The sequence below is a fragment of the Grus americana genome, chromosome 7 (assembly GCF_028858705.1).
Source record: "Grus americana isolate bGruAme1 chromosome 7, bGruAme1.mat, whole genome shotgun sequence".
NCBI lineage: Eukaryota > Metazoa > Chordata > Aves > Gruiformes > Gruidae > Grus > Grus americana.
The window spans coordinates 11,532,415-11,673,276 of record NC_072858.1 but is presented as its reverse complement, the minus strand read 5'-3'; the positions used below and the strand labels follow the sequence as shown (position 1 = coordinate 11,673,276).

The window sequence follows — 140,862 nt, the reverse complement described above, 5'->3', positions numbered from 1 at the left end:
ATTGCAAGTCTCCTGAGCTGAGGAGTGCATATACTTGCCAAATAAGGCAGGGTAAGAGAAAAATACAAAAGTCGATATGGTGTAACTTCCCCAGGGAATTATAATCGTGTAGTAAATTACTACCTGCAGTAAGCCTTAAACCAGAAGAAGGATGTTGTACCTTACACAAAGCTATCTATAGTTCTAGGGAGTCACTAGCCATATAGTAGACTTCTCTCAGTGAAGAGAGGATAGGGTACGAAACATGAAACAAACTCTTGAAGCCACAGTAACCCCAACACCTCTAAAAATTTTAGCATGTGAATAGACTTTATATTTGAGAACCCTGAAGAATTTGAAAGCTGTCCTCTGCATGCAGAGCTCTGAATATGTGTTTAGGGTGGCTGCAGAACAAAGCATTCCTGAATTACAGGTGAAACGAGTCCAGAGAAGGACCTAAAGAACCTAGCCACAGATTATTCATAGCTAAGGTTACTTATTTCATGCCGTTTGATCCAGTGCATGTAAGGACACACTTGAAGTGTCTGTAATCTATGACAATCATAAGATACATAACTTGCCTGTGGTAATAGCAGGCTGTGCTCTCAGCTAACTCATCAGGCTTGCCAGTGCTAAGGCATCAGCTTGACAGTTGTTTGAATTTTGGAAGAGATAAGCAGTTCAGAGGCCATGAAGCTAATCACTGTGCTTATTAAGAAGTATCATACTAAAATCCACTTAAGACTGATCATTAATTTTATCAAATAATCTCATTAAAGTAGGAGTAGTTTAGTAGAGCAGAGGATGTTTTTTTGTGTCTACAGTGCTCAGCATAACAGAGGCTAAATGCAGCTGAATAACTTCGGTAATTTCAGCTACGTTAGGAATTTTCCTCTAGATTGAGTCTAGCATTTAAGTTGGTTATCAAGTGCAGTAGGAGAATGGGTAACTAGCAAGCTGGTGGAAACACAACTGAACACTGGGTGGATACTATGCAGGGTAAGAATAGACAAGCCTTTAGCTATTGCTTTAGTTTCTTGTCTCCTGAAGACCAAGGTTTAGAACTACTTGCACAAAACTTGGGAGATTTATGAGGACTTTCAGAATCCCTTTTCAAGGTAAGTTTGGGGGATGGTGGTTATTTTTTGTTGTTGTTTAAACCTAAATGATTACTAAACTTTATTCTGTCCTTCAGAAGTGGCATTTCTGGAGAGGCTTTCTAAACTGACACCTTCTTTTCCTATGAGCGTACCCCATCCCGCATGCTTATTTTCAATGCTGTGATGCCTCTGCTGTGCAGCCACATACTGCTAGAGTGAAAAAAAAACATAATGGCATTGGTTCCTTCATCTGATTCACTGAGCTGAGGGTGTTAGCAGTAATGCTGGCATGCATGGGACTGGAATGGGAAAGGCTGAAATAACTTGGCACCTCCACCATCTCCAGATGTCAAAGCACAGCCTTTGTGTGGTGCTGTGGATGCCGTACGGCAAGCTCGGGTTGCTAAGTTATTAGAATTGAAGAGTGCCTCAAAGAGGGATGGAGTAAGGTGGATTATTTAGCAAAATCCATACCAGCTCACTATATTGGAAAATAAGTTGCATGAGAGAGAACTGCATGAAAGTAGGGAAACCAGAACCTCATCCCTTGCTGTATGTTTTAAGGAAATTCCTTGTGCAAAGGAGGAAGAATTATCTTGAAAAAAATGCCAGTACATACAGCTTAAAGGAGGGTTTTGGTTTTCCCAGCCTGGTTTTGGCCGTGGTTAAGGTCACGTCACGTGGATGGAATGATACAGATACACTTTACTTGCAAGAGAGAAGCAGCAATATATTTCATTAATATCAAAGTTAAAGTTCAATGGTAAATGCAACAGTGGTTTAACAAAATTCAGTGGCAAGGTACACTTGATAATTTACTGCATAAACAACAGGGTCAGATAAAACTGCCAGGGAGACCCTCCTGCTGAGTCCTGTGGTTCCAAAAGGACCCTTTTGATTTCTGAACTCCTCCTCAGAGAGGAGCCTAGATGTGGCTGGATCCAATCCTATTCCCAGACTTGGCCAACAGTTCATGTCTAAAGGGTTATATGTGCACAATCATCCTTTATATCACTTGGCTAAGATCTTCACAGAGTTTTACTGTGCTTATTCCCAATTCACTTAACGAGTATCTGATGTGCTAAGGATTCTCTCAACCTGGAGGAGTAACCTTGAGAGGTGTCCTTACTCACGGGGACATCCTGGCATGCAGCCTGCTGCTGTGCAGGAGATTGACTAATAGTCATATCTGTGTACCAACCACAGATGTTGGTTTCTTCCAAATCAGGCTTGAGTCGGACATTGACCAGCACTGTGGTTAGGTGGGCGCGTTGCTCAGATGAGCCCTTGGCTGTTGTGGTGTTACCTGTCTCCTGATCCATTTTGAGAGGGATGCAGCCATCCCAACCAGGTGCATGCATTGCCACCGCCACTGGTGGTTCTCACTTGAGCAGGGTTACGGGAAGTAAAGGTCGGGTTCGGGGGGGCAGGAGCATGCCATTGCAGGTCAGGAGTGGCAGAAAAGTTTTCTTTGCTGTCTGCCCCATAATAACTTCAGATTGCTGCATAAATCTGAAGATGTGATGCAAAATGCAGCGATAAGAGTGATAGGTTTCTAGGATGTATGTGTTTGTTGTGTTCTGCTTATGATGGTTCATATCCACTCAATGCTGTAGGTTATAATTGCCTTTCCTATCTGCCAGTGCTTTAAATTATTGGTGGAATCTTAATAATAAGCTTCGTTGAGAGTTACTGTGTCTGTGAGTTTCTTCACAGGTGTCTTGATTTTTTCACCTGGAAGTTTAAGGCAGAATTCAGTGTAACTATACATTTGCTCTGAACTGTAGGACATCCCAGAAATTGTAGAAATCCTGGGTGCCCCATGGTGCACTTACTGTTTGTGCCCAGGGAGCCTGGGCTTAGATGTATTGACTGCAGGATTCGCATAGCGGCTCTGGCAGATGTTTCTCAGAAACATGACAATGCACGGCTGGTGGTTGTATTCTGGGTTGGTATCAGGAGAACAGCTTTTATTGCCCTAGTGCACTGGGGAAAAAAAAAATCACTTGTGGTATGATCCAGAAGTAGGAAACTTGAGAATGTTACTTTTTTTTTCTTTTCTATTTTTCTGCTTATACTTGTCCTTCCGATAAAACGCAACTGTTGTTTTCTGGATGTCCACCTGGGGCTGTGTTTCCTACTGTAAGCTTGAAAGTCACCTGGGAAATATTGATGTAATGTAGCTGCTGAATGTCTCCAATGTAGGTGTTCAACTGTTCATTTTCTTAATTATCAGTATGTGAAACTCATCAGCTGAATCACTGATAGTTTCTGATATCTTATGGTAGTTTTCACCTTTAGAGACATTCAAGTACTTTATATTATTAACACCTTTGAGTTTCATATTTTTAATCTTATGTAAATATTACAAGATGTAGTTTGTAACTTTGGGCAGGAGATAGAGCCAAACTGGACTAAATGCAAAAAGGAAATTTGCTTTATTGTTTAGGTTAAGGGAAAAATCAAAGCTTTTGTGGAATTTTTTTTGGAATTCTGGATACTGTTACAGTGGTCATGAGGATCCTGAACAAAGAGAGAAATGCAAATTGCAAATAGTTTTACATGGACGAGAACATAAGTAAATGGGAATAAATTACATTTTTTGGTTAAAAATTTGTAGAAGCCTTTAAGATTTTAATAATTTGTTAAAATTTTCTTATTGGGTAGAACTATGCCATTCCAGAAAAATGTATGTGTAAATTTATGTAAATCATAAACACTGTACAGATAAAGTAAAAAACAAAACCAAAAAAATCTGAAAAATTATCACAAAAGTGTAAGAATCTGGTTCCTCTATGAGAAAGGACTAATAATTCTTTGTAGTGCATGATGTCATCATTCTCTCCTTGCAGCTGAACCTATGGGTGTGGGAGGTGATGATTCCCAAGGCAGGGATGAACAGAGGGGACGAGTTGCTTCTGATAAAATTCTTCCCTCAAATTGGAAGTATGGAGTGAGTTACCCTGGCTGCTGAAGTTGGGAACTGTTGGGATCCTCTCGGCTGCTCTCATCTGTGTGTACTGATCTATAGGCAGACGAGAGCACTGCTGAGGGACAGCTGCTCTGCTTTTGGAGCACCAGGTTCTAATAGATAACAGCTCTTCACCTGGGGGGGGAATGGCATTTTTTTATTTACTCTTAGTGGAGCCCTGCTGATTTTTATAAGCTAGGAGTCTTCAGATAGTGTTTCAAAATATTTTCCTAGGGAAAGGTAACCTTAGACCCTGGAAGGTCTTTATTTCCAGCATCTGCTTTCATTCCTCATTAGACACAATGGATGTTTTTACTATTTCCCTAATAGTCAATAAAAGCATTTGCAGTAACAAAATTAAATCTATTCACATGTGCGCTTAAGTTCATTTCACTAGCGATACTGTCTTACTTTTTGAAGAGGGTTATAAAAGAGTGGATTTGGTTTTATGGAAAAACAAATGTATAACATTTCCTTTTAGTGCAGTTATAAGCATATTTGGGGATTATTTTAATTGGAGGCATTTTACACCTCGGTCCTGGCACGATGTCTCTTCTCCCTCTTACAGTCAGCTGAAGTGCAGAGAGAAGGCAGTTAGGCTGAGATCCTTATTTCTAGTTACTCTGCCTTGCTCTTCTTTAGTGCAGTTTTTACTCTTTCCTCTCCGGTTGTTGTCGTTTGCTACCTTTTACTGCAACCACGAGGGGGCATCTCTTGCTTTTGTTAGCCTTGATTGCCTCAAGTTCAGCTTTTTAGTTTCAGTTTTCTGCCTATGTATTTTGTCTCAAACATTTATTCTATAATGCAGCAGCAACGATGGACAAAATCATTGTTCAGTAGTCCTCTCTTCCTGCGGTTTGAGCTAAGCATTAACTGTGTTCAGAGAGGATACATTTAGCCTAAGAATTCTAGTAACAATGCGGAGCCCAGCATCAGTTTTCAGTGCTACTGAATCAGCAGTCACTTCATGTTGCACTTCACCTCTAGGAGAATTACATTATTCTTCTGAAATACCTCCAGACTTCTATTGGCTAAGGCAAAGAACTTGTAATTTCTTACTGTAGTCATGGCTTGCATTTGAGAGAGCTTTATTCCTCTGTGTGGAAATGTAAAGATGAGAATTAACATGCAAGTTCTTGGGTTCTGGTGCTTGACAGTTCCCACCATTCTAGAAATGAGATTTACATCAGGTAGGATCAGCATTTAGAATCCAATTCCGCAACTATGCCCGAGAGGATGTATTGGTAAGATGTTTGTGGGGTTGCAGGACCTCAATGATATAGCACCTGCACATACTATGCTTTAAATAGGAGGCATTCCAGAGACAGCACGTATGTGAGTCAGAAGTGCAACATCTAATTGCTGTTGATACCACTAAAGGTTGTAGGCAGATGCTGCTGGATCTTGGACCACAATGAAAAACTGCCTCTACCTCTCCAGAAGAGCTCAACTTTTTCTACTTAAAAGTTTAAGGATAAAAATGCATCCATGATATTCAGTGTTCAGATCAACATTCAGAACATCATTCTCAAACAGCATCTAGTCAGCTGGATACGGGCCCTCATAGTGCAGGGGAAAACACTTCACCCCCTTGCTTAAATTGCAGGGAAGTCTGAGCTTGTAAGTAAATTTCTAGTCAGGTTTAGAATTCAAACTTGTAAATACTGAGTAGCTGGAATCTCTCAAGTACAGCTGTAGTTTGCAACACCAGCTACTTGGGAATAAATTGCATTCCCACTGCTTTGTAATTACCTCCAGACTGACAGATACTGCAGAAACCAAAACTCTACTAGGGTTCCTGCCGTAACAGCTAGGAGGGGTTTATAAATTTTAGAAAATATATGTATATTATATGTGATATCATATATTACAATATATTAAAATAATATAACATAAATATATTTAGAATAAAGATGTATATTAAGGAAATATTCTTTTTCACTTTAGCCTAGTGCTATATTCAATATTTTGTCTGAATTGGGACTGAACAGTGTGGGTTTTTCTTGCTTAGATGACAAAAGCACTATAATGTAGAGGGAGCATTTACACAGTTACTATAATGTACAGTGGTGATATCTAATACCTCTTTTGAAATCCACCTTTTAAATTTTTTTTTATTTTTTTAAATGCTCAGAAAACATGGACCATGACACTTCTATAGTCCTAACATTTTTTTTCCCAGTTGCACTTCCCTATAGCACTATCATGTAGATTTGTCACTAGATAACAATTTTGGGGTATTCGATGGATTACAGTGTTGATTATTTATCTTGAAAAAATACCGAGTCACCCATCACCGTTATGGTTACAGCCCCTTTCAAAAAAACCCAGTATTTTGCCAAGCCTCTTTGTTTTATGCATGACAATTCTTTGACCACTTTTGAGTCAGTGCTGCAGTATTTTTGGCCCTCAGGATTTCCCGTGGGCTTTACCCAAGGTGACATAGCCTGAGGATGGGTTTCAAGTTGATCTTCCTTGATTGGTGCCACATCCTGGGCATTATTGGGTTTGTTCTCCAGTTCATTCAGAGAACAAATTTCTAAAAGAAAAATGCTCTGGTGGACCAGGCAGTGTTCCTGACCCAAGTTTTAAATCACTCAGCCTCTTTGCTGTCATGAATCCTCTCTTACCCACAAAGATAGTTATGCTGAAGTTTCTAAGATGGCTCTGATGCTAAAGAAAGATTCAGATGGGTACCTAGTTAGGTAGATGGATGTACAACTCTGAAGCATGGCAACATTCAAATCCCATGTTTAATAAGAGACACTCTAAAAGGTGTGGTCACAACTGTACTTATGGAATATATGTAAAAGCTTTCATGCACAATGGTCTGTGTATTTAGATTAAGTGTGCGAGAGGTCTCTTGCAAATTTCAGGGTAAATAAGAGAAGGGAATCCACACAGTTGTGCTCCTGCAAAAGATGTGGGGAAGTAAAACAACTGGGGTTGTACTAGTGCGAGTCACTTGAACCCCTAATGACCATTTGGAATTGTCTCCTAGGGGAGATACCTCCATCTGCAACATAAGACATCAAGGGTCCAAATTGTAAGAGGATCACACACACCTAGATTAGATGCTCATGGTAGATCATCTAAATATTCCCTCAGTGTCCAGTGTAAAGGTAAAGCAAGGAGACCACAAACTGGATGGAGGAGGAGGACTTTGTTTTCATGAAGTAATAGTCTGATGGGTAGCTGGAGTAAGCAGGGAAAACAGGAGAATGCTTGCTTTCTGCTTTTTAGTTCCTTCTCTTTTACCCCTTTCTCAGGAGGCTGGAGCACTCTCTGGATGTAGAGTACTTCTTCCAACAGCGAGTAAAATGTTCCCTGTCAGAACAGGGATTGGCTAGCAGTATTCAGCGCAGTGCACTTCTGCTTTGTCTAATTCCTCCTTTTTTTTGAGTTGCTGAGTGAAGTGGCTTGGGCTGATTTCTGGTATGTGCAGCGAGACGAGGGGAAAGCATGGATGGATACAGCTGGCGCAATAAAACTGGAGAGGAGGTTCCCAGGACAGTCAGGCATTCAGGGTGTTGTTTTTATCTTTACTATGTAAGAGTTCAAGAGAAGCGGCTTCACTCTGGGGGCTCTGAGGTAGCAGAAGGATGTGTTGTGCTGGTTCTCTGGCATACCGCAAGCTTCTAGAATCGCAAACTTGGAGACTGGCAGTCAGATAAGGACACTTGGATTGTCAAGTGTATTTGCTTATTAAACCGACCTGCACAGAACAAGTCCCTTCTCCCGTCTGATCCTTCTGAGGTCACCTGGCAGTAAAAGGAAGGACTTCTCAGTGGGTTGCAGTTTCAGATTGGTGACAAGAATTTGCAGAGTTATTCATACCATGTGCTCGTAAGGAATCCCTGAATGGAGCCGTAGGATCTACGTGTGGGTTTTTACACTGGCTGATTGTGAAGGTTGTATTAATAACTCTTTGTTGTGTAGTGCATAGATGTTGGCCTCTGTAGAAAGAGAGCTAAAGGGCTGGACAAAGGCTGTGATCAAGCTCTCTGGCACTTGCTTGGTGACATTCAGCAACTCAATGGCTGCTGTTGTCTTTGTAGGGAAGTTGTGTTCCCAAAACCACTTAGAGCATTCAGCCTGTGCTACAAACAGCATTACTGATGCCACTCTGTTTCCTTGCTCTCTGAATTTCTAGCTGCCAAAAGAATCCAAGGCAGGATCCAGGATGCTCCTTCATTCTCTTTGCAGAGAAACCGAAGAATGTGGTCTAGGGAAACTTCTGTTAGGTCTATATGCAATCCCTCCCAAGCAGCATCACCAGCATTGCTGGTTCCTGTGAGGTACTCTGCTTGGTGACTAGAGAACTTTATTTAGCAGGACATGCAATCAAGCAGCTCCAATTGGGGGAAACTATTGAGAGAGGGAAAAAAAGTGTTGAAAGAAGCTAGTTATGTAAAGAATATCTAGAATCACATACATGGATGACTTAGTAACATGTTGCATAAATGCATTGTTTATAAATAAACCGTAATATCTGGTCAGTCCCTAACTTCTACATGTTTTTCTTTCCACTGGGGCTTGGATAATCATTTTATGAACCAATTTCCTGAGAGCTGACCACCCTTTATACTTTGTAGTTTCTCCTGACTTCACCTTTCAGGAGCTATGTGCAGTGACTGCAGTATGGGTGTGTGTATAATGGCTTGGCAGGTCTCCACAGTTGTGGAATTTACAATCATTGCTCTGTGTGTAATGCTTGGAACAGCTTTTTTTTTTTTTTATTTCTGGTGGATGATGAATTAGGCCATCTGTCTCCAGTGTCTGCTGACCCTTCCCCCCACTCTCCTCTTCCCTGGTATGTTGGCACTGTTGCACAGTCAGCCAAGGTCAAGGTCTGGAGCCTGGGTCTGTGACCTTCACTGCTGAGACCACGATGGCTCAGCCCTCAATTTCCTAGGGTAATTCTCCAGTATGTTATGCACCCACAGGTCTGAGATGCCATGCAGGGAGGAGGGATCCATTAACAGTAACATTAAGAATGTGATAATAGGAACTTCCTTCACGCATGTATCTAATACTTGAGTACTTTTTTAGGTCTAAAGTTGAGTGGACTAATTTTTCAAAACATAAATGGGACACTTGCTGATTTGCACCAAAAATGGCAGAGTACACTTGAAATCAAATGAATTGAACATAGGTCTGAAAATGTTAAATGCAGACGCACTTAGACATCACTGAGACAGATGGAAGCTTTGATGAAACGGAAATAGAAAGCCAAGCAAATTTGTCTTTGCTCATTCCATTTTGCCCCTTGCCTGAAATAAAAATATATCATAGTGGCATAAATAGCAGCAGCCAAACAGATATGACGGTTTACCCCTATAAACCAAGGTAGTGTTAGTAACCGTAGAACTTGATCCAAAGCTTTCTGAGGTTAATGGGAATTTTTCTACTGAGTTTATTGGGCTTTGGATTAAGTGCATAGATACAAAAGACTTTACATAACAGCTTGCAGTGGTAAAGATCTCTGCAAGCACTTGAGGAATCCTTGGGAAGCTTTTCTGTAAACAGCTAGATCTTTTGCATGAGTGTAAGACTGGAAAGATTATTTACTGCTGTTGGCAGTCATCATAGGGATATATACGAGTGCCTGTGCAGCTCCACAGGGGAGGGACATTTGCAGTATTGCCAGTGATGGTACAAAATGATGAGTCAAGTATAAAAAAAAAAAAGTGAGACTGTATGGAAATCATGGGGCTTTGTTTGTTTTTAAATAGAAGGCAGGAGGTGGTTCTTGTTTGATCCTCCTCTTTTGGCCTTTAAAGGTGCATGCAAACCATGCTTCAAAGCAGTTGTGTGTACCCAGGAAGGCCAGGAATTTCTTTTTAATTGAAATATGAAATTCCCATGCAGTGATATGACTCCATCACATAGTGCTAAAAGATGGTACAAAGTGTCATGAGATTTACATCAACATCTTTGGAAGAGGTGATACTGAGCTAGTGGAGGGAATGATAGAATAAGATTTAATGCAGTTGACCAGCAATGAGGAAGAAAGGAAAATTGCTGCATATGGAAAGTAGTCAAAGCACAACATCTGATGACAGAGCAGATGGAGGAAGCCTGGAAAAGAGTAACTCTGTTGTGATTCTAGATCAGGATTACCTCTGACAAGGGAAAATTATGAGTCATGCTATGCAAATTCTGTGCACAATATTATTTAGCCAAACAATTCCAAGGGGTTGTTAGTTTTCAGCTCTTTTTTTTCCCTTTTTTTTTTTTTACTTGACTAATTTCAAGTATATGTTTTTGCACCTGTTTTAGCTGCAGTGTTCAGAGGTTTGTCTTGTAACTCCAAGCAGTCCTGTCTGGAGGTGAAGCAGCTGAAGAGGTTGATGCTGAAGGATGATAACTGCAAATACAAATAGCTGCTCTCACCCCTTGAGAAGAGTACAGCCTCTTTTAAAGATCAGGACCTGCCTACACTCAACTGTGGCTGTCTATTGACAGATGAGACGGCCGCTCTGAGATGCGGCCCTGCCTATGCTGCACCAAAAGGTTGGTCTTAGAGAGGTCACCGGTATGTCAGTCCTTGTACTTGCCTGCCTTGGCAAGCAAAGTGGCTGCACTGGGTTGGATGCTGTGCTACCTCCTTACACGTGGTCCAGAGCATCTGCAGGGTCACAGTGTAGCAAATGAATAGATCTACTGTGAGAGAGCCTTGACCCTCCCATCAGAGGCAGCACAGACATAACCTCAGTTTTTCCTGCTGGGATTTAGCTTAAAAAACCCTTAAGCATCTCTCTTTGTGACTTTACTGGGACTTCTTATTATGGAGTGACCTAGAGGAAGAGAGAATGAATAGATTGCACGTAAACTCAATGTGAGGAAAAGGGGGTGGTGGTGGGGTGACTAATAAAAAGTTTAATGCGACTGATTTCCTGATGCTTTTAGTAATTCTGAAGTGTTAATGAGCCTTTGAGATTGGGCAACTTTTGATCAGTTCTCAGTGTATACACACCATAAGGGATTTCTGTTTCAACAACAGAGATGGGCTTATGAGTTGGTAGGAAAATCAAACATTCCCTTCACTGCTGTTATAATAGTTCCTCTGTCTTAATAATCCCTCAAAGACTGAAGCAGAAAATGGCTTGGTCCTTGTAGGGAAGGAAAGTTTTGAACCATAAAATTCAGATTACTTTGAGACTTCTGTCCCTCTGACTTTACCAACTGGCAGAAAATTAAATGACATCAAAGAATCAGTGGAAAGGGGCTTATTTAATTTTGAAATTTATTGGAAATTGTCACATGTGGTTGTAATGCTAGCAGCTGCTTTCATGTCACTTTGCTGCAAAAGAAAGCAGCATTATCTCTGGATAAGGGTATAAAAGCTGAAGCTGTGAACTGTGATAGAGATGTAAGTTGAACTTTATGGGATACACAATCAGTTAATTCTGCTGTCTGTAGTACACGTGTTAAGGGCTCAAAAGTGCAGGAGTTTGATTTTTTTTTTTAAATACTAGTACTGTTACAATGAATTAAATGAATTCTTAAATTAAAATAAATAATTTTACTTAAAAAGCATTCACATGAGATGTGCAAATAACAATCCTGTCCTAATGAAGAGTTGGAAAAATACCTATTTTTCATGCTATTTTTATAAGACTTTAAAAATATCCCTATTCAGTTTGAGTTTTCTCTGTGCAAACTTGGGATTTAGGAAAAATACAACCCTTTTTTGAGAACAGAAGTGGGAAAGACAATTCTTCAGGTGCTCATTCAGAAATGAGACACCTAACTGCAAGTTAGGTGAGAGATCTCTGAAACATGCCAGTTTCCAAAGACCTCTGTAATGGTAGGTTCACTCTTCTGCATGAGCTGATTCCTCAGCTTGTCTCATCTTTCAGTCAGATTGACATGTAAAGAATGGTGATAGGTGGCTTTTGTAAGAAATTGAAATAGTTTATAGTTGTCAATTTTGAGTTAAATTCTCCAGGATACTTAGCTGTAATTTTCCAGTTTAAGTCCATGCTGGTGTTGAGGACCTCAATAACAATTTTTACTATATTCATCATATCAATTATACATCCTTTGCAGATTTGATCTACAGTTGCTATTGATCTTTAGAAAATGATATGGCAATATGCTAGCAGTTACTTAAAAATATTTAAGGAGGTAAAAGAAATGTTTCCCACAGAATCAGGAATGGACACAAGGTGAAGCAGCACACAGTAAACATTATGGAAGTGTCTAAATGCTCATGGGAAGCTTAGCCCTTCTATAATTTCTACATATTGATTTGGGTCATAGGTTTTTAGGGAAGGAACCCCAAAGAGGGAAAGTAGTTGCAGTAAAAAACGAGCTGCAGGCAAACACGCATGAGTGTTGCCAATAAAGTCTACTTCAGTCTGGTTTACTGGTCCTCCACCACCTGTGATTTGAATGGCTTACCACACAACTACTGGATGCCTCAAAAGATTTTTTTTTTTTTTTTTTTGCAAAGCAGACTGAGAAAGTATGCCTCTAATGAAACAACAAGATTCAATGCATAATCTATTTCTGAAGGATTATCAGAGGCCTTGGGCATGCAGTGAGATACAAGGCTGTAGGCCAAGTGCTTTCAACTTCTATCAGTGTAATAATCCATACAAAATGTGCTGTCTTACCCATCTAATTGTAGAATTTGCAGAGAAAGAGAATAAGAAATCAAATTCAAAACTGTATAGGGTATCTCAATAACTAGTCTGAAAGGCTAAACTATTTCCAAATTTTCACATATATTCTAGGATCTAAAAGACCAGCTGCTTAAAAAATACTTTTCAAGCCAAATAAAAGTCATGGGAGGTTAACAGTTCTCTACAGTAAGATTTTAACAGTACCCGTGGTCCATAAATCATGATCGTTGATGGGATCCCTGTTGGACTACATTTGAGATGGCTTAGGGGTTTGGTACTTAGGTGTTCTGTTTGTTTTAACCTTTTCATCAAAATTGACATCCTTGTAACAGCACCAGAAACTGTGCCCTAATGAAAAAATCTTGCCGTAGATGATTAAAAAAAGTTTTAAGGTTAGTCATTTGTTGTTCATTTAAAGGAGTCCTGTCTTGTGGTCCTTGAGCTGGGATGATGACAGAGGAAAAGATCACTCACCTGCTGCCTAGTCTGTCAGGAAACCTGTCTGGGAGGTAGGAGGGCAAATATGAGCTGAGAGCAGCCTGGGGGAAGACTTCCAGCTGGATAGTGTATTTGTCATGAATTTGTAGGTCTGCACACCCCTTGCCTTGGTGCAGAGGATGTTGTTTCCATTGAAATTCTCCTGTAATATTAGAGAAGATGCTGAAAAAACAGCTTCCCTGAGTGTATTATGCAATCTATTATGTGGAATCAGACCTGAAACACCCTGTCCAGTGGGAATGGGTTTGTTTTGTGTTATCCTTCTAGCAGGGGTTTATCCATGTGTGCTGCAAATTACAATATTAAATGCTCTAGCATGGAAATTCTGTGTGAGGATCATCTGACTTAAGTTTTCTCACTGCATTGCAGCCCAGGCTTCCTGCTGACACAGGAGTCCTCTGGAGCTTCCACTGCAAAGGTTTGGAAATACTAATGCCAGAAATTAGGAAATCTGAACTCTGCTGAGAAATAACAGAAGAGAATGTTTTCTCTGTTTCACTCTTTCTGCATGACAATGCCTATTAAAATCCTTTGGTCTTCTCTCACTTCCCTCAAGCAATTTGCTTTAAGCTTCCCAGCTGAAGCAGAGTCGTAGCGTTGTTCCAGCTTAGTAGGACTGCTGTTTCTTAAATGGCCAGACATAAAGCTTGGATACCAAAAAGTTATATTTCCGTTGCTTTTTCCCCTCCCTGTTCTCCAGATTTATGCGTTAAATATATGTACACAGAAGACTGAGGTGTTTCAGACAGTGTATTAGCACCCTCTCCTGAGCTGGGTCAAGGATGATTATCTGTAAAACGAAGCAGAGGCAGCTTCGCAGCTGTTGCCTCCTCAAAGTAGAGTTTCAGTTGGTTGCTGTTGCCACCTGTCTTCTGCTGGATACAGCTCAGCACATTCAAGGTCAGTCTTTTCCCATTCTCTCAGTGCATGTATGTTGTGAGTGCTCGCATCCGATTCCTTGGGACCAAGTCCCTACTCTAGTGCTAAGACCTGTCCAGGAGGTGGCACATGTCTCATCTTAAAATAGATCCACCAGATGTTTAGTAACTGAGTGCAGTGTGATTATTTAGTCAAGATTATATTTCTTTGAGTTTTATACAGCAGCACGATTGTGGTGGGTTTTAATTCTGTGGTCATTTCAATGAGTGCACCCAGTGCTGCAGTGTTAGAAGGCAGTTGGTTTTGAATCCATGTGATGTATCATTACCACGTGCTTGGTGCCTTGCTAATGACCTGATCCTGTGAGATGTTCATCACAATCCAAAAATAAAACTTGCTCACAATGTGATGTATGGAATAGTCTTACAGGGGAAGGGAGAGCTTTATTGCTTGTATCACTTGACATTGGGACTGCATGAAAACTGGAAAATATTACGCCATACTAGCAGCCTTTCAAAACACCTCTGGGTTTGCCAGCAGCAATTACAAAGCTTTATAATCCATTATGAAGCTTTTTTTCATCCTTGCATTAGCTTTTGTTTGAAGAACTCCTTTCTTCTAGTGACTGTCAGGTAGTCCTGAAGGGTAAGGGGACTGTTTCTGAAAAACAGTTGTTCATATTTGTCTGATTCTCATGGTCTGTAAAAAGGTTATATTAATAAACAAATGATAGTTATAAACAAATGAAATTCCATCACTTGGCTACACAGACCTAGCATTTCACTGCAATCAGTTCGAGCTACAGCTATGCTTCTTCAGCCTTCCTCTGCTGAGGCTGCAATGCTCACGCAATAAAACAATTGGTCACACCTCATTATCGAGGTTATTTGCAATAGTGTACAAAGGACCAAGTAATAGATGTTTTGAAATGGCTAATCAATTGTTATAGATTTAATTAAGTTGATGCCTGCACATCTTGCCATAGTGCTTTTTAACCAAAGCTGGGGAAAGGATCTTAATTACAAATTCAGTCAAGCCTCTGTGAGGCTCAAGCTTCAACTTTAGAACATAAGTATTGCTTGTATGCAATTATAACATTCTGTTATTTTGGCCACTTACACTGGAGTTTTGTGTCTCTGAACTTCACTACTGGAAAGTTACATTTGGACTTACAAGTATGACACTTGTTTGGAGTGACACACACAAATCCCTATACACCAGAATGAAAATTCAGCCCTAATCATCAAAGGCAAGTGAGGGCTAAATGAATGTCTGTCATGCATATCCAATTTCTCCACTGATCATCCAGAGAAAATAAATCACAGTGGATGTCCTTCCATTTCTTTTTTGTTTAAGAAAAAGCCCTGTGTTAAAGTCACCCTGGGTTTCCCCGGGGAATAATAAAATAAATTAATATTGGCTGATTAAATGTTTTGACCCATATTAAAACCACTGGAAAATGATAGGTCTAGTTTGTCATGGCAGCACTCCAGCTTTTTTTGTGTACTACCGGAATCAGAGGATAAAACTGGAGGAGCACATCTCAACTAAACTAGTAACCAGTTTCATCCATTTTTAATAAATCTTTTTTCTGGGACTGTACTCTGAGATAGATTTCTTGTGCATCAGTCTCTCAGTGATGTCTAGTGTCCAGCTATGCTTGGATCTCCTGTCATCTTCCCATTATACACCAGAAAAGACAGCAAAAGTGATCCACAGAAAAGAGATAAAAATGGGGAAAAGCATGAGAGAGAAAAATGGGGAAAGGCATGGCAGAAAGGTCTGGCTTGATTAAGGGGAAAATGTAAAATGGTACAAATTTGGGATAGGTATCCAAGCCACACTGATTTTCAGTGAGAATAGAATAGCTTACAATCCCTCATCTCTCTGAAATGTTACCTTACACCCTAAGGCAATTTAATTTGGAAAGAATTGTTGGAAGAAATCTGATAGGTGTATAAAGTGTGCAGTATAAAAGGCATGCTGTCACAGCAAGGGCAGTGCCCTGAGACTCGGAACCTGCTCAAAAGTTAATTGAAATCAATTGGAAAGGCTTCCGTTGACTTAAATAAGCTCTGGATGAGCCCTTGGGACAGCTAGTTGCAATACTCAGATTTACCACAAATTTCTTGAATGGCTCAGGGCAAGTTGCTCAGGGCCATATCGAGAATGGGAGACAGATACTGTAATGGGATTGCTCGAAGGGAGGACAGTGTGAAAGGCTCTCCATGCAGCCTCGCACTTGAGGGCTCTTTTCAGAAGAGGCTTGTGAGCTGCTAATAATAAATCAAATAATAACTTCTGTTTAACCTGTGGTGCTTACAGTTGTAGGATGCTGTCAAGACAATGTAAAAACATTTTGAAAATTAAGATTAGGCATTTAGGATTATAAGAACAGCATCTCTAGTCAGATTAGTTTACATAAAATGTCAGGGGCCACCAATCCTTATGTTTCAGAGCATAAACTCGCCACCAGCTGGAATAATGAAGCAGATACCTCGGTGGAACAATATGTTACTGTTAAGCAATTTATGGTATCGTTTATTATGTGCTGTCATCCAGCCATACCTTTATGTGGATGCTCCCTTGAAAGGGGGTCTGTTCTCACTACCTGGGCAATGGCAGAGCTGTCTGTAGTTCACGTAACTGGGGCAATTTCATTGAGATGATGGAGGCTCCTGGTGAGTTCTGCACCCCCAGACCCACTGGGTTGGGTCCTGCTGGCTGCTTTAACCTCTTATAAGCTCTAGCAGTGTTTTCGATGCTGTCAGGAAGGCTCTGCAAGCTACAGGAGCTGGGCAGTACTTTGTGGGATGGAGCCTTTGCCATCTGACCTGGTTTAAAAAATATATATACACATCCCTGGGTCTCTCTGGGGTCTTTTGATGGAATTTGCCTGTTTGTGCTGAATCCCAGATCCAGGGTGGTGCTTCTGCTGCAATGCTTTGTCACTGCTCAGGCCAGGGGCCTTGTGGGTGAGCGCTGAATGCCTCTTGAGGATCTAAAGAGTTGAGGTTCCCTACCTACACTTTGGTAGGTTTGTTGGTTGGTTGCTACTGCTTTGTCAAGAGGTACCCAGGAGGCCCCATTCTGGAAGTCCGTCCAGTCCTTGGCTCCCTTCACCTCCTAACTTCTGTCCCTTTTCAGCCATTTCTGGCTCCCAGTCCTACTTTCCTCCTTCAGGACTCCAGGCAATAAGGTGCAAAATCTGCACCTTTCCACCGCCTTCCCCCATCCTGATGCAGCACTCCTCCCCTTCAGAGGGTCCAGCAGGAGATGGGTTCACAGCCCCTGTGCCTTGTGTGAAAAAAGCAGGAGATCATTCAAATGACTCAGAAAAACTGTTTTACATATCCCTAATAAAGCAGAAGAATTACCAGAAAAAAGAAAGAATTTAAGGAATTGCAACACAGAGATTGCAAATTTTTTCCAAGCTTTTGTTGCTAGGTGAAAGTTTACTGACATTTGCCTGGGTTGCCTGAGGCTACCTAGCCAGGCTGCTGCCAGCTTACTTTAACATATCTAACAAATGTTTTCCAGGCTGTGATAATGGCTGCAAGCCCTACATATTTAAGTTAATGAAAGTTCAATCAGAAGTTAATTAGGGCTTTTGGCTTTTCCTGCCTACATCAAGAATAGAGCAGAAGATATTTCTTGGAAAATACAGTTGAGGAGGATAGGATAAATAAATATATGCTATCAGACTGCAGTGTTTAATAGGCAGCTTGAGCATCATTATCTGTGCCAGTGAAGCAGAATTCTAGGGAGCTCATTGCCTAACTCTGGCATGCCTCTGGTCATGGCTCCACTGAACCTTAGGTAGCTGGGCCAGAAAAAAGATTAAGAGTGGTTTTATCTCTTTTCCTCTTTCCCAGCTCCCTGGGATACAAGATGCCTACAGTTTTGTGTGCTGCAGCCAGTGTGAGATGAGCAGCATTAGTTCCTGTTGCCTACAAATCCCATACACCTGTTGTACTTAGGGCCTTCTAGGAAGGGTCTGTGGCTCACTTGTCTGCTTGGCATTGATGGTGAGGCAGATGAGGTGTATAACACAAGCCATGCTGTGCAAAGTCCTGTCACGCATTTGTACTGAAGAGGACTGCATGCTCAGTTCCATACTGACAAACTTTGTCTTCCCCATTGCTAGGCTGGATGGAGCTTTGAGCAGCCTGGTCCAGTGGAGGGTGTCCCTGCCCATGACAGGGGGCTTGGAACTAGGTGGTCTTTAAGGTCCCTTCCAACCCAAACTATTCTGTGATTCTATGATTGCTTCTCCTACTTCATAATATGCCCTGGAAAAGCAAACATAAGAAGAGCAGTTAGCTCTCCTACCTTCTTCATGTCTCTTCTCCACAGTATGGAGCTGCTGAATTTCTTGATAAAAAGTTTGCAAAGTTGCTTTTTACAAGGCGAACCAAATAATATATTGTCCTGTAATCGTGTCCTAGGAAAGGACAGATGTTTTAGCTGGAGACCTTCAAAAAGGTCAGCCGGAAGGAAATACTGCAGCCAAAGAACTGGTTCCGGTCATTGACCAAACTCCATTTTGTTTCAGCTTGGCCCAAAAAACAACTCTTATGAGAATAATTTGAGAACCGAAGGAAGTTTTTTTTATACTTAGATAATCATTCCAAAACAAAGAGAAAGAAAAATAACCTCTGATCTTGTGGAAGCTTTACCAGAAGTCAGATCTAGGGAGAGGTGATGCGCATATGAATTGAATTCCTGCTGCTTTGCCTTTAGCATGTTTATATTAGCTAAACTAGATTCAATAAAAAGAAAAAAAAAAAAGAGAGAGAGAGACCAGCCCTAGAAACCCAGCAGACTGGTAATAAAGGTATCTTTGGAGAGATGGGAATCTGCAGTTCAGATTTGTGATCTGAAAAGGCAGAGGAGTTTGAGCTTTCCTGACATTTCTCTTTACTAAGAACCTATTTTTAGTTACTTACAATTTTATCAAACTGGAACTACTCAGAATTAATTTTTTCCCTTCAGGGTGTCTCTTACCTTCCCTCTGCCTGTCCTTATCACTAGTCTTTTGTTTATATCACAGGGGTCCTGAGAAGTTTCCTTGCTTCTGTCAAGCATATGACCTCACTTGTAATGTCTGTGACACTGCTTAAAGTAAGGACACAACTGTGTGAGAAAAATGAAGATGAATGATATCATTCTTTCAGGAGTGTTCCCTTTCTCATGGGCTGCGTTCAACATGAGCTGATTGGTAAGTTTGCTTGAGGTTGCATTTTTTTTTGCAATTGATCTGCTTACTGGAAAGTAAGACTGACTCTTTGGCCAGTTTGGGTCAGCTGTCCTGGCTGTGCCCCCTCCCAGCTTGTGCACCTTCTCACTGGGAAGGCATGGGAAGCTGAGAAGTCCTTGGCTTAGTATAAACATTATTTAGCAACAACTAAAATATCAGTGTGTTATCAATGTTATTGTCATCCTAAATCCAAACCACAGCACTATACCCACTATTAGTAAGAAAATTAACTCTATCTCAGCCAAAACCAGGACACCCTGACTGAAGGGTGGTTTTGTTTCTGGTTTTGTTTTCAGTTTTTTTCCTTGAATCCTGAGACTGAACTAATCCAATGGCTTTGCTTCACTCTGTTTATAGACTGTATGGTAGTTCTTGCATTCCAGATTGTATGTGCGTAACGTTTAGAAAATTACTAATGATGTGTTATCACAGCCAAGGGCAGTCCAAGTAAAAGCTTTGTGAACTATGACTGATAGGTGGGGTTTATGCCACATTCTTGTCACACATCTTTTTTTAACAGTGGAGGGAAAAGGAGCTGGATTTATGAGTGGATTAAAGCATCTGACTCTGTTCAGCCAGGATTCTTTTTAAGAGCAGAATATCCTGACATGACAGTATTTATTTTGTATGTGGAGACATAGCTTTTTCAGGACTCTTGCTTAAACAGATACTGCCTATTAGCTAACATACTTAATAATTTGGACTTAAACAAGTGTCAGTTAAACTAAGCTTTCCTTAGGCTCTGGTTCAGGGCTTTCTGGATGGAGCTGTATTTCAGACATACTCTATGTGTGAAATCTTGCTGTCTGGTAAGGGCCTGTGCCTGCAATGGCTTCTGTGTCTGGGAGAGGGATGCATTTTGTAGAGACACTCCATGACTTACCTTCTCAGTAGGTACAAATGCAAATATTTAAAATGTTTGTGTGATCTCTGCTTCTGTCTCTCTCCCTAATAAAACGGCCTTTTCTGCTTCCCTACTTTGACTATATCTATTCATCACCTTCAAGACCCCCTTTAGATGCGTGGTCTTGCCATTTGTTAACTAACTGTTGTCTATCTTAACTCCTCCTGAACCGTGGACTTGTAAGGACTGTGAAGAATTGCTGGAGCCTGCAAACTACATGAGTTATATCAACTCTGGCACTTCTTGCTTTCCAAAAGATTTTGTGTATTTCATTGCCACTCCAGAGTCTGCTCGCTCCTGTAATCATGCAAAATGGGACACCTAGGAGTGATCTAATCCCTCCTCCTGCCCCAAACATGCATCATGTTTAAATCATTCCTGATAGATGTTTTATGCAAACTATTTTTCAAACTGCTAGTGTCAGAGGTTTCAAAATTTGGCATACGGTCTCATTTGCCGTTGGGAGGTTTAATGTGAACTTCTGTTGCTGTAATTTAAGTCTGCTTTCTTCCATCTTCTCCATCCTGGGTATCAAAACCAATTAATTCCATTCTTCTTTAAAGGTTATTTTTTGCCTTTAGTCTTCCCCTTTCTGGACTGAATAATACCCTTTCCATCATCCTTTTTTGGTGACTCTCCTTTTGAAGACTTTTGATTAGTCCTATCCTTTCTTCTGAATTTAATCCACTTCCTACTTAAAGTGCAACTGCCAGACTGGACATCGTGTTCTTACTGAGGCCTTACTACCACCAAGAAAAATAAGGGAAGGATGTCAGATGAAACTTCTATTTGTACAGCTCAGGTCGATGGATGCCTTCTTTGTGACAGCATGATATTGTTGACTCATGTTCAGCTCTGATCCTCTGTAATACTCCCAAAGTGCTATTCAGAACAACTGTTATCCGTCTAGTCATTCCCCATCCTGTACTTTCCCAGACAGTATTTTCCCTTCCTAAGTACAGGGCTTAGCACCTGTCCTTGCTCAGTTCAATCCTGTGTTTTTTGGACTGTTTCTCTGATGTCTCCAAATCATTCTGAAAACTCTTTCTCTGCTCCAGTTTGCCTACAGCACCTTACCCCACGTGCAGATTTCAAATGTGTGATCTGTTCTGTTACCCAGACTGACAAATAACAATATAGGAAAAGGACTTAACCCTTACAGATTCCCAAATGATACACCTTACCAGTTTGACAGCAAACTACTCATACCAGCTGTGAGGGAAGTTTTCCAAGAAGTTGTGCATCCATCTTCTTGTAGCCTCGTCTACAGCGTGTCACTAGTTTTCTTTTAAGAATATTTTCTGAGACAGTGAAGTTTTTGCTGTTACCTGTGACCATGAGTTATTGCTCTTCAATTCATGTTTCTTTTTATCCCAGTATTTGTCCTTGCTGTTCTTTTTCTATGTCCTTTCTCACAAGATGCTGATAAAGTGGTAAACTTGCTGCTAAAGTGGGAAGTAACAAAGGAGAAGCCCTCCAGAGTTGAAGTCAAAGGTTTTCTTACTCTTATTATTTCCCTATCCCAGATGTCATATGTTTCAATAAACTAATCTGTTGTCACAGAAAATAATAGTCACTTTTTTCCTCCAGGGCTACAATAATGTTTTGAGGTTTTATTTCCCCTCCATAATTGTCTGTCTCTCAAGACTGCTTTGTCATTTTTCAGTCACCGTGATAATTATTTACAAATCTATTGCTATAATCCAATGGAGACTCTTCAGATTCCCAGTAGGAATATAACTTTAAAAGCCATTTTAACTTTCCTAAAGGGAAAGGACCTGGTGAAAGGTTAGCAGCTGTGGTAGTTCAGTGAAAGAAGCAAGAACTGTAGGTTCTGAACTGGAAAGCTAATTTTAGAAGATGACCTCATCAGGTGAACATATCATTTCAGGTAACTCCAGAGTCCTTTGCTTCTTTGCATTAAATGTCAGTGTGAACTTGCCTGTTGATTCTTAGTCCGAATATATAGGTCGCAGGATCTGAGTTAGATTCCAGGTCAGCAAGATCATGTTTTCCACTGGAAGCATTCCAGATGATGATAAACATCATCAACTAATTTCAGGCTCACCATGAATGTTGATGAAAGCATATCTCAGACTTCAGGGACATACAGTCTCACCTACCTTATCTAAATGCCATGCGAGTTGTTTCAAATCAGTGTAGTATCTATGCAGCAAATGGTGCATGGATTGAGCACATTTTTGCAAGGCATCTTCTCTTTCAGCTGTAGAGCTGGCCTCACTGCAGTAAGCTGCCTCCTGTTACACGGCTGCGGGTTGGAACGTCAGTGGATTCCCCGCTCTTCTTGTTCACTCAGGGCCCACGGTTCCCTCAAGAAGGTTGTCTCAATGTAATGGCTCAGGGCCACTGTCTGGCATGCAGAACATTCCTGGTTTGTCTCTGGAGATCCGCAATGCAAGTGCTGACATGTAACACCACAGCTGTGCAATTTGTCAGCAGACAAGGGGGAAGGAGCTCTCCCTCGGTCCGTCGGGAGGCACTGCAGCTCCGGCGTTCCCACTGCACCAGCTCTGTACCTTCCCTGCGTCAGAGCACCTAGGCAGGTCACGCCAGCAGATGGGCCTCGGGCAAGTGGCCTGTCAAAACTCAGTCCTGCAGAATGTCTTTTGCAAGTGAGAGGTCCCGGATATAGATCTGTTTGCCATAGACCAGATCAGTGTGCGTTAGTTGTTTTAGTCCAGACCATCCCTGGCTACTTTCAGTGATATTTATCTTTTCCTATTGCCCATTCATCACATGCTGGGCTCTAAGGACACCGAAGCAGAACTTAGGTATGGTAACTCCATTGGTTGCCAGATGTTTCCAATATGTGAATCTGAGAAAATTTTCGTCAGAAGAGTAATAAAAAAAAAATCTGATTTTGTGTTGGAGACAGCATGCCAAGCACAAAACCCCTATGGACTGTACTTCTTAAGGAAATACAAAGTTTTCTTGATAGCTACCCACTCTTCTTTCTTGTTTTAAAACCCAGATGCTTTAAATGCTCAGCTTAGTCTGGGCTGGTGTTCAGCATCAGTAGCAGTGTACAAGAACTATCAATAATCAAGTGTGTCTCTAAGTGAAGAGAGGTTTGGTTTGATACTAAAATGACTTGCAGCAAAATTAATACAGGACTTTTATGATGAAATTAATATTCTGCTTTGTTGATAAGAGCCCAAGTCTACAAGATGATAAAACCACCATGGCCAAATATCAGTTATAGGCGTATAAGATATGCAGCATTTGGTACTGAACTACTTAGGCATACTTTTAGAAGGCAATTGTCGTCTTATAAAATTTAAAACCACCCTACTTTGCACTCTAAATTATGTTCAGTTTGTTCTTGAGCATCAGTAGTATTCATCCCTATCAAATGGTACTCAGCAGTTTTGCAAAAATCAGTGTTTTTCCATGGGGAAAGAAACCGTAAGGTTTAGCCTTTGCCTCCAGCTATACATAATCCATAGAACTTGCATGCACATAAGGAAGAATTAGTATTTAAAGGCTGAAAAATTAAGCTTTTTAAGGGATGGATATTATTTCTAATCTAACATGCTTAAATAAAAAATGACTGAAGTAAAATCTGTACTAAATATATTAATTATGGCTATATTCACTAATAGTAAAGGGGTACTAGTCATTATCCACAACTTTGGGGATGAGAGGAAAAAGTTCCCAATATGAGCACACATACATTAGAAAGGGGTGGGTAAACAAATAAATAAGGAATTATTGTAAATTCTCTTGTGTTTCTGGGGTCATGAAGGATGAGAACCAGAAGTGAGGATGACTGGAAACAGAGCAGTTATGCCATGATATGAATTGAAGTATGTAATAGTGAAGGCATGGAAAGATTAGTTGGGTTATTAACATGCATGTTTTGGTTATCTCAAGAGCTGAAATTAACATCAAGGATTTTTTTAAAAGCACAGTTGTTCCTCAGAGTAATTTAACATTCATTTTTTACTGTGCCCATTATGCTTTCTTTGCTTTCTCTTTGCTTTTCTTTAAGCAGTTGGCTAACATAGTTAAAATGGTAAACATTTGCCATTTCTGAAACTAGAAAGGAGCATGACACAAGCCATTAATGACATAAGCCAGTATTTTGGGATCAAACAGCATGTGTAAACATCCTAGGTATGATCAGTTGCACATTCCAATCTTTTCTAAATTTACAATATGTGAATTGAGGATTACATTGTCACCGGCTTGAGGTGCTGAGGGGGTGTACAGCTTTTCGCAGTAAATGCAAATGGGCAACATTGATTTATCCCACATCGTTCCGCATCAGGACCAAAATTCCGCAGTATTTGCCTTTCATTAGCTGGCTGCCCCCACATATTTGAAAGGCTCAGCTATCCATGGTTGAGTGTCTGCTAGCTTGTCTTCAAAAGTTATCCTTTTGCGTCTTGATCTGCTTGAATTGTAAAGGCACGTGATCATCACTGCAGCGGTCAGTCCAGTTCCTGAATTTTTTGTCTTTCACCTTTCGCAGATCTGGAGAAAGGCTGTCTTTGTCAGTGTGTCATTTATGAAGCTTCATTTTATGATTGCTCATGGGGTGATTATTCTGCTTCCAACCTAACGTGTTTAGCCAAATTCTTCAGGTGATGCTGTTCCCCTATAAAAACATCAGCTCTACACTGAAATACTTTTAAAGCACTACATCTCCTCTGTATTTTCCTTTCAGGCCATTAGGAAACTTCCTGGTACTTTCAAATGTCAGATTTCTTTTTGTTTGTTTGCTTGCTTATAAAGCAACCTGTGGCTCTGAGCTAAATTTTACCTGGTCCTTCGTAAATGTACTCTGAGTATTTCTGAACGTCACCATTCTACTGACATGCAGTCATGGGCAGCGGGAGCCCACGCAGGTGCAAGACAAAGCAAAGCAAGAGTAACTGCAAAAGAGCCTACCAGTTGTGGCCACCTGTTTCCATTCACATCCAGTGAAAATAAAATCACCAAAAAGGAACAAGTGAGAAGTGGTGCTGGTTGATTGAAATATTTTCAGGAGAAGCTGATAGCAAAAGCTCATAGAAGCAAATAGAGACTTACCCAGGAGGCAGATTTCATGTACCCAGGCAATGGAAATTTCTGCTTCAGTCTTCAGCTTCTCTATCCAAACAACGATCGGAGAGAACGACAAGCAAACATGCACAGCAAGTTCCAGAAATGGGGTTCAGTGTGAACTGGGAAAAGCTAATGTGTTGATAATCATAATCTGCCAGGCCTGAAGTGCCTTGCATCCTTTTTCTGGAATTTGTAGGTATTTTCCTTCATTAGTTTTGGAAGTCAAGTAAGAGAGTGCTTTCCTGCCTCCCTCCACAGTGTGTTAAGGAGTACGATGTTGCCATTCTTCCTAGATGAAGTCTTTTATTCCTGCAACTGGATACTTATGCTACTTCAATCCTATTTAAGAGCTGACATCTTATTCTTCATGAAATCATTTTTGTATTTTAATAACTATTTTATTGCTGCTTGCAGAACCATCACAACACTATCTAGATCATACTTTATGAATATGAATTCAAATACCTGTGCACTGTAGTAAAAGTAAAAAAGAGAGTTTATTCTCCATTATTTCTGGGTGCCTTACCCAGTTTGGGAATAAGCCATGTTACACACACAGTGGTACCTAAACTGGGTCTGCACTGTGCAGCTTAACCGAGCAGGATGTTTATGCTAGGGCACAATGCTCATGAACAGGCCAACCATGGCTCAGAAGTACTTGTATTATCTAAGTTTTCCATCTTTCAGTTTTTTCAGCCCCCTGTTTCCCCTGATAATGGAGGGTTGGTTATGTATTAATTTCACAGAGGATTACATTTAGAGTATTGAATTCACAAAAGATTAAATTTCAGGTCACAGAGAGACAGGTTCAGGCATGAACCAAAGAAAGGTCTTAGTCGGACTAATAGGCACATTGACTTGATATAATCTTTTATTCTTAGATGTGTTTCCTTGCTACCGTGTAATTCTATGGTTAATTGAGCTCTTAAAGCAATGAAGTTATAGCTATTTTTGCTATTTGACGCTGAACTATTTGGGGACACAGTATCCTGTGCCTGGCTCCATCACTTTTCTACTTTATGGTCTCTTTCTTTTCCCTGGGTTCTGCCTGTGCTCTTTGTTAACCTACCCTCCTAAAAATTAAATGTTCTGGCTGTGAGTTCATTTATACCAGAGAGCTGCTTCTGATTTATACTCGTGCAAGTTAGAACAGCAATTAGATCAGGATTTCAGTTTTAGCATGCAGACTCCTACAACTGGAAAACAAACAAACAAAAGACATTTTAAAAAGTGGGGATTGTTTTAAATCATAGCTGGAGATGCAATAAGCATATTAATCTCAGCTGAAATTATTAACTAGGAGTGGTTTTTTTGCATGAGTGCTCGTTAACATCCATGGTATAGATACTTTAAAAAAATCAAAAGTTTTAACCTAAAATCATAGACATTTAATAAATTGGACATCAGCGAAAGGAAAGTCAGCGTTTTGCCAAGTTCATCGCCCAAATTACCAGTAGCTGACAGTTACACTAACACAGAATGCGACTCTAGCCGAGGGGAAAAACCTACAGCTACGATTTCTCTGTGTGCATAAACAAACACGTTCCTTATTAGGAGAATAGAAACTTGTATAGCAGTTTGCACTTGTTTGGTTCTACTGCAAAATCCAGACCCTAAACTATGTCATTTGGCCCAGCTACTGTTCTTCCTCTTTCTTATGGCAGCGCTCCAGAAATCCTGCAAGGCTTGGACAGAAAACTGTTTATATTGATTTCTTGAACAAGAGAGTCCATGAACCTTAGTAAGCCTGTGCTTTTTCACAAGCAGTAAAACATCCACCCATTTATTTTCCTGTAGGACAACCAGTGAAATACCTCAGCATCCGGGTGAGCCTTGTGCTAAGTGTGTTCTGGTAAGGCTGGGACCAGCTTGGGGTGGGGGCGAGGGGCAGTGCTGCTGCCACACTGGATCCTGCCAAGGCAAACACCGGGGTATGACAGAAAAAGGGAAAAAAAAAACTTAACAAAAAGCAGATGTGGGGATGAGGACTGCAGCTTTAAAGAGAGTCAATGGAGAAAATCTTTGCAGGGTTTTAAGACCCCATGCTGAGTCTGAATGCCGACTTGTACACTGTACGTATTAACCGCAGAAATAGTAGTGCCTAGTAAAACACACTTGATCCATTTTTACAAGTGATGTAATATAACTGTGCGAAGTAACACGTTCTTGTGACTATCCACCTTCTAATCCAGGGCCACGCATTAGTGTCATAGCTGTGCTCTTGCTGCCCTCTGAGCCATGAGTCACCATCTTTCACTTCCTCAAATAATTACAGGCAGCAGAAAGTGGCTGTCGCTTGGTCTCTCAAGGGCTTTCTCTGCTGCTGTAACAAGAAGGAAACTCACTCAAAGGCACTTTTTCTGTGGATGATCAATGAACACCTGAGACTCACTTTAAACCTCAGGCACAGATAGCACCATATGCTTAACTTCTTGTTTCCATGCATTGCCTCACTTGTCTGCCAGATCTTACCTTTCCTTTGCTGGAAGATCAGCCAACTATCTGACCACCCCTTGGCTCCACTGAACCAGAACACAAATTATCTTCCTTTTTTTCCCTTGGGGAAAGGGATGTGAAGCTCAGAATATCGTGTATGTATGTCAATGTGTATAAATTACTGATTGCTATTCATTTTCAGAAGGTGCATTTGGTGTTACACTACTACTAAGTAACAGTGCAACTAAAATACGGCCCGATTCTCCACTGCCCTGCACCTGGTTAAGTGCTCTCCATCTACAAAGCGTAAAGTACGTGATAAATGCAAATAACTTAAAATTTTCCAGTCACTGCTGGTAGTATTTTGTACCCATTTACAAGGCTACATACTTGTAAATGATGATGCCAGGTGCAGAGAGGAGGAAAACCTGACCCCCTCCAAAATTAATCTTTTCCCTGAACTAGGATTAATTTTTCAAAGAAGCCAGGATGTTTCTGCTTTCCTTCATGCGTGTGTAAGTGACTGTGTGTATTGGGGGGAGGGTGCATGGCACACTGAGGCGATGCAGGAGCAAGTATAGAAATGTCTCTAATAGACAGAGCATGTTACCAAGGAAGCAAGAAGACTTGGAAGGAGTGTTTTCAGTGTTACTTGTTGGTACGAGCAGCACAATTTCTGCTCCACTGGTCATCTGAAATGTCCTCCCAAAATATATGCAGGTAAACCCCTTTTGTCACACCATATGATCATGCAGCAATTCCAGTCCTTAATCCTGTGTTATTACAGCAGTGGGTAAAGCCTTGCTGGGTAGGTCTTGATCCTGCTAATGTAGGTATTTGGAAGGTGGGAGCCCAAGATTGCCGATCCTTTATGAAAAAGCAGGTTCTTTGGTTGTGTCCAGACTCGGGATTTGCTTTAGGGATAACTCTGTTACTCGAGAAGGTTTGTATTGTTGGCTGGGGCATACTCTCCTCTCCCGTTTTGTATCAGCTGACAGAGCCTATGTCTGATAAATGACTAATAACATTTCTGCAGAGGTGTTACTGGTGAGGGATTAAAATGATATGCACGCTTTTTCCCCCAGCCCTGGGGAAGGGGAAAGATTTGATGTTTGTAAACTACTGCCGGAGCGTGAATAGGCCGGTGCCGCTCGCTCTTTACCGTACTGCCCTTTCTTTTACGAGCGCAGCCTCCAGGGCGAGCCCCCCGGTACGGCCAGGTACACCTCGGCCACCCTGCCCCGGCCGGGACACTGCACAAAACCGCTTGTGGCGGCTGCGGGGCTGCCCCGGGGCGGGGAACCCTCCCGCCGGGCAGGTGCCGGAGGAGGGAGGGAGCGGGCCCGACGCCCAGGTGGGGCCGGCGAGAGCGGGCGCGGCCCGCGGGGGGGGGGGGGAGGCCGGGCCGGGGGCACCGCCCGCCCCTCCGGCCCCGCCAGCGCCGCTGAGGCTCCCGTGCGGCGCCGGCCGCCCCCGGCCGGTAGCGGCAGCCCTCCCGCAGGGCGGGCTCAGACGCGGCGGCAGCCGCAGGGGGCTGCGTGTCCCGCCGTCGCCAGCCTGGCCGCAGCCTGGCGGGGGGGCGGAGGGGGGAGCGCGGTTACCTCCAGGGCCGGTCCTCTGCCCCGTCCTTCCTTCCCTCCCTCCTGCCGCCGCGGCGGAGGTCTGCGCGGTCATCCGCGCCTCCCGCCGCAGGGGCCTCCCCGCATGGTCCCTGCCGCTGCCATGAGCCAGGCCCCGGCCCCCCGCGGCGCTGACCCGCCGGAGAGCGATGCCCGCAGCGAGGCCCCCAGCCGGGGCCCCGGCCGAGGGATGCCGCCGCCGCCCAGCCTGCCCCAGCTCCTCCACAAGTAAGAGCCGCCCCGCGTTCCGCCGGGCCGGGAGGGCGGGCGGGCAGGCGCGGGTCGCTTTCCCTCCCCGGCGGCGGTGCCCCCCTTCCCTCCCCCGCGCCCAGACTGACAGCCGGGCGGGCGGAGGGTCGGCCCGGCACCGGCCCTGACCGAGCGGTGCCCCGTGGGGCTGAGCTTGCCGCCGCCCGGCGCAGCTGCCATGCGGGTGGCGGCGGGGCCGTCCCCGCTGATGCGGGGCACGTATGCCCTTAATGACCGGCACCGGTCCCGCTTCCCAGCAGAAGTTTTCTGCCCCAAGAGCCGCTCGCGTCGGTTTTCCGAGGGTTCGCCCCGGTACCGCGTCTCCTCCGGGCGGGAGCCGGGCGGGGAAAGTTTTCTTCGCCTTTCTGTGTGCCGCCTTTGCACCGCGTCTCCTCGTCAGGCCTGGAGCGAGGGGGCTCGGGCTGTGCCTGAAGCGATCGCATCTCTGCAAAACTGTCACAGAAAAAGTAGCCTGTGCACGCGTGGAAGGTTTATTGATGAGGGCAACGATGCGAATGGCCTTTCGTTTTCCATCCGGAAAGAGAGGGAAAAAGTACTTTTGCCACACAGATGCGGTGATGTGAGCGATACTTTTCTGGCTAAATGAGAAGCTTGAAGACAAATCGAATGCTCTGCAGTTAGTACATGAAGCAAGAGTAACGCATAAATTGATCTGTGCTGGTTCAGGATGGTTGCATGCACTGTATCTGTTTTTTCCCAAGTTGTAACGTGTTAAAAAAAGAGATAGGGGCTTTTAGCAGAGCAGTAAATCTACTAACCAACGCATAGTTATGGAGCCACTAGAATTGTCTTCTATTACTTTAAGATTTGCTGCTTGAGTTGACGAGCAGGACACTGGGCGCTGCGCAGCGGCGTAGGTTGAGAAACGCTTTTGACATTATGTCCCAGGCCACCAACTGAACTGAGCCCGTGTTCGGCCGTCAAGCAAAATGCGAGTATGACAAAGCACTGTCGAGCTGTGGCAGCCTCGCAGCCTCGCTTGCGCTGCTTTCCTGCAGCAACTCCTTCATGAAAGGCACTGGTTTAGGCATCTCCTTTATCAGTTTGTCAATAAAACCCAACAATGTAACTAATGGGGGAAATGCTTTCAGTTCTCTCACATGTATTTGCAAAATACATACGTGCACATATATAAATATATCTGTGCGTGTATGCTTTAACATTACAGCAGACTTAGAATATGAATGTTATTTTAAGTTGGGAATCGTGTTATCTTTTTATAAATATATATGAAACTGGACTTTTAAAGTTGCTGTGGAGTGTGGCCCGTAAATTTCTTGATGCTTGGTTTTCTTTTTGTCTGTTTGCTTTTAAATCATGTTTTGTAACTTAATCGTGAAAATGTTAACGGTTCTTGTTACCCATGTTTTTATTCCTAATTGGAAGTATAGACTTTGGATTTTGCGTTGAAACTGAAACATTAATGGTTGCCTCCTAAGTCCACTGGGCAGCTGCAGTGCTACATATGAATTATCGTGTAACCAGAAGGTAATTTACACTTACTCAAAATCAGTCTTTAATTTTAAACTGTGGTGTCTAAAGATGGCCCTTATTTTTTTACGTTTATCAAGAATTTGTGTGAATGTGTATTGCAAGTCAGATACGTGAAGCTGTTGAGAGTGTTTCATGATTGTATTTCTAATGCGGCGCATGTTACATGCAAAGGCGTTGCGTTTTTGCCGGTCGTGCCTGCTAGGAAATTTTAGATAGGAAAACTTGAAATGGTTTCCTTTCCTTTAATGGAAAGGTTTGAGAGAGCTGCCATGTTCTGACCGTTCTTTGTCATGGTAATGTGACGCAGAATAGCAAATGTCGAACATCTCCATCTAAGGTCCTGCAACTCGATCATATGGTTTTGTAACCGTGTAGCATAATTTGGTGTGTGTCCTTGTGTTTACCTGATAAATGCAGGGTGGAGATTTATTAATTAATTGGAAATGCAGGCAAATTGTATTTTGCTTTACTGATGGTAACTTGGGTATTTTGTAATCTGAATTGGATAGTCAGTGATTGTTAGGAAGTGAGATGTTAGGGCATATCTTTAATTGCTCATCTAAATTTATTTCTAATATGCTAGAACAGGTAATATGACTGGCAAAATAGGATGGAAAGGAAAGCAGTGATTCTTTTACAAAATGAAGTCGCAGTTTCATTACTAGGCAAGAAAACATTGACCTCTTTGCCCAAGCATTTTGATTTTCAGTTGAATTTTTTTTAACAATTTTTGCTGTGTGAGCTGCAGTAAGCAAGTGTGCAGTCACAGAATGCTAATTCAGAGTGGTGTAGGTCAGAATATTGTGTGGTGTTTAAGTGGATCTCCCCGTTTCAACACTTCTATTTTTCTTTATACCATTTAAAGTTAAAAGGCTGGATTCCTATTCCCCCCCCCAGTACTTTTGTTAGAAATTTTTACAGATGTTAGGTGAAGACAAAAATAATTTTAAAAAAAATCTTCCTACATGGGCAGCTGGTAAACTTTCACTGTGAATGCTGAGCATTGAACAAGGATTAAAATTTAGCAAAACCAGAGATCTGAAATGTTTTTGGTAGCAGCTACGTTGACTGAACTTGTGCAACGCAGGTAGCATGTGCCAGATTCTTTAAATCTCTCTGCTTTAACATTTATAATGGAATTTTAATTTTAAAACATAACCAAATCCCTAGTTTGAAATTCTTTGCTGATAGCACCCAAATACAATAAGATGTAAATTGAAATATGCTGTCTACATGTCGTATTTTTCCCCTGAGTGACAACGTCATTTCAGTTGATAATAAAGGTCCAATCGTAAGATTTACAGAGCTTTCAATCTGCACAGGTTGTTGTGATGTTTGATGGGAAAATGCTTCTTATTTTCCAATAGTAAAAGCCTTGTTGCAGTCAAAGCCCTTAGGTTGTAGAGCTGAGAATGAAAAGCTGGTGGAGAAGGGAAACCTGAATTTACCCACTACGGAGGATGACTTACAAAACCATAAGCTTGCATATGAAATAAAACAGAAGACTGAGAAGGAGAAGGACAGTTGTGACGGTGTTGGTTAGTGTTCATAACCGGTTTCTACTGCAGTTGTGGGGAAGGAGTGGAAATGCAGGGTAGGGCCTGTAGCACCAGCAAGTGAAACACGGATGGGAAATCTCTGAGGAGACCTCAAATACCTGTTCCGCACAGAAGTTTTAATACGTTTTTGGAACCGCTGTTTTGTTTTGGGTTGTTTTCCCTCTTTAGGTAAGTCTGCTCTTATGAGAAGATTTTTGGTTTTAATTTGGAGGTGGTATTGCAAAATGTAATTTTTAGATGACAGCTCAGCGTGTGACAAATTTTAGCACCTGCTGTTAGATTGACTGGAGTGCCTAAGCAGCATGAGAGAGCGGAGACTCCTATTAATAATTCCAGGTGTGTAATTCATGGCAGTCTGATGGAGCAACTAGCTCGGAATAACTGAGAAAAGGGACTGTGTGGTGGCTGTGGGCTGACTCTGAAGAGTGCTTTCTGTCAAAGTTCTTGCTTAAAACATGCCGCAAGTAAATTCCATAATTATAGGAGACCTAATTGTATTGAAATGCAATCTCTTTGTATGTTTTAATGGCTGGTTGCATGCTTTCGGTTCTAATGATTTGTCATGGGTAATATCTGTCTAGTGGAAATGGAGCAGTTTTAACTCCCCATATAAGTTTGTTTTACAAATTGAATAAAGACGTCTTAAAACAACGGGGGGAAAACCAAAGTTAATATTTTTTTTCCTAAGGGGTTTTGCCCTGGAGATTTTGAGCTCCTCTGGAAGGAAGATGGAATTTCCAACATCTGCGCCCAAGTCGTCATCAGTTTGTGCCAGTTCTGGGGGCAGACAGGAGTAAGCAGGCTGGTGCTGAATGCTTTGAGTCCTTCATTTCTTGTAGCAGCGAGGAGGAAACTTGTTGGGAAAAATAACCTCCAACTTTTTTTTTTAAACTTAAACCGTTACGTTTAAGCATGTGCTTTTTGATTTGCTTCCTTGTGTGTTTATTTTGTGTAAAGTGTTGAGTTTTCTTTTTCTTTTTTCTTTCTTTTGTTTTTTCCTCAACTCAAGGTCTCTCTGGAGAGTTAAAATATGAAATGTACTCCCATTATATACATTAGTCATGGCAAATAGTTTGGCTTATATGGCAAAGGCTAAACTGATACTTAACAAGGGGACATTAGGAGAAACACTGGTTTGACTGTTTCTCTTCTTACTGTTACTGATCCAGGCTTTCCATATTTATTTGCCTTTTAAAGTACATCTCCAAAATCTGAGTTGCTTCCCTATCCAACAGAGCCCTGAAAACTCATAGAGTTTGTGTTGTAACCACTGTAACACCCTGAATGGAGATGAAAACAAAACAGAAAGTGCTGTAGTTGTCTTGGCTGAGAAGCTTTACCAAAACAAGGGCCGGGGGCTGGAAAAGTAGACTGCATGGTGTGGGACTCACCCGAGAATGTGGGAACTAAACCCACGTTATTAAACTCCTCCTTGTGTTTCCCATTCATCGTCTCTGTACGCTATGAAACACAGAGCGAGAGAATGCCAGTTTTCTTGGAATTGCCTAGCTCCTTGCTGTGTAATTATTGATACTCTTCTTAGACCTCACCTGACATTAAAATCAGGACTTAAAATGTGTGTACCAAATGTGTGTGCGCGTAGGGGGGCACGGACAGGGATACCAGGGGGGTGCTTCACTTTTAAGTTTAGTTGCTTACAAAAAGTAGCATCAGCAATGATAGTTATCTTAAAGTCAGGTAATTAAAATTTCTCTTTTCTCTTAAAATTTCCTTTTCTTAACATTTCTCATTTAAAATACTTTTTTAAATTGTTTTATTTTTTGATGGAAACCAATACCAGGTGTGACCCAAAGCTTAAAGATTAATTAATCATATGAATGTTCTCTGTTTTAAACAAAAATGACTGAAAGCGTGAGTTTCTTTGTCTTGAAATCTTTTGTGTTTGTTTGGAGTTTTTTTCTTTTTGCTTTGATTGTTGTAGTTTTCTTGGGTTTTTTTGTTTTTAAACTCTCATTTAAAACCCAACAGCTTATTGGGAGAAAAGCACAATAAAATTGAATTTAAGGCTTGAAGAGAGAGCACAGAGGTACAAAGTGGAAAGGGGTTTGAAAAAAGAATTTAGAAGGAATGCCTTGCATGCAAACATCTCCATGTAATCTGGCTTGTATTATCAGTTATCAGTCAATTCCTAGTTGCCAGAAATGTCAAATTCTTTCACATATTTTAGTGGAGAGAGAGAGATAACAGCAGTAATATCAACTTTAGTAAAAAGTTAAATAATACGTACTTTATAAGAAGCAATGTAATAAGTGGGTTTTGGACCGCAACACATGGCAATGGAGTCCTCTCTACTGAAACTAAGTTGCTTGGATGTTGCTCTTTTATTGGAAATGTAATACTACTATTCCCATCAAGAGGAAGACCAGAAAATGTGTGCTTTTGATTTTCCTCTTAAGTCAGTCCTTGACCATTCAAAGCCGTGCATGCCTAACAGTGAGTAGTTACGTGTGACCTGCTGAGCCACTGCTACGCTGTGCCGATGATGCTAAAATCTTTCTGACCCGATTTGGAGGAAAGGAAAATGGAGATGGGTAAAAACCTCAATAACTTTTAGTTCTTATCCTTTCTGGGGGCTGTCAAAATGGGAGGAACTAGATCTTCAAAGATATATTTATACTTCATAGAGGACTGCAGAAATTTATTTAGGATGGTAAAAAATGGATTGTTTGCATGAAATAATAATTTTAGTCATTTAAAAATACTCCTTCAAATAGAATCTACTTTTTCTGAAGAGTAAGCTTTTTTTTTATTTAAACAAACTCCTTTGATCCGATTTGCAGCTAGACACTTTATCAGACTGACTTCATTCCCCTGAATATACTCCGTCCCTCCCCCCCACTTCATCCTTTGCAACATTTTATAGTTGATTTAAGGACGTAATCGCTCTGTTAGCCTCTGCCCCTCTATGTCCAGCTGCTTTCTCTTTGTCACACTAATGACCCGTCACAGTGAAGCTGTCACTTGACACACTGGGTGAAATCAGAAAACCTGCCCCTTTGGGTTTTAGAAATGTTTAATATCTATCCTGTTCTGACAACTCAAGCCTAGCCTGTTTTACAAATGCCTCTTGCCTATTTAGAAAAAATGCCAGATAAAAGCATTGGGTATTCTGTTGCAGGAAGGGGGCAAAGGCTTGTTTTCTTAAAGGATCAGTATTTATGAGTGCACAGGCAATTATTTTGCTGCAGGCTTACTGCATTTTTTTGGTGTGTTTTATGTGAACTTGTGAAATGTGAGTTTAACTGATATTAATTGTACCACAAGCTGCATATTTATCTCGTGCATCTGAGGCACTACAAGGAAGATAGATTTGTTGTTAGTTTTCTGCATGTACGTGTTGAGAGATGAGCTGAACAGGCAGTGAGCAGGACTGAGGTGGAGTTGGTGCTGTGTGGCTGTTACACTAAATGATGCTGTTCAGATTTGTCCTCCATCATCTCCATTGTTTAAAGACGTGCAGGTGTCTCACCAGCCTTTGCAGAATGCTCCAGAAATGCCATGAGCCCTGCCTGACTCTGGGGGTGATACGGATCTGTAGCTATATTGGTTGTGAAATGTAGTCCATCTTCTGCATGGTTTTAACTCTTAAAGCCTGTGTTGCATCAAGTGTTAATGATGGTGACTGCTTTAAGAGGGATGGGACGATATTCTGCTTCATCACTTCTGGATATACTTCTTGCTAGGAGAAGACAGGGAGGGGATAAGGAAGTGTTTAACTCCCATTCCCTTGAGTAATGTCTTCTGCTGGCCAGGATGGACAGAGAAAATGGTATTGTGGGCAGGTTATGAGCAAGTTCCTTGGCTGATTTCTGATCACTTGGTACCTTCCCTAGCTTCCCAGCTTTTGAGATACCAAAAGCATCTGGTGTTATCTATTCTTAGCTTTCCTCAATTTACCATAAATCTTGTGATTTTTTTGTACAGCAGGCTGCAGAGTATTAGAATTCAGGCAATGTAAAATGTCTTGAATTTGTTAGTGTCAAAAGCTACAGTTTTATGCATTGTGGCTTTTTTCCTGGAGAGGGAGATGTGTGAGTTGATGGTGTCTCTGAGCTAGGGCCACTTCTTTGGAAATGTGCAGGAGTTACTGGTGTATTTTTACTTACATTTGAATCTTTGTTTTAAGAAATAGACTTTAAGTACCTCTGCATCTGGCTTGATTGCTGATGTTTCCTTTACTGAGATAACAAATACTCTTCTGTGGGCTTTTGCATACTGTGTAGATGAAAAGCAGCAGTAAGTTGACCACAGTCTGTTTCTGCAGTAAGAAATATTATTTCTGTTTCTGCAGTAAGAAATATTATTTCTGTCTCTGCTGATTACCATGTTCTCCTCTTAGGGGAAGATGTGCCAATTAATTTTATTGGATTAATGACACTGTAATGGTTCATTACACTGACCAACTTTTATTGCTCTCTTTGTGGCCTCAGTTTTTTAAAAAAAACCTGTAAAATAAAATTGTGAAATACTTACTGAGAACAAAATGCCATATAATGCTTTCATAATGTCTTTTTCACCCTGCTTTCTGCTCTGCCTGGAACTAGAGAAACAGAGAAGTATGCTCCAGTCCCTGCAGAGCTGTGCATAGCTCTGTGTGTTTGTGTGGTTTGCATCTGGATGCCACTCCAGAGATTTTCTCTGCTCCCTCACATAAATTTCTTTGTCAGAGTTTATGCAGAATTCAGACTGAGGATGGGATTTGGAGAAAAGATGACTCTTGTCTCCTGAAACTGTAGAGAGAAATATTAGCAAACTAGGGTGATAATTTTTTTTCAGGCCTAAACTCCTCTTATCTTCCAAACTCTTCCATTAACACATCTTAACATTCACACCCCTGCTATCCATGTGCTCTGCGCCATCCATTTGTGCCCCACTCATGGCACATTCTTGTAAGGTCACCTACAGCTTTCCACCGTCCTGCCAACTGACAACCAAACATTGGGCTCTTTTCTTTATTTACCACTTCATTCAAGGTCACTATTCTACTCTGTAACAACACCTTCTTCTCATGGTACAGGCAGGGCTTACCCTTTTGCCGGCATCTCTGTGTTGAATCTCTTTGAGATGGCCCAGGAGGTTTGCCTCAGGTTACTCTGACCTGCATTACGCTTAGGAAAGCATCATTGATGTGTCTAGAAGTGAACGTATTTGTAAGTAATACAGAAGAACAGTGAGATGGTGTTTATAGATACCTCTGTTGGCAGCATGGGCAAATAGGTTCATAGGTAAAGTGGTGTAAACAAAGAGAAGTTCTGTGGTACTTGAATCCAAGTCAACTCTTGTATTTTCTGCAGTTTTGGATATTATTTGAATATACCTTCTCTTTTCCAGCTCCTGGAGAAGTAAAAAGGTGCTAACTAATAAATTTGACAATGAAATTTAAGTTAATCACATATTGGTGTATCTTTGGTAGATCAGACTTCTAAAAGACAAGGGATCATTACTGTTCAACCTAGATTTTGTAGGTTTTCTGCATTGCAAAGTATGAAAGGATTGAATTACAAAAAAAGGAGTAAAACAAAAATTTGCAAGGGCTAGAAGTGATCTAGTCATTTTGTTTAGATGGTTAAAGTACATCTGTGCAAAGTAAAGCAACACGCCTTATATTGTGCATAAATATGTTAGGTGGCCAAGCCACTTTGCTTGTCAGTGGTAAATAAGACTTCAGTTCCTCTTTGGATGTAGTATATATACTATGAGACTGATCTTGCAAAGCCCTATTCATACACATAAGGATTATTTATGTGTGTAAGGCTTTAGAGGATCAGACCTATCATCTAAATTTGCAAGGGTTCATGACTATTTACTTCTTGAGGTTTTTTTGTGTTTTGTGGTGGTGGGTTTTATTATTTTTTTTCCAGGTCACCAGGAATCCTGCACAGAAATGTTAAGAACAGTAATTGCTGATAGGAGATACTTCATACAGTAGAAGCCAAAGAAAATAATAGAAAGTTACCTTGTGTTCCAGCATTTAAACTTCTCTCTTAAAAGAGGGCATGGAACTGTGCAGGGAGGAATATGGATCCATGCTCCATTGTGCTTCTTAATAGCATATTAATGGTCTGATGAGTTTTAAAACCAATACTCTGAAATGTTAAAGCCTCACTAACTAAAAGGATTTGTAGAGTCAAAGGCGGAGAGGGGTTTACAAAGAGCCCGTCAGCAACTCTGCCCAGCACTGCACTTATGGGTGACCATCACTGTTGTCATCCAATTTTGCTGAGCATTTGGGAGAAAAAAGGCATGGTCTTACATCTCCTGTCTAAGCTGACTACTTGCTTTGTTTTCTGTGTAAGTTCTCAGGATTTTTTTTGTGTGTAACATTTGCTGCAGTTTTTTAATGGAATAACATGAAAATAACAGATACAATTTTGTGGTATTTCTCCCTATATTCAAAGGAGTTTTTATAAATTTTATGAAGATCCCATTTTATCCTAATCTATATGGCAAGGACATAAAATATCAGCAACTAAGATTACTTTCTGGATTGCTGACATAATTTACGGGAGGAATCTGCTCTAAACTGCAAGACAGCCGTTTGTAGCCTTTTCTGTAGAACATACTGTCTCTTACTGTGCATTTTGGCAGTACTTGGCACTGCTCTGTTTGTAATCTCCTCCTGCTCTGTAGAATATAAGACCCTTTCACACAAAGATACAAACGTACAAAAGAGAGGCTCCCCACACATTTCTTATTGATCTGTTTAATATGATAGATTTTTCTTTTGTTTGTCCTTCTTTGAAGCATTAAAACCTACTGTTTTGCTTTGGTGCTTCTATGATTTCAAACTATATTATGTAAAAGTTGGTAACAGTGTTCCAAAGCCAAGGACTTGATTGGCAAGTTTTAGCTGTGAGTAAATTTTCACAGCTGATCCATAAATCCCCGACAGACCATTAGGAGCTTCAGAGCAGCTCTGGCAAGCTCTCCTACAATAATTGTAGTTTTAAGTTTGTTATATTTAGTTTTCTCACCTCTTAGCTGGATGCCAGGGGGACCTCACTAGAAGCAAACCATCTCTGTATCTACTTTTTCCTCCAAGTTGGCAGTTTGTACAAATAGCACAGCATGGGAGGAGGGCTTGATGGTTGACTCCCAGTGGATAAGGCAGAGATGGTCCAGGGGTATGACTTGTGACAAACGGACCCCAGATCTGGGGTTAGATATTTCACTAACTCGAGGAGACTTGGAGTACATAATTTCTCACACCCCCCTCCAGCTTCTGCTCTTAAGAAATAACAAAATCATCAAGAGAGGCAGAAAAACATGCTTCTTCAAGCTTAAACATGAGTTGTATATAACTCTGTGAGACAGAGAGGCAGCTCTTAATTTAAATTCCCTGAGGTCATTGTACTTATTTATCTGTAGCGAAGTTGGCAGAGTGACCAGCTTTTAGGAGTGACCACTACACTACTCTAAGAACAGACCCACATGGATGGCAGCGGTGAGAGCAGCAGGCGTTTCTTTCGGGTGCCAGGGTTTGATGGTAACAATGCTGCTGGAGCAGCTGGAAGCCTGGCTTTGAGACCACTTCCCCTTTAGGCTCATTGCTCTACACACATGCAGTAAAACCAGTGCTATAGAGACTATATTGCATCTTTGATAAGCCCTGGAGAATGCTTCTTTTATACTGCAGCCCCACCAGGCAGCCTAATAAAGCCAGAGGAGAGGTTCCTATCGTTCCCCTGGAGTTGGATCCTGCTGGATGGGCTTTGGAAGCAAACTCAGACTTGGCTGCTTGTTTGAGCAATTAATGAATCTTTTGTACGTTGCCTTCTGAAAACTGAACTGCTTTGCCAAGGATGTACTTGCCACTCGGTGGAGTCTGGTGTATTACCTTGCTGAAGGACAAGGGCACTGTGTAGAAGGAAGGGGTGTGTCTGCATGGTAAACTCTTCCAAAGGGATATTTTTTCCCTTTCTAGAAGAAGGAAAAATAAGTTGAATCTCTTTATCCTCTGCTACATAAACCCAGCCTCTCATACTTATAACCCATGAATGATTTCTTTACACAGGAGAGTGATAGAGAAGCATTATCTGAACTATTTATGAAAAGGAAAGGAAGAAGAATTGGTGATGGTCTTTTAATTGAATTTTCAATTATTTTCTAAGAGCAAGAAAAGCAGAATTTTTGTTCATATTAAAAGCTTCTTCAAATGCAAATTCCTTCATGTTAAAATTTTAATTTAGGAGGATCAGAAGCTTTGTTGATTAGGGTCTTGTTAGGGTAAGGATAGAGTAAGTAACTATAAATAGTGATACAGTGAGTGATGATCTCACCCTACAAACTTTGTGTTGAACTTTAGCAGGAGAAGGTAAAAATATCATCTGACAACCTTTTTGCAAGGAGGCATCTCTGATTAAAATAGAGGGATCTTCAGTAAAAGAAATGGAATTGGTCATCTCTTCAGTCCTTAGTTTCAAGTGCTTTAACTTCATTTGATGCAAGAAGTCAAGTGGAAGATGTCATTCCTGTGGTGGGAATAGAGTGCTGTTGATGCCTGGGCCAGTTTCAGTATCTGACACTTAAACTAGAAACGCTAGGAGTGATAAGAGTAAATGAGCTAGTTACGTGTGTACAAATGAAATGCAGAGCATGCTTCAGCTGGAAGAAAAGACGATGCTCTTCACCTATAGATCATAATGGAAAAAAGTTATCAGAATAATATGGAACTTCTAACATGAATTGGGATTGGGGTAGGATTGTGGGAAAAATACAGTAATTAAAAATGCAAAACAGTGTCAAGATTAAAAACAAAAGATATCAGGTATATGGGTGTAAGCAAACTACATACATCTTCCTAGGTTCACCTGCGTAAGTGTTGTGCTTTGCTTTATTTCCTCAAGAACCGAGTGGATGAGAAGCAGGTCACTAAGAGGACAGTATGGATCTCCTACGCTTTTGAGCAAACAGTTCACTAAGATAGTGGGCTGCAGATAAGAATGGCAGGGCATCCTCGCCTAGCAATTGCTAACCAGCAGGGTGTTAATGCAAACTTCCACTAACTTGCATTTCATCTCCCTGGCAAACAAAATTTGCAAATGCTTATTCAGAGAAGTAACTGGAGTGAAGCACTGACCAGTATTTACACATGGAAGAAGTTTACAGGTGGAGCCTAAGATGAATCCATAATTAAAGGCTAAACATAAGAGAGGGGGAAGGTGAATCTGGAGTCTTACTGCTGATTGTTGCTCTAAAATACAAGCAAGGGAATGCAACTGTGGAAGACAAGGGGAGAGTTTAGCAGGCTTGTTTTCACCACAGGGTTAACTCAGACTCCTACCTAGGTTTTAACCATTACCATTTATCAAGCAAAATTAGTCTTAGTAAAAAAGGTGCTTTTGAGACAGTTGAGGATTTTGGGGAAAATCTGACCTTCACTTGGATAGCTGTCACTTTGGGAAGAATATGTTGGAAAACTAATCTGCATGCTGGTTATTCTCCATTTCCACCATTCCCTGAAGGACAGAAAAGTTGTCCATGTGATACTATTGACCAGGAAGGGTTTCAGCTCTGCCGCGCTGTGAGAATTTGCCAGACTGAATAAGAGCGGGATGAGCCAGGACCTGCTATGGGGAAACTTGCGCTTGGGTTAGGTTAATCAGAGGTATCTCAGGAAGGGGAGGTGTGTGAGGGAGCCATACCCAGAAGAAGAATCAATCTTTCTTTACATGGCAGCCTAGGCATTATGCTGGCATTAAGTCAAACAACTTTTCTTCCCCACCCCACCCCCCCGCCTCCCTTTCTGCAATGTAGTCTTGGTCTGGCTGGTATCAACATTTTCTTTTCCAGCTATTAATTAAAGTGAGAATGAAGTTAAACTTTTCTCAAGGTGCAAACTCAGTTGTTTGCTTTTCCCTCCTCATGAGAGAAGAAGCGGCATACTTACAGCTTTAGTAATTGCAAGAGGTGACTGACGGGAAAACTAAGGAAATTACTTTTCCCATGTGGAATATTATTTACCTGTGAAGTGGCCGTGGCAGTCGGGAGGTTCTCCAACTTGTGCATCGGTGTTTGAGAATATAAGTGATTAAGAAACAAACCAGAACTTTTTCCTGATTGAAAGGGTGCCTAGACTTATCTAGGACTACAGCAGGATATTAATAGAACATGCTGCATTTCCTTTGCATAAAAATACGAAGGGCACTTTGCTGAGAAAAAATCCTGCTGTGCCTTTCTGTCTTTGGGACCAGCTCATCACCCAGCTAAAATTAAAAGGTGAAGTCAGGCAGTTCTTGCTCTCTATTTTTAAACTGCTTCAGCATATGAATGTGAGTGTGAAATCTTTCTTTAGGCCTCTCTTAACTTAATTACCTACTTATTCAAAATATTTTCTTCTCAAATTGCTGAGCTATAATTATATTAATCTTTTCTGTGGACACACTTTAGCTACTCAATGTTTGTTTAATTAGTTTTATTCTTAATTTGTAGTTCTGTAGTTATTTACAGTGATGGAAACCTCATGGCAAGTGTTCTGTTAAAAATTAGCAAGTAGATGATGTTTTTGTGTATCTGTTCCATGTTTTTCTTCTGAAAAATATTACGAGGAAGCCCACTTTAAAAAAACCCAAACAAACAGTAAAAAGAATTCAAACGAATAATTTTCATTTGACCTTAATAATAGAAAATGATGTAATAACTGAAAATGTTTTGTAACACTTTCATTTCTTCAAATCTTTTATTCTGTGCAAGCTTATTCCTATTTTATTTTGTTTATATGCCTTTTCTTTTGTTTGGGTGGAAGGGGTGATGTGGCCCCAGCACAGGAGTTGCAGCGGAACTCCATGTAAACCATAGATTTGTCCCTTTTTTCTGCTGATTTGGATATACTGAATTCTTCTTCCTGCATTTCACTGAATCTATGAAAAATACCTGTCAACCACCTTTGAAATTAAATTGACCCCTCTTTGCTTGCATAGAGAAATAATATTTTCCAGTCTCGTAGTTTCAGCCTCCAGAGGGTGTACTTTCCTCCTTCAAACCATCATCTCTCAGCGAGGTGCCCGTAACGCACCGTCCCCCGTTAACGCTGTACCGAGAACCCGACATTGCACCCAGTGGTGCGAAGGGAAAAAGGCGTCTGTCTGTCTCTGTCCCCTGTGACATCTGTCCCTCGATTTCTATGACTATCAGCTGTTTGAAGTACAGGCTGTGATACTTCTTCCCAACTGACCCCTTTCACAGTGGAAAGGACGCTCCTGAGAGAACACAGTGTTTCTTTGCATCCTCTTTCAGGACTGGCTGTTGACCCTAAACATAATACAAAATGGAGATATGTGCTCTTTTCCTTCTCAGTGTTTTCCTGGTTCCTTTGCTTTTGTCAGTAGGAGCAGCTGTGGTGTCAGAGATTTTGGGACAGTCTTCCCTTCACTTTCCCGTGTCTGGTCGAGTAGTGATCAGGCTCCACTGTGCTGCGTTGTTTGCGTTTTTTCAGGTACCTGAAGCTGGGCGAGGTGGTAAGTTTTGAAAGGCATTACCTTCAGCGTCCACGAACTCCTGGAGCACTCATATGGGAGTCTATATGTAGTTCTATGGCAGCTAAATGAGTAAACTGCCTGCTGCAAACTGTCTTTAGGGTGGCTGGTACCTGGGGATGGCAGTAAGTGTGGTTACATCTCCCCAGGCAAATCCCACGTGCTGTTCATCTGGCAGGTATACTTCCACTTACCAGAAATACCAGAGATTTCGTAGGCTTGGGTGTTAGATGACAGCACGTTTGTATTGCTGATGAGAAACATGTTGCTATTCATGGTGTTTAGTGACAGTGTAGTTAGATAGCTAGACAGTGATGTTAAGTAACACAAATCTGGAGCCACAGTCTTTTGGACACTTCTTCCCATTCCAGTCTTGGTGCTTGGAACAGCCTGCCCATTAATTTGTTCCAAGCTTCCACCCCCTCCCTGCCCTCTCCAGAAAACCCTTGGCAAACCATCTCTTCTGTAAATCCTCCTGCCTTGACTGGCCACTGCCCCTCTGTTCATGCTGGCCTGTCCTGGTGCCCATTTTTTACTTCAGATTGAAAATTTGTCAGCACAGAGATTTATGTGAGCATTTTACGTCTCGTAAAGAAATGCACAGACCCCTTATTCTTTCAGAAATGAAAAGTTGCATTTTAAGACTTAAATATGGACATGATGTTCACCTAGACAATGGGGTTTTTCATAGATTTTTTTCTCCAACTGGAAACTGTAGTGCAATATTAGAAATGCTCCACTAAAAGTACCTGCAGAACTTCTGCTGCTGTCATCTTTGTGTCTTCTGCTGCTGTTTAGCTTTCAAAACTGATTGGTTTTGCATGTTTGTTTTTGTAAGTGAACATAGTTATTGTGCATTAGTGAAACACATGCTTGTCAAAAGCATCTTGACAAAATCAGTGGGTTTTAATGGTGTTTGCATACTTCTGTGCTTGAAATGGAGCCTGAAGAATTTGTCCTCTGGAATCTTACATTATGTTTTGGCCATTGGAGATGAAGCACCTGACAGCATTAAACTATCAGGAGGATTTCCAGTCACGGGCAAGCAGCCATTATGTATATGTTAATCCACAGTAGGAGATTTGGACAGCTTTTGATTTACTAGTGCTCATCTGTTCAATATAAGCTGGGAATCAGCACAGCAGTTACCTTTAAAGTTGATTGAAGAGTACTGAAAGGGAAAGGAGAATTTTATGGCTGTGATGCAAATCTAGTAGAATTGCTAATTGTACTTTTAGATAATCTTGAAAGTGCATTTCTCAAGGTGGCCAAAGGAACTATTTTGTAATTGCTATGCCTGTTTAAAAATATCTTAACAGCTTTGTCTCATTTTAAAGCAGATACTTTAAATTCTTTAAATGTCCTTTTCAATAGATTGGATTAAATAAATGGAGAACTAGAAATTCTATCTGGTTTTTAGCAGCTTGAGCACTTATACATTTGTTTGAGTGCTGTAGAGTTTACATGAACAGGTTTATTAGCTGAGCTAAACATATGGTTTTAAAACTAGACTATAAAAATTGTTATGTTTTCTTCATATTGTGGCTTTAAATAGTTTTAATGGTGGACTTTATTTGAAGAATTTGAAGCATCCTTGGTTTTATTTCCAAAACCGGTACATGAAATGTATTTATTTAAATGCGTAATAAAACTGAAGAACCAGGTCATAAAGCGGTGTTCACGAAAATCTACAAAAATAATACAAAGTTTCCTGTTACATGATCTGTTATTGAAACCAGAGGAAATAACCTTCTTGTTTAGCATATCACACAGGTGGAATAGAAACCGTCTTTGTCAACATTAGTAATAAAGATGTATGTAACAGATTAGCATTTTTATGTGTGCATGTGTTTTTTGGTATGTGTGTGCATGCACTTATATACAGTTTTATTTATTTAATGAACGCCTATTTTAAAGATCATTCACAACTTTAGCTATTAATATTGGTAACCTTTCCCAACATATAAATACTCCATTGTGGTCTCCCACACAGCTGTTGTGTCCTCCAAAAAGACTTGTGCTTCAGGGAACTGAGTAAAAATGATGTTAGGATGATGATGTATATGATAGACCATATTGTCCAAAAGGTCCGTTGGTTTCTCAACACATTTCTGGGGCCGTTTGGGTCAAAGCATTGATATGATGGAAACTGTCTTTATATTTTCAGGGTGTGATTTTAAAAGCAAACAGACCTGAACTCTTCCAAATCCCCCCGAATGCTTTGGCTTTTCTGTCAGTTGAGATTTCAGATTATTGCATGGCCTGTGGCACCACCTAACCTTTACGGCAACTTCTATAAGGTACTCTTTCTATAGGTTTTACTACATTTATAATAAATTTGGGATGAGTTAGCCTGACCTGATTGTTTGGAGGGTTGGGGATATGGAAGAGTTGAGAATGTTGCATGAGCATGGCTTTGTATAGAGAGAGAGTGTGTGTGTGTGTGTATGTATACGTCTTTATGTAAATATACACATACGTAATTATGTTTTCTTGACCTGTGGATAATAACCCTGTTGCATATCTCTTTAGGGATATTGAAGTCTTGAAAGTAAAATGGGAATGGCTGCCTGCGAAAGCCAGTCCAGAGTCATTTGCTGAGCTCTGCAGGTTGCTCTGTCAAGGGCTTGGCTTTGTCTTCCTGGAAAAAAAAATCTCAAGGAGCAGGGTGGGATATGTCAGCCCAGGGCTATCCGTAAAGGGGATCCACTGTGAAACTAAACTGCTGCGTGTGGTTGACCCTTGTTGGCTTTCAGCCATGGAGCAAGTTTCACAGAAATGGATCTAAGTGCTGTTGTATAAACTTTGCTTCACATGTCAGAAGCAGTGCTAGTCCCTTGCTGGCAAGGAGCATGTCTGGCTTCTCTTGCAGCGAGAGCGATCCCTGCAGCACGCACATCATGGGCCAGAAATAACATAGGATGCTGGGCATTCCTGGTGGGAAAAGTGGGTGATGCTAAAGGCAACTGTGACTATACAAAACACAATGTTTGGCTGCTGAGTTGCTCTCTAATGCATTCTTTGGGCAGCATTTCTAGTCAGCAGCTGACTGTGAGCAGTTTTTTCTGCCCCTACCAGCACAGGAATAACGTATAGCACAGGAATAACGTATAGCCCCCATGACTGCTGTGGCTGTGTCCACTGCCAGCCTGTCCCACCCACTCGCTGAGCTGTTTGGGGCAGTGACCTTAAATTTCTGAGTTGCTGTCAAATGCCATCACACTTTTGAATCTCGCTGCATACCTAATAGAAGTTGCTAACCAGTCACTGGGGAATCTTCAAATCACCTTGCTGGTCCTGGAGAGCTGTATCCCACTATGGTCGCTCTGAGCTAACTAATCACCGCAAGAATGGATTTAGCAAGACAATTTATCAGCGGAGATTTGCATTGGTATATAATTGGTTAAGGATATAAGCTGAAATTCAAATTTGTACTTAGATATGTTTTTTTTTTATTTAAAACAATGTCCTACTTAGGGTTTCAGTAACATATTTTACAAATCACTTTTCAGATGCTCTTTCTGGAGCTCAAACACATTATAAATGAAGAACAGATTCAGGAGGCTTCACAGTATTAGTGATTATCTTGTAACATTTTCCAGATGGCAGAACATAATGTAATCCATACTGCCCGGTTTGTTTCACTGCACCGTATATACTCTGTCATACCCAGTAAGTAACCGAGAGACTTTAAGAAGCTCATCAGGCTGTTATAATGATTGCTGGTTAATCCAAATGTTCTTTATTATGTTATGAAAACTGCAGATTAACAAATCACTTGTTGGTGAATGCAGGAAGATTGATTGCTACTCAAAGCTCTGTGAGAACTAGATATGCAACTCCGATTAGCTTAGCTCAAGCTACACTTTGGTGAATGAATTCCATTTTCCTCAGGGCTTTGAAGTAGTTTACATCTGTTCAATTGTAAATTTCTCTAGCAGCACTGGGTAATTCTGATTCCTCCTCTTTAGAGAAGTGATGGGACTGTTTATTTATTGTTGTTTGCATTGATCTGAAATAAAGCCGCAGCACTAGCATCACTGGTTGCGTGGGCATGGTGTCTAAGGTCAAATTAATTGCAGCTTGCAGTTGCTCATAATTCTGCCAGTGTTCGTGCAATAATGTTGTTTACTAACGGGTACTTTTATTAGGCTGACGGACCATCATTTGAATGGCAAACCCATCAAATTTAAGTAGGCACATAGCTCAGGATTTTCTCAACATTAATTGAAGGCGCCAGGGGTACTGCATTGGGACAGGTGCAGCCTTGCTGTGCAGAGGCAGCATTTGAGCAGTACATGGGGAACGAAAGCTTCCTGTGCATCCTGACATCCACCTGTGTAGGGTTTCTCACTTGAACCCATGACCAAGAAGTCTTCAAGGGAGATTAGGGCTGGGGTAGGAGCTTTCAATCTACTGGCAGTTGTCCTGTGGAGTGGGTGGGTTTTGCAGGCACTTCTTTAGGCTATCCTACCCTTTGGTTAAGCCCAGGAAAGTGGGATGGAGAGATGAATAACAAGAGAGACCTAAATACATGGTATTAACTAGCATCTGGAAAAGAGGAGAAAATTTCCTGAAGTGGGTTTAGTATCTTGTGATTGTCATCATCCATGGAGTAGCTGCGCATAGGTTGCCATTGGTAGGACACAGATCACTGGGTTGGTGGATCTGATCTGGCATGGCACTTTCTACCTTGTCTGTACACACTCAGGCATGAAGGGTTGGAACAGGAGCCGAGAAACACTGGAAAGAGCAGTTTCCAACACAACTGTCGTTTTGATGGTTGTGCCGTGTTTGCTTGTGTTGCTGTTTTACCCAGTGACTTCCTCATCTGTTTTTTATCAGGCATGGCATTACTTGGCTGGTAGCTGGTTTTGTTTTTCCTTTATCATGTCTCCAGGGATTTCCACAGTTCAGTGTCAAAATGTCCCCTCGTAGGGTAGGAGGGAAAGAAGAGAGGTTTATATGATGCACATGTCTCATTTTACAGTTTCCTGATGATCTTCAGTTTTGGCTGCTTGTAAGGAGCATTTGTTGTTCATAGTCACTCAGTCCTGGCTCGTTTATTGACTCAAGCTGTCGTTGCTCACTGCAGTATTGTTGGTGATTAACGTGCTTTGCTGTTCTGATTTCTACGGCTTGTCCTGTGAAACAAAATTAATGACAGTGGAAATTGAGGAGTAGCAGAGAGCTAATTACATTTTTCATTAAATATTCCTCCGAGTCCAGAGGAAGGGCTGTGATGCTTAGTTTTACACACCCTCTTTCTCTGCATCTTTTGCAGAGTGTGTGGAAAATGGGCTGACCGGTGAAATAAGGGCTGGGAGTGGGGACAGAGGAGAGGAAAGAGTCCTGAAAGGATGGTGCTTTCATGTCCTTCATCCGCACGCCTTCTCCCTTTCCTCCCCTACTCCTCAGCAGCTTTTCCTTCAGGTTTTCTTCCACACAGAATCTTTCTAATCTTCCTGATGCCCTGTCATGTCCTAATCTGCAAGATCCCTAGTTTCTCCTTTACCAAACTTTCTTTGGTTTTAACTTTTTTGTGTAAGAATTGGCTGCTTATTCCTCAACAGCTAAGCTTTGTGTGTAAAGCACTAAGAAGAAATATCCATTGTTTTTTTCTTGTTTGCAAGAAATGTCATAGAGAATCACAGTGGATTTTACACCTGGAAAGGTTTTTGCTCAGAAATCCAGCCCACTGACTTGGTTTAAAGCAGTGGGAATGGAAATTCAGCATTTGTTTGTCTGAGAGAGGCCAGAGATTTTCAGAGTTGATAGAAAGAGAAAGCTTTATGTTCTGGAAATGTAACATTTATCAAAGGCCTGAAAATGCTCTATTAACAGCACCTTTCTAGCACTATAGGGTCTCTACTCCAAAAAATTTTGACTTTGTTGATGAAGGAGCAAGCGACTGTAAAAGACGTTACGTTCCTGGGGAGGAGTAGGGAGTCCTTTCCTGTATTTTAAAGAGACTGTAAAGCACATCGAAATCCTACCTCAAAGGATTTTTGGCGTGCAGAGCACTGCTGTAAGTGCAGATTTTGTGTTGGCTCAGAGCACAGACCACAGGTCTCAGAGCCGTAAGCGCAAAAGGTCAGGATTGCATTTAGCCCATAACTATCAGTTCTGTGATACACTATTAGTCATAGAAACTTGAGAAATTTGTTAAGATGTTCTGAGTTTGATTTTGTTACATTGGGACAGCTTTTAAAATTCCATCACTGTTTAAAGTGGTACTGCCAGTAGGAAAGTCAGTTGATTGAAATACAGTGTCTTATACTTTTTGTGAATTTACAGTCATCTTCTAATTTTAAGAGAAAAAAGTTATCTGTAAGTGTAAAAACTGCCTGTCTAGAAGTAAATTCTTTGTGCATAATATGGTTAAAATACTTACATGTAACTTTTCAGTTGCAGAAGTAGTACAAGATCATTTTAGCAGCAATAGGTTAAAAAATTATTCAGATACAAGTAAGTTTTTTTTAATGTTACAAATGTTCCTTTAAAATGTTTAATTATGTTTTTCTTCCCACCTTATTCCCCAATTTCTAATTAATTAGGCAATTTTTGTTAATCAGTGGTGTGGGACTGTATTTTGTCATTGTTTCCTAGGAGCTGTGTTTATCTAAATCAGCTATGTCAAACCATAACTTTTATAGGAAAGCTACAGGGCAAACCATAAACCACTTCTGCACAAATCACTTATTTTAGTCTTTAAACACCAGGTTGTACATATTAACCTTGCCTTTTTTCTGTTTAAAAGTGGAGGTTTTTATGAAGCAGTCCTGTGACGTGGTCTGTTCAGTCTTGTTCTACTTACAGAAAAAAGAATAATTTTTGCAGAAAGCACATAATAGGACATCAAACTGTATTGCTCATTTTTTTCCTGTTGATAATAGATAAGATCAAACCGATAACCTTCCAGAAATCTTGTTCTATGTAGAGACTTTTTTGGGTGGGTTAGGGGGGAGTGATGGGACACTGCAGGCTGGATGGGACAAACAAAATGGATAATCACTCATGTTTATCCATCAGTCAACAATAACACACTGTGGCACATCAGACAATTTTATTGTAAATATTTTCTGTTTAGATACATTAAACAAAATAGTGTTTCACATTTGTTCATACTAGAACTCATTCTTGCTTACCATATCAGTGTATCTCTGCTCTTGAAGGTGACTGCAAAACATCCCGTTTTTGTGCTTATTCTCTAGATATGCTGAGCACAGACATTTAAATCATTAGCTCAAGAAGCTATTACTTTCCGAGAGATACTGGGTTATTCTTAAATTGTTTCACAATCTTGTATATATATGTAGGGCAGAAGGAAAATACATGGTTTTGTTCCCGTCAAGAAGATTGTGTGTCATTGAAAAAACCCTCTTCCAAAAGCAGGAGTTTATTTTGCCGGCAAAGGAAATCCCTTTGGGGTTAGAATCCCAGATTTGGAGACTGGCAGGTCAAATTCTTTATCACTTCTAAACTAAACATATATAATGCGAAAGCTATTTAGACATGTCTGAATCTCCATGGTGCTGTTTTGAATTATTTTTCAGAGCATATGTAGGAAAAACCTCGAATTTTTTTTTTTGTTACATTCAATAATTTTAATTTTTTAAAAAATCAGTTTTGGAAAGATCTCATTTATTTAAATTTGTGAATACAAATTGTTTAAATAAGAAGGAATGCACATTCAGGAACAAATTTCATGGAAGAATGATGCTAATTTCATCTGGTTTAGTAGGGATTTTTGTTCTATTCTATACACTGATACTTTGTCAAAAGTGAGTAGTTAAGTACTACCGAATAATACCTGTCCTTTCAGTTACTATATACAGATGATTTTCATCCTTGATTTAATGAAATTTTTGTTCTCTCTGCAACTGTTAAATACCTTAGAATCCCACTGTACCTGAAGGTTTTGAAAGTCAAATACTAATTATTTTCTAAAGTTTTCTGCTAAATATCAAGGTTATTGATAGAATTTTCTTTTAGTAAAAGTTTTGAGTAAAATGCAAATGGAAGATTTTTTTTTTCTTGTACAGTTTTAAAAAATTATCCTTCAATACTTCTTATAGTGAAATGTCTTTATGCAACAATGCAATCTAGCCATGATGCAGAATTCCTAAACTATTACAACTTTGGAAGATAGTTTTAAAATTTGTTTTCTGATCTTGAATTTAAAAAAAATTATAGAAATTTATGTTATTGTATGGTCTTGAAAAAAATCTGTCAGTACTCAATTTATAGAATCTAGAAAATATTTTTAAATAAACCCAAAGATTTTCCTTAAAAAAAAAAAAAAGAGGTTTCTTATGCAAGACAGCCTTGCAATGGAAAAAGCTTTGTTCTGCTGTTTTGCAAAGAAATCTGTGTGTCTTCGCTAAAAAGCACACCACCTTTCTATTAATTAAATTGCATATCTCAGAAACTTTTTTATTTAATTTTGTTATGAAATTATAAAACTCCACGGTAGAGAAAGTATAGGTCCGATACCTTCCTACTCAAAATAGATCAAATGAATTGATTAGTAATTGGTAACATCTGGTGGAATCTGGCAGTTGATCTTCTTGTCAATGCAGTTACCTGATCGTCAATCTACAAACTATAACATAACATTGACTTACAGGCTGTCTTGGCCTTAAGTTCTGTTTCAAGCACCCTATTCCCTTTCAAAAGATAAACTTTACATAGGGCAATGCTTATCTGCCCGGCTGCCCGGCTGACTGAGATTTAAGCTACCCTGGCTTGGACAACGCACACAGTTGAGCCTTGCTAACTTGTGTGGGTGCTCAGCAAGAACATGGGGAATTACTGAATTTTTATCAGTAAGAGGAAAAGCTCAAAAGCAAAGATAATGAATCAGAAAAGGTAGCGTATTCGTTTAACTTGATGATATCAGTTTGTTATAATTAGAATAATATTTAATAGTTAATGATATTTCTTTCCTAGGTCCATAAAAAGGAAGAGAACATAGGGTATCTTACTGCTGTGTGTGGCTATTTGAGCTTTTGTTAGAAGCATTTGTGCCTCCAGTGTGTAATTTATTTATTTATTTATTTATTTATTTATTTATTATTGTGTTGATTAGCAAAGGCAGATGAAAGTCTGTGTGTTTTGGTTTTAATTCTTATTGCGAATGGGATGGTGGTGGTGTCTGTGAGGAAGACATCTATTTCTGTTGAAACATAATGCACAGACACGAGAGAAAGGACTTCAAGGTAGGATTTCTTTTTCTTAATTGTTCCTGTCGCCCTTGATGGACATGCTTTTTCTCAAACATGATTCAGAGTTGTTGTTCCTAAATGAGTTACAGCAGATATGGATGCCGTTATATGAAGTGCTTAATGTGGTTTGCAAAATAACTAACGATGAGATAACTGTGGAAATGTTCTCTGCTGCTTTCAGATGCAGACAGTCTATTTTTGACCAGGAGACCAGTATCAAACCCTTTATTTTGTCAGGTCAGGGAGTGGGCACCGAAGACCTTATCTCATTTTTGCCTTTGTTGACAGCGTATCCTTATCCTTCCTGGGTCCTGGGGTGACTGCTTGATAGTGCTGGTATTTAAAGCACCCAGATAGGAGAAGTCACGAACTTTTTCTATTTTTAAGGATGCTCATTAAAGTTGCTAGCAAGGCTCAGTGAGCCTCAGGGATTGTGGGACAAGACCAGGGGAGAACACTGCTGGTGAGAGCAGGAAGACATAAAAAAGCTTGCTGCCTTCAACAGTGCTTTGTTAAACAGAGATGTAGTAAAAGCATAAATTAGTGTTACATAAGCATAAATAATTTGCAAGTATTAAATATTTTGTGCACCTCTTCATTCATTTATTTATTGTTTTTATTTATTAGGTGTACTTTCAGGAAAAGTGTATTTTTTCTGGTGCATTTGGGAAATTTTTAATTAAAAAGTTAATTTTTTGTTTGCTTTTAAGGGGGGGCACTGCAATTACATAGTGTTTTATTTAAGTTAAAGTTATTTATGTGCATTTTTTAAAAAGATTTACTGTTAGATAAGCAGACAAAACTCAATTATATGCCTTCAAAAAGGTAAGGAATTGAAGGAAGTTTGAAAATAGCGAATAGAAGGAGCACATAAAATTCCATGCAAACCATTAGAATGTGTAAAGGAGTGCTCGGTCTGTGTTGGATCCTGGTAGCAGCCAAATTCACTCATGTTATGTTAAATGAATTTTTTGTTTAACCATTTAGTGTCTTGGCTTGACATTGCTCCCCTGCCCCAAATTCTTGGATCCTGCAGTGTTGAAAGAACACAGCAGTTTAACTGCAGAGTTACTACTCTGTCTCTGTGGGTTAATACTAAAGAATAACATAACTAAGACACTATATGTGTTAATTGGCTTTATTTATATTGGGATTTAAAACTAGAGCAAAATAATGTAAACAAACTGTAACTCTGAAAATTTAAGAAATCTGCAGCTATAAATAATGCACAGTTTTCCAGAAAAAATGATGAATATCGACTCAAAAGAAAAAAAAACCAAACTCGTAAGAGGTTGTGCATAGCTTCTTGATTTTACAATATCACTATGGATAAATATTGGTGGGTTTAGCAAACTGGTAGTTTTTCCTCAGTTTTCAGTCTCTTTCATATCATAAAAACTCTTCCTCTACTGGGGGGGAAGGGGCAAAGGGGGAGAGAAGAAACAATTTATTCAATACAGGCATTTAACTGGTAAATGGTTCCCTATCTAACGACACATTTGCAAAATTGAAGCAGGACTTTGAAGGAGGAAGTGAAAAATGCATGAACGTATGTGTTAACAGAAAAATGAATGCTCTTTAGTGTATTCAGACTGTAGAAAAATGTAATTATTAATAATCATTAAGTTGCCTCTGTCTCTTCAACTTAATCATACCATGGAAAATGTATTACAGGAGTAATTTCCTCATGGAAAAGATGGAATTTTCTTTTTGTTCAGTGGTTACTGAAGGGTTTTTTATGCTATTTGTTGGCATGCCTACCAACATGAACAGTCATTGTGTAATCAGCAATAGTGGTAAATTATACCTGAAAAACAAAATTAAGGTGACGAATAATACGTATTTGGATTTGCGTTAGTGAAGCCTGGCAGAAGCTAGTGTTTAACACCTGCATCTATACAATCTTGTTAGGCAATGGATGCAAATCTCGGTATGAGGAGGAAATACTGCTTTGAACAGAGGAAAACTGAAATTCTTTTGTCTTTCAATGTAAATTCTTTGTTGGAGAAAACACGGTCATCACAGTGGTAGTTCACACAGTCCAGTAGCTCATTTATGAGATCTTCCCTGGACGTCTTCAATGTGTTAACTGCTCTATGTCTGAATTTTCATTTTCTGCAATATTAGTCTCATGGAGTTGCGTGTGAACTGGTTTAAAAAGGTTGGAAAGAGTTTTTTTGAAATCTGACTAATGATAACCTGACTCAATATTTCTGTAGCAAATGCAAACAAGTGCTACATGTTGGTATTGAGTAAGATTAAAAAGTAGTTACAAGAGCTGAACAGATCTTCCTTAATATCGTATTTCTTATTTTTATCAGTATAGGTTATTTCTCAGTTAGTCTCCGGTGAGAAACAGGAATTAACTTAAAACTACAGAATAAATCATAGAATAATTATGCCCCTATTTTTCCTGTAATGACAAAGATCTTCGTATCCTTTAGGAAAAATGTTGGCAGTGTATCTTACTAATTACTATTATGATAAATTGTTTCTGTTGCAGTCATCCCCATGAGTGCCACTCCTGTATTAACTGCATACGGTCCGAGTTGTTGTGTTAACTGAAAAACCCAAATCACACAACTCAGCCACTCCTTGTCCTGGGAGTTTGTCATTCTGGCTACACAGATTTGTTAAATGTTATTATTTTTTATAAAAGTTATAAATTTAGCAGCATAGACTGCAGTCTCTAATCCTATGGATTTTTAGTGTAGATGAAGCCCCAGTGCCTCCCAGGACTAGATGAGTAGATACGAAAATGTTTACCTGTTTAAAAAGTGTACAATTTGTTTTTCAGTGGTTTGTGGTTAGAGATCTGTAGAGTTGCCGTATGGAAGCGTGTGTCTTGTTATAGTGTCATTCACCTGTCTTGAAACTGTCACCAAAAAACAAAAAAGCAAAAAAGCTTAGAAGGGAAAAAAAGAAGAAAAAAGAACTATAGTAAAGAATGAGCTGCTTTGGTGCCAGCCAGATCCTCTCTACCTCTCCGGTTAGAGAGTAGGGATTTCTTCTTTAAGCCACCTACCTTCAAGGATTTAAACAGCCAAAATGTTCTATTTGGGTAGTAGAAATGGCTTAACATCTGCACCTTATCGATATTTTCTATGTTAACATTTGTCATGGTGACTTTTTAAATTTCCCAAACCCCAGCTTTCAGGCTCTTGATGTATCAAACAGGTAGTAGAGGTCAGCAGAGTATTAGAACTGTGCTGAATGTAATAAATTTCTTCGGTGGCATTTTGCTGCCCTTTCACTTGGAGTTTGTTTCCTAAAGCAATGACCCGTGTTTTTCTACTTTTACTTTAGCTGGAGTGAAAGCTATAGAAGTTTCTTTTTAGCGGATTTTACCACTGATTTTCAATATGGTTTGAGTATAAAGTTTCCCAGTAAGTGGAGTGGCAAAGAAAATCTAATAATCTCATTTCTGATGCAGCAGTGTATGTCCGAAGACTGGAGTTGCTAAACTACGAGCTGAACTTCTCAGTGCTGGCTGCGACCTGCTGCATACAGCGCTGGAAGTTTAAGCTGCAAATTACTCATTTGCACAATATATCAAATATCACCTTGATGGGACATGAGGTTTATTCATCTTTTAAAAATACTATGAAGCCATTGTTAAGGTATACACATGAAATCAGGAAGGAATTATGTTCCTTCGGATTAATTAGTTCTGGAACAGTTCCTTACATGTACCTTTTTACTCAGTGCGTATATGTTATAAACTTATAACTAAGCAAATAACGCAGTTTTAGAAATCCTATTATACCAATAAATATATTCCCTCTTATTATCCCCAAAGAGCAGCAGGGAGCATGAAGTCTTTCTTTCCAGGAACATGTGAATACATTTTATATTCCTTTCTGTCTCTTCATCATATATCACAGTGGGCTTATACCAAAATTTAATATTTTAGAGACTCCCGTTCAGAATTGTACTTGCATGCAAAGTTGCCAAAGGTGGTTGGTTTGTGGTTTTCTGTTTGGTTTTTCTTAGTCCTGCTGGAGCTTAAAAATTTCCTTTTTAGAATTAGGAGTTCTTTTTCTGAATCTTTGCTTGAGGAAACACGCCAGGGAATCCTCCACATGCTCTCTGATAGCTAAGCAAAATAGATGTTAATGTCCAGTATTGAGCTTTGTTAAACAGCCCACAGAATGAATAAATACTGAATTTCTCAATAAAATGACTAAAAGAAAGAATGGGAATCTTGGCTTCGTTGAGCAGGAAAATAATCTCATTGCATTCAGTTAGTGATTTCAAATACTCTTTACTGAATAACCGACGTGGGACAATTTGAAGCCCAGGACCAATTAATTCTTATCAATGGATCTTAAATCTTAGAGCTGTTACATTCATGGAAATTTGTTCACTTACATTTTTGGGCTTGAGAGAAAAACAAAACAAAAATTACCTTAAAAAAACCCAACCGACGAACCTGTGGAGGTGTTGGTAACCTTGGTTAATCTCATCGAAAAGTGCCCCCTAAAGAGCCTGTGGAATTAGTGATTTTGTTTTGGTTTGGTTTGTTGTTTTGTTTTTGTTTTTTTTTTTCCTTTGTAGCACAACTGGGACACAGAAACCCCGTTTTCTATAGCGAGAATGCTTGGACGTCCTCCAATCGAGTGGGAACAAAGAGTTGTCTGTCAGGGTCCCGGGAGCCCCCGCATCTGCTTTTTGAAACAGGATGTGGGGAAGGGTAAAAATCCTCTCCATCTGTGAGGCTAACACGGCTTTGAGAACACCTGGAATTGCTAGACCCGGCATTTGAAGCTTATCGCTGGAGCTGGTTTCTGGTGGACGAAATGCCTTCAGGGGCCGAGTTTCCATCTTGTGTGGGAGCTTAGTGTTAGGGCAGATTTTCCACTGGAGGATCTGGACCCTAAAATCTGAATCTAGTAATTGTAAAATAATTTCAACAAATAACTGCTAGGAGACTGTTTAGCCTGGTTTCAGCTCTTATTAAAAAAAAAAAAAAAAACTTTGAGTGCATTTCACGATCCACTCAATTTCATAAGCAAATGCATCAAATTTATGCCTTTATTTTTGTTCATTGCTTTCTATTTAAGTTGATTTCATTTGTTTGAATGTCCAACAGAGAACATTAAACACACAACCAGGTTGTGTAAGTTCCTTCTGTGTTCAAAAGAGTATTAAAAAAAAAAAACAACCAGTCTGTTTTCAGTAGAGCCTGAAAGTGTTTCCTCTGATCAATGGGCAGTGAAAATGGCTCAAGTACGTCATATTATCAGTCAGCTTTTAACAGAATGTATTTCAACAGATAATTGGCTAGCTAATAAAAAGAAGAAGAAATATTTTGGTGGACAATTTGTGAAAGGAAAATTGTTTCTAGACTTCATATTAATTATTCATCTGTCTCCATTTTCAACTACAGATGCTGCTGGTGAATTCTGTCAAGAATTTTAAATAAGTAGTGATTTTTAATTTGATTAAAGCTGTCTTAGGTCTCTGTGTATCATGTAAAAAAGATTTGTTGGGTTTTTATTATTATGTTTGTTTCATTTGCAATGGTGGAACAACAATGGACTACTATGTCCTGGCTCTAGCACTTCTAGATTTCAGGAACAGCAATAACAAAACTTGTCTGGGCAACTTATAAAAGCTCCACTTTCTATTTCAAAGATTGTTGTTTAAATCAGGGGCCTAACTAGCTGCATAGTAATAAGTGTAGAATTTCTTAATATAAAAATAAAGTGGTCCAGAATACATGTTACAATATATTTTCGAAAGTAGTCATAATAAAAAAATATGGTTACAGTCATCTTTATTTCTGGAATTTTAAAGTTTGCAGGAAAACTGAAATGGAAAGGTTGACAGTCGTAATTGTAATTATGTGTTCTTGAAACTAGTAGGTGAGTGTGTTCATAATGACTGCTTTTTGTATTCACTACTCATCATTTATGATAGCACGTAATCTTAAAAGTTCATCAACTTGCGTTTGATGGTTTTAATATTGAAAAAACCCCTGCCTGTTAAGGACGATATGCAGTATAGATTGAGAGGCAATCGAATGTATTATTCTTATTGTTTCATTTTTATGTTAAATCCCAAATGTTAAGGATACTCACAGCATTTTTGGTCAGTTGAGTTTCTGCTCTTTTTCTCAAGTACAAGACTGAATGGTATGCTCAGAGTTTTAAAATGTGATTGTTTTTGAAGTCAGCTTTGGTTATTAAGAATGAACCTTCAGTTTCATCTCTTGTGTAATTGTCGTCTTAAAAGAAAATCTTTAAATTGCCACAAACTAATAGAGTTAATGTGTCAGCTGGGTTGGTGACATCCTTCTTAACAGAGAAGTCTGTGAAATACTGAAACTGTAGCACTGGGCATATCTACTTCTTAAGTTCAAATATAACGATAAGATTGTTTGAAGGATTACTTTTAAATTTAAGAAATAGAGAATATTTTAAATGGGAAAACCTATGAAATTAGGTGGTGGGAGGAAAATCCTGGCAACAGAGCATTTGTGTTAATCTGGCTCACAGCTTGCCTTCGCTCTTCCTTCTGACAGTCTTAGTGCTGTGTAATCCTCCATAATCTAAAACTGGGTATGCACTGCTTTTTCTCTGAAATAAAATATCAGCTGGGGGGGGGGGGGGGGGGAAGAAAGAAAAAGAAAGAGTAACAGTTAAAACCAAAAAACCTCTGTATATAACAGAGGTTTTTCTAATTACTTGGGAGAAAGTATCATAGTTGCTATAACTTTTAGAATAATTTTCCATTACTGTACTGCTGGCGATCTATTCAACTTTTAAGAAATTTGTATTTCTGTATTGCTGTTCTGAGAGGTTTGAGTTGCACGTACAGCTAGAAGCTGCTACGCTGTTGGCGTGCTGGAAAAAAGTACAGGGAAAATTCCCCCAGACCTTGGCTGGCGAATGCTCTGAAAGTAAATTGTTTATGTTAGAAACTTGTTTTTAAAACATAGTAACACCTGGCTCGAATTGACACTTTTTATCCTTTTCAGTCACCTATTTTCAAAGTAATTGTTTAAATCATTTTAAAGTCTATTTCTAAGAGGCAACAGTATAGCAAAAGTGTAGCAAAGATGAAGGACCAGTGAATGGCGGTAAGGAAAAACAATCACTTGAACAAGGCATTTCCTCCATGTGTGAGAGTAGTTAAAATGTTACCTAATTTCTGTTGCTTTGCAGTTAATGTATTTGCATTAACGCTGGCAATGAAGTACATTTTCTTGAAATCCTCACTGAGTTCAGTCAGTACTGTTGTCTGCTGTCCAGAGGGTACATGGACCGAATGCAAAAGCATTTTGATGTTAGAATTAAATGTTAGTATACTGCAACGGTTGAACAATATGAGCTTTTCATGTCAGACAATTCTTTAACGTGTTTGGTGTAAGATTTTTTTTGCAGTATAGAAAAGGTATATTACAGTAGTATTGTTAATTACCTTTAATCCACATATTACGATGCAGAAGTCAACTAATGATTATGTTTATTACAGAGTTTTAAATGTTGCATTTTAAAATTGTAAAGGATAGAAACATTGCTTTCCTTTGCATGCATTTAAATATCTTGAAAGAAGTTTCATTTTCTCTTAGTCGTATAGCTGTACTTTTTATTTATGGAGCCAGTTTTCTTCTTCTAGCTTAGGGGAAAGTGTTCACCATACAAAAATATTGTAGTGTGTTACCCCTACCCTTTAAAACAGAGTGGAAATACAGAGCCATCACATATGTCATGAAGTCTCTGTCTAGACACACGCATATCATACAATCTTCTTCTGTATATGGTGATTTTTTTTTTTTCTTCTTTTGAGATGAGTTTAGAAGTCTTGAGCCTAGCTGGCTTTTTTAAAAAATAGTTTGTATTAGATTCCTTTTGCTTTTTATATCCAAACTGATTATCAATGCTTTCTTTTTTAAGTACTTTTAAAGGATATGCAAAACAAAAATACCTGGGAAATATCTGGTAACTCCTGTAAGATCTGTGAAGAGTGATGACTGGATTAAAGAGAGAATAAAATTACAGATAATGCAATAATCTACCGTTATACTGCAATAACTAATTAAAAGTGTAATAACTAAATAAAAGCATGAGGACATTATCTTTCCCATGGTATTTAGGGCAGGAACAGTCAGTTGGTGCTAGGAAAAGATTGCGCAGTTGCAGCAAACCTGCTGTTTTACCCACCTGGCCGTAGGCGTGTGGCAGGGGGGCTCCGGGCAAAAGCGCCGCTCGCCCCTCGCTCCGCGGTGGCACCACTCGTGAGGCTACCGGCAGGGCGGGCAGGCGTCCCACGGCGCGCGGGGCTGCGCTGACAGCCTCGTAGCCAGAGCTCTCGTCCTCGGTATCGCTACGGCTTAGGTTGCGTGGGGGCTGAGAGGTCTCGGTGCCATTCCCATAGGCACTGCGCACGTCTAACAGGAGTGGTTGCCTCTACCTCAAAGACTCTGTTAAGGATTAGAAGGCTTTAGCAAGGATTGTGTGGTTTCGTTGCTCCGAGCGTTGGAAAACGCAGTTGTGGCTTACACGGGTAGAGGTTACAGTCCGGTTTGAAAGATGAGCTACAAGACATTCCCGTAATACCATGAATTAAATAATGTGAGTTGAAGCACAACAGAGAAGATAATAAACGTGGAGAGAACAAAGGAGAGGAGTGACGCCGACAAGTGAACTGGGCGCACAGACTAGTTCTGGGAGTACTTGGGTTGCCTTGAGACAATAGTTAATAATTTAATAGTAATTTGCCAATATATATATTTGGCTACTGGTAAGGCTCTACAGTATCTTGCCTGCTTTTCGTTTGCATATTGATTAAAAATAGAACATATTACTCTCTCTCATGTGAATGAACTGGGATACTCCCCGAGTGCAGTTTAAAAGATCAGTATTAAAATTTAAACCATAGAAAACACAGGTGCAGAGAGCATAAATAAGATTGCGCATGCTTTAGCCATTCCATATCATGAACTGCTTAATTATCCTTCTTTGCTTGTAATTGAATATAGCCAAACCAGGCTTGTGTTTATGAACAGCAATGGGTGATATTTCTTATGAGATTCCTTGATGAGATTGCCGTATCATCTGACACTCTTGACCAAAAGTCATGTTCTTACCTCCTAGTCTGTCAAGATCAGCAGACTTTTTTTTCACAGCTTGATGACAGATGAGACTAGTGTGCTGCATATGGGAATCTTCTTTGTGCTAAGATGTAAATTAATGAGTTTTATGGCAAAGAGTTTAGAAGGATTGTGCCTTTTTTTTTTTTTTTTTTTTTAAATGAGCATGAAGAACATTGATGTCGGTCATTAATGGTAATAGTCAGCTCTAAGGAAAAGGGACCTGCCGGGATGCTTCATGGGGATAAGGAAAGGCTGTCTGTGTTCAGGCCATAGTTTTGAGTGTAAAGCCCAGTTGGAAGTATCTGAAATTGGGTGGTTTTGGTGACTCCTGCACAGCAAACTTATACGTCTGATTTGGATTTCCAGTGAATAAGCATCTGTATCACAAAGCCTGGCTATTGGTCTCGGCAAAGGGAGACTTCATTACTTCAGCCTCTGGAAGGAGTCAATATTCTCTGCTGTGTGGGAGCTGCTTGGTTTTACTTTATCCGTTCCTGGCTGTGTTGCTGCTGTTTGGTGCATCAGTAGGATGCCGGTGGCCAGGCTGGCTGTATTTCCCAGTAGACTGAGGACTTCTCCATTTCAGCTTTCTAGACAACCAGGATTTACATGTGGGTTTCAGTGGCCTTCTCAAGATGCTAAAATGACCACATTTTGTTCTGAGGTTGCCCATCTCGGCTAGTCACAATTGGAGGTTCTCCATAACTCATGTAGTTAGAGAGAAAGGAAATATGAAAGAGGGATGAAACCCCTGTTGAAACCAGTGGACTTCTGAAGTCAGCTTCAGAATTGCAGTCAACTTGCTTATTAGTAATTAAGAGTGATATTTGAGAAATAACCACCTCCCCACCCCCCCAAAATGGACCTGCCATCCCAAAAACAAGAAGAGAAGCATCACCTTTTCTGGAAGTTTACCACATGGAAGCAACTTACAGGCTTTTACGTGCTTTTTTCAATGTGGGGAGGAACTAGGTTTATTCAGGCCAGTGTTAGGCTGGAGAGAGGTTTGCAAAGAGATCACCAAGCTGTTGGGAGAATTACTGTGACATCGCCGCAGTTAGCGGGTCTGTCACTTTGGGGCACTGGAGTGACAATGTGGCTGGTTGATCCCTTCCAGAAACCTCTGGACTCCAAGAATAAGTTTAAAAGTGATTATGGTGTGTCGTGTCATTTACATAACTTATCAATCAGTAACACTTCCCGTATTGTCAAATATGTGTGTTATATATATGCCTGCTGAAAGGATCGGGTTCAAAGGATAAACTCTGACAGTGATGTGGACTCAGTTTGACCTTGGGAAAAGGTAAGTACCTCCTCCTTGGCTGGACTGCTTGTCATAAAATAAAAAACAAATGCCTACATTAGCCATTTCTTCTTCTACTACACAGGCTATGCAGGGCTTCTTGGAAGAAAAAGGAGCAAATCTGATTGTAGCCCTTGACTTAAGCTTTTGACAGCAATCTGTTTTGGTTTTTGTTCGTAAGCATTTTCTGTTGTTAAAGACTTGACTCACGATTAGGGTAAATGGCTGAAATAACGAGGATTTGTGTCACTGTTGATAGTCAGCAATGTCCATAAGTGTGGCTTTTCACCAGGCTTCATGCCATATTAATCACAAAGTTTGAGAGCAGTGATGGGACCTGCCTCCTCGCTGTCAATCCCCACAGCCTGCGTGCTGGATGTGTCAGCACAATGCCACTGGCAGATGGAAGAGTTGCAGTAAATATGCACAGTTATGGTTTAAGTGAAAAAGCTGTGGGAAAGGAAATACATTAATCCATTGCGGCTGTTTTTTCTTTTAAGTAAGCCTCTGTAATAAATTGCAAGTTTTTCCTGGACTTACCCTTTATATTTCTAGATTCCTTTCTTGAGGGGGGGAGGGAGCGGAATAGAAATTGAACTGAAGCATAAAAAAATATTAAAATACAGAAGCAACTGAAAATTAAATTAGGTCGTGCATGTAGAAAGAAATCCTCTTCCATATGGTGTCTTTCGTGAACACACTTCAGGAAATCCTGGTCTAGCAGATCATAAAATATGCGCTATGTGTACGAGTGCATTGTTTGTTTAGGTGGTGGTGTGGAGGTGACGTTTAGGAAGGCAGAAAGCTTTAAAGCCAGAAAAAAAAAATGGATCCCTGAATCTGGGAAGAGCTAAACTTGATGAATGATTGAGTACAGGCTTGCTCTTTGAAAGTATACTAAAAGTTTGATCTTTAAACTCTTTGGGTTTTTCGATACTTTCTTCCTACGTAATCAGAAATGTCATGTCTGATCTTCTTTCTTTGATTTTTGCAGTTTTAAGAACATTTAGCTTATATTTTCTCTGGCCAAAAAGGAGATAATGTTGAATATTTTACAAAACATTTTTTTAAATTCAAAACTATTAGTATATTTTTTTTTAAAATGCTTTTGTTTCTCAGATGCCTAATTTTCAGTTTGATTCTTATGTCATCATTTTGCTGTTTTTCCAGTTGTTATAATTTTTACATCCTAGAAGGACCAGATATCCTAAGAAGGCAATTTCCTGTGCCATACAGATATGGAGAAACATCTCCGTACAGCTGTGTAGGGTCTCCATAGGGTTACAAGGGAGGGGTTTAGGTTCCTGCTCTCTTCCGATGCCACAGCTGCTGTTGGGGTATGTGGCACAGCTAATTTATCTTTTTGATGTTGATGTGGGTGTTGCTGCAAGGGCTGGCGACAAGTGACTGTGTGCTGAGGACGTGGCTAGCAGGCGTCTAAACTTTCTCTGCAGAAGTGCTGTTAAAATTGAATAAAATGCCTGCTCAAAGATGGGGTAGGAGCGACAGAGCCTGCACACAAAGCTGAGCTCAGAGGTGGGCACTGATCCAAGCCTAACATATCTGCAAGCTGTGCCAGTTGATTTTAGTCCTTGTCGGGATAGATGAAGCCATGGCAGAGCTCCGCGTTGTTGTGTCTAGACCCATTTCTTGTGCTCGAGCCAGTTTATTTTAAGCCAGCTTGAAATATCTCTATGCTGCTCCATAGTGCGTAATCTATACAAAGTCATGTATTTCAGAGGTATCAGTTGCAAATTACTCTTCTGTCACATGGGAACCTCACATGGAAAAAAAAGATAAATAAAAGTAAATAGTCTAAAAGTCTAGCTAAACTATTACTGACTCTTCAATATTGGTCTCTTGCTTTCCAGAAATTTTGTGGAAGCTGGAAATGCTCTAGGAAAAGGTGGCCAGCTAAGGACACTTGGCTGAATTAAGTCATGGCTTATGAGGGTTCTGTTGTGTCAGTAATTTCATATCCTCCTAAGAGCTTGTTGATCTTCTTACAAGGGCTCGATGTGAACAAAGTCGGGGCAGAAGCTGATGCAAAATATGTATTACACAGCCAAGTCATGCACAGCGAAATGGGTAAACCCACATGCGTTTGCCCTGCGGGCGCCTGCTCATTGGTTAAATGTTATTTTTGTCAGGTCTGTTGTGGTACTTATATTATGCAAGATCAGTTTTGTTCACCTTCTGGTGGCTTTCCAACATTGAAAACACATTGAAAAACTGCAAATATTACCTTAATAAGCTAACACTCAGAAAACTGTAGGAGAGCTGATTTTTTTTTTTTTTAATGTCACTGAAGTACATTGTGAGCAGCGTAGCTTCAAGTTCAACTCTCAAAGCAGCTTTTGTCCTTAGAGAAAAATCCCATCCAGAGGAAAACTGTGTGCTGGCTAGCGCTAGCTCTAATGTGGATGGGGTACCTAATTCCTTCATGAAGGAGAAATTGTAGCCATGTAAACAGGAGGAGATGCAGATGTTTTCCTTGTTCAGATCCGCTCCTCAGATAATGCTGTACTGTGCACCATGTGTGCACCATGCCATGTGGATCCTGCAATTCTCAGGGGGCTTTCTTTAAACATACGCTGCAGCATTCCAGAGCTGTGGCGACATGGATGCCCATCACAACCTTTCTCCTTCATGCATCTTTTCTGGTGGTTGACCCGTGCCAGATACATAAGTATCTTAGGAATGAAGCTTTTACAGACTAATTTCCCCTGCTGCTTATTTTCTCATGTAGATTTTATTCCTTTTTCTTGAGTTGTGTTTGTTCATTGTTAGGTAAAAAGTGCAATTTCTTGTTCACAACCAAGGGACTGCAATCTGCAGTTTCATTAATGTTTGTGCACCTTTCTGCCCCCGTTGCATTTTGAGATACAAAACATGAATCTCTTCTCCTCCACAAGCTGATGGGTAACTTTTCTTCTTAAGTGTTTAATTGTTCTGTTGCTTGTCAAAGTGAGATACCCCAGATGTTTCCCTGCTACCAGAGTAGTGGAGTTTTCTTGACCTCAAGAAAACAGACTCCAGTTTCTCTCAAGAAACAGCCTAATGTTTTGTTGAGGCAGTAAACCGTGATTCTGGCCTCTTATCTGCTGGCTTATGTGGAGACTGAGAGAATCATAGCATCACAGAATACCAGGTTGGAAGGGACCTCAAGGATCATCTGGTCCAACCTTTCTTGGCAAAAGCTCCATCTAGACAAAATCTCCATCTAAACAAGATGGGCCAGCACCCTATCCAGCCGAATCTTAAAAGCGTCCAATGTTGGGGAACCCACCACTTCCCTGGGGAGATTATTCCAATGGCTGATTGTTCTCATTGTGAAAAATTTTCCTCTTGTGTCCAGTTGGAATCTCCCCAGGAGTAACTTGCACCCATTATCCCATGTCTTTTCCACATGACTCCTTGTAAAAAGGGAGTCTCCATCTTCTTTGTAGTCATCCTTTAAATACTGGAACATGGGAGAGGAAGGATAATACTGTTTCTGAGGCTATTTCAACATCAAGGGAACAACTTCAGCTGGGGGAATGAAATCCTCATTCTGTTGTATTTTGGAAAATAAGCTTCAACTTAATTGCTTAAAAATGTTTTTAAAGTACCTTTTGTTGCATCAGGGGAAGAAAACATAGCAATCTTATGCCAGCTGTCTTTTTGATAAACGTCCCTACATAGACTAGCAGAGGCTGTGACATTCGTCTTACCCCCTCTTGATAATCTGAAAATCTTCTCTGATGGAGCTTCTGCTCCAGGGCAGTAACGTAGGAACATTAGATAAACTCTGCATTTCATTCCCTGGTTGATATGTTAGCCAGCAAGTTATACAACAAGCCTGCGTGGGGGAAAGGGATTACACCAAAACCTAATGGGGTGTCTTCCCTAGGAATCAGAAAATTAGGAATATATTAATGGCAGTGCAGAAAGATATTGATGACTAGAAGAAACGGGACTGACTCATGACATGATTACATTATCTAAGAAGGAAATCTTACACTAATCTTCAGAAAGAGTATCGTAAGTCCACTGCTTAATCCCTGTATATTATAGCAGAGCACTAGCTTTGCTGAACTTGAGCTGGAGAACTCCATTCCTCTGTGTGTTTGGTTTTCTGAGAACTCTAAAATCAGTAGCTTTTCTTGGGTTGTCCTGAAATTTGGGGCCTCACTGCAGGACAGGATGAACTTTCTAAGTTTGGGGATCTTCTGCTGTCATATTTCCAAAATACAGCATCCCTCCACTATGGAAACTTTTCTTTCAGCAGATTTTTACTGTGGGGTTTTTTTTTAACATGTGGAAATAGCACTATTGTTCTGATCACACCCCAAAAGCAGCAGGAGCTGTGCATGTTCACCTGTGTAGCGTGGGACCCCCTTCATCTTTAGTAGAGCAAAACTAAAAGCTTGGAAATTAGTTTGGGGGACAACAGAGGCAGGAATCTGATGTGCAGGAGATACAGATTATCCTACATGTGCAAAGATCTTACTGCCAAAAGGGCTTTTGGTCTCTCAGGCATCATGGGACGTAGATAATCTGAGGAGATGTACAGCAGCCGGCTGAGCATCATTTTTAACCAGCCAACTTCAGTTCCTTACTATTGGTTGTCTTGATGTGTTTTATTTAGCATGTTGCTCAGAGGGCTGTGAGGCTTTTAGCCTTCCTCAGAAGAACTGACTGTTGTTGACAAATATGACAGAAGGTTTGTTCATCAGTAAGTGAGTATTCATTGTAATGAGTGAAATTAATTATGCTGATTAAATAGTAGTTGCAGCAATCAGTAAATTCTAACAAAATTAGCACCAAGTGCCCTATTTTTTCGCTTGATGAATCAGATCTCTGAAAGCCTGTTAGCACTCAGTCTCTCTGAGTTCCCCCGCTTTTTTGTAAAGAAGTACCTCAAGGCATCAGTGACACCTTGCCCTTGTTCACCTCTCCTGTGCTCTGTTAGTGTTCAGAAGCTCTCCAGAGCCCATGGCATTGCCCTTCATCCGGTTGTTCAAGCATTCTGGAATGCAAAGTGACCTTCGCTCTTAACTAATGCTATGGAGATCAGTGGAAATGCAGCAGCATATCCCAGTAGTAAATCTGGCATCCTTAATTTCATCCTTAATTATTTTTCTAAATCACTTGTGCAACCAGGCTGAAGTTTGGGTTCCATGTGGCTCAATAGTTTAAGTTAATTCTAGAATTATGAATAAATCTTATTTTTCAGAGTCATCTTCAGTTCAAGCTGGGTTGACAGGAACATGGATTTTGAAGATATTTAACTGTGTCAATAAACAATTGCATGCAACAGACTAAAATTTAATTCACTTAAAAGATTTTTGTTTTTGTAACAAACTTGATACCTGGCACAAGACCTCCATAGAATGAAAGTATGTGAGAATGATGCATAATTATGTTGTTGCAGAATCCAAAGTGCTTGCCAAGGAGTAGAGCACTCTAATCTTCGTAGAAGAGAGAGACAGTAAGCTGTTAATGTATTTATTGTCCAAGATAGTAATATGTGCAAACATTACATTATTTTGAGAGGTGCATACTTATGTGAATGTATGTAATAAATAATTTCTCCCACATTCCATTCAAGGACAAGATTATAATAATGTGCTAGATTTGGCACAGAATGTGAAACCATTTAGAAGATAAAGCCAGCGCAGAATGTGTCAGCTTGCTTTTTAAAGCAGTGTCCCCCTATGAAAAAATGCAGCCTGTATTGTGTGATCTGAATTAATGGGCTGTTTCTTGCAAGCATTTAAGATCCAAGATTTCTGACTGGTCATTTTATCCTCTCAAATGACCCAAGCAGGAGCCCCCTGCTTGAGAGTGGCACTGCCCCTGTATCCGTCGCTGCGTTGCAGCTGAGATCTTTGAGTTACTTTGGCCCTTTGGCTCAGGAGGGTGGAGGAGTTCTCTGCAGAGACGCTGCAGCTCCTGATGGCTTCAGCAGCCTGCGCGTGGGTTCCCAGGGCATCCAGCTTCTGGCCACGGAGCCAGGAGCTGAGCCTTGGCTGCAGCCAGTGCTTCAGGTTCCTGCCTCCACAAACGCGAGACTCAGTCGTGCCTTGCCCAGCTCTTTGCTGACGACTCAGCAGGCCAGCCCCTGCAGCCAGCTCTCCCAGGGCTTGCCAGGTTTGCTGCTTGGTGGTGGAGAACCAGAAGCCTAACTTTGGAGACTGCAGACTACAGTAGTCTGGCAGGAAAGCCCAGGAAACGTGCCGGCGTGGTCATGCCCAGGATAGTTGTTTTTAATTGACTTGAGTATCCTAAGGAATGAAGTTGAGGTCATGGTAATTCTTTACACGGTAGATATTAATTCACTGTGTAAAATTATTTACATTAGTATTCATCTAAACATGACAAGTGATACAGACTAAGCTTGGGTTCTCGGGACATTAATTGCTGAAGAATTTTGTCCACCTAAATAACAAATGAGAATTCATCAAGAATAATTTATATAGTGAACTGGAGTTGGTGAGGAATGAGGCGATTGTTCTGTTTTGGAAGTCAGGTCTGTTTTCTGTGCTTAGAGAATGGACTCCAGGTGAGGCTGTGTACCTGGTTTAGGTGCAAGATGATCCATGCTTTATTTAACATGAATTCATTATGAAGAGAAGAAAAACAGGAATCTATCATTTTTTTCTTCAGAAGCTCAAATTCTGTTCATTAGGCTTATAAAGAAAAGACTAAGCTTGTTTTTATTTATTGCGGTAATTAGTCATAGAGAAATGTTACATTGTTCCCAATCTAGGTGATTCAAAATCCAAATTATAACCTTCACATGTCTTTATTTGTTGACCATCAACTTTATCTATTGACTATAAAGGAAACCAAGGGTAACTATGAATCTGGACTTGATATATTTGTAGTGTGGTGTGCAAAAATAATGAAGCAGTATTCCCAGGGAGAATTACCCTGATTTGAAAAAAACATGCAATTCCTTCCACCATGTTTTGTATTATTACTGGATTGAACCATAGAGGAGCTTTTCTGGGCTGAAATTCAGTCTCTATTTAATAGAGTAGAAAAGACCCACCATAGACCAATTGAGTCCTGATCCTGTAAATCATTACTTATGATCAAATTCTTGTGTTTTCCCAAACCTGTTGAATTAAGATCTTGTTGCTTTTTACAGCTTCCCTCAACCTCCTACCCAAAGCAGTCAGCAAGGGAGAGGTGGGCCAGGAGACTTCTTTAGGAAGTTCTTCATGAGTTCGCAGTAGGAACATGAAGAGATGATGACAGGCAAGAGGAAACTAACGCAAACATAATAGGTAATAAGGGCAGTAAAGGAGATATTTGAAAGTACTGTGCAAAATAGATGGCTTTGCATTTCATATCTGAATATTTCACAGGGATTTACAATTAACTGCTGGGTTAATTTGAGGTGAAATAATATTGAAATTGATAAAATGTGAAGTGTTGGATATTCAGTAACGTATCCAGTTCTCAGGTCTGGGTTCTTGACTTCTTTCCACTATTTTCTGCAGATGGGCTTGTTTTCTTTTCAGATAACTTATCTGCTGTCTCTGGGCGGTTTCCTGGGGGGTTTTGGCTCTGCGTGTCTAATTGGCACTTCCCACTTGAAGACCTGAGCAGCATGGAAAGCTTGTAACTCCGAGGTCGGAATTCCCCTCTATGTTTCTGTAGGCACAAGGATTAAAAGACATACTTGAGAGACGCCACAAAGGTCACTGCTGTGGTGTTCCCTCAGGAGCTTTATGACTGATAGAGAAGGGTTAAATTTATTTGCCTGTTGGGGAGTAATAAACAGTTGTCACCGATAATAAATTATCTAAACTGCAGGTGGTCTTTGGTAATGACAAATGCAGACTTTATGACCTATGTTCAAGCTAGTAAACACTTGAGTGCATCTCTGTGCTAGCGGGGCTAAAAATAGCCCCTAACCCCAGTAAAATCTACTTTAAGGATTTCTGTACTTAAATAACATTTGTGTTTTACTGTCTGCACTGCAAGGGAGAATGAGTAAGAGGGGAAGATCAAAATAGGTAAAATCATTATGGAAATTAAAAAAAGTCTAGGAGAGGAGTGATAACAGCAGCCATGTGCGAAGGCTGATGGGTAATGCTATAAAGATTTGTTTATATTTATATCTTAAAATTATGGGAGTGCTAGAAGCAAGGAAGCAATTTCCCTGCAACATCTGTAAGATTTCAATCAGCAAGACTGCCATTTGCTTTAAATTGTTTCTCAGTGTTTAGATTATGTTTATGCTGCAGGATAGGTATTTTTATGTGATCATGATTCCAATTAACTATTGGAAATCTTAGAAGTTCTGCATATGATTATTAATTGTTGCTGCAAGACAAAGAAATGCAACAAGCCTTAGAATAGACAAGCAGTCCTCATTTCCCGGGACGTTTCTAGAAGTTGCAGTTATTTGCCTTATGCATTGTTTCAGTTAGTATCTAGATAAGCTTAAATGAGCAATGAACATCTTTGCTTGAGAGCACTATTTATTTAACTCGTGGAAGCCTTACTGAAGTGTGGGTACACCTTCTGCTAGTTAAGCATATACGCTAACCCACTTCAAGAAAATGCCAGTGTCATGGTCCTGCTTATGGTGGATTCACTCAATTTCTCTGCCTTCCCTCTCTTTTTCACCTGCAAAAAGTACATTACACTCAATAGTTACACAAAACTGTAAAACATAATTAAGCAAAATTGCTAAAGCACCTTGGAGTTCTTGAATAAAGAAGAGACTTTGTAGATGATTGAAACACCAAAGGTTAATTTTGGGGAGGCAAGACCAGCAATACAAATCATAACTGTGGTAAATCCAGACTGAAGTGATTACTCAGCCTCTTATGATGTTGCAAGACAGAGAGGAGCGGGACAGCAAGACGTTAGTTCTGTGTAAGTTTGCATAGTACCTACCAAACCCTCTACATTTTGCCGTGGTGGTTAGGCACTAAGGCAGGATGAAGTATTTTGCCTGGAATCTGTTTTATTATTTCAGTAGAAAGTACTATCCCCGTGAAGCAGGGATGTTTGCGGAAGGGGTGGGATTCAGGTGCATCTTTCCTCAGCAACACGCTGAGGCTGTTGCTTGTCCCCTGGTGGGAGTGGGAAGGAAGAAGGAAAGTTTCTAAAACTCAGCGTGGGGAAGAGAGTATTCCCAACCAGTGGTTTTGTTTCATTTGCATTCTCTATTATGAATTAAGATTTACTGAAGTGTTTGGCCTAACAGACAGGTTTGTCTACTTGCAATTCCTTATTCTGAAGACTCTGTAGCTGCTAGATTGACACTGTGTTCATTCCAGTGCCCAGGAGAAGTGTGTCCACGCCGTCCCTTTCAATGAACGGTATAGAATGCCAATAGTGGTCCGATACCCCGTGGATCTCAGTAATCCATGCCTGCCTTTATCCACAGAGCTAAGTCCTCATATTATAAAAGCAGAAGACACAATAAATGTTAGTTTGTATAGAGCTAGTTTAATTTAATTTGGGTCACATATGCTTCGCTACGCCCTGCTCTGAAAGCATGTATGCACATCTGCTCCAACAAGGATCTGTAAGACAGGTTGTGGGAATAAAATTATTCCTGTGCTTTTATCTCTGCAGAGATCAAGCTCTAGGTGTTGAACTACTCACAAATGGTTTTAAAATAACCCAAAGGGAAGAGGGGAGGTATACTGTTTCTATTGTAAGGTTGGCTACAGAGAATTTTTGATCAGGGTTACTTATACTAAATTATAGCGCTCAGAATAATTTCTCGTCCTATAACTACTTTGAATAGGGGAATGGAGAGAAAGAAAAAGGTTCCTTACATTCTTTCTTGGATTTATGTTTTTTCAGTGTACCAAATTAACTTCTTTGCTATGCTCTGCAGCTTGTAACAATCACCTGCTGCCCTTCTTGTGGGAATGTGCAATCCAGTTCTGCTAGGTCTGTCTTGACTCCTGGGAAGCTAAAAACAGCTTGTCCATCCACGTGTAAATGTTACACACTGTGAATTGCCCAGGGGCAAGTGAATCCCTTTTTGTATCTGTTTCTGTTAAAGGTTTGATGTTCCAGGTTATTTATATCCTGCAGTTATTGCCAAATATATGATGTAATTTCCTAACTTGTGGCCTCATGACTGCTTGCTGATGTTATTCCATTTCACAAATAGCATGAATGAAATACAAACTTCATACACCTAAAAGAAAACTTGTCTCGTCTGCTTCTCCCACCTGTTGTCTCCCTGTATCCGTAGACGATGCTGCTGCCATTGCTGGCTTTAGAGATCACGTGGCAAACTGCTCCTCCAAGGACAGTCCTTCTATATATCAGCTGTAAGAAATACAAAATACCTTATCTCTTTTGTGCTTATATATATGTCGTAGGTTCAGGGTTCGGATATATCCCAAGATGCTGGTGCACATAGTTTTTTCCGTTTACATATGTATTTCTCTCGGTCCAATAGCCTTGCATTGCTTGAATTGGCGGGATCAGGCAATTTTAAATCCACTGCCCTTGTAAAAACAATAATTTTATGGTTTATAGCTGTGTGGCGTGTGCACAGTAGGCTAAGCTGATTGGTAACACCAGGGTTTCCCGTGAAGCTGGTGGGATTGACAGCCACAGCTTGATGATGAAGACAGATGGAAATCTGCTGTGTCTGCAGGCGGTCATGCCCAGCAGGTTTTAAGACTGCAGCTATGTGAACACCAGTCACACAGCAAAGGCAAGGCCCCAAACCCCTGGTCCCTGGAACCGGTGGGATATGGAGGAATGAAAACAGCTTTTCCTAAATGCCTGTTATTGTTAGGCTTCTTGACTTGCTGCTCTGCAGAGCTAATGTAAGATGCTGATATTAAGACAAGGCACAGTTACTGCAGCAATCGCATTGAGGTGAGGAGCAAAGGCTAGATATGTTTCTTCTCCTTTCCCCAGTGAAGATCTAACCTACATCTACTTCGCTGCTGTTGTTGATGCATTTGCTGAGTGCGTGTCAGGAAAAATAGCTGTCGCTTGACATGGCTTGTCTGGAATGACTGTTGCCTCCTCCTGTGAGCTGGGCTGGGGCAGGCGACAACCGGGGTTAGCCAGTGGTTGTATTTGGTGGTGTATCCTGGTTGTATCTTCTGAGGCACTGGGACCTGAGTGCCAGTTTTAATCATTATGAAGAAAGCTTCCCTTATTCCTCTGTGTCTTTTAAGACAGATAACCAGAAGCGATTTATTTTTTTTCCAGCCAAGAACAGGAAAAATTTTGTTTTATACCCATCTCTCATCTGCAAGAACATTTTAAAAAAATACATTATTCTCATTTTCCTTTAATTTCACATATTTTGATTTTTTTCCTTTCCACTGATTTTAAATCAAAATATAAACAATGTCGATAAGAAAATACATATTTAATTTCTTTATATTTGCCTCCTTTTTTTAACATACAGATGCAGTCATTCTAAGAACGTGACAGTGTGATACAATTAAGTTATTTACCTTTACACATTAACATCCATACTTTAGTTCTGGTAGTCGGCTTTAGTCTCTCCATCATCATCTAATTTTAGCTTTGCAGATTGGACCTTCTTAGCTTCCTGCTCTTATCTGCACAAGACATCTCCAGGTGTAGCTAAGAAAAAAATCCTGTTGTTGTTCTTAGTTCTGGTCTATAATCAAAAGATATTTGTCAGGACAAAGGAAGAAACAAAAATATGCAGCAGCTTATAAACTGCTTCTTTATAAGCCAACAAAATTCATCCTGATAGTAGAGCCCAGGCACGACTCTGGGCCACGTTCCAGGGAGCTGCAGAACTCTCTGCATGCAGCAGCCTGCACCACAGAAACTGAAAGGCAAAGCCTGTCTGGACATTATAAGAAGCAAATACGAAGGCATTGAATTAACATTTCACTTACAAGATTGTGTGCTATTGCTAAGTCAAATGTATGAACTGACCTCGGCTTGCTGTGAACAAATTAATCCCTTATTACAAAATACGTGAGTGAGAAATTGCTCACATAGCTCTGATGGGCTGTGGAAGACAAGCGGGAGGGAACTGATATTCTCAGTGATTTTGCTGAAACCTTGAGGAACTGTTTGGGTGACTGGGGTCATAAAACTCATGGGGGATACTTCAACAGTTCAACCAGTGCCGAGTCAGGTTATTTTGACTGAACACTGGCTTTGAGCACTAGATGCAACTTTTGCAAGGAAGCTCACCCAGACCTGATGGAAACAAATTTAGATCTGCCTAAGCTAGGGCTCTGTCCTCATGCTTTCTAGTCTTTGCCTTGCTGTATGGTGCCCATTCATTTCTCATAGTTTCAAATGCACTGCTTGTTTATGTGTGTGTGGTACAAAGCAGTTTGCTGTGGGGTATACTCTGTAACTTCCCTCTCTGCTCGTGTGGTCATCCATACTCTTAGAAAGGATGGGCATGAAAAAAAGAAGTTACGCTGTGTGTTACAGTATTAACGAATTGATGAGTAACTCTTAGCCACTGAGTTTGGACTGCATAAGGGTTAATTCGGTAACCAAGTTCTGGAAAAGAATCCATTAAATAAAACCAGAGACTGGTGGGAACTAGTCCGTTGTACGGCAATGTGTGGGAGGAGAAGGAAAACGGATATGGAATATTTAAAAATGGGCCATTCAATATACCAGAGATCTGATGCAGCCAGTAGTAGCACACTTAGCATTGCTAAAAACAGATAATAATCTCATAATACAAAAACCATGGCACACAATACCAGCTGAATCCATTTCAGACGTCATGAACAGGGATGCAGATGAATTGATCAAGGGAGTGCGATTTGGTGGTTGCCTAGGGACCAGTGAGCATGACCTACTTCCCAACGAAGAGGCATATGCTGGTTTGTATGGGTAACACACCGATTTGGTGTTTCAGAAAGGTTGAATTTCATCACTCTGGGGAAAATCTCAGAGTGAAGTTGATTGAGAAGAAAAAATTAGAAGTGTATAAATTAAATTGAGATTTTGTTAAGAAGCACTTGCAAAACATGTACTGCACTCTTCCCACTCAATAACCGAAAACCCAGCAGGCAAGTTCTGGCTGGGAAGTTAGAAATAAAAGAATAAAATCCATGGTTGATGGAAGAATTTAAATGTTTCAGGAGAATGATGCTAGGAAGGAGGGAGAATCAGTAACAGATAAAGACTGTAAAAGGGCTAGAACTGATGCAAAAAAAGGCAGAACTGTTCAATAAATACCTCACTTTCTAATAAATGCTTCATTTTCTATTTGGAAAGGAACAGGATAACCTAGTTGTATCAAATGAGGATGATACAGTACTCTGAAGTCAATATTTAATGAAGGTATGGTAATGTTTATCCTTGTAGAACTGCACTAAAAATCAACCTTCTGGTTAGCTGCACTGAAGAAGCTGAAGACTTGGATCTGGAAGTTCCCTTAGATTTTTGTCGTGAGAGTTTAAAAAATCATGGAATACAGGAATAAATCTGGACTGGTGAAGAAGGGCTAATAACCATTGAAAAATGATGACTGGAGTGGTCTGCGTAGCTGTAGTGTGGTTAGTCTGATACAAGTAAGGGACAATATTATAGGAATTTTTAAGGTGAATACAATTGACAAAGACTAAAACAACAAAAGCTTAGAGGGTAGAAGTATAATTTTTTTCAGTCAGCATAATCTTCAGTTAAAATATTTTTTCTTTAAGATTTTTAGTTTTGTTTGATAAAGGTAGATAATATAAGATTTCATGTTTGCAAGGTATTTTGCTTCATACCTCCTAGTCTTTTTGATTTTTAGGGGAAAAACCCCACATTATCAGAAACAGCAACTCCTAACTGGATTCAAACTTAAAGAAATGTCTGAGAACCGTTGGCAGTAGTAAATTTCCTTCAAATAAGGATCTTTCTGGTCCAATACCGTAGAGACTTGGAAACAGTCTTATTCAACATTTTCACCAACAGTTTGGAGTAAAGCTGGATGCTGTTCACTAGAGGCATAAAGATTACTGCAGTTTTAAGTAACAATAGGACCGTAACCTCAGTTTGTGTAGCAAGCTGGGCAAATCCAAAGTAGTAAGTTCAGAAAGGGGTATTTAAATTGGAATAAAATTCCATATCAAAAGGAAACAAACCAAATCCATTCTTCCTCTCTTCACTAATTTTGATCAAGACTGTGGTGTTTTGCAGGAAATCTTGCTTTCAGGCAAACATGTGTTACTGGGATAGCTGGGTGAAGCATCCCAGGCTGTGGCACACGGGGTACTGCAGAGCGACCCAGCGGCGCGTCCAGCCTTGAACTTTACAAAACTGTGATTTTTGTGCAGTGTTATGAGGGGAGAAGTGGAAAAGGCAGATGAGGCAGAGGGTCAGGATTGAACCAAAACTTACAAAAGGAGGAAAAGCTTGAACAAGCGGTTTCCAGGTGGGGACAGGAAACTTGAATTGCATTTATCCAACAGGGAGGCAGTGAAAGGATTAGCAAGGGAGAAGTGGTAAAAAGTATAAATCTCTCATCATCCCCAACTGCTTTGCTCCCTGCCCTACTTTGACTTCTGGTTCATGAGCAGAGATTTTTCCCTAAAATGCTGTTTCTGTTCCTTTTAAAGTCATGGGAACAGCTTGATCACCAGCAGTCAGCCCTGAGTACTGGCTCCTCATGCCGTGGCATCATATCCTTTTGTCTCGCCCATACCTGTGTCAGAACTAAAACAAAGACAGGCTGGGCATGACCCCTCTCACTAGGGCAAAACAAGCACGGGGTGAGGAATGCTGCGACATTTGGTGGTTCAGGTATGCCGGTCTCCAGGCTCTCAGACAGGGGCTAACTTGCAGTGATTTGTTGTTGCCATAAATAGGGTTGTCCACACGCTAGCAAGCTGCCCGCGATGGGGTGTAATTATAAAGGTCACAAGTCTGTGAGTCTGTCTGGACCTTGTGTGTTCGCTGTCGCAGTATCGGAGACTTGTCTGTAGTTTCCTCTCGGGCCGAAGATCTTTAGGTTCTGTAAGGGCATTTGTATTGGACAAGTGGATGTCACATAAATACTGTATACGACTCAGCTGTCGTATGTTGTCTTTGATACGGAGGAGACTCATAACTTAATGGAGTGTGAAGAGATACTTATCTAGCTCATTTTGCTCATACTGAAAGATTAGCTCCTCTAAACTGAGAGTATGTACATGTCACTGCTAGGATTTTTGCTTTCTTTTCCTGAACACTTTATCCTACAGTAAGGGTGGAGCAAATGCTGCTCTGGAGTAAATGTCTAAATATAATACCATACTACAGAGCTTCATTGACTTGTAGTGACCGGGGCCTAAATCCACCAAAGTATTTCAGTATTGCTTATACTGGAAGCAACAGAAGTAGTTATTTGAATTACTCCACTGGCTTAAACCTGTCAGTAGCCCATTGAACGTTAAACACATGCTTCAGTGGCCTGGAAGAATGAGTGGATAAGCAGTTAACCACAAGGGGTTTTTTTTATTTTTTAAATTAAAGTATATTACACCTTTCTCTTTGGCCAGTTTTCAGCTCTAACCATGGGTGATAATGCTGCTTCGAAGATACTGGAATGTCTTGTGAGGGGATTTTATAAAAATTTGACAATGAAATCTTAATTTTGTGGGCCTAGTAGGGTGTTCAATTCAGCGTCGGGGAATGGAGATACATGTTTGTAAGCTGTGAATCATCAGATCACAGTTAGCAAGGTTCCTCTGTGTTTCACCTAAAGCAATTTACATTGAGCTGAATGGGAGTCTTGGGTTAAAATTGCCTCAAAAGTGATGCATTTGCTATTGGTAGACCAAACAGGCAGAGTTTTAATTCAGAGCTCCGAGACCTTTCACAAGTACGACTTCCATGTTCTCATTACAGTTCTTGAAAACATTTTGAGGTCTTTTGCACACCCCACTTCTTCATAAGGCCTTAACTTGTAGGCTTCAAGCAAGCTCTTCCTCTTTCTTCTTTTGGCAATGCTATGAACATCTAAAGGAAGAAAAGAAGGCAAGGGTATCTAACACAGTGGTGATGAGTGGCTTAGACCATAAGTTGGGCAGGCTTAGATGGTAAAGGTGCAAGTCCCCTGACCTTTAGAGAACATCACAAAATGGGTGAAGCTACCTAGGAGGACCAAGGTAGCCAGTGCTACGTTGTCTGCAACTACACCAGGTCTTCTACATACATAAACGTAGTTTTGAGAATGTCACCTTCTTAAAGTATTTTGTGTATGTGTCTCTTCATGTGTGTATTATATCTGTAGTTGTTTATATTTACAGAAAGACATTCATGTGTATGTGCATATTTCATGACAGGGACTTTTCATTTCTATTCCATTTCTACAGTTTCTAAGAGGTATTTGTCCTAATTTCAGTTGCTCACTTTTGTATGCATTGAAAAGCATCAAGAAAAAGAAAAAAACCTCTTAAAGTAACTTCCAGTATTTAAAACTTTGTCTCTGTAGAACATTTCTAGAGTTCACTTTATCTGCAGGCATACTACTGATATCAACTTTGAGTGGGCTCAGCCCTTTCACTGCTCCAAAGATAGACTTCTTGTTACGAGAACTTCACCAGTTGTTGCCCTGGCTGGCATCAGGTGGGTTGTCCAAATGTACAGCTTTTCCCAGTCCCTTAATAATTTCCTCCTATCTTTTTTTTCTGGGTTCAAGCAAATCAAACTTGACCAGAGACTACATTGCACCCAGCCCATCTGCATAGCAGTTAATATTCTAGTGTTAATGGAGAGCTTTTTCTTTCCCTTCTGTTTCTGCGGTAAATGGCTGCTGGAACTCCTGGGTGGGTCTTTTAAAAAGTAGAAAAGGTCAAATATGTGTACAGAGTACTTCAAAATTACAAGAGAAATGAATCCACACCATTGTTCAATTGAAGAGAACTTGTTTTATTTGTAAGCATTTTCAGTCACTGCACGTTAAGGCCCACGCTGGAACAGAGAGCACAAGGGCAGTATTGTTTGCGAGTCCTGGCGCAAATCTCTGTCCTTGCTGCCCCAACACCCTGGAGCAATGCAGAGGCAATTGCAACGCTGCAGGCAAATTGCTTTTTGCAAGCAATTCAACTGCTGCTCATGAGAAACAACTGCAGTAGCGGTTTGACTGACTTTCATATAAATGAAGCGTGGTCAGAAGACATTTCTGGTTGGGTTTTGAGTCCCTATGATTTCACACTTCCACACTGCCCTGTGCAGATGCCAGGGTACCGATCTTGAATGCTAGCCCAAAATTCCCAGAGGGCCAGTGCTCGAGTGGTGGATGCAAGTTACGAGATTTCTACAGATGGTTGCAAGGTGGTTTTTAAGGCACTTTTGGGAATGTGAGAGCTGGCACCAAAATTATTTTGGAATGCAGTCCATCAGAATGATGTGATATAAAACAGATTTCTGTGTGCTGTTACAAGTTAGTACAATGTTAATTTGGTTTAATTAGTATCATCCAATGTAAAGAGAGATGATTTTGTGGTTTCTCACTGGTTTTTATAAAAGTCTCTGAAACACAACAAGGTGTAACAGCATGTTTGGAGATGAGCTTCATTCATACGCTAGATAGTCCATGAAGAGAAGGCACTTAAAAGGCTGACTTCCTCGCTGGCGTGAATGGTACAATTTCACTGGAATTATGGCCACTTAACTGACAGTAAACTTGATCAAAAAGCTGGTCTAGCAAACCTTTGTTCATTTGGGCTCTCATCCAAAGACCAGGCAGAGAACTGGAAATACTTCTTCCAATCGGTGTGCTGGGTCAAACCCTCTATGAAAACCATTTTCTTAGCTCAATTTTCATGGCTTCACGTGTCCTGTAAATTACTAGGAGCTGACATCTGTAGGTGTAAAATGATTTAGCAATGTACCTTCTGAGAACTGGGACATGGAGCATTTTGAAATTTGAAACAGCCACTTTGGTAGAAGAGGTTAAATGATGAGCATTTGAGAAGTTAGCTGAGGTTCAGAGCTTTGCAAAGGCTTGGCAGGAAGAGGATGCTTTTCTGTGGCAGAAAATCTAAATCAAGATAAAATTTTGTGTCCCAGAGTGTCATCCAAATCACATGCTGCAGCTTGCTTCTCTTTCTGGTAATGCTATTTGACATGCTGTCAGCAACACCAAGTATGTTTTTTTCCCTTCCTTACCCTGTGTGTGTCAACACATTTACAGCTGTCATTAAGAATCCTCTGTTTTACGTTTCATACGTTTTTGGATTATATTACACTGAAATAAACCAGTCTTCATCTGATAGTGCTAAACTGCATGTACATCCCATTGCTTTTCCGTAAAAAAGGAGCTCTGAGAATGAACCATGTGTGAAATGATAGAATCGTGTATGTGTGCACCTAGGGACAAGGTTGATGAGAAAGCTCAAGAGAGGTATAGCTAAGCGGGAGCTTACTTCTACGATATGTTGAAGAATGCCATAAATGTATTCACAAATTCTTTCAGTTCTGGAGGGAGGCCGGAGGGTCTCTAACTGTGACAAGTGAAGATTTACTGCCATCTACTGTGCAGCTGAACACTGGTTATGCATAACACATATTAGAAAAAAATGATAAATTGGGTTTGTGTGTGTTGCTTTGAAGGGGAATATGGGTTAGGATTTAAGTTGTTATCCCAAACAGTGGGGTTTTGAAGTTCTGCTTCAGCAATTGCAGGGTGATGGTGCAGAAGCCGGTGCATTAACTTTTGGACCATGACCATGTGCGTGACGGAGCGGCCAGGTACCACCCTGGGCTCTCCCTCATGGGGTTACAGCTACAGATTCTGGGGGTTTCTTTAAAGATGTGGTCCTTCAAGCACTGGAAGAACCCACAGCTGTTTGTAATGGATCTGATTTTTATTATCTTCCTAAGGTAGGTAATCTTAAAAAGCCTACTGTGGGTGGTATCTTTTAGCAGATTTCTTACTAAATAGAGTCTTTCCCAGAGGTAGGGATTCCTTGAAATTTCTGCATGTTTGTTAAGGTAAAAGGCAAAACACCGAGTGAGAAACAGTTAAAAAGTGTCCCAATGCCATGTCAGGGAGGGGAAACCTAGAAAGTAGAATCCTTTTAGTTACTGCCCTCCTATGTGTAACAAAGAGCCTTTTGAACTTCTCTCACGCACGTTTTGCCGTGATATGTGACTTGTTATTGCAACATAAATCTCTACTTAGTACGTAACTGAACAGGCTTCTGAGCGCTTGCATCCTCCAACTGGGACTGTGGGTCCCTTCGCACGGGCCAGGAACACAGCCCTTTGGATTACTGAATTCCTGTGCTGCTCCCAGGCCAGCTGCCTCCCTCCTGAAACCTGCCTCAGGCACTGCCCTGCCTCCTGTCAGTGCAGGCTTGTTCCAAAATTTGGAAGATGCAGCGGCCAGTTAGGGTGCCTGTGCCAACTGCTGAATCCATACCAGCTCGCTGCAGTGGCCGGCCAGCAGAGAGAAGCAAGCGGGTGTTTGGGTGTGGGTGCTGCCATTCAGAATTTCCTTTTGAGATCTTTATTGTGCTTCAAATTTTTGCTAGACAAGTCCTTGTAATCGAAAGAGAGAGGTGAAATGGTCCTCCAGTATTAATGCATCTTCAAGACCATGCATAGGTGGCTTTAAGGCAATTCTAGGCAATGGGGAAAGTAGCAGTGAAATGATTGAGGAACTCAGGCTGTTGTGAAATCCTTTTCTCTCCCAAGCACAGAAGCCCCGAGCCTTCTTTTCACATGTTTTCACCTATTTAAGCGCAACTTTATTTGGGATCAAAACTTAAACTCTAGTTCAATATATAGGAAAAAACCAAACCCATATGTTTATATTCTTGCAGTGGAAGGGCAAGAATAGTTTAGGGAAGAATCACGAAGGGTTCTTCCACTTTTTGCTTCTTGCAATATTGTAATTTCTTCTGAAAAATTCTTCTATGTATGCTTGCAAATGACTCGGTGTGGTGCCTCGCAGCGTTTTGATGGAGTGAGGAGTCTTAATTTTCCCTTGGTTAATATTATTCTGCTGTATAGGATTTGTGGTGCTCGTCTTACTACATCTGTGTATTACTACAGCTCTCCTGCATCTAGTTTTCCATCCTTTACTGTAAGGATTATATCAGGAAGGAAAACAAACACAGTGTCGACATTGAGAGTCCTTTTTCACACTTCCAAGACACTGTTACAGAGAGGTAAAATTTCTTATTAAATTGTCTGGAAAAAAAAAAATCACATCTTTCTCTTCTTACCCTTTCTACCATCTAGTGTAATCATTTATCCAGCAGTTTGCTACAATTAGAGAAGATATCCACAAGGATAAAAGTGTCCGGTTTCTAACTGAGGCTGTTCCCATCTTCTATAGAGTGTCGTATGATGTAAGGGTGCTCTTTGTAGCCCAGGAAAAATCAGTCACTGAAAGCGATGGATACTTGCGTGCACATGTCAGATGTTAGTTTAATTTCTCTTAATTCATTATCAAATTTCTCGATAGATCACTCCTGAAGCCTGTATGTAAAACATGTTAAAAAAAAAAAAAAATCCCACTGTTTCTAGAAAACAGATCCTGGGAGACTAATGAAGTATTCAGATCATTATGAAGGATGGTGTGGAAAGCTAGATTTTCTGGCTCACTTTTAAGAGGTCTGCTCAGCTTTATCATACTTAAGACTCTTTTCTGCAGTATTGGAGTTCAGTGTGTAACTATACAGTAACTATTATGTTATTAATACAGTTTGCTCCTAGTCTGTCAAAGGAACTACGCAGGGTGCCTAGTGTAAATATGTTCCTAAGATAATAGTAGGGCTCATGCATTTTCAGGTTATAAGTGAGCAAGAAGTGCTAGAAATACCACTGTGTAACTGTTGCTGGACTACTTAAAATTGTGCTACTTAAAATAGTGCTACTTAAGACTGACAGATATTTTTAATGGCATTTTGGGTTTTCACATTCGAAACGCAGTAGCGTGAAATGCATTTATCTGAGGGGAGGGATCTTACAGCATCTGCTCATCTTTTCTCCCTAGCTGTGCACCCTCCTGCTGTAAAACCTGCAGTTCCCTGGAGCATGTTGGGGTTGCAACATCCAGATGTAGAAGAGGGACAAGGATTCTTTCCCCAATGGTATTTGGCTTTTTGGCAGGCGCTATAGGCAGACAGGTGTGGGCAACTGTGGAGCTGGCTTTAGGTCTGTCACTCGATAGGGCTGCTAATGAGCTGTTTTATGCTTCCTTGCTGTAGTGGATGATGTTGTAATTCCGAGGATGGTCTCGGGTTTCCTTTTGGGAGTATTGTCCGCAGCTCCTCAAGAGATCTCTGCACAGGATCTTTCATGGAGCTGTAGTTAAAGTCTTTTCTGATGCTCACATGTAGTTATTCTTTTAATAAATCGGAGTGCCCACCCAGATACTGGTATGCTTAAGCATAATGCGCTGAATTATTTTCTTCATGCCTGATGGGAAGGAATTCCACAGCATAATTGACTGCACAGAGCGCTGAGCAGGACTAGAGCGTGGGGCAACCCTGTGCCTTGCAAATGGTGAAATGCCCCTTTACAGTCAGATGTACGGTGTGTGAGTCTGGAATGAGCCTGTCTCAATGTTTACCAGCCCGAATGTATGGAAGTTTTAGAATTGCAGCCAGTGCCTGTGGTTGAAAACAAGCTAGGGGAGCAATTTAGGGTATCCCAACTGGGTCTTGATCAGTTTATACAGTGACTTTGTCTTGCAGTTTATTTTGAATATGTGTTTGAGAAGTAGATTAAAATGAGATCTTTCTTTATGTAAATATATTTTAAATTATATTGAAAAATCTATCACTGTGGTATGACATGTTGATGAGCAAATTTTGGACTAGATCTTGTATTGTAAATGGACTGAGGCTCCCACGTGAACATTAACAGCATCTTCTCAGATCTCAAATATGTTACAGCAAATTCCCAATGGAGGCTGAGTCTGTACTGCCAAGATCAATAAATATTATATCTTTGGCTGAGATGAATGGTAGATCACAAATACAGCCTGCAGTGCTTTCTGTATTTACCTTTACTTTCCAGTAAGTTGAAAGCCATTACAAAACATATTGGATATGAACTATTTCTTTTTCTCTGTTTTCTCAGATTTTGAAAACCTGACCAAATACGTGTCATCTCTGAAACATGGCTTTAGAAATAAATCTAAGATTTTGCACATTGAGGGAAACTTTTTTTATAACAATTTTTCTTCATTTTTTACAACTTTTTACTCTTATACAACAGTGTTTTAAAAGGAGATGCCCAGCTACTTTCAGAGCAATAAACAGTGATGTTTTGTTTGTAATCTTTTACCTTGTGATAAAGAAAAACAATCCATGAAAAGTTTAAAAGATTTGATGTCTTTTTTCAGTGCATACAAATATCAGTTAGAAAGTTTCTATGTGAGTAAATAGTGTTCAACTGGAAAAAAAGGAAGATCCAGTTTGTTTGAAACACCCCCAAATCTGTCTGTATTTCTAACAGGGTTCCCCAGGTGTCTTCTGTGGGTTTGTTCTTAAGTGTATGAAAAGCTGTTGTGAACTTCTCACGTGCTTTCTCAAAGAAAGTAATTATGTTCAGGTATGTGTCATTCCTGCATATGATTGTCTACATCTACGGGAAGGTGTAATCAGATTCTCCTGCAATTACAAGCTAAGACCAACAATATGTAAAGATGAGTGCACAGAAAGCATCTGACTTTGGTGTGCATCCTCCTCTTGACATATACTAGAATTCTTAAATAATGTGTGAAATATTTTACGTATCTCTGAGTAGTTCCTCACTGCTCTACTTCTCTGTTCGTGATTATTTGGCCACTTGGTTTTAGGCACTGGAGGGAAGGGAAATATTGGAAGAGAGGATTTGAAGATGAAGGGAAAAGGAACCTTAGATTTCAATGCAGAGGGAGTGGTGCTCATGAGGAGCAAGAGGGACAAGTGAGCAGGTGGGCCCCAAAGTTGATAAAGCGGGAAGGAAAAGAGCATTGCCAGCGCTGTGAAGAGTTTGAAGGTGAGGACTAAGAACACAGCCTGCATGCCCTGGGACCTACAGAACCATTTGAAGAAGGGGAACATATGTGCAGGTGCTCTGTCATGGGTTGAAGGGGCTGGGGGCTGTGCAAATGTTATGAAGGGGTGGGTGTCCCATTAATTGAGACAGGAGATGCATGCTGGAGTTCTTTCTAGCTGTAACCTGAAAGGAAAAAGACATGGCTAGAGAAGCAGCAAAATTTGGCCACTAGATGCTGGAGGGGAGAGGAGAGGACCGATAAAATTAGCAGGGTGGAAGAGAGGGCAAGCAGACAAGAGGAGGACCCAAGAGCAGGTGAAGCCGCAAAAGGTACCTTGTCAGAGAAGAGAGATGGTCAGAAGCGTGAGAACCTGCCAGGAGATCAGGGGAGATGCACCAGCAATTTGGTCTCATCTGGATATTTGTTGAAACTATTTTCAGGCCAGTTTGGGAATATGCACACTGACTTGACACTGTTTTCTACCTGTTTTCTCTCATACTGTTTATCTATCCCTTGCACAGTATGAATCAATTCATGGGTCTTTCACTCGATCCGGAGAAAGACAAGGAGAAGGCAAGTGCATGGGCGCTTTCCTCTTTCTCCGCGTAGTCTGAAAAAGCTTTATAGCAGAGGGTGACTGAGTTCCCCTTGGGTTTGTTACATTCTGAAGCCAGACATCCCCATCTAGTGGTTGTTCCACCTCCACTCACCGAGTGCCAGTTTGGAGAGCAGGATGCCTTGCACCCATCACAGCAGTAAGACCACTTGTAGCCCCCCTGTTATCTCAGTGATTTCCTTGTGGATGTCTTCAACTCCTGTGAGTACAGAATAGAGTACTTACAATATTTTTTCCAAAAGAAAATTTTTTTTACTACTAATAATTTGCATGTGGAAAGTAATTTGCTGCTATATTGAAGGGAATTATTTTGCTACAGCTTCCGACACAGCAAATGCACATGAAAATGTTTGTCATCATAACCGTATGTAGAGTGAGAAAATAAAGCAGGATCAGGTTTGTTAATAAAAAAATTACAAAAAGAATTGGTTACTAGGCAGTACAGTGCTTTTTGAATTGAATTATTATATTGAAGTGAAATCATTGGGACGTTGTAGCACGTATAATAATGCAGAATCATATCTGTACTGCATGTAGCCCTTTGCGGCCTTTCGGAGAAAAACATAATCACTTGTTTCTCTGGTTGGAGTCCTGCTCCCTGCAGGTTTCACCATAGCTCACAGGGGTTTGTCCCATGTTGCTGATGGGTGTTGGTGTTCGGCTGTGAGGCAGGAGCAGTTCAAGGCTGGTGTTGCTCTGAGATTTGTCCTGGTGAGGGCTGTGGTGCAGCCGTCCAGCCCTCCCCGGCAGCGAGGGACATAGTGCCCGCAAACGCGGTCAAGCTGTCACGACCTAAGATGGAGAGACATTTTTAGGACCGCTTGGAACTGGAGAGAGAACCCCCCTGTTACGCAAAGGCAAACCCAAGGCGTGCGCCGGGTGGGTGATGACAAACCCCTGGCTCCTTCCTCGCAGGAAGCTTTATAGTGCTTTTTCCGCCGTGGGGTCCCCTCTACCCGTGGGCAAAGAAATCTCTTGTTGACTTGACTGCAGGAATGGAGCCAGAGTTTTCTACTTCTTCTCAATCTTGGCCTTTTAATTCCTTTTGCTTCTCTTCCTGAAGGCCCTTTTGCTTTCTCTACATAGATACACATTCAGAGATCACAAGATAACTTGTTGGATCCTTTTCCCTTCCCTGAATTAAAATCTCTTGAGGGCCAATCTCTTGAGCAGCCAGACTTACAGCTACCTGCAGAGTTTTGGGGAGTACTATCCACACAGCTTCCCCCGTCCGATACCCAGCGCCTGTCACAGCACCTGGGAATAAGTATTCTCTTGCTGTGTAACCTGAGCACTGAATTTCTCCATCTGAAAATCTGGGTTGGTTCTTAAATGTCTGGGGAAAAAATTGCCCAGATGCAGCTCCTGTTACTGATCAGGGGCTGGGATGCAAGGCGAAGGAGAAAGGGGCTGTTCATCTATTTTTCTGCAGTGAGGGAACATCTTCAGAAGTGCCTGGCTGAGTACTGGGTGCAGGAGCTGGTGTCCACGCGAGTTGAATCGCTCACACGTGTTTCTTGCTGGAGATGATAGTAAGAATATTCAGCTGAAATTCTGAGAACTTGCTCCATTTCCACCTTCCTCAAATGAGTAGTTTCAGCATGTATTTATGTAGTCATTTTTCATAAGGTCTCTTTAGTGGAAGTGTCCTGCACAGGCACTTTCTGTTCCCATAGCAGAAGCAGAACTGGTTCCACATTACATCTGCTTTTTTTTTTTTTTTTTTTTTTTTTTTTTTTTTAGAAGCTGGTAATGACTAAAAAGCCATTGGGTGGCAGTATCAGCCAGTGAGCATCTCGATTAGTTGCTGAGCTAAATGCAAATGTCTACGTAGGAAAGATTAGAAATGACAAGTTTCTTTACATGGAAAAAATGCATTGGTTTGTATTTCAAGATGCTGTGTTTAACTCCACACCATACATATTTTGAAAAATCTTTTAAAAAACGATTATAACCAATGAAAAGATATAATGCATTACAACAGGTTTGTAGTTGCAGGTAAGACTTTTGAACCTCAAGTTGTTCTTTTCTGTGCAGAAGTTCAACCAGAAAGCGAAAAGGCTCCTTCTGATTTTATGGTCTAAATGCAGTGAAATACCAAAAAACCCAACCAAACAAAAAGCCCCACCAATAAGAAAATAATGAACTTTCTGATTACATCAGATATAGGAAGGTAGCTACTACCTCTGCAATAGCTACCGAGAGAGGTTGAGGGGTTTCGCTGGTGTCATTGCTTTGTTGTTGTTAAAGGAATTATTCTGGTGCCCAGAACTCAGATTTGGCCTTCTGTTTTTAACCAGGATGGTGACCTTTTTGCTCTAATTTCATTAAAAGCAGAAGTTTTAATTTGTAATCTCAAGAATTATATATTTTTTAAAGTCCCTACGAGTATAGAACAAAATCACGTGCTAAGGACAAGAGAAACTGCCATGCAGGAGCTCCAGGCAGTACATGGTGAGTTTTTAGGGTGTGCTTGCACAGAGGTTTAAGTGCTGTTGGAGCTTGGTGTTCCTGAGCTGTGCACACACATCAGGGTAACAGCAGCTGGGCTTCACATTATATATTTATTTTCATTTCCTTTTATTCACTTTTCAGTTAATACAAAGCTTATTTATGTGTTCAGCTTCATGACTGGGAAATAGTATTTGTGATGAGCCACTATTTAATTCTACATTTGGAAGCAGCAGACTTTAAATATCAATGTATTTGTAATGATGTTAAACTTGCAAAAATAACTAAGAGTACTCACTTTAGTCTCTATTTCTAGATAAGGTTGTGTTTTCTGTAATAGGAATTGTAGATATTTTTGTCATGGTATATGGTGTCAGCTCAATTATAGGCATTTTCACAGAACTACTGTTCTTTACGTTCATGTTGTTAACTCTCAGCACTCTCTTCTAAGTTCAGGCTGGCAAGACTATGAAAGCCGCAGGCAAATTTTAAGTCATTCGTAATATCCTTTACTTCACAAACCCCATCCAAATGGGGACACTTTGTGTGATACCAAAAAAAGCCCCATGATCATGTTGTTCACATCTTGCTTTCAAATGCACCAGATAATGCCACTTGTTTAAGCTTAGTCACGTCTGGGGGAATGTCAGAAGTCTGCATCACATGAGCTGCTCCTCAGATTTCCCAGCCTGTATCAGCATGTTTTCCTGGGGAGAAGCAGAGTGGGGATGTTATTAAAATGGCTCATCCTATATGTCAGTATTGATATTTAAAGCTCAGGCTTATTCCTGTGATTTTCATGCAGCATTTCACATTTAAATTCAATTGCTTTATGTGAAAATACTGTAGTGCCTTTCTTAAGGTGTATGTATCAGATGGAAGAACATATATTCTAACTAACCACCCTGCTTGGGTTCTCGTTGACATTTTCATTTTCTGCTCAGCCCTCAGACTTACCACCTTAGGGAAGCTTTGAGCCTGCCTTTAGCTTAATTTTAAACACTTCTATGCACTCCGCTGCATGATCTGTTTATACACTTGGTGTTGCTTGTCCCCCTTCTCTCCTTGGAGATCAGGAGGCCAGGAGGGCTGTTGGCATGTCCTCACTCATGCTCTGGGTCAGCAGCCATCCCCAGAGCGAATGTGGCATGCACAGGACAGGGGAAGCACCCAATGCAATCTGGCTTTGCTCCCTACTGTCTCCTGCCTTCATGGTGCCAGTGATAAATGCACCTGGAGATGCTCCAAACTGGGCAGATCGTTGAGCCTTTCCTCCTCAGCATGACTTTCTGATGCTCAAGTGCCACAGTATTCACCATGCCAGCTGTGCAAAACCCTAGAGAGAATGGGAGATGAGGAACCAAAAAGGCTGGAAGCCCTGAAGCTCTGGGCCATCTTACGCCTTGCTATTGGGAGTCTTTTATTCAGTTCAAAATCTACTCATTATGTCTGACGCTGCCCCAGGGAAAGCCGCTGGCTCTGTTCCCAGGGATTCTGATCCCGTTTCAAGAGTCAAATTGATTGATGTTGCTTCCCAAGGCCTCGAGTGTGTGCTTTGTCCATCCCGTCCCCCCTAGTCCCTCCCCTGTGGTGCGTATGGAGTTGGACACCCCACATGTGCCCATATAGGGAAGGGTGTAACTATCTTGTTGACATTGGGTAATCCAGCCAGGCACGCACAGGGGCAGCAGAGTGTGATGCTCACATGTAGCGTGGCAGATGGCACTTAGGGCTGGCTGTCTCCGTCGCACCCCCAAGACTGACATACAAGCCAGGGAAAGAGCTTTTTTGCATGTCTCTGCACACTCCTGACAACGCTACTGAAGAGCTGGGCTGTTGTAGCTCCATGTGTTCAGCCACACTCATTCCTAGAAAAGTCATGAATTTTTCCTGTGCTGCAGATTAATGACAGCTCTGCAGTACTTACTCTTTGTACAAAGTCTGCATGTTGCATTAGGTGAAAATAGCTGAGCAGGTGCAAGAGGTCTTGCAGGAAACACCATGCTGTGTTAGTGAGGGCCTGACTGGCCATGTCCTCTTCCAGATGTATGGCTGAATGGGACAAAACCCAACTAATTGCTTTGATACTGAGTTTTCATCAATGACATGTAGGTAGCCCTCTTTAAGTTATCCATATCCTAATGCTGGAGTGGGCAGCAGAGCTTATTGTGTCAATTATTTTCTTTTGAACTCCCATGATGCAAAGGAACCCACTCCAGAAACGGAGATAACAGCTTTGCCTTCACTAGACAAATCAGGGGGCGAAAGCATCTGAGAGTATTGCTGACACAGGGACCACAGGGCAGGTCACAGCCAGAAGACCTGACTGAAGGCTTACTAAATCTGATAAGAGACTTCAAGACCGATCTGTTGTGCTGGAGGATTTTAGATAATACATTAGATAATTCAAAAACAAGCACCTATGGAAACTGCTCAAGACCTCTTTATAATTGTGCTTAACACACTATCTTCAGTTGCTGTCCCATCCACCAGATTGTTTCCCTGTGTGATAATGAACCACTGCATTCACTGTGCAGTACAATACAAAACCCAGTAGGAATGACAGAAAAATAGGAAAAACAACATTAAAGCAAGTAACCGTCCTCTGCCTGTAGATGGGAACCGTCCAGCAGTAGCACGGGAGGCCAGCATTTCTCTGCAGTGAAAGGTCTTCAGCCCACGTTGCACACGTGAGTGACTGGGGATTTAGTGGTCATGTTTATTTTTTCTGCTAAATCATATTTTCTATGGAGCTAAAATACTTGTGTTAAAGTATTTGATTAGCACAGTAGTTGAACCAGCTACAGAGCAAGCGTGGATGGTGAACACATGAGCAAGTCCTGCGTGGTTCCTTCTGGGCATTCGGAGGTCTGCACTTGCTTGTCACCTCAGCTCGGCAGAGGTTTTCTTGACTAGAAAGGACCATTAAACAATCGAGTCTGACCTGAGCTCTAACACAGACGTCTCATCCCGTGACACTCAGCGGGTGCTTTCAGCCTCCCAAAGCCAGGTTTAACATCTCATCCCAGCAGGTCTGATGCCAGGGAGCAGGAGTGACCCTGACCCTGCCAGCAGCACTACGCTGTGGTCTGGATAGTTTATGTTGGCAGTTAGATTTGATGCTGCCAGTCTTGGAAGCCTTGCTCTCTACAGACACTTGAGCAACTTTAAAAAAAAAAAAAAAAAAGTTAGAAATGCTGATATGGGCCTGTTTTAATATCTAACAACAGTTGCACCCGTAATCCTAGAAGACACTGGTAAGGTTCGTCACTGTTTCTTGATGCAGTGTTAAAAAGTACGAAGTTTGAATGGGTTTGCTAGTGGTGCTCCAAAAATGTCGATGTCCAGGCACCCAAAAATTTTGGAATCACAGTTCTGTGGAGTATTTCTGGTATTTATTAGTTGAGATACAGATATGTAAGACAGACGTTCAGTTTTTCTGTCTGTCATAGAGAAGCTGTAGGTGAAGTTGCCTGATTCCAGTCACAGTAAGGAAGCTGGTTTGCTGTTCTGGCCAAATCAGGCTGTAGTGGTGGCTGCAAAAAGAATTGTAGCTGGATTTTTTTAATCATTTATTTTAAAATTACTATGTGGAGCTGGATGAGACCTCAGGAGGAGTGACTGGCTGCAGGTAAAAGAAAAAATACATGTGAAGTTTTCTGCAGGAACTGTGAAGACAGCTTCTTTATCTCTTCTTTCTTGAGGGAAGAAAACACTGCTCTGCTTTACTGCAAATGTTATAAAAGTTGAGGGGGATGTAGCAAACTCCTTTAAAAGAACTTATTTGATTGTTATAGAAATACAGGAATTCTTATAGCAGATTCAACCACAATTCTGTCTGTCTGCCAGCTCTCATTTCTTAGGGTATTACAGAAAGCATGACTATAAAGCTCATTTTTGTGAAATATGGAGATAAGCTTCTTCCAACCCCCACCCTGTAGATGGTGGTTTATGCCAGCAGATTTTCAGGCTTGTGTTCCATCCAGACATCAGGATGTGTCATTTATTCAACAATCTTCTCCAAGTGGGGATGCTCCCGTATCTGGAGATCTCTGTCCATTTTTCTTTTTTTTTAATTCTGCTGTTTAAATATTCAAATTGATCCGTCACATCCCTGCTTGGCTTCAGTTGATGCATCTGACCTTTCAGGATGTTTTCCAAATGACGTATTGATGTTTTTTGTAACAGTAATACTATGATCCAGAAGCTCCGGATATAGGGGCAGAATCTGAAATTTTTTGTGCTTGCTGTAATAAAAAGAGATTTTTAATGCATTAAGGTATATCAGAGTCCAGAGATTATGCTAGGCAGTTTATATGAAAAAGATTGATCTCTGAATTAGAAAGTCATGCCTAAACAATCCCCAAGCAGAGTGTTAAGAGACCAAAATTTCTTGAAAAGCTGCACCACAGGACTTACAGCTCCTCATCAGATACGTGATTGTCTTTGACTCAACAATTTCTCTCCACGTGTGCCACTTGCTCAGTTAAATTTGTTCTCAGCTGCATTACTTCATCTTTGGTTTTTTTTTTTATGATGCAAGTCGTCTGAATGTTGGTTTGTTTTTTTTTTCCTCCTTACCCCGACCAATACTCAAAGACTGCCAGTGAGTCTTTCTAGTCTCACCAGCCCCTGGAAGCATCGTAGTGCCTTAGGAGAGGGTGACAGGTGGTTGGGAGACCTTGCATGTGCGTACAAGGTGGGTATTGAGATTAGCACATCATTCCTATTTGAAAGCGATGGAGAAGCTCCTAGCTGAACTTTAGCCAGTTGAGAGGCTTCACTGTCTCTCTCTCAAGTGGATTTACTTTCAAAAGTAACATTATTTTTGGTCGCTTTTAATTAAGGTGGTAAAAAAAGACTGGAAAAGCGCATTATAGTGAATGTTAACTGATTTATTTTGAATGGCAGGTCTTTCCTCAGGGAGGAAAAGGACTAACTGCTGGATTGTTTCTAGGGTGGTTTTTTGTTTGGTTGGCTTTTTTTCTTTTTTCCTCAGCTCAGCAGATAGATGAGGTAAGGACATACCACAGGGATGAGATTTGCCAGGTTGCCTGGAACGCTGTCGTTTTGGGGCAAGTTCTTTCCCTGGCTGTGAAGAGAAACACGAGTATCTGATGACAGATGAAAATGCAGGTTAGGGAAAACCGTAGAGCTGAGAGTGTGAATCTTTTTCCTCTCCGGAGAGATCAGCGAGCGTGCAGCCTGCATGCTAGGTAGCGTTTTCTGAAATCAAATCGCCTGTCTTGCTCGCCACACTTTCCTTCATCATTGGTCCGCTCCAACTCAGTGGAAAAAATGTAAGTCCATCTGCTGACACAGTCCAGTTGGCCAGCCCTGCCCGTGCCGCCGATTGGGCCGGCAGCTGCAGGCAGGGAGGAACCGGCAGCGTTCAGTCACAAGCCATATGCAGGCAGCGGTGAGGATTAGCTCTGCTCCTGGCCAGAAAGGTCTCAATGCGGTTCCCAGGCTGAGCTCGCCATATGTGTTTCACATGATTGTCCTGAGGGTGACGTGAAATGGAGACTTCAGATTCAAGTGAAAATTGGTTTGTGTTTCTTCATCCTGTTTAATGTAATGCAGATGTAGAGGAGAGCGTGAGGGTGTCCGTGCTGGGGGGAGAAGTGACAGGCTGTAGAAAAGCCCCGTAGGTTTTACTAATTCCTTCTCCTTCCCCAGAATTTTCCGCTGTTTCCTGATGGGAGTCGCATGTGTGAAGGAACGGACCACCTGTTAGGCGCCTTTCCCCTTTCAGTCACAGTCTTTGTCATCTCTTAAAGATGGGGCTTTTTTATTTGGAGAAAAGCCAGAAACTTGAATAGTAGGTTTTTCCTTTGGAGAGGTGGGGAGAGCGCTGTCATGTGGCATGTAAAGAAAGAAAGAAGGCAAGAAAGAACATTAGAAACTGTGGATAGAGACCCTTCCGGGCTCCACTTTGAGTAAGTGTAAAGCATTGCACAATCACAATTTTTCTTTTAAAGGTAAGAGGTGTGTATTCATAGGCCAAGTTAGTTTGTGGTTTGTCTTAGTGCAAAGTAGTTTTGGAAACAGCAACTTCCACAGAAGGATCACATCACGTGTAGAATGCCACTGCTACTGCAAAAGATTTCCAGATTAATGCTGTTAATTGCAAAAAGAACGTTTAAGAAGCTCTTGCTGTGTCCCAGCTAAACAGCTGTAGGGATAGTGGACTGATGGGCTGAAGGAGCTAATATACCCTAGGCAAAAATAGGAATATTTGGCTTATTTTGTTCTTTGGATGTAGAAGAACAGCTCATTTATTTCTTAATTGACATATACACTGTGGTACGTTAGAAGCAGGGACAGGAAAACAGCGATTTTTGTGTAATGTGACATACAGAAAAGGTCAATAATTTTGACATCCAGAGGTAAAGTACAAAATATTTTGGCCTCGGAGGGTGCAAAACTTGATCTTGAAAAGCCTTGGTGTAACGGGGATGGATCATCCACCGGGGATACCTGCTGAGATAACTCATCAATTACCGCATTAAGGATGTGCAGGTTTTGCGTTGCCTCTTGCCCTTACTTAGAGTCCCAGCAGAGCCTGTTGCGCAGGTCAGCGTTCGTATGCATTTGGGGCAGTGACTGAGCGCTGGACGATGAATTTCCTTTCTGTTGACCGTTTCCGAGAAGGCAGGTAGCTGACTTTAGCAATAACATTAGCCCAAATAAAATCAGTGTCTTTCTTCAAAACCTCAACTGTCCTTGGGAGGCGGCAAGTCTGAACACAGACAAATAGCTCAGGACTTATACGCACTCAAATACATTGTGGTTTTTTAAGAAATTGTTAGAATTTTAGCCGGGGTAGTGCTTGTTTCCTTCCAGAGCAGGGGCTCGCTCTGTGAAAGTCAGTCCCTCTCGGTCTTCGTTAGTGTGCCGCATTTTTTCCACAGTTCGCCTAATTAGACTGTAACCCTCTCCCCAGCAGGATCCCGTGGCATTACACTGTGCAGAAGCAGGATTTTGGTGCTGATACGTGAAGAGACTGAGAACATATGGCATAAACATCAACCGATATTCTTTGCCATCCACACTTGCTGCGTGTAATGCAACAAGACTGGCTCCCAGCAGCCACGTGATCCGCCGTCCAGTCCTCCATTTCGGGTGGGCTGTTTGGGGTTTGGTTTGTTTTTTTTTTTCATTCCTAAAGTTGTAACTTTCTGGAAGGGAGCTTGTAAATTGTCGGGGCACAGAGAGCAGGTAGAATGTCAGTGGGATGTTACCGGGAGGCACGTGCGCAACACTGACATCGGCTCCTGGCCGCGCTTCCTCCGCACCAGCTCGCTGCTCCTGGCAGCCCTACATGTTGCAAGAAGGTAGGATCGCGTCGTGCCACCCGCGTCCTCCCACCGTCACGCTGAAACACCTGTCTTGCCTGTCTCCAGCAAGGAGGGACACTAATCTGCCAAGCGCAGTATCTTAGTGATCGTTAAAATTTAATTTTGAAGTACAGCTCTTTCCGTAGCGAAGGGAAAAGGCAGGCGTGCGCAGCTCTGGTGGTATCAGCTAACTGGGATTTCAAATTAACGATATGATCTGGTTTGTGCATAGCTTCTGATAGTGCTTAGCTTTTTTGTAATACCAGGGATTTTATACTTTAGAAGACATTCCATACCGAATTGTATCCTATTGATTTGCCATGGTTAACCACCCTGTAATAAGCCTCGTAGTCTGTGTGAGTAGACACAAAGCAGAATTATATTAATGTCATTTACAACTAGCGGGCACAGAATTATTTGCAAAACGTGAAAGAAAGTCAAAATACCAAAATATTTCAAAGACGGTCGAATTTGGAAATGCTTTCATTAGACTATGAATAGAGTTCCTTGGAATAAAAAAAGAGAAACAATCAGAGCAACATTATTAAATTATTTTTTTTGTCTTGTTTGTTTGGTTCTTTTTTTAATAACTGATACTTTATACTTCAAGACAGGTTTTTATTTTCCAAAGTAAAGCCTGGGAAATAAATAAGATAATTTTAAAGAAAATAATATATATATTTTTAAAAAACAATAGCAGTCACAACTTTCTTAGACATCTTTTCACACGGAAAACTGAATCTGAGTCCCAGAGTGTTTTGAGATAAAAAGATACATCAGTAACACAAGGTGTTACATCTCTCATGCAGGCCAGCAGAATGAATTACGACCTATTTTCCGTAGTCCTGTAAGCTACTTAGGTTTACAGACTACAGCTACTGAGTGGAGCATGCGCATTATAGTAAAAATGGACAAAAACCATCAAGCAAATATGAAGAGGTAGTAATGCCCTGCTGAACCAAAAAGTAGTGGCATTGACAGTTTTGTCAGCAGGACTGGGCAAATGCCCAGCCGAGTGTCCTGGATGGGTTAGTATCTTCACACTTTTTCCTTCCTTACAGCTGCCACATGCAGTGCTCTGAAACCTGATATTTTTCATCAAAAACTGGTTCTTCTTTTCCATCTTAGTATACTAATCAATTTTACCGTGCAGAGCTTGGAGCGTATTAACTGTCAGTTACTCCTAATTAATACTGAAGGCAGACAGAAAGGGAGAATAAAATAATTGATGTTATTTAATATAAAATGCCTCTCCCAGTTTTGTTTCCTTTGTGGAAAACTCTTTTGGTCCCTGTTCAAGATTTAAGCACCGGCCTGTTTTATGTTTTGTTTCACAGGGTTGATTGAATAGCAGTTTATTATTCAAGACAATAAATTAAACTTCTCAAAGCCCAAGAGTTCCAGCAGTTCTGGCACAGGCTGTTTTCTGCCAGAAGGAACACGGTCAGGTCTGATTCATACCAACTGCTGCCCTTTAACATAAGAAAAATAAATAAAACCTCCTATATATCTGTGCAAGAATCACATTGAAATTTCTTTAGCATAGAAATTAGGATGCATTAAAGAAAAAAGTGAGCAACATTCGTTGCAAAACAGATAATGAAAGCTTCCAGGCCAAAATATACTGTGTATTACTTCCATCTAACAGTACAAATATTATGGCCTAGTATTAAAGGCCGATTTCAAAGAGATCATGAAAAGAGAGCAATCTTCTTTGACGTTTTATGTTTAAATTAAATATAACTGAAAAGGGATACAGGAGCATTGCTCTTGCTATAGTGAAATCAGGAAAGGCTTTGCCGTATGCTTCAGTAACAGCTGAGTTATGCCTGGGCTTTGTAAGATTCATGTATAATTTATGTATACCAGTAATGCGTGTGGGTATGTAAACAATAGGAATTTATAACATTTATGTGCTTTTAAAATATACATAAAAGGAAAACTGAAGAATAGGCCTAAGTATATAGTTATGTAATATATATCTTAGGAAATCCACAGAGGTTCTGGTTTTCTCATCAGAAATCTGATTTAAAAAAAGTGAAGCTTTCTTTTTATTTTTTTTTTTAATTTATTACTTTAAATTGCCTTCTATTAACTATTAGCAGTAAAGAGAAAGCAAATCATATTGGCCACTTGAGATAGGAGCTATTCCAGCGTTTCTCCTCATGCACTCTTGTGCTACGGTGGTTGGCAACACGTAGCGTTTAAACAGCTTTTAGAGGAGGTGGGGATACTGCCTTAATTATGAAATGATTGTGATGTACCTGGGTGATTTTTAGTCGCAAGCCGTAGCTTTTCGGCCGACCTCGGGTACAAACAGAAGAGCTCAGGTTTGTGCTCGATTTCTGTGGCCTGTGCCATTAGCATTACGAATGCTGACTAATGCTCTCCTGGAGACTTAATTTACTAATATGCTTTTTCATTAAACTTTTCAAATATATCATTGGGACTAATATTTAAAAATAAAAGGATAAAAAAGATGAGTTTAATATTTTGGGGTTTTTCTACAAATTGCAATCCTTTCTTTGAGCACAAATGAAGCTGCTTAGAAATAAAAATCTTTCTTTGTACTTTACCCTTTGCAGAGTTATATGTCATTTTCCTGTCTACAAACTGAAGAGATTACCTTTGTAAAAGGGCTTTTATATTGTCTTATATTACTGTGAAATAGAAATGGTTTATTCAAATGAGGAATTATCTGCCTACCACATTATGCTTCCTACTTTCAACGCATAAATGAAAACGGCCGTGCCTCCAGGCGGTGCAAGATATTGATACACTCAAACTTATTATTTTTGTAGTGGTTAACAATACCATGTGGAAAACACATTAGCAGAAGGTGTGGTGAGATATTATTGTAATATCTTTTCTAGTAAGTACTATATGCCAGATATTATTTTTTGGTTGGGCATTTCTCTGTGTGCTCGTGTAAAAAGCCTTTGAAGGGTTTCTGACTTGTTTGGGTTTTGGTTTTGGTTTTTTGTTTTGTTGGTTTTTTTAAAGGCTGCATTTTCTTTTCTTTTCCCTAAGTTATAATAAGCTTTCCAGACCATTTCTCCGCAGATTTCTTTTATTTTTGAGGGGGTGCTGCGAGCACCAAGCTGTGCGGCAGAGCAGCAGACACGATCCCCAAAGCAGGGGTGCATTTGCTGGAGCCGTTCGCTCTGTTCCCGCTGCGGTTACCTAGCTCCACCAGTGCTAATCCCTGTCCTGGCCTTTTCCCTCACCCTATGGATTTACACCACCTTTTTCCCTGCTGTTTCCCTCCCAAAAGGCTTCCTGTGCCCCTTTGCCTCCGGACAAGTCCCCGGGGCTGTGCCCTTCACCGCCTGGGGCAGAGGCAGGAGGGGGCTCCGGGCACCGTGGCACTGCGGTCTGCATGGGGTCCGCAGCCGTCGGGGTAACGAGGTTACTGGGGATCCCCAACACCCCTTCTTACAGCCCTGCTGGGATGCTGGTTGGCAGAGATAGTCTGGCCTGGGGGCTTTGCACCATAAAGGGTGTTTGAAGCCTAGGTGAGAAGAGCTGTTGCAGGAAGGGTGCTGGGGAGGCAGGCGCGGGCAGCGTGGCACTGCCAGACCATCGCGGCATGCCCTGAAAGCTCCGTAAAACTGTGACACGATTCCTGTGCTAATTTAGATCTTTGCAACATGTTACAGAGGGCACTGGTCTGGTGCTATAGCTATTTCTGACAGGTTTTAGCATACATTTAAAATACAGTTTTTAAAATACATTTCTTTTAACTTCAGTAAGTAACGAATTAGGTTTCCTTGGGAAGCAGTTGCAGATAGACGGTTGCAGTATAGCTAAAGGAATGTGTATGGCTGCCTATTGAAATTTAAAGTGTAGACTAATGTTCCTGTGTGTACACTAGTCATCAGAGATATCCTTGACATACTGTGGCACATCATCAAAACCAAACAACATTTAAATGTCACAGAACAAAACAATAACTTTCCCAACTTCTGAAAATCATTACCTATAACCTTGGTTTTAGGTGGTACGTTCACTAGACTATGTCCCTTACTTGAAAGGAGTTGAACTTCACCTAATTAAATATTTACGGAGACATGCATTGCATGAGGGAAAGCAGAAAAAAGCCCAGTATACAATCTGGAGTTCCACACAATATAAGAAACATATTTCCAGGGTAAAATATATACTGAATAACAGGGGGAGGAAGTGTGAAGGCCAGTGCAGACTTTGGTAGTACCTGGCTTTGTTGTTCTTGCACTGTAAGCGAGGTTTGTTGTTTATGGCACTGCATTCAGCATTTCAAAGTGGCTACATCAAATAGAAGCAAATGTTGCTGTAAAGAAACCAGAACATATAGTTCATTTTAAACACCCATCCAAAACACCTCTCCAAGAGCTATTGAGCAAGAGTTGTTAATAAGAAATCAGTCTCACCAGAGATGATCCACCCTTTTATTCTTGCAACTGCAAATAGAAGAGTTGCTTTTTTTTTTTAGCAGAAGTGACTGTCAAGGGGGAAAGAGTGTAGTCTCTTCAGCACGCAAAGCAGAGCTGCGAGGTGGATAAGATGTCCTTGAATTACTGGTGTTTGGACAGAAAATGGAAAGGTGCATCATGGTTTCCTTCTTGGGAATAGTCTTTTGTCTATTTGACATTTTCATTGATGACTTGGGTGAACAAAGCACCCATTAAATCTGCAGCTAGTGCCAAGAGGAGAGGATTTACAAGTGCTCTGGAGGCAGCATGGGAATCCAGAGTAATCCTGACAAACCGGATCTGACATAACCTGGCTGCAATATTGATGAGGACAATATGAAATGGTGATATGAGAAATCCATTGGACAGTCAAAAGGAGAGAGGACTGAGCTAGCCTTTCCTGTGTGGGAAGTCAGACCAGCTGAGCTCCAGAGATCCCTCCCAACCAACGTCTCTGGGCCCTTCAGGAAAGGGGCTGGGTTAACAGGGGACCACGGGGCTGTGCTCTTATGAAGAAAAACAATCATACTGGGCGTTACGAAGAAATGTAACACAAAAAATGTGCAGAGAAAGGAGCTGGGATGGTTGGAGAGAAGATTTGATAGCAAGTGCAGGAAGGTAAGAGAAAGCCTTCTTGGTGTGCACAGGAAGACTGTTTTATGCTATTAGCAGAGAGCCACCATAGGCTTTAGGAGGATCTTTGTAAGACTAAGGGGAGTCAAGCAATTAACTGTCCCTGAAGGTCGTGAAATCTCCATCAAAGAAGGTTCCTAAGAGCAGATTAAATAAATATGTCAAGAATGGTTGAGTTCAGCTTGATCCCACCTCAGGAGCTGGTCTAACCATCCTCCTGACATCACTTCCAATTTTATTTTTGTGATCACAACTGTTATCCAAGACATAGTCACTGTGTTTGCCCCTTTATCTTGTCCCTTTCCCAGTGGAAATTATCTGACTTCTCTGCAAATAAACAAAGGCAGAGAACATTTTGTCTGAAAGTTTCATATGAGCAAAAAGGACTCTCGGTATGAGAAAGACACTTAACTCCTATCAGCTTTGTAAACCTTGAGTTTAGCAGCTCTGTGATGACATTTTACATTTCATCTTCCAGCTAACTGTTAGGTTGGATGATTGTCCAGATAATAGAGTTTACCATTGCCAAACATATGCAAAACTCACTTGGCGAAGCACAAGTGTACATTGGCTGATGTTTTATTTTACTCCCTCAATAGTATAATGGAGGGCTTTAGAAATCATTATTTGGGATAAGAAGGGTTTTACTTGCAGCTTATAAACGTATTAAAGTAGCTTAGGGTTTTTAGTGCTCCCCATCATTAGCTGAACTTACTGTGAAACACGATCTCTTTTTTTTTTTTTTACCAATTCTAACCAGAACTCAGGAAAAAAAAAAAAAAGCTCAGCAGCAGATGATTTCAGAGCTTAAATTATAAAGGTGGAGGGGTTTTCTCCTTTCAGCAGACTTTCCAAGCTTTTCTGATCAAGAAAGTAATTTCATTAAAACCCAAGGAAAATACTTCTTGTGGAGCTGAAGAGAAAGAAAACAGTCATTTAGTATCGGCCAGATGCAGTCTAGAGTGTAGGAAAAAGCTCCTGTGTTCATTTTTTAACCAATGCACCAGTCTTTATTGACATAAGTGCTGGGTTTATTCAACAAGCAAAAATGAATGTAAACCCTGTACTCTTAATGGGATCAGCAAAACAGCATAACATGAAATAGTGTTATAATAATTAATTATTATAACAATTAATATATGTTGCTGAGCTTGCTGAACTTTGTCTTTACTTCTACCGGTGTTTGAAATACGGCTTTGTAGTTCCCTTGTATCCAAGAGGACGAATTCTGTCCTCACGTACAGGCGTGCAATCTCACTGAAGTACTGTCAAATAGTGCATTTTTATTTGAAGGCTAGATTTACCCCTAATAGCTTGTCAACCTCATCTATATAACAATTGATTTTATTTGTTTATTTTAATTTTTTTTTCTCTTTTAGTACAGCAACAGTTGTTTTGGATGAGTTTCAAGAAGGCAGCCCCGTGCATTTTGAATAAATGATACATTACAGGGAAGGGATGTTCACACTTCTCCATAACAGAATTTAATTGATTTTGTGCTTCGATAATTAGGAAATGGTTCTCTTTGATGTGTTCAAGAGTCCTGAATTAAAAATATAAAGTTTGCTAACTGTTAGAAAAATTGATACAGAAACAGTTTTAATGGATGAAAAAACAGCATGCTATTGCAAATGTGGTCTCACATCTAATCCTGTGCTAATGCAGAGTAGCCATACATCTAGGATACTTGGGTATCTTAATATCCTTGGCCATTTTAATTCTGAGATAAACATAGTAATACAGACAGCTTGGAAAAAAGGGCACATTTTGGAACAAAAAATATAAAAAACTTATCTTTCAAATATTTTGACAGGTAGAAGTAAATATGTATAAAGGCAAATGTGTCATGAGAGAGGGAATGCAAAAATCTTAGATGATGTGCAAGATTCATGGAAAATGCAAGAAAATAAATTCTGCACCACTATGAATTAGTCTTTTTTTCTTTTAAGGATTCAAATTCAGATCCTATGCAGCATTTCAAATATTTCTGAGTATAAATACTTCCTAAATAAATAGTTGCAGCTAAGATCATAACTTTATGAGTTCAGATTTTTTTATCTATTTCTTAATTTTGAAAGGTGCTGGGCAGCACTTTAAAATCTTTAATTTTGTCATTTGAAAATCAAGCTCCAGCTTATCTGCCTGTTCTAAAAGACATGTTTTGTGTTCAGCCTTTTCATCACTGTTGTAGACAGGATTACTCAAATAATCCAGCCATCTAGATACTTTACCTCCAACACTGTGTGTTGCTCGATGTTCTTGGATGCTAAAAGCATAATAAGGATTACAAGGGTAGCAGATGGGCTGAATTGATTTATAGCAATATAGCCTTGCCAGGGTTTGCAATCTCTTTGTGGGTATTGCAATAGTCGATGCATATCTTCAACTCCTATCTTTCAGAGCTGTGCAAAAACTTCTCTGGTTTATGGCTTTCTTCGTGGAAACTGTACGGCAGTGGTCCTGCCTGTCGGTATTTTGGTAAAGACAGACCATTTCTGGCTTTCCTAGTTTGCAAAGAGACTGCTGGTGTAGCCCAGCTGTACAACTAGTGTTAAATAAATAAACGAAGAGGACAACTTCTGTTTACTTTTTACATCGCTGGTTTTATAATCAGGAATGTTTTGTGCGGCATAGAGCTAACTTTGGCTGACGCAGGCTAATTCCCTGGGCGCTCAATGGAGAATGAGAGCTTTATTCAGCTGCTTTGAATCATCTTGCAGCACAGACCCCCCACGAGCAGGCGGGGGCTGCGGTTTGGTAACCTGAGGACGAGCTGGGGTGGGAGGTGTGTGTGTTCAAGTGGTGAATGGCCCCCACAAAATGCCTTAGCAGAACGCTATCTTCACTTTGTGTTTGCATTTTCCAGTAGTTTACTAAATCTGAGCAGGATTATTTACAAAATGATGTTATCAAAAATGTAAATATTATGATTGTAGAACAGAGGGAAAGAAATTTTCAAAGCTGTGCACGCTCTGTGTGTCTCTTACGTCCTGTATTTCATAACAGAACAGAAATTTGGGTGTCGCTCTAAAAGATGCTTTATACACAGCTCTTCTCCCAACCTCCCATCTGCATATCTGCTTTTCCCACTGACACATGAACATGCCCTTCCTTCTTTGCCTTGATTAGATGATAAAATATTCTGTTTCTGCTGTGGGAGGATAAAGCATGCAACCCGAAACAGCCTGAAATCTGGAAATTCATAACAGACAGCTGGATTTTGAAGCTGTGGCCGTTCCCAAACCTATTGGTGCGTGGAGCGACCCTCCTCACTAATTCTGTCCCCTCGCGAGTGGCTTGGAGGCTGCAGCTTCTCCTTACAGCATTCGTTTTTCTGCAGGTAAGGCGGCTCCCAGCAGCTCCCCGGTGTGCCCCACTGCTGGCTTGCAGTCCAGGGATGAAGCCGGCAGGCAGAGGGAGCAGAGTGCTGCCCAGCTCCGCAGCAGGGCCCGAAAGCTGTTGGCCTGAGCTGGCCGGAGGCAGCCGCTGCGCAGCTGTGCAGGGTCCTCCTGCCCTTGCCTTCCCCATGCCCCGCTGCAGAGCTCAGAAATGATTGCAGAGCTGAGGAGCAGCAAGCACCTCGGGCATGCCCAGCTGGGGGGTGCTCGGGCAGGGCACTGCTTGTGTTCTGGGGGGCTTCTGACAGACAGTGCTCCAAAGTTGGTCAAAATAGGAGGAGGCTGAGGGAACTCCAGGGCTTGCAGCAGGATCAAGTGAGATGGTTTCACTGGAGAAAGGGAGCCTGTGCCCACATCTAGCAGGTAGCCGCCTGAGTTGGGAAGCGGCTGCAGCTGTTGGGATATGCACCCTGCTGCGTAGGCTTGCAGCGCGGTGGAATTAGATTGCTGGGAACAGAAGTCATCTGTGGCTCCTGAGCCTGAAAACATCGTATAGTGGCTGCTGGCTTTTCTTTTTACTTTAAGACCTCCAGGCAGTTCTTATTTGCATGCTCTATAAAACTTTTCAAAAGAGTTTTACAGCTTACTTAGCATACAAAAGGTATAACCAGCTATAAAATGAAAAATTATCAGGACTGTGGCCAGTCCCACGCAGCACATCATAAGCCAGGACACTCCAGATGCTGGTCACACAATACAGCCTGGCACAGTGTCGTGCCACGTCCCCCAGCAGTGACGATGGTGTGCATGCCAGTGTGGGATCCTCTGCTCGCTGAACCTCTCGCACCCCACAGGGCTCCTCGGTAGCTTTTATGGGTCCTCAGGATCTCCCAGGCTGGCGTTTTTTGAGAGCCTCCATGTTGTTTTGACTGTACTTGCACCCTGACTCTCATCCATCATCAAATTTACAGCAAACTGCGCTGTAAGTGCAAGTCAGAGAGCAAGTGACAAAAACCACAGGGGAAAACAAAAGGCACCTTGGCTCTAAAGCGCACTGGTGTCAGCTTGTGCTGGCAGGGACTCTCATCATTACATAAGGATGCACTTATCCAAACGGCATTTTGTATTTTGGGAGACAGATGTGCCTTGCAGTTGCTAGTGGAAGTTAAACATTAAATATGAAACCCATTCATTTTCTCTTAGTCATACTTTGGATTTAAGCAGATGTTTTCTTAATTTGTGGTTTTCAAATGTAGCATGCTGACAAGACATTTATCATTAACTACAACTTCATCCATGCAGTTTAACAAATTGGCCAGTTATTAACAGTGAGGGTTGTGTAGCGGTTGATGCATAGCTCCTGCTGCTTTGAAAGGCCTAAATTGAAACTCAATACATTTTTACAATATAAATTAATTGAGCTTTGGACCACGTCCCTGTTATTCCAGTGCTCTCTGCTCTCATTTTCAGAATGAACAGCCATTTCTAATGCGTTGAGTAGCTGTGCTGTCTGTGAGCAGAGGCTCCTGGTGGTGGAAAAAGTGATGGCTAACATTTTTCTGGTAGGGGCATGAAAACGGCTGATGGTATCCAAGTGTAGGCAGCATGACGTACGGAGGGAGCGTGGCTGCGGGATGGTGTACGTTCATGCGGACCAGGCTGGCTCTGCCACGGATGATGCAGGGAGGGATCCTGGAAGGGTGCAGGCAGGGCAGTAAAAACTGGGTGGGTACAGCTGCCTGGAAGCTTGTGCTACCTAATATTTTCCATTATAACATTTCTCTTTCTTTTAACTTTCCTAGACTTTACCCATTTTGATTTTTTTTTCCCTGGTTTATGTTTGCAGGGTTTGATGGGGCAGGGGGAGGAAGGGTTGATGGTGGTGCTGTGAACTGGTGAGATGTCCCAAAGACAGGAACCGCCATATGCCTGAAAATATCACCTCCTATTTTCCCAGCTCTGGAATTCAAGCAGGCAGTTTAGTCATCATTTATTCATGCCATGTACGAGATTTGAAGGAGAACACTCAATGCACCTCTAATTTCTAGAAAGTATAAAGACCTTGATTTTTACCAGCTGGCACTGCAGAAATTTTGCCTTACATTCCAGCTGAACTGGGAAAACTCTTCAGGACAGTTTGTTCGTAGTTGCTCCAGCTTCTGGCAAATCATTCACTTTTTTCCCCTCTATATTTGCAACTGCACAACAGGGAAATTATACACTTTGTTACAGAACAGGCTGCCATGCAGATTAATTAAATGAGAACTGTAAACAATTAAAATAAAGACATGTGGTGTATTTCATCTTGCTTTATGCAGCCAGATGTGCTAAGTGCAAAATGCCTACAGGGCTGGCTTTATAGTCCCATTTGATGTCCTTTTCGTCATATCCCCTGCTCTGGGAAAAGGGAGTAATGGTAGCATCACAAAATCAGTCAGGAGCAGCGATGTCTCAGCTGGGAAGCAGGAGGTTGCATAAAATGCAGAAAAGAGAGAAAAATCGTACATTTGGGGCTTGCGTTGCCACTGTTCCTGGTCTGCATTAGAGGTATGAGTCCTAGGGGTACTTAAAATGAGTTGATGGCCTGATCCAGAGGGATGCATTAGGGGTTTTAAAGAGAGATCTTTGGCATAGTTGTCTTCCTAGTAACTTTTTGATTGAAAGGGATGCAGCAGCAGATGTTGGAGGGAAGACAACAGGTTATGGTGACATCATCAATCACCACCTTGCTTTCCCCAGGTTTAGATAAGCTAAATCTCCAGAAGCGGCTGTGTATCCCATGCCAAGCTTTAGCGGGAAACAAGCACAGGTAGATGTCGTGTGAATTTGGCTAACCCAGATCCTGATCCTTTGCAGCGCTGCCAAACTCCTGGAGAAGAGTCCGTTCTCCGTCGGCGCCCCGACCCCCCTGCTCCCCTCGCCGGCGAGTCTGCAGCTGGCTCAGCTCCAGGCACAGCTCACGCTCCACAGGCTGAAGTTGGCTCAGACCACCGTCACCAACAACCCGGCTGCTGCCACCGTTCTCAACCAGGTGCTCTCCAAAGTGGCCATGTCTCAGCCGCTCTTCAACCAACTGAGGCACCCCACCGTGATGAACGCCCCGCAGGGCCACGCCGCAGGGCAGCCGCAGGGGCCTGGCATCACCGGCGCGAGGTTCCCCTCCAGCGGCATTGCCTTTCCCACCCAGAGCCCAGCCTTAGCCACGCCAGGGGGTGGCCTGGGGCCTGTCCAGGGCCAGACCCCCAACGCCATCGTCATGAGTCCCTTCGGAGGCGTCATGGCTCCCACCTCTGGCCAGCAACCCGTGGTGGTGGGTCTCAACAAGGCAGGTGCCTCCGCCTCCACCGCTGCTGCTGCCGTGGGAGGCTTTTACGAGTACAACAAGCAAAACACCACTACTGCCACCCCTCAGGCGTACGCCTCGGAGGGGGACCAGCCCAGCCAGCATGGCTTCCTCACCGGCGGGACCCACGCAGCCTCCTCAGCGGCAGGGCCGCATTACGAGAGTCACTTCGGGGCTCCCAGCCAGCTGCAGCACGAGGCAGCGGCGGCCTTTCCCAAGGAGGCCTATGGGGCAGCGGCACAGCACGGGGCAGCGCGGGCCTTCCCCAGTGACACGCACACCGGCTCCCATCCGAAAGGAGATCCTGGCCCCGTCTTGCACGGCAGCGGTACAAGCAACCAGTGGGAAAACATCCCTAATTTCCCCAGCCAAAACAAGCCTGACCTTGTGCCCAGCGACAGCCTGTGGCCATCAGCAAGTCAGCAGCAGTATGAAATAAGAAACGAGCTCTACAACCCTGAAGAGCCGACACCTGACACAAAGTTCAGCGCGGCCGCCCCCCCCGCCTTCAGCCGCCCCAACCACAGCAAGCAGAGCTTCGGCAGCCCTCGCATGAGGCAGAAGGAGGAGCGGAGCGGCGGCGTGCCTGACCTGCCCGCCCGCTCCCTGCCGCCACACCAGCTGGGCGACCTCCGCGGCGCGGCCCCCCTTCACTTCCCCCACATCTGCGCCCTGTGCGACAAGAAGATCTTCGATCTGAAGGTGAGTGGTTTTAATGTGCCACGGTCCAGACCCTTGAACGCGCTGCCTGGTGATTGATCTGGCCACCAGCTCCTGCCAGCCCTTTCCGCCAGTGTCCATCACCACGGACGTGCCCTCTTGAGAGAAGCGGAAACAAAGGGCCATAATTTCACTTAGGGTGTTGTACATCCGTTTCACGGCAATTACTGGGGTTTCAAGATCTGGTTTTGTTTCACATCTCACTGTGAAAGGCGGTGAGATTACAGCACTGGCGTGAGAAGCGCGAGGTCCGGGCTGGGGTCACGGGCCCAAAGCGAGGGGAGGAGAAGCTTGAAGCCAATCCCCTGCTTCTCAAGCCAGCATGGTAACTGCACGTCTGCGGTTTCATCTGCCTCTCCCTTTCTCTTTGTGTTTCCAATCCCAAAGGCTTCCCCCTAACAGAATTGTGGAAGCAGCTTGCTTAAACAAACCAGTGCATTTTGATAAAATGATTTTAATAATTCCTGTGTTGAGATCTCTTCCTCCTTCTAGTATCTCTAAGGAAAATTTAGGACTTGTAGTCCCCAGCGACTTTGGCCTGGAAGCAAGAAGCTGCTCAGCATGTGTAGTGCAGACCATGCTCCCACTTCTCTGCTCATACTGCCAAGGGAGCTCCAAATCCAACCTCACCCTCGAGAAGAAGTTTCCCGCTTGCCCAGAAAGCCCGTGTGCTAGGTCATGTTATATAGGTCAGGTCTGGTGAAGCCTCTGAGCCCCAAGCCATACATGGGTGCTGGCTGATGTTGTTCTGGTCCCCTGGTGAGCCCAGCTCAACAAGTCCTCATGGCCTTTTCCATCACATCGTAGGACCAGCACCTAACCGCAAAAGCATCTGTTTTTGCGCAGATGATAGCCTGACAAAAACGTTACAACAGCATGTATATAGCAAGGAAGATGGCCAGCAAATGAAACAGTACCTGATACTTACGCACCCCGGGGTTTTGAGATATTTGAATATATTTACTCTTTCATGTTTCCCTTTTACTCTTTGAGCAGCCACTTGCAAAAGAGTTTGCTGTGGTTACTGCAGCTACAGGACTGGTGTGAGGTATCCTCCGTCTAGGGCATGCTGAGCATTTCTTTTTTTCATTAAACATTTTAAAAGGGCAGGGAAAATGTCATTATGGTGAGTTTCAGTTGATCTGTTTGTTGGTGTTTAATACGCTGCCTCATTTGCATCATAGAAGTGTAGATAGCTACGTGTACTCTGACCAATGTTGCAAATCTGTTGAAATGAATAAGCATTGTCCTGGCTGCCCTGTGTGCTCAGCACCTTCATTATGGACATCGCAGGAGTTGAGGGTGCTCAGCGCCTTGCAAGATGAGCTCTTCAGCTAGAGTGAAGTAACTGAATTAATAGCAATATACTGGATTTAAAAGCTAATACAGACAAGCTCTCCTTTTGTAAAGTAACCGATAATTTAAGCTACAAATTACAGATCGGTAAATGCATTGGTTGAAGGTGTGCTTGGCTCCAGCATCACTGAATTTGATCTTCAGCATCTCAGTATTGTTTTTAGAACAAAGTAAATTGAGTGGAGAAGCAATCTTTTGTAAATTTGTCTTGGGATTTTTCCTATGCTCATCATCTCTTTGTTTCAATGTAGGACTGGGATCAGCACGTTAAGGGAAGTCTTCACATCCAAAAATGTATGGCTTTTTCAGATAAGTAAGTATTATTTTAGAGACACTCTCCCAACTGAATTTCTAGCAGAGCATCCCTTACTTCAGTGCGTTTACACCGGGAATTTACTGTCTAATAATTATGCTTCAATGTTTATGGCACATTATGCATGCTCCTAAAGTTCTTTTCTTTCTTTTCCAGCACTGGTATCCGATGTGTGTTAAGCTCAGCAGATGGAACATTGCATTTATCACCAAATAATGCAGCAGTTTTCAATCCGTCTAGTATCGAAGGTGAATGGTTGTATGTGCAATAGTTAAAACCACTTTTTTTTTAATTGAAAGGGAAGTCAATCTCTGGGGAAAAGTGGACATTTTAAATGAACTGTGATACAAGTTTCCAAGGAAAACTTTTTAGAGGTTGTGCACAGAAAGGCTAAAAGCCAGTACAGTGCCTTTCAAAGTATGAATTTATTTTTCTTTCAGACAATGACTTGTTTTCACAGTACAATGAAACAGTGTATAACTTGGTGTAGAGACTGTGAAATTAATTATTATGTAAATGTGGCACTGCTTACTGAGCACACTAATGCGATTAATATGAGTCAAGATTTTCATTAAATGTGTGTAATCCATTATTTAGATTATCCACCAAATGTCGGCTCATCTTTTATCACTACGTCAGCAAGATCCTTTGGCCAGCCAGTTCCTACATTTTCTTCTCCTCCATCAGGGGTAAGAGTGAGTACCTAAGCAAACTGATCTCCATGTGGAGATTCTTGTAGTAGCCACTTCTACTTACTGGTATTAAAACCATGAAGGCTTCCTGTTAGACAATAATCTGAATATTCAGTCTGTTATTTCAACTTCCCTGCAGCTCTTTTATGCTTTTGATTTAGGCCAAATCAGAACTTGATTGTAGTTTTTTTTCCAGTGCTAAATGTTATTTGCTTGTTAGAGAGATTTGGGGAGGATGGTTTTGTGTGTATCCCATTGACATTTTTCCCCCATTTTCTGAGTCTTTTTGACCCAGGAAGGTCAGCTTCAGCTTGGAACGAAGATTTGGATTAGTTTTTATTTACTCTGAGTATCGATCTCAGCAAACAGCCTGCCATCTCTCCAGTTATTTATTTGCGATTGCTCTCTGCCTCTCCCATGCTGGGGTCCCTCTCCCAGGTAGCAATAATGGCAAAGACAGTGGCTGCAGCTTCGCTAACCATTGCTCACCTGAGGGTCCCAGATCAATTCATTATATTAGACTAGCTTTTTCTTAGTTTTAGTGTACTATTTACACCATCTGCTGCCACTGGTAGCCTTTCAGCAAGTTTGCTTTGGTGTACAGCCTTCCATGGTTTTGGTTTATTAGCGCTCCCCCCCCCATTCAACACAGGTCCCTACTTATATTGCTCTAATTGCACACTTGAATTCCTAGCCCAATAATCAAAAAATGCCAGAAAAAAAGGATAACGTTGAAAGTGGTGCTTACACTGACAAAACAGAAAGATTTTAAAAGGGAGGGAAAAAAAAGAAAAAGAAAAAAAGGCAAATAAAAGCGAATCATATACATAATGGAAATACAAAGTTGTTAGGGTTAAACTTAAGCTCAGCATATATTGGAAAGCTACAATGAAAGCTGGAGACATCAAGGACTCATGTTAGGGTGTTCATGGAATAGCAGCAGTAATCCAGGGGTTCACGTTTTCACCTTGTTTGCTTTTGTGTATGTATCCTGATGTGGTCTCAGACTCTGGAAAGCCAGGCTGAGTTGTATCCCCATGCCACTCCAGTTCAGGCATTGCTTATAGAAATGTCACCCAGATTTGTTTAATCCAACCAATTTTCTACTGTGCGGTTTTGCTGTGCCAGGGGTTATTTGCAGGGGGTTTAGCTTTTGTGTGCCACAGACACTGTGTGTGCAGGGGAGCAAAGAGCAGAGCTGCTCATGACGGCTGCCTCCAAGGTCAGAGGTGGAGTAGCAGCAGGCGTGGAGGAATGTTCCTTTTCATCATGTCTGTCAACCTTGCAACAAATGAAATTACTGCTAATGCCAGTATCATTTCTCCTTAGAATCTGTCACTATTTATCATTTAAGCAGCCTGCAGAAGTCCTCCTTCTGAATGACCTGAAGTACTATGAGAGATAAAAGAAACAATAACTTTGATTTTCCTGGATGCAGTAAATCCTCTTTTTCTTCAGAAGCTCATTGGGTGGACAGGGAGCTATATTAGAGGTGTTAAGATTTAGTTTTCCAGCTGTCATTCACCCCACAACCCCGGTGGCTTATAATTTATTACACCTTTGCGCGGTAGTATTCACTTTCAGCTAAGCTGCTGCCATTTAACTGAGCAGTGGGAGATTACACTTGACCCTGCATGTAATCATAAACAAAGTGTTCAGATTTCTGGAAGAGCTTGCTCTGTGCTATCCATCTGCAAATAACTCTATCCCTTTTCAAAAGGCAAATGCAGTGCAAGAAGTCTTCACTCGGGCATGGAGAGCCATTAGTACCGGACGGATGGGACTGTCAGTTTCTTATTATCTTTAGAAAAGATTCATGTGAAGCTCAAGAAAGGGATAAAGAATTTGAAAAGCAAGAAACAAAAAAAATTGGAAAAAAAAAAAGCTGTAATAAAAAATAACCAAATTGGATTGGTGAAATAATATGGCAAATGGTATGAGGTGCATTTCATTGCTGTGCATCAAATTACTTCTGTAGTAGTTGTGCAACTGTGTTGGTAAACCCCTGTAGACATTGGTTGCAAAGAAAGTTAACTTAGAGTCTTATTGAAAATTACACACAACAGCTCCTCTAACTTCCTGACTGTGGGTACAGAAAGTGTATATTCCTTTTTTGGCTGTGATTTACAGCTCTATTTAATGAATGGATCCAATTTAACTTCAATCAGCTGACAAGATTATTGCTTGGTACAGCCCATCGACTTCTGGTATGAGCATGTGACCACTTCTTAATCATGAATTACAGCAGATTTATGGCGTAGCATTTTAATTTAAGCCATTGCCAATTGTAGGAAGGTGGTAACATCTTACAGGCATTTGATTTAATGTACTGCTGAATGTGTGTCAGAACACGGGCTCTGGAGCCTACGTAGGGAACAGCTCAGTCTTTCTAGTCCCATAAACTCTTAACATACTATCTCTTAACAGATCTAACCAAACGAACAGAAGGTGCCAGGTGTCCTGGGGTGTTCATACACTGGGACTGCGTTTGCTGTCAGAGAAGTTTCCTTTTCCTCTGCTTGCTGTACCGGAATTCAGCATGTAGATATTCTTCTGTTGTATGCTACATGCTGCCTTGCCAGATGCATGCAGCCATCACTTCCTTTTCTATTCAAGTGGAGTTGAGTTACTTCATCTTTTTCAGGATCAAGTCTTTGTTATTTTTCTGCTAGAGAAAATATCTTAAATTCTGGACATTGGCACTTCTTTGACTTACCTTATGCATATGAGCAGACTCTGAAAGATGCACACTAAATAGTAGACCACTGTATAATACAGGGTCTTGCTGCAGCAAAAATACACAAATGGTTAAGTGGTGAAGCCTGGAGGGGAGGTAATGGGATGAAGGTGTAAATAAGATAACATTAGCTCTGTAACTTGTGAACTTGCTGACAAGCCAAACATTTGTGATGGCTCTGGTGAACTTGATCCCACAAGATTACATGATTTGCATCTTTCCTTGAATGGCACAATTTTAACTGAAGGTAGAGTTACTTCTTTAGTAAAATCCTAACAGCAAAGGTCGTAAACAGGGAAGTAGTCTGGGAAGACTTAATCCTGTGTAAGTGATGTTTTGCGTGTCACTAGCTGAGGTAAATTATGTTCCTCTCTGAATATACCCTGGTGCCTCTTTGCACAAGGAGTGTAGAGCCTGCTTTCCACATCAGGGAGATGGGCGGCCCTTTGGGAACTGCCCCAGCACTCCAAAATAGACTTCCACCCTTGGGAAGCGATTACCGCACTGGCAACTGTGTGCCTGTGCCAGCCCAATTTGGAACCTCAGCCTCTCTGCATGTCCAGTGGTCACTTATGCCCCCAGGGGAAACGTCCTTCCTACTGCGTGTTGTTGCAATAAGAGGGGAAAGTAGTATGTTTTCCAACCTGAGGTACAGCTGTGGGTCCTCTCACAAGTTAAATGGGATTGCTTTTAGCCCCGGCCCAGTCTGTTCCACCAGGGCAGAAGGAGAATTTAAATTCAGCCCCTGCTATCCTGAACACCTCTGTAGTCACCTAAACTGATTTCTAATGTCCATAAATTCAGAGGGACTGCAGTGAACATCAGTTTCAATTTCCAGGCACCGCCAGCACCACATAAATGGGCGTTTATGGAATACTTGAAAATACTAATTTTTTGTACATTGCCTGCAAATTATCTACTAAGGGCTTTTTACTCAGCAACAGTGCATGGTGCCTTCGTGTGCAGGGAAGGCACAGAGCCCCCAGCGGGACAGATGGATGCAGACGGGCTGGGGAAGGCTGTCTGACTTGGCAGGTAGCTGTAGGTGTTGTGCTGCTGAACCAGATGGGTACCAACCCCACAGGGAGCTCGTCAGGAGGGGCTGAGACCTCCCCATGGCAGAGGCACCCTCCATCTCCAAACACTGAGGGGCCTCTGAACTCTCGCTGGTGCTGGGTGCAGTCCAGTGGCCTGTGCCCATAGCAGCCCAGCCATCTCCTCTGCTGTGACATGCCAGGGACGTGAAGCTCTGGAGTCCATAGGGTTTGAGGTTAGCTTTTGCAGCAATGTCGTTAAACCTGCTTGAACGAGAGCGTCTCTTCTAGAAATCCTTTCTGGACTCTGCAATGGCCAGGGATGGAGACTCCATTGCAAGCTGCACCACAGTTAAATGTTTCCCTTCCCATTTGTATTTCTAAACCAGGATGTTAAAATACAAGGTTTTAAAGAAGGATGTTTGTCCTTAATAACAGGTACACAGAACAAAATGTTTCATTTTTTGCAGAAATATAAGATCTTATCTAGTGGCTGGAATATCTAAGATAAAAACATCATTTTGAGCTGTTTTTTTCCCCAGTTTCCCCAGAGGAAATCCACGCTGGGTCGAGTTGTTCACATCTGCAACCTCCCTGAAGGAAGCTGCACAGAGAATGATGTCATTAACCTGGGCCTCCCGTTTGGGAAGGTCACCAACTATATCCTCATGAAATCCACTAATCAGGTACTGTGCATTTGGGGTCACCGGTATTGACATCTATTGACGTAAAGACATATTGACATAAAGACAGAGTCTTTGGGGGAAATCTCTTTTTTTTATAATAGAAACTTAAATATATGAAGCTTGCTCTTAAAGTAAAAAAGAATAAAATTGGTGTTTGCAGAATAAGATAATGGCATAAACATGACCACTGCCTCATAGTTCTTGTTAAAAAACCTCAGAAATCTCAATGAAGGGTTATAAAACTGTACTTTAATAATAATTTTTTTAAAAAGTTAATAACTTGGTCGCCTTCTCTCAGCCATTTGTTAGGGTTACTCTCAGACTTCTCTGGTTCTGTTGGGAGGGTTTTATTGCTTTCTTACCCATACTCGTAGAACTGAACTGAGCATTGACGCATAACTTGCACTCCACTCTGGTTTGGCTGTCCTACACTGTTCGTTGAACTGTTGTTACAGCAGAGACAGGTCCCAGCAATGGTGTAATTGCAGTTACATGCTGGTGGCAGAGCCCCAAGGCCATGGCTGCACTGGGGGATCTGGCACACACATGCTCAAGGAAGGCGATGCCCTTGCAGGGGACACTGACACCTCACTCCCTTTTCATCTGCGCTGGATTGCAGTAGAGCTCTTCTTCAAGGTAGCTTAAGTCTACCTTAAGTAGCTTAAGTCTACCAGTGGTGGTAGGCTGGGGAGACTAGAAAATCTTTTCTCACGTACCTGCAGCAGACAGTACAGATGGATGTAGAATCCACACCAGTGGGCAATGTTTGTAACGATTGTAATGTTTTAAAATGCAGTCGTTACACAGCTGTGAGTATATTCCTTGACCAGTTAAACTGCAGCCACATCAAATGCAATTTTCGTGTAAATAAAAGTGCTAGTTAACATCGTTCAGGTTTTTTAAACTCTTTTTTTGGATTTGTTCTGGCTGCTCATGCTCTGATGTTCTGGTTTTATCTGGATCCCTTGCAATTCTGCAAGACACAGCTGACAATCTTGGGAGCAGTGCATGCTGCAGTACTGCAGTTCTGCATCCTGTCAGCAGCTGACCATGGTGTAGAAGCACCAGTGAGGAAGCAAGGGAAAGGTGATGTTTTCATATATCAAGAAAGATTAGATTCCAGTCATTTAGTTTTTAACTAAACTGGCTTCCAAAGTTGCATATCAGCTTTAATAGCTGGGCTGAAACCGTTATTTGCAGTTAAAAGGAATCTGAATGTTACTATTTCAGCTCCAGGGCTGGAAAGCTACCAAGGTCTGTACTATCAAAACATTTTGCATGAGAAGAATCCAAACAAAAATTATCGTGCTGCCTTTTCTCTCTTATACTTTGTATTTTTAATTACGTAGTAGATTTTAAAGCTCTCCCCATTTGTGCTAGGCCTTTCTGGAAATGGCTTACAGCGAAGCAGCACAAGCCATGGTGCAGTACTACAAAGAAAAACCTGCTATGATAAATGATGATAAGTTACTTATTAGGATGTCTAAAAGATACAAGGAATTGCAGCTGAAGGTAAGATAGTCATTCCTGATCAAATTTCCTGAGTTTCCATGGCATGTCCTGGAGAATACATCTAAAAATCTTTACTGATTACTGGTTTCTAATTAATGCTTTAATATTAAGGAAAAAGAAATTAGGAAAGATAAATTAATGAATGTATGTTAATGATCTTTTATACTTAGCTGCTTGCTCTTGTTCTAAACCTTTACTCTTGGAAGAGATCCTATTTTCTCTACTCCTCTCATACCATTATTTCAAAAATCCTTTCTGAGCTTCCGAGTGGGCTCCCCACATTGCTTGGTCTAACAAAGGTCTGAAACACAACCATGTATAAAATACAACATGTCAGCAAAAACAAGATGGTCCTATCCTTTTAGTCAGGCATTAAGCCTGAAGCAATGCTTTTCACTGCTTGCATGCTTGAGCCATAGTACAATCTCTATACCAAGCAGTGATGGCAGGGCTAAACATCACACTGATTTCTTTTTTTCTTTCTTTCTTTCTTTCTTGTGAATGAGCTAAATTAAAAAGCTAGATTGTTTGGGGTTTTTTGCACAGAGTCAGAACAGAGCAATAGCATTTGGACTTTCTGTTGAGTGTGTGACACTTTTGATGTGATTCCAAAAATCAGTGCTCTTGAGAGCATATTTATGGAAGCTTATGTACTGCCGTGTGTAATGCTAAGAGAGTATTTTTTTTCATGGAGACTTGGACTGGAACTGGCAATGCAGAGCTGAAAAGCTTCGTGTTATATTATCTAACACAGCACAAATCTATTTTATAAAAGAACTCTTTAATGTTCCAGGTTAAGAGGTTAAGGGACCTTTTATGAGCCTTGAGGAAAAACAAGTAACTCAGATGGTTTGTTCTGACCTTTGGAAAGGTCTCTTTCTCTCCTGTACATGTATAATAGTTTAAGGAGACTTATAAGGGGTTGCCCAAAGTCCATAAACCGGAGCAGTCTTTCTTAGTGTGGTACAGTGAGGGGTTCAGATGTAAGGTGGTGGAGACTGTGCATCTTAACACAGAGGTGGAACAGGAATTACCCAGGAGAGTGTGGGAGTTCGCCTAGATTTCAGGAAGATTTTCAGCATTTCCAATGGCAGTTTTTCAGATCATGGAATTATTTTTCTCTGCACGAGTAAAAGCCCTTTCTCTTTGTTAAAAGCAAACAAATAATCAAAAGTGCAACATGGAAGGGGGCATGTGCATGAGCTATTTACCACTACAAACTGCTCTGAGTTCCTGCATGATTATGTTGCTCAGCTGTGCATGCTCCAAGTGTTTGACGAATTGCGTGCACTCCAGCCTGGAGTAGTGCTTCTTTTGTAAATGATCTTGAACCTCAAGTAATTGACACTTCCTGTACGCATCTTTCTTGCACTTAGCTTTTCTGAAACTCTTGTGTCTAAACATAGTCTTTTAGAGCTATACTCCAGAATGAGCTAAACTCTGAGATGAAGAGAAGGCAGTTCATTCCTAGAGGGCCAGAGAGAGGCTGCCATGCATATTGAATTCAGATATTAGAAAAATCGTCTGGTTTGTTTCCTCTTACATCCAATTCCTAGAAAATACTCTGTAGTGAATGTGTAACAGGAAAGGGCAAGCTAGTTTTCAAAGCCTCTTACAGCAGCCAAGTATGAGGAGACAGTGCTACAACGTAACGGAGCACATTTTCCATTTGTATCATTTTACTGCTTTGATCGTGTTATTGAGATACCAGCTGCAGAAAAGACTGTAACCACAACACTGAAACCAAATATTTCTCAGTAGTAGTATAATGGAATGATGCATGGATGCTGTTTCTTGAAGGACAAATCACCTATATTAGCTTGAAGAGTAGTGCAGCATGCTAAATAATGCCTTTGTCTTATTTAGAAACCAGGTAAGAATGTGGCTGCTATCATCCAGGACATCCACTCGCAGAGGGAGAGGGACCTGCTGCGTGAAGTGGACAGGTAAAGTTTCTCCATAGTTTGGAATTGGGACCTGGATAAGTCTGTAAACCTGCAGGTAGAAAAAGCATTATCTGTGTGCTTCCCACTCTTATCTCATTTGCTTTCTTAATTTGGATTTCACTTCAAATCACTGTAAAAATCCAAGTGGGTACAATAGTAAGTACAGGGCCTATATAATGAGATCAGATTGAAACGGTGCATGTTATGAAAATAAATGAACTCTTTCCTACTGATGACGATGGCTCAGAAACTACCCCTAGCATGTGAAGAACACACAAATGAAGCTGTTTCCCTCTCCTCCCCTTGAGTGAAAAGCATAAAGGCTGGGGGTGCTGCGAGACCTAGCGGGAAGGAGCCAGTTCAGGTTAAAATGTATTTGGGTATATTTCTGATCTACTTGACTTCTGGACCTTCCAGCAAAAATGGAGAGGAATCACAGCCCTAAAACATCTCTGTTAAGCAGATGACCTTTGTCATTTTTGTCTCAGAGGTGCCCTAGATGAGTGAGTATTAAGGGTACAGACATTAGGGTCATTGTAAAGGTATTAACCTATTATAAGCTTTTAATGCTAAACCCCTGTGAGACACTTGTAAGAATGAATGAATGTATTCTTGACATATCTGTGGGGATTTAGTTAAGCTCTGTGGGTATGACACTGCCTTTTCTCCTGTTCACTGTGTTTGCAGCTGTGCAGTGCATGTCTGTGAAAGGCCTGGGGTCTCAGGTTTGCAGGCACCAGGACAGTCCCCATGTGTTTCCAGTGTACAAGAACTTGGTAGACCACAGTGGGTCAGCCAGTTACAGCTGCCTTTTCCCTCTGCAGCAGGTATGGCACGGAGAGGCCCCGCTCTCGCAGCCCCATAAGCCGCTCCCTGTCGCCCCGATCCCACACTCCCAGCTTTACTTCCTGCAGTTCACCCCACAGCCCGATGGGGACCGGCAGGACCGACTGGGGAAATGGGAGAGAGTCATGGGATCAGTCCCCGTATTCTCGACGGGAAGAGGAAAGAGACAGCAGAGAATGGCGAGAGAACGGGGACGAGAAGAGGGACAGGACTGACATGTGGGTACACGAGAGGAAACATTATTCCCGACAGCTGGACAAGTTTGATTTGGATGAACGGATTGAAGGAGGCAGAGGGCACAGAGAAAAATATTTAAGGAGTGGTTCCCCTGGCTCCCTTCACCCTTTATCTGGCTACAAGAGCAGGGAAGATGACTATTACCGGAAAACCTTTAAGTCAAAATCTGACAAGTTTCAGAGGCAGCTGCAGGATTTACCTGGGAGATCTAAGAGAAAGGAAGAGGCAAAGTTAAGGGAACGCAGGCATTCTTACAGCGAGGACGCTGCCAGGGAGGAGGCGGCTGAACAGAAGCATAGCAAAGCGTCTGAGAGCTCCAGGCAAAAACAAAGTGATAAGAATAAGGTGAAGAAAGCTGAAAAAGACCAAGAGGAAGATGCTGATGCTGCTGAAGGCAGTGATGTGAAGGAAACCAAACCTTCTGAGAATGAGGTAAATAGAGATCTCAAACTGTATGTAAAAATGTGGTAAATGCTGAAGTAATATATTTTCTGAAATATAATTGTTGTAGGTGTGGTGCTGGTGACATGCAATGTTTTGCCATGATAAAATCAGGGAATGCAGTCCTAGAAGAGATCTTGGGAGGTCATCTTATCCATGTCTTTGCCTAGATCATGCAGAGCTATTACACCGTTGCGGTGTTGGGTACATGGACATTGTCTTTCTGTGTCAAGCACAGAACCTCTGGGTAACCAGTGAGGGGAAGGGGCCAGACAACTCGCAACAAAACCAGGTGACAATCTGCTGTTTGCATGCAGGTTATGTGTGCAGGGGCAAGTGCCCAACTGCTCTCTTTTCTAAGTCTGTGCAGGATACTCCATAGCTGCTCTCTCTGCATCCATCACATCCTTCCTGTCTGATGTGGATTATTTGGAAAATAAGTAGTATTTTACAAGGATGCACAATATTTGTAGGAAAATACAGGGAACTGATTTTTATACTGCTAAAATAGGGAATGAACTTTTAATGAGGAACATTTTCTTTTTGGTCACCTCAGCAGAGCAATTGGTTTCTATTAATCGTATATCCCTACTCTCAGCTGTCGCAGGGATAATTCACACCATTCCCTTCAATGTCCTGACAGGAATCTTTTCCCATGACAGAGCCACTGAATCAGCTGACCTGTAAAACTGTGGGATCTGGAGAAGTATTCCCAGTTGGTAAAGTGGCAGCATTTGTGAGTTTTGATTCTCCACTGGGAAAAAGCAGAGAGGGAACAGATGAAGACGCCTCATTCTCTCAGTCCCAGTACAGCCCACGCTCATATCCCCACCCTATGGGGACCTTGTTACTGGCTCTTAGCCACCTTGCCTCCCTGAATCTCCCCCGGTGATACACTGCCACCGTCCACCCCGGGGATGCTGGCACAGGAGATTGCAGAGCTGCTTTGCTGACCAGGGGTCCATCTCTAGCTTGTGACTTTGTGCTGCCAGGGCCATCTTTGGTTGTTTTTAGTTGACCTTGCATTCATTATTCTCATGTGGGAGCAAAGTTGGTGGAAATCTCTAGATCTTGTAACTCAGCAAGTCTCTGTAACAGGCAGCAGCACTACCTCATGCCATAGATATATGTGTCCGTACCACCTTTTGTCATCTTTCTCCTTTGGCTGATATTTCACTGTGATGGATGGTTCCTTGGGAGGAGATGTCAGAGAGAAATATCAGACAGCATCCTAAATCACTGGTGTTGCCCACGCCTCTGCATGTTTTTCAAGTTATTTTAAAGTTGCTTCGTTAAAGGCATACCTCTCCAGGGACCACTGCTAATAATTTATTTAAAAAGGAAGAAATAAGTTTGAATGTTTTGAACTTGCACTTTCACTGCACTCTTTTACCAAATGCCAGGTAGTACTACGGTTTTGTTCTTCCAAGGTATGAACTGTGCAAGCAGTTGCATTCTCAACTGATCCTACAGCAATAAACAAAACAGTTGAGGTCTTTTGCAGTTTTAACACTGCTGCTCTCCTTACCATGTTTGAGCCAACATAACAGATGTGGGTAGAGAACAGAGGAGTGGAGGCTGGAAATTTTAACGAATTCACATTCTCCCCCACCTGTCTTTTAGCCAATTCTATGATGTAAATTACATGTCTCTAATTTTGTTTGAATTTCTTTTTCTTAATTCTTATTTGTGTGGCTTTGCTAATAGTATCCAATTCTTGGGTCTTTTCCCACAGCCCAGTTGACTTGCATAAACTTTAGAAATAAAGAATGTGACCTTGTGGTGACTTTGTTTCCCTAAACCCAGAATAGAAACATAATAGAGCACCACTGTGTGTTGCTATACATGTATATGTTGTATTTATTTTAGCTTGGAAAAGAGGAGCAAGTTCCAGAGAAGAGCTCACCTTCAGCTAATAAACAAGGAAAAGAATCTGGAGAGATTCTGGAAAACACAAGAAAAGAGAAGGTTGGTGACACATTGTTGGTACAGCTTCCACAACAAAATGAGTGAAAACTCAAGTTTGGTAGCACATTTTCCCAGCTGAAATATTAAACCCCCACAGAAAGATATGTGAAGGGGTTGTAGAAGGGAGTTGTCTAAATTAACTTGCCTTATCTTGACCTCTGCTTTAAAGGATAGCTTTTCCTGAAGTCTCCAGAACTCTTTTTTTAGTTGCTCTTTGCCCATGTACATTGCTTCACATGTGTAGTCCTTGGCACTGGCAACTGTAAGTAACATATGCCCAAGTGAACTGCGTAACTTTGTGAACCGTGCCCAAAAATAGTAGATGTGGTCAGTTGGTGGAGAAGGAGGGGACTAATGATGAAAACTTTTCAGAACATTGGCCTTAGATGGACTATGGATAGTAGCCTCCTCTGATTGTTTCTGGTTTTAATTAAATAATGTCTTTACAGCACCCCTACTGCAGCATCGCAGTCGGGAACAGCAATGTCCTTGGAATTCCTCCAGCTTCATATCTGTAGGGTCATGGGTTGATGGTCAGATATGGAAGCTATTGATATCTGTTGCTGTAGAAAACTGATCTCCTGGCAAGAACAGTGTCAACTCCCAGAGTTTTCGTGCTGTTTTAGGATTCTAGGAGGGGAAGTGTGGGAATGGCCAAACAGGAGAAGAATACAGATTATTAATAGATTATGTGTACATGATGAGTCTGAGAGATGAAATCTAAGCTTCAAGTGTGTCTTAAAAGTAACATATCTTATGATTCTAATACTTCTGAAGTCAAATATTAGTGTCTGAGCCCTGTAAGTCTATACCTGCATGTATGAGGTATTTCAGATTATGTACCTTGGAGTATAACTGTAAAACTGATTTTTCTTAAGGTCTAGGCCAATGTCTACCAACATAGTCTCCGGCAAAGGGCTTTTGCTGGTGGAAGGAAATGACTACAAAAGGTAGCCATGTTTTCTCAGTCGCCATAGGAATTTAAAGGACCTAGTCTAGCAAAGTGAAAGCCACAGTGGCTAGACTGGGGTTCAGTGTATTCTCATTGTGCTGCCTATTTCTCGTCACCCTGGGATGGAGGTTGAGGAAGGGGAGATGTTCATTTCCGTGGGGATCACACAGTAGAGTCAGTTGCGTAACAAAGCATAAGAGGTTGTGCCTTGTTTTTACAGAAAAGTAAGGAGCAGGAGACTGGAGAGACTGTAATCCCCAAGGCAGTTACAGGATCTCCACAAAGTGAAGTTTATGTTATAATTAAAAAGAGATGGCTTGTCCTTGTGCATAAGGTTTAAAATCACAATACCAAAGCATATTGTTCTTTGAAACTAAAATACAAGAGGGGTTAGGCATGGCCAGATCAAAGTTCTTCCTGGTTACTGATGTCCAAAGCCCACTTTTTAACAGTGGTGATCTATAATTGCTAATCTCTCAAATGTTTTACATTTTTGTGACAGGACCGAGAGTGGGAGAGTGGAAGTGAGATAGAAGGTGAGACCTGGTATCCTGCTAACATGGAGGAATTAGTGACAGTAGATGAAGTGGGAGAAGATGATTTAATTATGGAGCCAGATATAACTGAGCTTGAAGAAATAGTACCAGTTGATAAAAAAAATAAAACTGCTTCAGAAATGTGTCCCTGTATGTCAACCATGTTAGAACTGAAAAACGATCACAGCCACTTAACTAGGAGCGAAGACAAATTTGCCCATAAAGCTTTAGAAACAAGCTTCAGATCAGCAAAGGGCAGTGTAGCTTCTAGTGGCTGTCAGGATGATGATGAGGATGATGATAATGATGATGCTGTAACTGAAGCGTCAAGCCTAAATCTGGACCCTGAGCAGAAACCAGAGGAATTGCAAGAAGACCAATCGTCTAAGGAGTCTGATCCTCAGCAGAAGGAAGGAAAAATTGATAAGAGCTCTGACACTCGCTTAGAGCCTGAAGATCACCATATACCTTCTGTTCATCTGAAAGAAGAGACTCTCCAGCTCCCTGATACATTTATAGATGATTACAAACAGATGGGATCACAAGGAGCTGAGAGCAGAGAAGTTATGGAAATGCTTGTTAAAAATGCTAGTGAAGAAACAAGACATGGAAGCCAAGAGTGTCCAGAGGCCAAGGGTAACTACTGGTTTTTTTTTTTCTTTCCAGCCCACTGAGAGTCTTGCATGTTTTCTCTGACAGTAGACTGAAATTTATTGCTAACAAGAATAAATGTTGCTAATAGTATCAAGACTTGTCCTTGGAGCAGCTCAGTAAAAGAACCCCAGTGCCTTTCGCCAAGGTAAACCATTAGAGGCTCTTAGCTGAATAGTGTAAAGGAAATATGATAAGCAGCTTGCAAGCTTTCTGAAAGGCATAAGCTGCTATAATTGTCATGTCAAGGTTCACATGAGTTTAGCTGAAGTCTTTCAGTGCTCTGCTAACTATTTTGAATTGTCAATGAAATGAGTGACAGTTTCTGAAGGTCAACAGAAAAGTATCTGTAATGTCTGGCTGGCTCCTGGACAAGGTGGGTATTCTTACATACTGTACTGAAGCGTTAGTAACATGGAAATCATCTGTAGATTGTTACTTCTCAGTTCCTGTTCACGCAAATACATGCCTTTTGTCAGGACTTGCATTATCATCTCCTGTTATCTACCGCATGCTGCCTTTAATATATCTGATAGGACATGCTGTGAGATAATGCCAATAAATGTAATCATAGCTGCCTATTAATATTTTAGTTGTCAGGAAAAAAAAGATCTTGAGTGTCTGAAGGCGAGTTCAGTTCCTTGTCACACTTTCAAATGAAACTTGAGCGAATGGGCTGTGTTTAATGAGAGGAAGCGGAAAACAACATAGAGCATGTTGGCCAGGAATGTTCTTTTTTGTTGCTATTGGAGTCTGTGTGATGGAGAAAGGTTTGTGAGCAGAAGTTGGTGGGAGATTTTTAAGGGTGCAATTATCCACCAGAAAATGCTGGAACATTTAAAGTGAATGTCTGATTTTGAACTAAGTTCTTCCTCTAGGACAGATTTGAAACTCACTCATTTTTCAGTACTTACCTGTTTGGCCTGGAGACACCTTGCCAGGCTTTGCATATTTGGAGATAACACTGCCGTGCAAACTCCCTGGGATGGGGAACAGCAAGCTTGGCTCCCCTGGGCTGCCCACTTCATGGGCAGCCAGCTGACGAAAGAGTTGGGTATCCCAGGAGCATAGTTACTTCGGTGTTTTCAGCGTGCCAGCAGGGAGCCTGGAAGCTCCAGGGGAGCTTGTGCTTCCCAGGTTTCCGCCATGGACTTGGTATCTGGAATCTGCAGCGCAAGGCTCTAGGCTCTCTGCAAATGCAGCTGCCAGCTCAGAAGCCCAGAAAGCAACTTAAGTGGGACATAAGTTGCCACAAAGGCCCTGGGTGTCTTAAGAAGAGCTAACTGAAGCTTGCAGGTTTTCCAGGATCTCTGCTGCAGATTTGGAAACCTGGGGTGGGCTTAAAGTTAACCTGAAAGTCAACCAGTCAGGATTTTGTATTATTTTATTTTAAGTCATGTAATAGACATATTTAAAACAGTGAAGAAAAATTCTTTCTCATAGCTAAAAATTGCAGATTTTTGAACTCTACAGACTTGAAAGGAAGGGTTTGGTTTGGGCAAAAATAAATTTATGAGAAAATATATCCCTTATCTAGGTGAAATTTGCAATAAAATAGAAATTTTGTCAGGGTAAGAGAACTATTTCTTTGATGTAAGAACTGGAGAATAGGAATCAGACCAGTTTGTCTGTAATTCTGGTGCTCTGTGATAACAAATTATCTTTTTTTAAATAAAAGCAATTCATATGTTTGGAAGGGTGAGCATCTGTTCTTTTGACTGGTTTTATCTGCCTCAGCAAATCAATCCACTGTTTTCCACACCTTGAATCTCCTGGCTGTGTCCATTACTGTCGGTCAGCAGGGACCAATCATCCCATCCCTACTGGCCAGGAACCAAAATCTTCAAGTGGTCAACAGCCATAAAGCAGAAACTATCCCTTGGAGAGCTGAGGATGGGAGAAGAGTGGCTCCAGGGAGAAGATGACAGTGGTGCTGGAGGGGTGCTACAGAGGAAGGTTTGCTCTGCCCATGCAGCACCTTAGGCAGTTTGGGGATTTGCTCTCAGCAGGTCCTGCTGCCCCCGCCCCTTCTCAGCAGCCCCTGTGTTAGCCCAGCTCCATCACTGGTCATGCAATGCCATACGTGGTTACGGAGCTGCAGCCGGACCATGCTTGTGCCAGAGGCATGTATAATGTTATAGATCTATTTAGAGATTAAAATATGAAAAAAAAAAAGCCAAAAACCATAATGAACGTGAAATAGGAAATAGAAAAATGGTCTACTGGGAGAATTAGAGTTGACTGCACAGTGTAGTATAGCTGTTGGAGTTGCATTGAGTAAACCTCTGATTTGAATGGAAAAGCATTTTTTCCAGATTTTGCTTCATTTATAGATCCACCCAGAAAGCGTTCCCAAGAAAATTACAAATGTCTCTTTAAACTAATAAACTGTTTTCATTCAATACATATATTCATTTGTTAAGCAAATTCTAGGTACCTGGAAATGAGATCTCTCGAATACCCGGAGGTAGACGCTAAAAGAAGGCACTCTCCGCCAGGCTGGGAACAAGAGGATGTCTTCACCGAACTCAGCATTCCCCTGGGTACGTTCGGACACCCAGGCTGCCCTCAGCCTGCGATGACGCCCACTGCAATACCTAGAGCTTACAACAAGATGTCACTTTAAGGCTACTTGCTATATTTATTTTTCAGAACAGATGTGAGGAGAGTGAAGGAACAGGGTATATGACAGAGGGGTAGCTGTTGAAAGAAACAGGCTTTTGATTATAGATCATTGCTAATTTCGCTCCAGATGAATGGCAAAAGATAGCTGTTAATGTTGCCGATGAGGTGAAATAAGTTCCCTTGGACTATATATGAAATATATATGAAAAATACTTAGTGATTTAAGAGTCTTTATCATAAAAGTATGGATTATACTTTCATTATAAGCAGAAGCATTGGTTTTATTGTGTAAACACTTACAATGAGTAAAACATCTGGAAGAAGTATATCCTAAAGAGCAATCTGTGCAACTTCAGCATGAATTTACTGCTAATAAGTACTATTGCTATTCTAGCCCTTGAGGTTACACAGTGAAGGTTCCAGTCAATATTATGCACGGGAAGGTACATTTTTAAATATGTATAATATCTAAGAGAGAAGTGGAAGGTGTATTTGCAATGCATAGGATTTTAAACTGCAGCTCAGTATTGCAAAATCAGGGAAATCAGAGAAGTGGATCCAGGATTCAGCCTTTGTAACTGCAGCACCTTTTTTCTTTGAAAACAAGTTTATTGTGGAGGGGAAGGGTTTCAACTGCCATTTTAATGTAATTCAGAATTTCTCAATAGGTGTGGAATTTGTGGTGCCTAGAACCGGGTTTTACTGTAAGCTCTGCGGACTCTTCTACACAAATGAAGAGACAGCAAAGACAAGTCACTGCAGAAGTACTGTTCACTACAAAAATCTTCAGGTAAAAACAAACTTGAAGCTAGCTAACAACTAGTTTATGGGGGGGACTGTGCATAAGATAGATGATGCTATAAAAAATTAGGTTTTATGCTGTGGACAGAATTCAGATGAAGTGAAATTTAGATAAGCAAAACATTTCAGTAGTTCCAAATGTTAGCACACTAATTTCTCACTGCTAGATCCTTGGAATCAACTTCTGGATCATAAATAAAATGGGGCCAGGTGATAATTTTATTTTCTCATCTCTATTTTGTCCTTGTCACTAGCACAGAATGCAACTCAGATCTTGAGGGTCCCAGACATTTGTATCACTGGAGTCAGCCCAGCAGGAGCCTTTCTTATTTCTTAATTTCAGGTCCATTAAACATGCCACTTGTTTGATAATGTTGCCAGACTTATTTTTGCACTAGCGTGAATTTCTGCAGCGTGTTTCAGCATGCAGTACTTAGTGACGCACAGGCTCTCCGAGGTATTTCCTGTGACCTGCTGAAATCACCTCCCTGTGCTACAGAACAGCACAGCAGTTCAGCCACGCAAAACACCACTATTGAATAATTTCTATAAGGATATGCAGAAGCATGTAATTACTTGTATGGTTTCCACAAGCATATACTATAAGCATATCAACACTTCATAACAGCACACAGAGACCCTGGGTGCTTGCAGTTCACACAAAAGACCCTACCTTTATTACTTTTCAGATGCAGTTGATAGTAACGGTCATGACAGCATAAGCATTAACTGCCCTGTGCTCAGGGCTCCTCAGAGGAGGTGGCCTTGCCTCTCATCTGGAGTCCCTGCCTGTGTGCAGGGTGTGTACACTGCAGAAGACACTTTTCTCAGCAGTTCTTGGCGTTTGCCTACCCTTTGCAAAAGGCATGAAAGAGCAAGGCTGCTCCTTCTTTCTCTGTTCCTTCCCTCTGCCCATAGAAAATGCTGGAGCTCTGCTTCTCTTCAAGTAATAGCTATCTTTCCTTAACTGGCTAGCAGGCATTGGCTTTTCTAGTGACATTCAGAGTCAAATAATTTCTCTGGGAGAATTTTCTTCTTGACTTTCCTGAAGTTACACAGCTGTAATCATACCAGGGCCTCTGGCTTTCAAAGGCTGTGCCTGCAGAGCTGCAATGCTTGCCAGTAATGGATCCTCTAAGTGTAAGCTTGAAAAACAGGTGCCCAGTTTGCATGCCTTTTTTTGCTTCATACAAAAAAAAAAATCCAGAGGGATTCACCAAAGGTGGCACCACTCAGTGCAGGCTGTGTATCCCACGCAAGTCTGTCCCAAAGAAACTCTTGCTTAAAGCAGAGATTGCAAGTCCTGCCCCTGGCAACTGGTCCATGGGAAGAAGAAGGATTTTTCATTTTCTAAGTTATTTTGTTAAAGTCATAGAAAAAAGGTCCAACTAAAACTGAGTCAGTGAAAAAAAACCTCTTTGTCTCCCCATTAAGACATTTCCCATGAGCACTGTAGTAGATATCTAACACTGACTTGAGATAAAAGAACAAAGACCACAAAAGCTGTTAAAATTAAATCTGTCAAATATGGTAATGAAAACAGAATGTTCTGTCGAGCTGTACCTCTTATCTTACTAAATGGAGGAAGTAAATGTCTCATCCAACTTTTGCCCACTGAAGTGGAGACTCAGCAAATTTTAAATACTTGTTCTGTATTATTAGAACCCTTTTAGTTGCAATAATGCTTATTTATGCACTCTGCAAGAAATGGCAGTCTTCTCTTATGATGATGCAATTTAATGAGCGTATCCACCAACATAAGAACTATGGACTCTAACGTTTACTGTATGTGAAGCTATGGGACTGCTGCTGCAGATTTTCTGTTTTCTTGCTTACATGACAAATACCATTGTCCAATGACAATGACAAATGCTGTCATTATAGTTGATTTGCTACTTGTCATCTTTCATGTGATCTCCTTGGAGTCACATCCAAAATATATGTTCAGTGTTTGGATTTGCATGCAAAACTAAACAGCTTGTTTATCAGTTTTCTTCCAAAAGCCTTGCATAGATGACGACAATTTTGTCTTGAAGTAAAATAGTCAACTTCATCTAGGTATGGTGCCCCTTGAAGAACAGCAATCACTGGAAAAAAATCAACTGTTTCTTTGTCAGCCTTGCAGACTTTGTGTAATTTTCCTTTCTGTTCAGCTTAATGAATTATTTTCCCAGGTGGTATTTATATTTACAGATCCACTGCATTTCCCATGTCCAAAAAATCCATCATTTTGCCATCCCTCCCCCCACTACCACAAAAAGCTGTCAGATTCATCTGGTGTAAGCTACCTTGGCAACTCAGTGCAGCATTTTGTCCTGTTTTCCAGTGCCTTTATGCAGTATTCATCAAAACTTGTATTTAAATGAGAAAATATTTTTTCCTTGACTGACATTTTGCTATAAATTAATCTGAATGCCTGGTCTGTGAACTTCAAAACTGGTGTTTGTGGTACTCATGATAGCTGACAACGGCAGCTAAAGGTGGTGGATAAACCTCAATCTTATTTTGGTGGGTAATCATTAAAACCCAAAAATGCACGGGTTAGCTGATCCAATGACAAACGTTAGTGATTTATTACAGTTCATGGTGTATGGATCACTTCTCCCAGTCTTTATGGACCCTATATCTCTGTATACTACTGTAACATTTACTCTGGCTTTCTGCCACATGGAATTCTGTACCCAGAGATCAAGACTGAGAGTTGTGTAATTTCCACAGCCAAATCTCTATACCCAGAGTAACAAGGGTGCAGTCGTCATTTTGTCACAGGTATGCGCATTCATTACCATTACTGAGTCCCCTTCAGACGGACCTCTTACATCCAAAAGTTGTATTTATGTGAGACAACCTGGCAGTTTGAGACAACACAGCCCTTAGTTTTTTTTCCATCCGTTTCTCATTTCACCTCTCCCCATGGATGCCAAAGAGTAAACTGTACTCTGGGGGAATCCTGCAAGTAGATAAAATTTTGCGGTGATGTGAGATGCTCTTTTCAAAATAAATCAGAATGAATAATCAGCTAGCAAAGAGTCTTATGGTCTTAATAAAGTGTAGGTTAGCTTGTGGCTTAAGTCATTAATAAGAACATCTCTATATTATTATGTGGGAATTTCCCATGCATCTGTCTAGATGAGCTGCTGCTGAAGAAGCTTCTTTCCATCCATTTCTAGGTCTGTTGACCTTGAATAAATACTTTGAACACCATTTTCAGATGCACAGCAGTTCATTGTCCACTTCGTGTGCAGCTCTGCCAACTAAAGGCACTGCCAGAAGGCTGAAAACCTCACTGGCCATGTATATTTTTTTTAAATCACACTGACTACTCGAAGCACTGAAAGACTTTATCTTAGACAAACACAATAATGTAAATACTCTAGCCAGACTGCTAAATTGTGTTAATTACTACCAAGTTTGATTGTTCCCTTAAAAACAAATGTTCTTGTCCACGAGGTATATCTCTGAACTGGACATGCTGAAAATGTAACATATATGCTTTAAATTGTGACTCAGAAACTGCGTCTATTTTCTGACACACCAGTCTTACACCAGTGTAATTCCATTGACTCAATGGAGTTAGTTCCTGCCCTATAGCACATGGGAGTAGAGAGTTTTCAAGGAGAAAAGATGAGGTCTAGTTACCCAGACTGATGGGAGTCACAATCCCCCTGGTTCTGTCACCAGTTCCCCTTAGGGCACAGAGGAAATCACTGAACTCCTGTATTAAGGTAGTTTGCCTGACACAACTATATTTCCTGGCTTGAATTTTCACAAAAATGGGGCTTCTATGTGTTTCCTTCCCTTTTGAGATGCTGGGAGAGTGTGAGAGCTCTGAAAAGGCATAAAGCATCCCATGTTGAATATTTTCAGGTTTGGTAACAATGCTTTGTTTTTTTGATGTGATTGCAGAAGTATCTATCCCAGCTTGCAGAAGAGAGTCTGAAAATGAAGGAAGAAGGCAGCCATCTGCCTCAGGATGACACTGGCATTGTTCCTCACTTTGCGAAGAAAAAACTATGATGTGGATGAACTGGAAGAGCTATAATGAGTGAATGCTGATAATTTTTTTTATTATTATTTCTATGATATAACTGTCAATTTGCACTGTACAGAGGAGGGGAAATAAAGAGCATGTTCCATGCATCTATGCCCAGAGTGCCATTAAAAACCAAAATGCCTGAAACTGTTTCCCACGGTGAAGCAATGCTGGCATATCTGTAAGAAGTGGAGCAATTCTTTCTCACACTCTGCGTGCTGGGAGTGGTTTCCTAGATTAAATCAGAATTCTCAGGGATTCTTAAAGTTTTAATTCTGATGTGACACATCAGGTCAGGCAGAGTATTTAGAAGCACTCAGCATCCTCCAGTGGACGCTGGAAGGAAAGGAGATGTGACTATAAATAGGCTTTAATGTCGCTTAAAATATCTTCAGCCGTTTCACTCATTGCCCCAGTGAAAGTTAGGATTTGCATAGGACATCTAAAGCCATTGTGCTAAAACTAGTCAGTAGATGGCATAATATAAACCCCATCAGCATCCACCTCCACGTGTCTTAGAGCTTGGTGAAATTATAAGATGTTTGTGTTGTTAAGCACTGACTGTACGCTGATTGTGTTGTACGAATGCAGAGGGAGCCACAGTCTGTCCCAGGGACCTTATAGCCTGAACCCAGCAGAGCGAGAGCCATTCGAATGCACGTGCTGACAGCTAACCTGCTCTGGTTTTCAGCATCTTCCATAGTGTGATCAGGATGCTCTCCAGGTACCGTTGTGTTCAAAACTCTTCTTTTTGATAATTCTAAAGGGCGCCAACTTTGAGTCTTACAGACTTGAAACTCTCACGAGAGGCTTTTTAAAGCACCACATGTTCGGACCATGTCTCTTTTAGACATTTTATTCAAGATCCTGGCTTTTGGGGTCTTTTTGTTTTCTTTCAAGCTTGCTTTTCCTCAGCTTGGCAATGTTGAATTTTCCTGGTTTTCATGGAAAGATGCCAGACTGTTAATATTGTTTTTGTATTTTATTTCCCTGAATTTTTTAAGGCGAATACAAAAACTGATGGCTCACAGAGTGCTGCACTGAGAACACAGGATGCACCAGCAGCTCTGGCATTATTATGAGCTATTGTTTCTGCACAGTTGTTGCTTAGTATTTTGCAAAGTCCCTTTGAAACGCACCGTACAAGTTTCTGGTTCATTTCAATAGGCTTTGTGTAGTAAAGTGAATACGTATGCAAACCATTGCCAGAATTGATTCCGGAGTTACACTTTTATAAAATGCCTCACGCAATCTAGACAGATGGGGATTTGCAGATGTATTTCCATTCTTTGCCTGACTCTAATATTCATCACAGTATGTTCTGTAAAAATTGCTGGTGCTGGATGTCCTGCTTAGATGTCATGCAGAGGAAATAGTTTCCCAGAAGGTTCTAGCCATCCCTAAGAATGACATGGATGTCACAAAAGTGGCTAAATTGCCAAAACTGCTTCCACCAAAGTATTCGTTCCATTATGTCTTGTGCCAGCAGCCATGCTCCTTCTCTGAAGTACCCTGTAGCCAGGCAGTGTGTCTCTGAGGTGACTGGTGGTGTTGCCTGAAGCCCTGTTCCATTTCATGGCCTGTGCTTTCCACTCAGTTCTACCAGAGGTGGGTTCAGATTTCATATTTGGAATTCCTGCTTCTCGCAAGTTGAGGGATTCTTTGCATCCCAGATTCAGACGTGGCCTAGCCAAAAGACAAGGGGAAATGAAAAACATTACAGCCTAAACCCTCCTTTGTCCAGACTTGAAGTATGTTAAGACTTGGGTCCATCTGTCATTTAAAACAGCTTTTTTTTTTTTCGCTTTTTTTTTTCTTTTTTTTTTCCCTATGGAAAAATATAATAATATTGCAGACCAGGTATTTTTCCTTCAAGGCTTGGGTTTTATTTTGACTGTTTGTTTTTCACATTGCAGTGAAATTTGAGCACAGGGCTGTTAGGGCAAGAGCTTTTATTGCAAGCTGTAAGATTACGAAAATGGCAGTAAAGATTGTGCAATTGTCTTCTAAAGCACAGCTCTCAAGCTGGTCATGTATCATCTGCATATGAAGCTCCCTTCATGCCCTTCAGCACAATCTGAGCACAAGGGAAGGAAATCGCTACAAATGCAAGCATCAAATCTTTGAAGCTAACCCTGCTATCAAACTGGGGCTCTCACCAGCCTAATGGGAGCTTGTTAGACCATGTGGTTAAGGTTAATTGGATGTGAGACATAGCTGACTGTATATCAAAGTCATATGCCTCCAGCAACTTTATCCCCAGGTAACCTCAAATGGGAAAAGTATCGCTGTTATTATTCTTTATTTGGATTGCAGTAGAAGCTACAGGTCCACTGCTTTTATTATAGGCACGGCACAAATCCACAACAAAGACTTTCCCAGGCCAAAGAGCTTTAAATCAGACTTTCTGAAAACAGACAACAGGTGGATACAGGCAGGCAGGGAAGGCAGTAGGTAACCATGAGATTTTGACTGGCAGCAGAGGAATAATTAAAGTGAGTGTTTACCCAGGGGCTTATTTTTGGATTTACGGGAGATGATTCAAACTACTTTCCCCCTCCTGTGGTTCTGAACCAGGTTCACTCCCATTATTCACAGCCTGCATGTTTAACCTCCTTTTTATTTCCTGGCCAGTTGCATCAGACACACAAAATCCCTTCCTGAGAGAATGGGCCTCAGTGTATCCTTCAGTCCCCCAGCGCTTAAGTCTCGGTCTCCATCCCAGGCTCCAAAAGCTGGAGTCTTGACCGAGTCTCACCAGGAACTGTCCTGGCTCCAGATACCTTGTTTGGGTCATGGGGACAGGCCCTTGCTTGCCATGAGGAAGGAGGAGGCTACAGATGGCATCTCTGCCCTGTAGTTTCCTGTTCTGGCGGTAGATGACTCAAGCGAGTGATGCAGGTGCAGTGCCCAGCCCCGCAGACGTGATCAGACCCAGACATTTGTAGAAGTGTTGTGGACACCCCATCCCTTTGGGCTCTGTCTGACGCAACAGCAATCCACAAAATCCTGGGTACGGCCAAATGGGCGATTCCCCTTCTGAGAAGGTCCTTTCTCTCTCTAAAACTCAACATTTGAAAGCAGTTAAAAGCAATCCCAAGTCTCAACTAGCTCCTAATGATCCCTATGATCACTTTTCAGCCTGATGCACTTTGAGAACTCAGAGATAATCTCCTTCCCTCTCCAACAGGCCATCATGCAATGCTGACAGGCACTCAACTTCTCTCTACTACCTATTCTGCTGAGGAAGAAGGCCACTGTAGGCAGCCGCTTACCTTTCTCAGCTTGTGTAAAAATTGTGTTGTTCCTTTTGGTTTATTATATTGAAAATCTTGACTTTTTTTAGTTGGCATAATTCATCATCGCTATCATCCACGCTGTTTATTAATACATATATATATATATATAGCACAAAGCAGGCTCAGGTCTAGCCAAACAAATATTGATATTTAAAAAGGAGCTTCCTTAATATATACAAACCGTTTCAACACATCTCAACCAAAGATTGCACTTTTTTAATAGGGACTGTGATTTTCATCTTTGTGAAATCTGTATTGATCTCAAATAGTCTTTAATGTCAATCTGCGACTTACTTTCTTTGAAGTAAAAAGTAAAAGAATTAAACATTTGCCCCGTAAGATTAGACAAAGTTTCATATTGGCTTTAACACTAAATTAGTGTTAGGCTGGTTATATTCAGGGTTTTTCTATTCTCTAAGGATTAAGGCTGTGATTTGTTGAATTATACTTGAACTGGACCAGATGTACTATTTATTGAGCTTATATAATCTTGTTAATTTAAGTTTTGGCTTGTAAACAGTTGGAATTTGTTAGTACTTATTTAATTATGTAGGAACTGTCACCAATATTAACTGATCTGTGTAACTGATTGCAAAGTGTTTCAATTTGTGTTTCTTAAAAAGAAAGATTTTAATAAAGAGAATTATAAAGCATATACATTGGTGGGCAATTTGTCCCAGCAACAACATATTTCTAGCTTCCCAGGGGATCTATTAAAAATCAAAATGAATAAAAGATAGTTTGGGGGGGGGGGGATAAGAAGGAAGCAGGAGGCCAAAATGTTTGCTTTTAAATATAATTTCTAGAAGCTGTGATTCTTACCATGTAGCTCCCGCTGTACAGATTGCAAGTGATTGCTGTCGCCTGGTGCTGAAGTTGAAGTGAACTCATCTCAGCGGTTCACTCTGTAATTACTATTAATTGTTATTACCTACTCCTGTCCCTCTAGATATGTCCTCGCTTCCCTTTTTCCTCTTTATTTCCGAATGAACTGGGCAAGCTGTCTCTCCCCTGGCTTTTCTGTCTCCATCCAGGTTGTCTTCTCATCCTTCTGAAAGCACCATATAAAACCATCCCCAGCCAAGCACCTTCTCCACCTCACGTCAACCTAAGTCCCCCTCTTTGCCTGTTTACCCTGTTTCTCTTGTGCTCTCCCTCTGCCTTTGCTGATTTTTCTTCTTTTCAGCAGACTGTCCTCCCCGGTGCCCTCCCAGCTCCACGGGGACCTTTCTCACTTCCTGGCCTTCTCCCTGCCTCACCTCCATCGCCAGCAACTGGAGCTCCTGGGAGGAAATACTCAACTTCAGTCAGGGTGATGTAAAGACATGCTCGTACTAAATATTTAAAGAATGCAATGAGGACAAAAGCTGAGGGGAAACTTCACCACCAGCTTTAATGAATTCACTCGGCAGAAAACACTAGAAGGAAAACTGAGACAAGGCAACGTCCAGTCCCTGTGCAAGGCAGGGCAGGGGGCACTGTCACAGCACGAGCTGAGGGAGGGAAATGGGGCTGTCTGCCCCACTGAATAGCCGGGGAAATGGGTCATGGGCAAAAAGACTGGCACTCGGGTTTTCTGAATCCCCAGTTTGTTAAATCAGTGCTTTAGCGTCTTTTAAGTAACTGTTTTGCAGCTGAGGCACACGTGTTGCGTATTTTAAGTACAAATGGTTTCAGTTCTTCTGTCCTGGATGTACTGAAACCTTCATACGTGTGATTTTGATACCCTCTCATCGCAGCTATGAATCTCTCGCTCTGGAAATCAAGCAAATCAATCTTGTGTTAACTTGGCATCATATATTCATAACAAAATAAAATCCAAACTGTGGTGTTCAAAACATAATGAGTTTCCAGTCCAGATTTTGTCACACTCAATTTTCTTGGTGGAAAGGGGAACTCAGGTGTGAAAGACTTCACAAGTGAACACCAGCCTGCACCCAAATACCAGCTTGGCCTTTTCATGCAAGGCTGTGACCGACCTCCCTTGGACAGCCGGGCTGTAACCCAGTGTCCTGCCCGACCGGCAGAGCAGACCAGGTCAAGGCTGTCCAAAACCAGGAGCCCTCCCTGGGAAGCTGACCGGGAGGGAGGGCAGGCGTGTGTGGGGAGCCAGGGCCGGTGCTGCCTGCTCTGGGTCAGGCTGCTGTGGGGCTCGGCCAGTGGATGCACCACCCTGACGGCAAGTGAGGCCAAGCTGATGGGCAGCTTGCTGCAGCATGTGTCGGCGTCGTGCGGATAGGCCTCCCTTCGCCTGCTTTTCCATCCACCTGATGCAACCTGGGACTCTGCTGTGTTTGTGCAGGTGGCAGCGAGGGCAGCCCGAGAGAGCAGGTTCACCTTTGCTTACTTTTCTGTATCTGACTCTGCCAATCTCCACTTATCTATGTCAATATGTTGAGCTCTCCTCGTGTGCTTGGCTTGCCTGATGCAATGCCGCAAAGTGAAGCCGTGGAAGTATGTGGTACGTATTCCTGGAGAAAAAGTTGCCCCTGTTGTGGAGAAGAGGGAAACAGGACAAGGACCAGGCATTCTTCCTACAACAGCTTAGTGGAACTGAGTAATGCAGCAGTGAAACAAAAAATATCCTTTTCCCTTGCACAAAAGCAATATCCATAAGGATCAGCGGCCTCATTGCAGGGCCTGAGCTGGCCTTACTGACCCCGTGGCCAGCAATGCCCTCCACCTCCCCTGGCATGTCACACCTCCCCTTTGCTCGCCTTCAGTGGAGCTATGGTGTGGTACAGCGCTGGCAATCTGGCCCCAATCTTTATGAAACACAATGTTCTGTACTAACCTAATATATTTACAGCACCATGGAAACGCGACTCCCCAGATGCTGAAGTGAAAGAACCAGAGGTAGTTTCCATCTCTTCTTTTGTAGCTGTCCCCTTTTAGTGCCAACGTGAAGCACAGGACGGCCCCGACAGGTATCCTGGGGGCTGGGGAGCGGGCAGGGGAGTGGTGGGGCCACCAGGACCATTGTCCATGCTGTGAAGATAGTTTTCCTAGGGCTCCTTGGCACACAATTGCATCAGCCTACTGCAGGGTGAGATTTCTAATCAGATACCTGAGGTGATTAAAGCCAGTGAGCTCTTTCCTTTCAGTTCACATCAGGCTTATTCTGGTTAAAGGGCTGTCTGTTAGAAGCAGTGTTTAGCCACCTGAAGTAGCTTCATTTAAACTGAAATAGGAGCATACGTCAATTTTTAATTAACTGGGTCAGATTTGAATGAGTGGGCATGTCCAAAAGCTTTTTGTGAACTAGAGAGCTGCGCAGGGCAGGCTGAATCCAGCCTACTAAACGTTTAAATAATTGCCAGGCAGAGTCTTGGCCAATATTCCTCAAGGTAAGACAGTAAGTATCAGCAGCACAGCCCTGGGTTGAAAGGCAGTGCTTCCAGCCTGATTTCTTCCCAGTACCTTAGAAACGAAGGTTCCTGTTTATAAGCTGTCCTCCCCTTATTCCTGAGCCTTGTTTGAGGACATGCATATTAGTTCCACCTTCCTTAAACACAGTCTCGGTGTCTTTAGAGGACACAGGAAGCCTGTTTTGTTTGTGGGTTTCTTCTCTGGCTGGGCTGTGTTTTCATTGCAGCTAGTTTATCTTTGGCAGATAGCAACGTGTTCTTGGCAGCAAACTTTCACCTTGAGCTCAGGGGGTGTAGCCACACTGTGTTTTGCACACCTGCGGTGGGGAACTAGGAAAAATGATGTTAAAACCAGTTTCACAGCTGTGCTATCAGTGCTTTGCAGAGGTCCCAGCTCCCAAGACATGGGCACATCGGAGGGCAGCATGTGTGTGTGCGTGTGTGTGCATGAGCAAGACTTGTGCTGCCTTGCATGGACTTTAGCATTAAGCAGCTGGCAGTCGGACGTACTTCGTCAACATTACAATCACAAGTACTAGTGTTTTGGGGTGTGCCCAAGTTGAGTTTCTACTCTCCTTATTCACCCTGGTCACTGTTACTTCCCGTAAGACTCTCGCTGTAGGTATGAGCAGCGGTGGCGAGCCTGCTGAGCCCCTGGGTGCAGAGGGACATACACAGGGACTGGTATCGGTGTTCCCTGAAGCGCCCTTGCCACAAAGTGCAGGGTCTCTGGAAACAAGGCAGACCTTAAACAGGCGTGCTCATAGCAGATTCGGCTGTGTAGAAAGAAAGCACACTGAGACCAACGGGAAGAGCAGCCCAGGTCTGTCCTGATGCTAATGGGGGTCAGCACTGCTATGACTGGGCTATTCCCATGCCTGTTTCCATCTGATTGCAATTGGGAAAGATTAACTCAATTAGGCAGGATATGCTAGATATTAGTCTGCCAACAGATCAGCAAGGCAGCCAGGATGCTGTAAATGACCCCAGAAGCCTTTTCCTTCTTTTTGTCTCACAAATTAGCCTGGCTGGGGGGTGAGGGTGGGGGACAAGGGGTATTTTAGTGAGGCAGGGTAAGGATTTGCCATTGGATGTTCCCTTCCTGCACCAGGCACAGAAGGAAGCCCAGCTGCTGCTGGGGCGCGTGGAGACCCGGCAGTGCCTTGTGTGACTGATGCCAGGCTGTGTATGAAATGGACCTAAGAGATCCGAAATAAATTGG

At 41.4% G+C, this 140,862-nt stretch overlaps 1 protein-coding gene across 7 annotated transcripts; it reads left to right on the top strand.

The window, feature by feature from the left end:
• Window positions 1–29,200: 29,200 nt before the first annotated feature.
• RBM20 (RNA binding motif protein 20) lies at window positions 29,201–136,925 on the top strand. 7 transcript variants are annotated; one of them, XR_008577902.1, is made up of 16 exons: window positions 29,201–29,577; window positions 108,401–109,589; window positions 111,215–111,276; window positions 111,433–111,524; window positions 111,874–111,965; window positions 116,282–116,425; window positions 117,806–117,937; window positions 119,804–119,883; window positions 120,708–121,398; window positions 123,277–123,375; window positions 124,830–125,499; window positions 127,938–128,057; window positions 128,808–128,929; window positions 132,847–132,985; window positions 133,565–133,697; window positions 136,115–136,925. XR_008577902.1 is itself a non-coding variant. In XM_054832300.1 (14 exons), exons 1-14 carry the CDS (start codon window positions 29,435–29,437, stop codon window positions 132,955–132,957), a joined length of 3,744 nt encoding a protein of 1,247 aa, XP_054688275.1. In that variant the 5' UTR covers window positions 29,201–29,434; the 3' UTR covers window positions 132,958–136,925. The 7 variants fall into 7 exon arrangements, 6 of the variants coding, with proteins under 6 accessions (XP_054688275.1, XP_054688274.1, XP_054688278.1 ...); XM_054832300.1 differs by having other exon boundaries at window positions 120,711–121,398; window positions 132,847–136,925; XM_054832299.1 differs by having other exon boundaries at window positions 132,847–136,925.
• The last annotated feature ends 3,937 nt before the right edge of the window (window positions 136,926–140,862 follow it).

Bases quoted from the DNA above. Each gene is read 5' to 3' on its own strand.
- RBM20 (XM_054832299.1), top strand. From the start codon at position 29,435: ATGGTCCCTGCCGCTGCCATGAGCCAGGCCCCGGCCCCCCGCGGCGCT. The intron at 29,578-108,400 runs GTAAGAGCCGCC...GATCCTTTGCAG, and splicing joins CTGCCCCAGCTCCTCCACAA to CGCTGCCAAACTCCTGGAGA. The intron at 128,058-128,807 runs GTACGTTCGGAC...ATTTCTCAATAG, and splicing joins CGAACTCAGCATTCCCCTGG to GTGTGGAATTTGTGGTGCCT.